Here is a 144,179-nt window from a genome sequence, read left to right on the forward strand (position 1 = left end):
TATAAAAGCCTCCTCATTTGGCTCATTTGGATTGACCATCCATTTGGCTCAAATGGATCGACCAAAAGCAGCTATGGATGTTGCTTGTCCGGTGATATATTCACCTATGGCAGGGGGTGGGTTTCAAGCAACAATAACTGCTCTAGACTGGAAGTTGTTGTCACAATTACGGTCCACAGTTAGTCAATTTGGGGTAACCGGTGAGCCCACAAAACAAATGCTTGATTATATCTGGGCGACTCAGATTTCGCTGCCGGCTGATTGCAGAGGAATAGCGAAGCTTATCTTCACTCAGCATCAGCAGCTCTTTTTTAATGCACACTGGCAATCACTTTGTCAGGAAAGTGCAGCAGTAATGCGGCAGCCAGGCAACCCATTACATGGAATAACCCTGGAGGAGTTAATGGGTCTAGGGCCTTTTCTTCGGACAGAAGCACAAGCATTAATCGGTCCTGATAAATGTCGGGAGGCTATGCGTCTGGTGCGGTTGGCTATAGATAGGATAAAAGAGCTGGGGGGAATTCCTTCTTATATGGGAATAGAGCAAGGAAGAGATGAGTCATTTGGAGCTTTTATAGATAAGGTAGCCAACGCTATTGAGCGGGCAGGAGTCCCTGATTTCATGAAGGGTACTTTATTAAAACAATGTGCACTTCAGAATAGTAATCAGACTACAAAGAACATATTGAATACCCTAGGAGCTAATTGGTCTATAGAAGAAGCTTTAGAATGATTGGCAAATGTGCCCGTAGGGACTCAAGCAATGTTAGTAGATGCTATTAAGGAGTTAGGAGCAGGATTACAAAAACAGGCAGAAGCTTCACAAAAACAGGCAGAAGCCTCACAGAGTCAGGTGTTAGTTGCTCTTGCCCCCCTACAAGCAGCGGCAACAATTACTCCATGGGCTCCGTCTACTGGCCGATTCAATGTTACCGGTGTGGAGGTATAGGACACATGCGACGGGCTTGTCCAGCAGTCAGCATCTGGTGCCAAAATTGTCGCTCAGATACTCACAATACTGGAGCTTGCCAACGCCGCTCGGGAAACGGGAAAGCCAGCGCGTCCACCAGCCGCCACGCCCAGACACAAGTAGCTGCTGTCAACACCTCAGCCCAGCTTCCCTTCAACCAGCCACCGCCAGGAGCCTTGGATTGGACGTGGCAGCCTCAGCAGCAGTAACCTTGATGACCACCCAACCGGAAAAGGTTCCAACTGGAATAAAGGGACCAATCATCATTGATGGATTACCTATGGGAGCTTTACTTCTGGGTCGTTCCTCAGCTACCATGATGGGATTATTTGTTTTACCTGGGGTAATAGATGCTGATACAGGAAAAATTTATGTTATGGTGCATACTCTTTTTCCACCTATACAAATCGAGAAAGGAAAAGGATAGCTCAATTGATTCCTTTGGAACAAATGGCTAAAACTTTACCCCCTCATCAAACACAGTTGAGAGGGGAGCGAGGATTTGGTTCTACTGGAGAACTTACTTTATTAACAATGAACCTTAATGATCGACCAAAGCGCACTGTAATAATGTAGTATCAGGGTAGGAGGCAAACCTTGGAAGGATTATTGGATACTGGCACGGACTCCAGCTTTGTTAGTCCAGATTTTTGGCCCCACAACTGGCCATTACAGCCAACCACAGTGACAGTGGTTGGAGGCCTGACACTTGCAAGAAAATCACCCATGTTACCTGTAACTATTGATGGAAAAACTTTGTGGAGTGTTTTCTCAATTGTACCTTTGCCCCCTACTGTGCAGTGCCTTATTGGTCGGGACATTTTGGCTCAAATGGGAGCAGCACTGACAAACAAGCACCCTTTAGGCTAATGGCCATTGCGTGGACTTTCCCAATCCCATTAACTTGGACCACGGACATTCCAGTGTGGGTTAAGCAGTGGCTGTTAAAAAGGGAAAGTCTGGAACAAGTTCATATACTAGTACATGAACAATATACACAAGGTCATTTACAGTTGTCAACAAGTCCATGGAATACCCCTATCTTTGTTATTAAAAAGAAGTCAGGGAAGTACCGCTTAATACATGATATGCGGGCTGTAAATGAACAAATGGAGCCTATGGGAGTTTTACAACCAGGATTACCTAATCCGGCTATGTTGCCAAGAGACTGACCACTTTTGATTATTGATCTTAAGGACTGCTTTTTTACTATTGCTCTTCATCCTTGAGACACTCAGAGGTTTGCCTTTACTGTGCCGGCTTTAAACAGGGAAGAGCCGGACAAGAGATTTGAATGGGTTTCTCTTCCCCGGGGCATGCGCAACAGCGCCACCTCGTGTCAACTGTATGTTGACAATGCTTTACAACCTTTGCGGCAAGCCTGGCCTGAAACAATCATTTGTCATTATATGGATGATATTTTATTTGCGCAGCCACAACCTTTTAAAGGTCAACAAATTCAAAAGATACGTGATGCCTTGAAGCTACATGGATTGGCTGTAGCTCCTGAAAAAATTCAATTATCTGCGCCTTGGAAATATCTAAGATGGATACTTACTGATCAAACTGTTACCCTCCAGAAATTGCAATTAAATATTAAAATACATACATTGCATGATGCTTAAAAGTTACTTGGTGATCTGCAATGGCTGCGCCCTATTGTAGGCATCCCTAATGAGCTATTAGATGAACTTCGACCTTTACTGAAGGGAACTGATCCGGCACAGCCTGTTCATGTAACCTCTGGACAGGTTAAGACACTGCAACAGATACTGGACTGTGTGACGCAAGGCAGTGTTCAGAGATGCGATCTTAACCTCCCCATACAGCTGACAGTTTGGTGTGGAACTAAATTTTTATTGGGTGCACTTACTCAGCAAGACAGAAAAATGGGGGAGGTGTGGGCCTTGGAATGGATATCTCCTCCACTTCAACAGCATAAAACCATTCTTCAAAAAATTGAAATTTTGGCTGATTTGCTCAAAAAGGGTTGTGAACGGGCGTTACAGATTACGGGAAAGGAACCTGATCAGATACGGATACCAATGAAGAAGGATACATTGACCTGGTACCTGACAAACAGTATGGAATTACAAGAGGCTCTGTTGGGAGCCGGTAGTGTGATTGCCACTGATGATATTCCCAATATACCGTTAAATCGGATAGGGCAGTCGGGTTGGATTTAATGCCCAAAAAGATCACAAAAGCCCTTATTGGATGCTATAGCAGTTTATACGGATGCAGGAAGAAAATCCAAATCCAGTGACCTGGCAGGAAGAGGGACAATGGCACCATCAAATACTCCAGGCTTCTGAGCTGGATACCTTAATAACAATGGAGCTATTGGCTGTTGTATGGGCCATGATGCATTTTTCTGGGCCTCTCAGCATAGTGACAGATTCTTTGTATGTTGCAGGAGTGTGTGAATGAATAGAAGATGCTTCTATAAAAGAGGTTCAAAACAGGAGGTTGCATGAGCTGTTTATACAGTTGCAGAGGGCAATTAAGTTGAGGAAGCATTCTTTCTCTGTTATCCATATCAGAAGTCACAAGTGAGATATTGGTCTAGGAGAAGGTAACGCGCGAGCAGATAAGCTAGTCTCAATCACACAAGCAACTCCAATTCCCAGGCAGACTATAGCCAGAGAGGCACATTCCATGTTCCACTAAAATGCAAAAGGCCTCCATAGAGAATTTCAGATATCTATGGAGGAGGCACGGGCAATAGTCAAACCCTGTCCTATATGTAGTAATCATAATGGAGGCGGTGGACTAGGTCTGGGAGTTAACCCAAGAGGGCTGAACACAAATGAGACCTGGCAAATGGATGTCACACATGTTGCTGAGTTTGAAGGATGAAGTACGTCCATGTTACGATAGATACTTATAGTCATTTTATATGGGCCACAGCACAAACTGGTGAGAAAGCAGGGCAGGTGGAGAGGCATCTCAGTAGTTGTTTTGCAGTAATGGGAGTGCCACAGCGCATCAAGACAGATAACGGGCCTGCTTACTGTAGCAAAAGAATAAAGCAATTCATGCAAATGTGGGGGATAGAACACGTTACAGGCATCCCTAATTCTCCTACAGGGCAAGCGATCATAGAAAGAGCAAATGGTACCTTGAAAAGATATCTGAGTAAATACACAGATATCAGAAAGCCACAAGAAAGATTGTTAAAGTGTTTATTTGTTTTGAATCACTTGTGTGGTTTTGGGGAAAGTAAAGTTCCTGCTGTAATTTGTCACTATGTACAGGAAAGAGATGGTGTGAAACAAGATGTATGGGTAAGATACAGGGATCCTAAAACAGGACAATGGCAAGGTCCTGCTAAGGTGTTATATTGGGGCCACGGATATCTTTGTGTTTCTACCCCTACAGGATCTTTGTGGATACCTGCTAAATGGACCTGAGCAGCTGTGTTTGATGGAACACCTCAATCAACCGAGCAAAGAGGATCATCAGCGAGTGGAGACGAAGCTGTTGATCATCCTTCGATGAATACTTCTTAAACTGAAAGGACAGTGTGATTTTGCCATTGACCAAGCGGTTGATCGGTGCAAATCTGTTGATAATATATTAAGTTTGCTTTCGGTGCTTTCTACATTTGAATCTAGAGGGCCTAGGATTTTAGCTTGTATTAAGTGTCAAAATAGACATTGTGCTGCATGGATACTGCTTTTTTTGCGGGGGTTGTCTGGAAACTAAGTGGATGCATCAATCCCAATTACCTGAATTGTGGTGTAGGAGCTGTGATTTCTATTGGCAGTCAAACTCCTGGCAGAGAGAACTTGAAGCATTTACAGGGTTACCTGGCCGCCAAGGGTTACAGCTGTATGAATCCCCAGAACAGAAAATCCTTGCATGGTTTAGGTGGGAAACCCAGCACTTAGTCAAACATGCTTAGGGCAATCTCAGTCATGTATTTTACAGTCTAAGTGTGGTAAGGGTATTCCCCTGTCACAGTCAAGTGTGATAGGTCCTATTTCAGGAGGTCAGGATCCCAACGGAGTGTGGGATGATTGTTTGAGAGACCTAAAGAGGTTAAATCTCGGCAGGTCAAAGGGAAAGAGAAGAGGAAAAAAGAGATATTCTTAAAGGTTTGTGACAGACATGTTTGTTTCCAAAATGTCTGGGTGGTTCAAAGTGGTGCCTGGAAAGATCAAGGTGACGTGGAGACCTTATGCTATTACTTTATTAATCTTTGCTCTTTTTGTGGATAGTGCAGACAAGCATGGGCCCCACTTCAGCCCAAGACTAATATATGGGTCACCCTGGCAAACTTAACTAAACAGGAGGCTATTTGCCTGTCATTATCTTCTCCTGGCAATCCATTTACAACGTGTTTGATTGGGTTACCAGCAGATCCCTGGCCATCCCCCTCACATGTACCCACCTGTAGAGTCAACAATGCTAGGGCAAGCGTGGAAAATTGGGATCAATGGATTTCTTATTTTCCTATAGCACCACAGGAACCCCAAGAATTGGAGCTGTTAGGTTCAGTGATGGCAGATGCATGTTTTAATTTCAACCATAGAAGCCAGCTGCCAGCCAAGAACCATTCCAATATTGTAACTTCCAGCATGGCTGTCTACCGTAATGCAACAGCCTGGTGCAATTATACCACAAAGAAAGTGTCAATCTCATCAAATGACCCTATTCAATTGCCAGCAGGATACTTCCTGATATGTGGGGACCGTGCTTGGCCCGGTATCCCATCAATGCTGCACGGGGGACTGTGTACAATTGGACGGCTGTCTCTACTTACACCCAACACGTCCATGATACTAAACATGAGCCACCACCATTGTCGAAATAAACAAATGGCTTATGCATTTGCTGCAGATGTAAAATTCTGGTCCCCAGAGGCCATAGTTGCAGCATCTTTCTTGGCTCCAGGGGTATCAGCAGCAGGTGCTCATGCTATTTTAAACAAGTTGGGATGTTGGCTGGCTAAGCAAACCAATGCAACCTCTTTGGCACTTTCTAGCCTTTTGCTTGATGTTGATTCTATTTGCCATGCGACACTTCAAAATAGAGCTGCAATTGATTTTCTTTTACTTGCACAAAGCCATGGTTGTGAAGAATTTGAGGGCATGTGTTGCATGAATCTTTCTGATCATTCATGGTCCATTCACTCCCAACTCTCTGAGTTGCAGAGGTTAACTGGAAACCTACAGGTAGAATCGGGCCTTGGTATTGATGGATGGCTCAAATCATTAGGCCTGGGATCATGGTTACGCTCTATTGTTAAGGTTGGCATTATAGTGGGCATTATAGCTTTGTTACTAGTATTAATTTTGCCATGCTTTTGCATATGCCTACAGAACATGGTGCAAAAGATGATATCTGCTGCATTCAATCAGACCATGCTTGTTCAACAGAAAAACAGGGGAAATGTGGAGAGCTTTGTGGACAGTTGGTTAGCTGAGAAAGGTCACGTCGACATGATACCGTTGGCTAAGTTAGAAGGAGACAAGTTTAGGATTTAGCAGTCAGTGTCCAATCACTGACAAGGGCATTGTGTCCTTGCTGCAACAACTGGATAGAGGAGAGGATCTTTTGCCAGAAATATGAGGATAGTTTCAGCAGAATAACCACACGAATGTAGAAGTAGTAACAAAATAACCATAAGAGTATAGAAGTAGGCATGGTTGACCGATAAGTAATTAACCAATAATGAGCTCAGCTTTGCAATATGTTTAAGCTTCCACCAATAGAAATATGTGTGAACTATCAATAAAGTTTGAGACTTGCTGATCACGCATATTGTGTGCCGCATTTCTTCCACTGATCCGACAGGAAAGTGAATGGGAATATGGATTCTGACCTGGCTTTTGTGCCTCTGAACATCATGAGAAATTTAACATCTACCAACCCAAACCATGAGTCCTATATGGTAGAATAACTATGCAAAAAAATGCACCTTAGTGCATTATCTTTTATTCTGCTGCCTATGGAAAGCTGTTGCATATAATTATGAAGTATTTTATGTGATGCTATTTGTAATGCCAGTAAGGTCAAAAATGTAATACTGGACTTCTGCTACAAGAGGAAGAGATAATATTTCAAGAGGTGTACATTTTGATGAAAGTGTGCTAGATGATGATAATCAGAAGCATAGAAAATATTCAAATTTAGGCTGTATGAGCAATTCTGTAAGTTTTAAGTGTTCTGTGCACATTAGTCATAAGCAACTAGTGGGATATCTGGTGCCTTTGCTTAAACCATCAATGAAAATATGAAGGATATTGAAGTCAGCAATGACAAAAGATTAAAGTAGCAGTAGTACTTATAAATTCACAAAGCACCATTCATTGTTTTAGCTGGGTTTTTTACAAAAAATTTTTTTTAATTGTTAATACTACTAAATACATTCCATAGGATTAAATCAGAGTCAATGTTGTTAAGCAAATGCAAGAATGCCGCACAGTCTTGCCTGCTCCTGAAATAAAAGCATGTACACATGACCTTTACATAATGTGTATTTTGTTGAAAGTTACTAGGTAGGAATCAGAAATCTGTATTCACTGTAATTTGATAGATTGACATTAAAATTACAGGGTAAAAAAAATAGTTTAAGGGTACCTGACAAACTTACCTCATTCATCCTTCCACTTTGAGTTAAAAACCCAGATTTGTGTAACTTGGTCCTAAAGACAACTAGGGATAGAAATGCTACAACTTCCCCTGGAAATCTCTTCTAGTGTTTCTTTATCCTCAGTGATAAAACAGCCTGAACTAATTCAGAAGAGATTTCTGGCCACCTACATAAAACATGAAATACTCTTAATGAAAAAGGGACTTTATATGATAATATGCATTAACAAACTTATTTTTTTCATCTTTCTAGGCACCATCTTCAGCATGAAATGCAGTTCTTCAAGAACTCTTTGCCATAGAAACTAATTAGCAGTCTGAAATTTGAAATGCTTAAATGCAAGATTATTTGTATTATTCACATTTTTGCTCCTCCAGTAGTCTTCGTGAAAGAAATGCTACTATTATCACCAGATGCCACAAAATAGGATTTACTGAACATGTTTCTGGTTCACAGAGCTACACCATGCCTCTAATTAATGTAAAATAAATCATACTATTTGATATAAATGCTATTCAAGTATTTAAATTAATTAATGATTTAAATATCATTAGGATGTATGAGAAAGGGGAAATAATTTCAAGGCATAATTTAGATAGCTTTTTAGAAGTATGAACTGCTGTAGTGGTACAAAGATAATGGAATTGGTGAAATACTAAATATGAATACTTAAACTCTGCACAGTAAACTCATTTTCTGTAAAATATTAATTCTATCATTGTAAATTAAATGTAACATCTGGCTGAATTATATTACATATGTGCTATACATATATGTATTATTTGTGTCTGCCTGTTACTTGAGAATAAAACTATAGTAGTTTTAAGTAGAGAATTCAGTAGAGAATAAAACTATACCAGGAGGGAAACCCAAGGAAGGGCAGAACAGCTGAGAGGGTCCTCCTCATTGTAGTCAGAGCTGTAAATCTATTTCTGAATGAAAGCTCAGGAGTGATTTGGAAGAGGAATGAACAAATTGGGAACTTGCTCTGGATCCACTTCTAAGGAGCTTCTGAGACTCTGGGTCCTTGTTACATAGTTAACATTAGAGCTTTGAATGGCATGGACAGGAGGTGAAGACAGTGAATCACTCTAGGGGATGAGCTGGTTTACGTCTGAGGATGCCACAGTCCTTTTCTGACCCAGAAGTATGTTTTCATGTTAGTAGAATGACAGGCATGGGAACAGCTGAAATTTTCAGGAAAATGCCACAGGTTGTTATGTGCATTGTGCTTTTGTTGAGAAGTGGTTTTCTCCATGTTTTACCCAAGTATGAACTGACAGTTTTTCATTGTAGTAACTGGAAAAATCCTTTTGAGTCTTGATGGTTAGGAGCTTGAACAATTTTTCGTCAATTTCAGTCAGACTGGTTGCAACCAGGCCAGGCAGGGAAAGAAAAGTACACTGCTGGGCACAGCAGGAACATTACTGTCAATTCTCAACTGTCTTAGACGCAGGCAGGGATTTCTTGTGTTGAGTGAGAATTAGTTCTCATGAAGCAGCAACGGAGCTGGGTTTTAACCTTCAGGGAGGAAGAAGTGCAGCAGTAGGTAGAGGAGAAGATGATGGAGGCAACACTGTTTTCTTTTGAACCTACATGTGGTCTGGCATGAAACCAAAGAGCTGCTGTGGCTAACTGTATCATAAGCTGCCTTTGGCAGTTGAGGATGTAATCAAGTAAAATTACCTCTGAACATGGCTGAATTTGGGATTCTCTATGTACATTTTGCCTATTTTCAATTAGTCCATCTAAATACAAAAATAATCTAATATACAAAAATTATATAAGGTATAAAAATATCACAGATATTCAATAGAATTGACATCCTTACTTTTAGGCTAAACATGTCATGTAGTTTTTACAAAGGTATTAAGTAGAGTTTTGCATTGAATCAACTTTTTTTTTTTTTTTTTAAGAATGTCAGGTATTATACAATGGGAAATTTGAAATTCATTCTCACAGATAGAATGGGTTTTTCTCCCTTTGCTGCTGATGCCTTAGAGAGATCACTTTCTGAGACTAAGTTATTAGAGCCACAGCAGAGAAGAGCAGAAGAAAATGCAGCTTGTGTGGAAGGAAACTGAAATTTCTATTCCATTCTACTGAGACTGAATTAAAACTTTTTTTTACTACACTCAACTGATTTTTCCAACGTAAAAATCAGTTGGTAATTGATTGAAATTGAAAGGCTACTATTAGTAGCCTTAAGATTTTCAACAACTTCTCTAACATTTCCTCACTCCTCATGCCTGTGAGGGAGTACTCTCCTAGAAAGGAAGGATGCGTTCTTCCAAATTTCTTTGCATCCGCCTGTGAAATGTCATGGATCAGTTCTGGACACAAGATAGCAGACCAAATAGACCCAGGGAAGGTTCTGTCATCCCATGAGCTCTTGCTTGTAATTTAAGCTAGGAAAGAGAAGTCACACTAAATTTACCATCAAAGCCTTCCTAGATCCCTGTGGGAGGTGTGTCATACTGGTCTTACTTGTTCTGTAAGAGCAAACATAAGGGCTGTGGGCAGATCCCTGTCACACAGAATCAGCATAGTTCCAGTTCACTCTGAAAAAGGCAAACAGTACTGAGAAAAGCGGATTTAGCCAATAATTTAATCTTCATGTGGCATTATCCATCTCAAAGGTTTGGGGTTTTTTGTTTCGTTTACGGGTTTCGTGGGTGTCTTTTTTTTTTTCTTTTTTTTCTTTTTTCTTTTTTTTTTTTTCCCCTGCATTTCAGAGAAACTGTCACAGCAGAAATTAGGAAAATAACGGCCGTATTGAGGCGGTGTGGATGAAACAAGACCCTGACCCTGGAGAGCGCGGCATGGGCGGTGGATTTGGCCGGACTCCAGGCGGGTCTGTGCGGGAGCCACGTCGCTTCCCGTCTGCATTCCCGCCTTCTCCTGCGGCTTTGGGACAGTAAGACCGGGAAAAACCCCCAGTGCCTTGTTCGAGCCACAATCAACCATACCGGGAACGAGGGGGAAAAAAAATAACCAATGACCAAAATCCCTCATCCTTCACTGAAGTGTGTTCCTTTTCTGCGGCACAGCAATTGGCAGTCCTTCGCTCTCACTTTCAGACGCCCAGCTGGCAACACGGAGACAACGGACATGACCCAGGCAAGAAGGACGAGCCTTCCTCAAACCCGGAGGAGCCGCCCGCGGAGCTCTCCCACCTCCTCTCGCCCCGCCGGCGCCGCCCGCGTCCTCCGCCCTCCTCCCCGCGCCAAGGCCCCACCCGCTCTGTCTGCATTGGCCACGCTTCGCCCGCCCCCACCCCCGCCCCGGCGAGGGCGGCACTGGCCGCACCTTCGGCCGAGGGGCTCTGCAGCGGGTCTGGATGGGGAGGGGGACCCGCGGAGCGGTTCTCGGCTCGGCCCTGCTCATCTAACGCCCAGCGACGCCGCGGACTCGTCTCCCCGGCCGAGGCGAGCTTGCAAGCCCAGCTGCCTTGCAGGGCAAAAGAGAGACAAACTAAACGCCAAAGAACCTCCAGCCTCTGTTTCTGCCTGGTTTTATTTTATCTCCTGTAATTATTTCGGAAAAAAATAACCAAAAAATACATCGCCGTGTTTTTAACAATTCGTGCCGCGTGTGCAGCAGTTTCCAGCACACCCCTGATAAACAAAGGAAAAGGGGGAGGAGGCCACGTTTCGCAGAAGACATGCGTTCCGTCAGGAAGAGGTGGACTGTGTGCACCATAAGTCTCCTCCTCATCTTCTATAAGACGAAGGAAATAACACGGACCGAGGAGCGGCAGGAGGCAGCTCTCGCCGGGTAACTGCGGGTGCCGTGACGGGAGGGCGATCCGAGAGGGCGGCTGGGCCGTAGGGGTTGTCAGGTGCTCCGGCGCTACTCGGGCTGTGACTCGCAGCCTGCGATACCGGCGCAGCTCGGCGCTCTCGCTGACGGGCGCTGCCCGAGGGCCCGGATGCTGCTACGGGACGAGTGGCGAGTGGGGCTTGCTGCGGGGGCTCGGCGGCCGAGGATGGGTGCGAGTGCACGGGAAAGGACAGGAGCTGCCCTGCGTCGGAAGTTGCCTCTTAGCCGCCGTAACGGGGCGCTCCTGGGGAGTTTCACCTGTCCGCGGCTGCCCTGGAGACCGGGACGGCCCGAGGTCGCTGGAGCTCGTTGTGCCTCGGTTTCTTGCCTTTCGCAGTCAGGCGTGGTGGGATGCGGGTGAACGTCTGCTTCCGTCTTTGATGTTTGCCTGGAAGCTGTGCTTAACTTGGCTTTTTCGTAAGGATTCTTGCTCTGAGAAAAGTGTAGGTCTCTTAGATCTCGAGCTTCCTCCACTGGAAAGTCTGGTCCCTCGCTGAGATCATTTGTTACATACTCTTTCCGTTTGCTGCCTGTGGTTGACTCAAAACGAAGGGCATTTTTATCTTTGCACCTCAGCTTTCTCTTTATGTATGTGAATTCATCCTGCATTCCTCATTTTTCTCCCATCTTTCAGCTGTTCTCTGGAGATGCTGGGTTTTCAGCTAAGCTGGTTTTTCCATCTAGATGTATAAGATTTTGTTTTCTCTGGAGCAATGCATAAATTTATTGGTCGTTCAATGTAATCGATAAAAGCTAAGTAGAAACTCACACTTCCTATTTGTTTGTGCATGTCGACTGTGGGTAGAATTCTTTCACCGCAGATTTTTGTCCTCCTGTATAAGCCCTTGCCGTAATTTAAGGAGGAGGCATAACGGGGTTGTAAGTACCCGTACAGGCCTGGAGGAAGCTGAGGCAATTACAGCCTACTTGGCCCAGGGATTTAGAGACAAAGCACATCCCTTTTTCTCAGGCAGTCTGGTGAGGGAAGGGGACACAGGCAGCTGAGCACGGCTGGGCAGCTGTCGCCCCGGCACATGCTGAGGGCAGGAGCTGTTCTCACCTGTGTGTGCAATATTTACTTCCTTTTTTATTCAAGATTTTTACAGCTTTCTGGTATCTCTTCCTCTTGTTCAACCTGGGTGTAACCCGGTTTCTACCACAAACCTATCTGTATTCTTAGGAGATATACAGAAGTTTAAAATTTGGGGTTACAGCTATGTGAAAACAGATGTGAAAATGAACATGTGAGGTAGAATTGTCATTGATACCCATGTTTCTTAGTATGTGCTCCTTCCTCTCAGACTAGAAGGAACTGATGAAATTGTTCAGAAATCACTTCATATAAGTTCAAAATGAAAAAAACTGCCTTCCATTCACTGCACATTGTTTGACACAACTTAAAACCTTACTAAAATGAACTGTTGTTTTAATATTAAATGGAAGGAAACAAGTGTGTTTAGTTATAAATACACATGTTCCTAACAAACCTTTTAAAATACAGCTATAATATACTTCTGACTAGTCATTGTGATATCTCTATTTCTTTATCAGGGAGACTTCTTGTGCTGTATGGTACTACTCACTTTCACTATGGAAATGTTTTTTCTCTTCACAGCCTGTCATCCCATTCATTACCATATGAAGCAAAATAAATAGCCTAAAAATGTATTGCTCATCACTGCTGCCTCTATTGATGTTACACTTTCCTTTCTCCTGAATTAGGGGTTTGGGATGTTGGGTTATTTTTGACTGGTCATGTGGGCAAGCAAAGTCAGTTTTCCATGGGTTATTTTACTTTCAGAAGTTATGGATGTACGAGGTGGCCCATTTTATTTTTGCTTATTAGTGGCACCAGACAACTCAAAATGGACTGGCTATATACAATTCCAAATTACATGAGAACCTCTAAACCAGCTGTGCACTTTCATAGAGAAGTGTGCTAGGACAGTTACTGTGAAGTGCAACCTACTTCAAATAGACAGTAATATCCCTTTAAAGGTTAAGCAAGTAATGAAGCATGCATGCTATGGGCAGAGTAGCGTTGCTTAGACAGTGTCATCTTCTACTAAAATGGAATACACTTGAAGTCAGTTACTTTATTTGATGAACTATCTTCAAGAGAAGAGAGTCTTGTTATATAGGTCTGATTGGTCACCAAGGCAAGGTGAAGGCTGACACTATCAGTTGTAAGTTGCTGCCACAGTATGGCAGTACTTTCTACTTACTATATTAGAGAGGATTTGCAATGATTCTAGAAGATACAAAATAATCCACATTTCTTCCATTTATTTACACAATGAAGAATTACCTGGAGAAAGTTTTGATTTTTATGTATTAGTTTATTTAATATTATTTTAAGTGAAAATTAATGTAATAAAGGGGAGAGGAGCATCTAAATGAGCAGAATCGTATTCATAGTAATAACTTTAACACAAAGTGCTTAGGATCTTCTTTCATAAGAACATAATCTAACATTTTTTCAACGTACAATCTGTGTAATTCACTGCAGTTGTAAATTGTGACTATGGAAATCAGCCACGTATTGAGTGCTATGGTATAAGTGTTAGCAGTGCATTTTGTTACTAAGTTTTGTCACTTGTTTCACTGTTCAAGTGTGTATAAATAATATTTAATCTAGAGTAAACTAGAGACGTCTCTGAAATATCCTTAGACTGAGAGCTTTACCTGGATGTAATTTGGTCATTTTCCTTTAGATGCATGCACTCAATGCATGTAGAAAATATATGCAGGAATATATATGTAATTAATATTATTACAATGATTTTGGAAAAGTTTTAGAGAATAAAAAATTTTAATATTGCAAAAGGTATTAGTTGGATTCTGGCTATTGGATTTAGGGACTTCTGCAGCATCTTCCCATGAATTCAAGTTAGCAGGATTTGGGTAATTTGCATACAGGTCATGAACCTAAAGTTGTAGGTTTTTGGTAGATGGCAGCCTTACCTCTGCACCAGTGTGATGTCTGGGCTGCAGGGTGTTGGCATGAGGGTGAGGGAGAAAGGGAGCTGCAAGTAATTCAGGATGGTTTTGGTGAAGAGTATGGTAATGGTTTGTTAGTTATAGGGGCTTTTGCAATGACAGCACATTTTAGAAATTACTGCATATTACCAGTTTTGTTAATTTAGCTTAATTAATGTCCTATTGTCCTTAATTAATTTTCTATTGCTTGTGTTTAGTCTGTTGTATATTTTACTAAGTATTATTGCTTTATATACAGCCAGTAATGTTGCTGTTTCTTACTAAGGGCTCTGATACCATTGTTATCAAAGCTTACAGCCACAGAAAAACAAAAGTCAGCAATTCTGGAAAGCTTTCAGTCTCACATCTTTACCATTTTGTTCCTTGAAGGGCCTGGGTCAGATATTCTGTTTCCAAGTTATTGTTATTGGCAGTATTTCAGAGCATGCTTATTTAACAGACAAACAGATTTCTGTATATTATTGTCCTGTGCACACCTGAGTTACAAGACATTTTTTTGTGGTGGACTTTTACCTCCAACAACTTTGATACATTTGTGATGAACGGCCATGTTTAAACTCAACTGAACATTGCTCTGGTATCTAAAAGACTATGGATGATACACTATGGATGATAATGGAAAGATGTGGAGATAAAAATGAGTTTTAGTCGTAACACCTTAAGTTGTGCTTGTAGTATTTGGCTTCTTTGTCTCATTTATGTTATCCTGTTGGCTAATATCACTGCAGCTTGTGCTGGCTCACCAGGTGTTGAGTGGTCATCACCCAAAGCTTACTGTATTTATTTCTTTTAAGGTTACCTTGTCAAAAAGTTACAATAGTATGACTGATGGACAGGATAAGACAATTGGAATGTTTTGGATGTGTGCAAGCAAAAGTTTCATGAAGTGTTAGGAAAATTTTGTATTTTGTATATCATTAAGCTCCAAAATTCCATACTTAAAAATCTTTAGCGTTATTAAGCAGGAGGCCAAAAATATCTGTTAAACCAGTATTGCAGATTATGAGCTAGGCAAAGGCTTGAAATGTAACACTTGATTCTTAGTTTACTACTAGAAATTTGGAACCTAGAAGTCTGGAATCTGCCTCACAATCATAATGAAGTTTTGTCCAGATTCACAATTTGGAGTTTATTGTAGTTCTTGTTATGACTATTCATTACAAATATAAACAAATTTAAGCTCCTAATTTGCATATTTAACTATTACAGATACCTGTGTCATAGATTTTTTTCTGTTACAGTTTATTTTCTTTAGAAAGCTAAGAGATAGTTGCTTATTTTTTTGTGAATAAAAGGATATATTGCTGGTGCTTGGGATGTAAATTACTTAAACTGGTGTTATCTTTATGTAATTATGTGCTTTCTATATTGCATTGCAGAGATGGTGTACTGAGTTTGAGTAGATCAATGATCAATAGCTCCGATAAGATAATTCAAAAGGGTGGCTCCTCAATTTTCCAACATGCTGCAGAAGGTTGGAAAATCAATTCTTCTTTGGTAATGGAAATAAGGTGAGTTTCTTGAATAAAATAGCAATTTGTTTCACCTTGACTATGATTATTTTAATTCATGTTTCTTTATGATTCCTTTGGTCTATAAAAAAGTCATTTGATTTACATTTGCAGGTGGATGTTTTTAAACTGTATCTATTTAGGTTTCAGTGTTAAATGACATTAGGCTTCAAAGTAAAGTCATCCTTCATAAGAATTAATAAAATGTTTTCATCTGGCTGTGACTGTAAGACCTGTGCAATCAATCTCTATTATTTATGTCCATATTTAAGCTGGTTGTCTAGAACTCTTCCACAGTCAGTGGTGAGAAACTGATGTTTTTAGGACATGATTTTCTCTTATCCTAAAGGTTTGATATAGAACAGGTGAAAGTATCTTAAGCATACCAGTTTTTCTCCCTTGACTACAGAGGGAGCTTAGGCAAACAGCTGGGGTGCAGGAGTCAGTAGCTGGGCCATCAAGTGTTGTGAGTCCACTGGTGGCTGTGGCTGGTGCACATCACAGGGTCAGACACTGACAATAGCTGTGTCTTAAGCCGTTTCTTTTCTTGATATGAGGCCAAAAAGAGCCTTAGGCTTATGCTGAGGGGGCAACCCAGTAGCAGTGTTGAACTGTGTGATAGTTCTGATGTGTCTTTACAGTGGATCTCTGCACCTTGGGGCCACAGAGAGTAGCAAGATGCCTCTGAGTGTGTCATGTCGTATCTTCCCCATCTTCATGAGGAAGATGGCCCATGAGAGAAGCACATGGGGCATGGATTGGCAGTGTGGAGATCTAGGAGTGTCACATGCTATGAAAAATGAGGGAAAGTAACTATTTTTAACAACAATCACATAGTAGATTAGACCTGATTTCTGAATATTAAGATTTTGAATATTAATGTGTTCCAATTAAAATGTAGTTTCTATGTGATTTCCCTTTCCACTTTTAAATTTTTTTAAAATGAAAGGACAGTTTACAAACCCCTAAATCAGGCATTGTTTTCATGTATAAAAGCATGGCTTCTCTGAATGAGAAATTTAGGGATTTTTTTAATGTCTGCTATTTTATGTCCCTAATTCTAAAGCATGCAGACGATAAAGGTAGCTCAGAAATGTATGTATCATAAGTTATGGGTCCAAAAGTTGGGAAAAACCAGTTTTTTCTACTTGTCAAGTAAGCTGATTTGGAAATGATTGAGTGGCTATAAGTAGAGACAATTATTCTCAGTCATTTTACTGAAAAATTGAGTATCATATTTCAGAACCATTTAAAACAGATACGCTTTGCTGCTCAAGCCAAACAACAAACAAGAAAAAGTATTACAATAACCTTTTGGTTAAAATCAAGAGAGAAAAGTAAGCTTGGGTTTTGCCAATTTTCCACCTGTTCCAAATGCAAAATATGTTATTCTGACAATGAAGTAAAACAGTAGAGAATGCTTTGGTATGTTTTCATCCTGTTAATACATGTGTATCATTTCATGTGTAATAATTTCAATATACTAGATTAATGAGATTCAAAATCTCATTTTTTCTTAATCAAATCAAAATCTCTTTAATCAAATGAAAATCTCTAATTTTTTCTTTATTTTTTTCTCTATTTTTTTCCTCTCCTTTGTCTCTATTTTTTCCAGAGGGGGAAATCTCTCTTACTTAGTAAATCACTATTGTGTACTTAAGAACCACTTTTATATGTGGGGGTTTTAAAATACCGTGCAGGGAAGGGGGTCTTTTTTGTCTCATTAGTATAGTGAAGAAAACAGTGTATCTTGTACGCTGGCTTAAGTACTAGAAGTAGAGGTTCCACTGTAATTCTTCCATTGTAAGATTGTACTATAGAGGGCATAAAGCTGAGATTATTTAGAAGTCCGTATTGCCAGTCTTGTTTTCAGAGGAAATGGCTACCTTAATGAACTCTGGGGCAGACAGAGTAGGTAGGTGTGAACCAGAAAATTGTTTTAGATTAATGTAACTTAGGGTCAAAAGTTGACATGAATTCAATGAAAGGAGACACCAGGCATAATCTTTCCAGCAATCCTCTTTGCTGACATGGATAACACATTCAGTTATGGTTCTCAGTGGTGAGGGAGGGATATCAGACATGCTTTTCACTGAGGAAGCTGCATGCAAACCCTTATGATGTATTTCAGTCTGATGTTGACTAAATTATGTACATTCTCTCACTTTTTCAGGTGGTTTGCTATGCACCTGTCTTCCATGTTACAGTAAGAAGCATTTTAGCTGTAGTTTTACACTTACAGACCTATCAGGACTAACTTTAAAAGTGCCTAGCAAAGTCATACAGTATTCTTGTGGTTTAACTAACTGCTTAGCCCTCCATAATATGTTGCATGCACTGTGTAGACTATGAAGATGATTCATTGTCTATAATTGCAGCTGTTAACATGAAGAGTGGTTGGTGGTCTTGTGGTGTAATCATAGGAAGTAACAGTAAGAGATAAATAAAAAACAAGCTAGTGCCTGTTGAGTAATGTATAAAGTGTTATCAGTTCTAAGTAGTGGAGAAATAATTTGTGAAGCCATTAGTGTGCATCATAAAGATATTTCATGAAATTTATAGTCACCCATAAATGACAGATGTTTTTGTGTCTTACTTCAGCTTGCCACCCACATTAGCAATTTTCAAATGTAGAAAGTATTTTTTTGCTTTGTTCAAGGACAACTGGTCAGTGATGTGTCAAATCATGTTGTTGTACTTTGCTATTGCTTTCTTGACTTTGTGGGCATCATCTCTCACCATTTTATTTTTGCTCAAGTTAGTGATGTGTCTGTCGGCCTCAAAGGCCTTAGGAATTCTTGGCAAAGCCAGGCTCAGATAGGAGTCAATGAGTGGTAAATCTTCTTTATCAGGACCCAATGGAAGGATGGAAAGTTTTCAGTGTGTTTCTGGTGCTCTAGAACTTTACAGCCAAAGAAGGCAGTCTGTGGAGTGTAGCAGCCTTCTTGGGAAGGCAGCAGCCTTTTGGAGATACTAAGCAGGCTTAAGAAGAAAGTGCTAGACTTTCTGTGATTGAGGTGAAAATTATGGGTATTACTAATTAGTATTACTAATTACTTGGGACTGTGTGAAATGTTCTGCCTTTACAGTGACTGATTTAGTAGGAGAATGATTTTTGCAACTGATGTTACCTTCTCATTGCTGGCAACTTTGAAGAAGAAGACTTGATAATTCCTGTGACAAAGGGAAGAAAGGGAAGTAGACTGCTTTCTTGGCTCCCTTTTCTATCTGTGTTATTTCAGTCATGAAGAGGAGTCCAACATCTGCTAAGTTTTTATGTCTTATATCCTTTCTACTCTCTGTAGCAATGTGAAAGTTTTCCTTATGCTTATAGAAATAAGGAGACTTCATTTGTAATGAAGGCCATAGTTTCAGAAAGTAGGGATGTGTCTGCAATGGTACAAACCTGTTTGGGAAATCCTTCCACACAGGGCCGATGACAGCACATCTATGACCTGTGTGAAATGAACTACAATTTCATGTCTGTGACTTTTTTCTGCTTACTTTTAAATAAATATGGGAATTTAATGCTGAAAGGAACAAAATAAGGTTATGAATTGCAGGAAGGCAAATTTTTAAATAACTACATTGGGAATGTATTTATCTCTACAATGTAACAGAGACTATTTCCTGTCAGAAAAGCGTGAGAATTTGTAAGATGTCAGCAGCATCTAAAAAAAAAAAGTCATCTTCCTCCTTCAAAAGGTTCAGATTATTATCAATTTTTGTCTTACAAGTTAGTGTGAAACAGCTGTGACAAGTCCCTGAAGTGCTAGCGGTAAATACAGAGCCAGCAAAGGAGCGCTACAATTGCTAAGTAGTAAATACAGAATCAGCAATGGAGCATTACAATTGCTCTGAAGCTTTTGGAGCAATGTTCTGAAGCCATTTGCACTGTTTCTTTCTGATTGTTTTTGTGTCAAAGACATAGAATCCAGGGTTCTCTGGTCTGGTTTAGTCATATTAATCCTCAGGAGATTTTTGCTTGCCAATCTATCTTACTCTACCTTGCTTATCTTCTTCAAAAACTGGTATATGGACAACCTTCCTGTGATAAACAGTAGTTGAGTTATGGTATGTTTAAAATCCCTCTTCCTTTTGCATGCCCACTCTCTTGTATTAAAGTGTTTCTGTTTGTGTGGCCTCCATCAGCTGGGAACTCCTAGAAGCCCTTGCAGGGTTATTTGCAGCTAGGTATGTTTTTAACAAGTCCAAATTAGTGGTTGAACTAGATGATCTTTCAAGTTCTCTTCCAACACAAACTATCCTATGATTCTAAAGACTGCTTTCCTTGAAGGGCTTTTCTTGAAACCCTTTCAGACTAAAATAACACCTAGCACAGGTGCAAATAGCTGTGGTCCCTACTGCCTCCTCCTTCCGCAGGAGCTGGAACTCTAGTCATGTACAAGAACAAGCTGTGACCTTCTGTAACCATAGAGTTTGTTCTTTCATGTTGTTTTTAATTAAAATAATTTAGCTGGCAAAAAAATAATGTTTTATCTAGGTTGCAATCCCTGGTGACTCTAAAGGCTGAGAGCCACCTTCTGCTTTCCAGCTGTGGAGTGCAAAGCAGAGTTAGGACTTGCTAGATTGAAAAGTGGGGTTGTTTATGAAGGCCTGTCAGAGACAGTCTGCAGGAAATCAAGAGGAGGGATTAGAAATCTGCAGCATAAAAGTTTTTTAAAAAATGTTGAGTGGTTTTTTATCCCCAGGTAAATGAAGGATATTGCTAAGAATAAGGTGTAGGCCTAAGCAAGGCATAAGGAACAAGAGCAGCCTCAGCTTCTGGGGAAAAGATCCAAGGAATACTATGCTTCCAGTAAGGCCAGGGAAGCACTGACAGAGGTGCCTGGGGAGGTTGTCAAGTCCCCACCACACGGGATTATTAGGAACATATTAAAAAAACATGGGCTAGGGGACATGTAGATAAAGGCATATCTTCATTAGGCACAGAGAGGATCAAGTCCATCTCTGTTCCATAATGTGATTGCTGGTGAACCCTCCTGGGCACTTAGGATGCACTCTAGAGGCTTCTCCTCACAGCTGTGGGGGTCTACTCAAGTCCAGCCACAATGATTTATGGCACTGCCTTCCTCTACAAAAATGACTTTCCCCAGAAAAAGCATTGACAGTCATATTTCAGTTTTCTTAAGAATGTCTAAAAATATACATGGTTTTGTAATCTTAAAATTCCAGTTTTCTAGTGGTCTGTTTTCTTTTGTTCATTCACACAGTTCTGAGGCACGTGAAGAACAGTTTGAGATTGTATAATAGTTTTGTGGTACAAAGACCACACTACAAAATGAAACTAGAAGAATGATGTGATGAGAAAAATGCCATCATGCTGCCCCAGAGCAGGACATAGTCTTAACATTTGGAAAGCTGGTCAGAGACATTACTGTTGCATGAACTCATCAGACAACCCGGAGTTTCTGTTGGTACTTAAATATTATGGAGATCTGTTTCTGCTTATCAAAGAAAAACTGTAGGTCAGTCACAGATTATGACACTGGTTTTTTGAGTCATGTAAACATGTTCCAAGCAGCTGCTTGGCTACAATTAAGGGTGAGTCACATCAGTCTCACCTGACCACATAATGGCTCGGGTCACACCCTGACACAGTTTTATTTGTCATAAAAAAACTTGAAAACCACCTTAAATGAAACTGTTTGTTTACACAGTTTAGCTTAAGGCTGCAGAACACTGTTTCTTCAAGGTTTGCTAAAAACACTGCTCTTTTTTCCCTTGCAGTTGAGCTTACTTTTGAATTTAGTATGCAGCTTGAAGTGGATTAGTGCTTACTTGTGAAAATCGGAAGTACTGTTATTGCCATGGTATCAGTGAGTCAGTAGCACAGAGAAACTTAAAACAGTAGCATGGACTCTGCATTATTTATCATATTACTTTCAGTATTAGAAGATACCTGGATACAGTCAGATGAATCAATAAAAAATATTTTAATGTTAACATTATTGCATGTCTCTTATATAAAGGATTCTACTGCATACTGCAATAACTGTGTTCACATTTAACTAAATATGCTAATGATAGCGTCAGATAAGAAAATATTTTTAAATATGTGAGAAGATACTAAGATTGGACGCTTCTGACCATCTCAGCATTTTATTGAAAAATAAATTCTGTAGACATTTTGGAAATTTTGGCTGTGTTAAGTGAGTGGTTGATTATCTGATTCTAATTCAGGTCTACATGAAAGTCTTTGGAGGATTTTTATAAGCATATAGATAAATGAGTTTTGAATGTAAGCAACCAAATGAATAATGGAAGCCAACGTGCTTTTACTTTTTTGACACTGTTTGCGTAACTTCACTGCCTTCCTCTATTAAAAATAATACAAAAAATACTGCGTTCATGCACAAATGTTGTTTTTTTTTGCTAGCATGGGCAGTTTAAGGCCAATTTCTTCTAGATAACAGGGACTAAAGCAAATCTTCTGGTGATCATGTGACTTTTTGTAGTTGGAAATCTAGTTCCTGTGAATTGCACGTAATTTTTTGAGGTTTTGTGACTCATCAGTGGTTATCCCTTCTCACATCAAAGTTGATGTGAAATGAGTTTCTTGATAGCTTGGCCGATGATGTTTGTAGGTTTTGATGGATTCATATTATCTTTTACAGCTCCAGCTGTAGTAGCCCTCTTCCTATGTGATGAATGATTGCAGTAATTTTTAATACTTCTAGATTGGGCAATTCTTTCTTTCTTTTTCTTTTTTGTTTTCTATCAGTTGATCTATCTGTTGCAGAGCGCCCACAAAGTTAAGCTATCAAACCCAAGGAGATTTAAAGTCCATTCAATTTAAAGGCCAAATTGGAGTCTTCATCTTCCTTTTACAGAAATACCTTGTCTGGCCTTAGCAAAGGCTAAACTAAGGATTTTAATATTGTTTGTCCTGCTTTTCTGAGTCCCTCATATGCCTCAGCATAAGTTGCCTTTGCTCTGAAGGCTGCTTGCTTCATATATGACAGCTGTAACAGATAGCCCAACACATTCCAGATTTTTTTTTTTTTTTGGCCAAGTTTAGGAAATTAAAAATTTGCCTTTATATTATGTTTCACTTCTCCTATGGCTTTTAAGATCAGTTCCATGGTGAGTATTTTGTGTTGTTGGTTGCAAGATTCAGACATACTCTTCTTTCTTGAGGGAGCAACACATGAGCTGGCTAGTGAGTGTGGGTGTTTCTGTTGTTCATCTCTTTTAATTTGTGAGGGATTGTTTCACCTTTATGGCTGTGACTAAGTGTTACTAGAATACTGCTAGAATAACATTTCTAGTTATCTTTTCCTGATTGGTTGTGCTCTATGGAAGTTTTTCTTTAGAAACTTAATATGTAAAAAACATTCTTTTAGTTAACAAAATAACCTTTTTTTTTTTTTAATTCCACCTTACCTACTGACAACAGTGAAAAATACTAAGTTTTTGTTTTTCTTCTTATCTTGGTAGAAGCAAAGGTTTCTAGTAGATTTATTAGGTACTAAACATCCTGGCCTGGCTCAGCACTCCCTGTCTATTCCATAAGAGGGTTGTACTTGGTTCAGATGTGATCTTTCTTCACAAACATACCTGCTTCACAGGTGGACACAAGCTTGTAAAGCTTCACTCATGTCTTGGTTTGAAAAGACAGGTGTCTGTTAAGGAAGGCAGGAGCTTCTCTTGAAATGCAAAATGTAAACCCCCTCCCTCTGAATTATTATAATTTTGAAATTAAGGAGCTCTTAGGCAAAGATACAGGAATAGGAATAACAGTTCTTTATTAGGAAAAATAAAAATAAAAATGCAGTAATACAAAACAGCACTGACTGAGTCAGAATACAACTTGAGACCCTGCGGGTCAGGGTGGTGGTAGCAGTCTGATTAAAGGTGGCTGCAGTCCTCCCGAAGTGTCAGATGTATTTCTGTTGAAACAATGACTCTGTAGAAAGGGTGTAGGTTTTCTCTGAAGGTACAGTGGTGTTGTAGATGGGTCTTGTCTTTTTCTGGGAATCTAGTAGGAAAAGGCTGATCTTCTGGGATTCTAGTGGGAAAAAGCTGCCTGTGGTGTTCTAATAGCAGATTATATCCAGGTAGGAATGCTTGGCTCCTCCCCCTGGGTGGAACATCTCACAATGGAATGATGTAATTTTATATTAGTCATAACATTGCAGTCATTATGTGTCTGTTTTGAATCTACGTATGGAGCATGTGCCAATTTTTGGACCCTCATCTCTACCATTCTGTTGTGGGCAGAATGGAAGCTTTGGACAGAGTTTATTAGAGAATCCCTCCCACTGAAGTTACGAGGTATAGAACTTGTTATCTAAACCCCTTACATGTTAAACCCCTTCCAGAGAGGAGTCAAGGTATGATCTGATCTAATCTTTGCCCCTGACTTGGTCAACAGTTTATGTTTAAAGGATTGTGCATTGTGTAATTGAAAATTTATGCAACTTTGTCCACAAGATTAAGGATGGCAAACCAAATATACTTAAGTTATTAAAGTAAATTATTCATTGATGATCTTAATGATAATAATTACACTAAAAGATCATTTTTATTTAATACACGGTACAGTTATAAATTCCAGTATAGTGCACTGTTTACTGAAGCTGTATTGAAGCAACAATATTAAAGCTAGCAAAATAATTGAAAAGAAATTGATAGTACTTACCCATACCAGTGACCATGGGCAAGTCTCTTTTACTCAGCCTTAAGGAGTAACTTATAAGGGGATCCCCATTCAAGGAAGGAAGCTACACACACTCCATCCAAGAAGGAATGTGTCAGAATTCTCTGCCATTAAAAAGGGGGCCACGCCTTTTGCACTATAAAGTGATTGACAGTGAGATGTATCAGCTCAGCAGCTTTACTTAAATTACCAGTACTGTCACTTGTTGGTTCCATTATAAGGAGCTCTGTCTGCTGCATCCTCACCGGTGTCAATTTCTGTTGAGAAAGACTGTTCTTTGTAGAATAGAGTGTTTAACTTTGGGATTGATGAGTCAGGCTCGTCTCAGCATTCTTCAACACCAAAAGCAGGGTGAACCCCGCTTCTCCGTCAGCACTGATAAATTCTGCAAATAGAGGCAAGTTTGAGCTGCTTTACCTCCACTTAGGCAGAGCATCCTGATGTCCCCATAAGCAGATATCATGACTTCACTTTTCAGCTGATATAAAAGCAAGCATTCTTCCTCAGTTATTTACTGGGGGCTGGGAGTATACAACTGTTCATCTGCCATAGTTCACTTGATACATGGTAGTTCATTAAACCCTCATATTTGGTCCTGGGTGTCTTAACCTGTGTAATAGTTTAAACAATTATTTGCTGAAAAGATGATCAATGTTTCAAAGTGTTGATGAGTTAGTAAGAGATTTTGAGTTTGGCTAAAAGCCTGACTGGACCCTGAGCTGCAGTAGTTTAATTTACATTATGTTTTAAGCTGATTTAGTTCAAATTGGTACAAAAGACTGGGTGTGTTCTCATATCGAGTCAATTAGGATAGCTTTAGTTAAACTTCAGTTAATTAGGAGGAAGTTTATGTTAAACTGAATATATTACTCTTATGGTGAAATAAGAATCTACAAGAAAACATGGCCATTCCTGAGCCAAGCTAATTTGTAAGACATAACATTATCTGATCACAAATGTTTCATGTATTTAAGTTTGTTTTTATGAAAACAAACGGCCACAGTTCTTTTTAAAAATGTCTTAATTCCAAAATTTTGTGAAGATAATCAAGCGCAGTATGCCTTCAAATTTTCATTTATCTTTCCTTCGTCTCTGTGTGTCTTTGTGTGTAGAAGTAATTAAGCTCTAGTTCTGTAGTATTTGTGTGTTACATTATAACCACAGTGTTAACTCCATCCTAAAAGCTTTACTCTAACTCCATTCTAGAGCATGGGAAATTACCCTGGCAGGACTGACACTGTTTGCCCTCTGCTTTATGATGTACGGTTTGTGCAATCTATACTGCTACTAGATAAAATTCCGTTTGAGCAAGGAGTGTTGGGTTTTGTCTCTACGTTTTTCTGTCGATGCAGGAAGAATATTCTTCAGTTCTTGGATGCTGAAAGAGATGTCTCAGTGGTCAAAAGCAGCTTCAAGCCTGGAGATGTAATTCATTATGTACTGGATAGACGTCGCACTCTAAATATTTCTCAAAATTTGCACAGCCTTCTCCCGGAAGTTTCCCCAATGAAAAATCGCCGATTTAAAACCTGTGCAGTTGTTGGGAATTCTGGCGTCCTTCTGAAGAGTGGTTGTGGAAAAGAGATTGACAGCCATGACTTTGTAATAAGGTAAGTTTTTATCTGCTGTTGAAGATGCAGGGTACTATGTTTCTTGCAGAAAAGCTGGGAGAAATGTTTTAATCTGACGTACATATTACAGGCATTATCTAAATTAATCTGAAACATGATCCACCAACATGTGATTCCCCGAATCTAAATTCATGCTTGTATTATTGATAAGAAGATTATTGTGAAAATAAAACAAGGGAGAGAGGTTTGCATTACTTAATTTTGCTTTTTGCTGTGCTTATTCCAGACAAAATTACTCTTACAGAAGCCTTGGTTGAAGAAATGCAAAATGGTTTCTTTTTAAGAATACTCTTTTTTTAGCTTTTGGTCAGCATAGATGGCCTTTTGTAAATTACTACATTACTTTTGTGTAGCATGTAGTGAAATTTCAGTGTGGTATATTGATGTTAAATGAGGATGCCCCTGAGGTAGTTGGAAGTCACCCTAATATATTCCTTCACATTGGTTTAAGAATCTATTCTTGCAGTTTGGGAGAAAATTATATGTTTCTCTTTTTATTCGTTCTTCAAAAACACACAGTAGAGGGCCTTTGGATTTCATGTATCATGTCAAAGCTGAGCTCATTTGACATCTTGGCATTATGTAGAAAATGCTGAGCAAGAGATGGGTACTTCTGCTTTGAAGCAGAAGTAGAACTTGAAGCAGAAGTTTCAGTTGATTTGGTTTGAGAAGGCTGAAAGGACAGAAAACAGGAGGATTGTGACAGAAAGCAATATAGAAATATTAGTCATTACAAGTTATTTGCTTTTTCCTTTTTTCACCTTAAAGAATGATGAGGACAATAAATAATAAAAGGATGTGGAAAAGAAAAATAAGGGTTTTGCAGTACATAAATAAAAGAATATACATGAGTTTTATATTTCATTTGAAAGTTATTTTAACAAGTTGCAACTGAAGTAATAACACACTTCTCTTTCATTTTCCTTATTAGTCATACTTGTACCACTAGTTATTGAAATTAGCATCCTTACTTACTGCAGAGGAAATCTAAAATTAATTACCACAGTTTTAAACTGCATGTAGCCTATGGCGTGCTTTTGTATTCTCTCTGAGATTAAATGTGATTCATTTAACAGGATGTCTTGGTTTTGGACAAATTTAGGAAGAAGTGTTCTGAAGGGAAATGTTCTGTATCCTTTACTGAAGAGTAGGTTTTACCAACTTTTTTTTAATGGGTTCTTACAGGTTTGAAAGGATTTTTCTTGGAGAAAGTGAAAAAATTGCTTATTTAACAAGCAAGTTGTTTACAGGTATGAAAAGAACAAATAACGTTAAATAATAAAACTTTTTGCTGCTTTGAAGAGATTCAGAATTTTTTCTGTAGTGTGGCTCAGTCTTCTTCTGAGTCTGGAGCTGGTCTCTGGACTGCCATGCAATGTGGGGGGGCCCCTGGACAATGTTTTGGGTTTTGGATTGGAGAAAAGTTGCATAGTTCTAGAAGACAAAGCTACTGTTCAGGAAAATCTTCTGCTTCAATTAACAAATGAAAATCTAACTTAAAAAGCAAATAAATTACTCTGTCTGTTTTTCTCTAGAGAGAAAAAGCCACGGGTTGGGAGAAACCAAGAGTCTTATATCTGTGTTTTTAAACACGGGTGGCAAAAAAAATGTTATCGGTTCTCTTTCCTCTTTATCTCTCTCTGGGTTTAGCTTAAAGCTATAGGACCCATTTTTGGGCACAAAGCAGGCAAACAAATCACACCAGGACAGAGGACTACAGAAAAAATTAGATGCTAAATTTTCTAAATTAAAATTTTCATAGAGAAGACAAGGTACATACTTTATTTTAAATTATGTGCTGAATTTCTTTGCAGTCGTCCCCATGCTCTTCTGCACATTTTAACTAGCCATGAAACTAGGTGATGATATCTTATAGGAGGTTTTAACTAATTCAATTACACGGAGGAAGGATAATATTCTAGAGACTTGGTGGAGCTTAATAAGATCAGTAGGAAGTTACTGTTGCTAATCAGGAGTTTAGACTGGCGAGAGATGTGTATGTTCTGTGAAGATGATGAGGAAATTGAACAGGTTGCCCAGGGAAGCTGTGCATGTCCCATCCCTGGAAGTGTTCAGGGCCATGTTGTATGGGGCTCTGAGCAACCTGGTCTAGTGAAAATTCTTCCTGACCATGGTGGAGGATTTAGAATTAGATAATCTTTAAGGCCCCCTTTCAACCTAAACCATTCTATGATTCCATGAAACATCTCTCATATGGTATATGACAACAAAGTGGTCTGTATAACAGCTAGTGAGTCTGACAATATTCTGATTAATAATCTCTAATGTTTTGAGAATAACATGCTTGGTCCTCCTGCCTATAGGGAGTTTAAATGCAGTGATTTTTTTTTTTTTTTAATTTACAAATGAAAGTTAAGATATTTTAGAATTTACATATTATAATTTAAACTATATTATATTTATTTATTTATGTCTCAATGCATGTATAGTTATATAGCATCTGTTTAAGTAGCAAGGAATTTGTTTTTAACGGAAGTTTAAGAAAAAAACAAATCAGTCATCAGAGTTAGTTTCCTACATTCCTCATCTTCCCTTTAGAAAAATTGTACATCACTTGATATGTAATCACATAGTGTAATTATGAAATTCTGGAGTGCTTCATAAACCCTTACCAGTATTGCTGTTAGGATTCTGGTATTAAAATGTACCATGACGCTCTGTTATTCTTTTTACTTTTATCTGAACTCTCTAGCAGTAAAATGTCCTCGCTTATGTGTTGCCTGATGGTATACTTGAAAGGACTTTCTGAATGGATCCAAATGTATAGGCTGGTGAAGGACAGTTTTGTAGAATCTTCTGATACTAAGTACATTATGTCTATGTACTGTGTCAAGTATGTCATACTATTCTGGTTAAATATATTCCATTGGTTTTGATTGTATTTTATTGGGGAGGGAGGGGAAGGGGGGTGAAATCTGAAGGAAAATTTTTTCTCTGAGAGTTGTTCCTTAGAGGAGCAGTTCTTAGGTTAGAGTTAACACCAACATTACCATTAATTTAATGATCAAACTGACAGTGAAAGTCTGTGACAATGAAGAAGACACAACAGATATCCAACAATATTTGCAGTATTGATTAACTCAATACTGGAAAACTCAGGATCCTATAAAGGGAGTGAAAGTGTTAATAGTAATGGACAAACACACAGAAATTTCACAAGTTTAGTGAAGTCATGCCTATTTTGGCAGTAGAAAATGTGGTCCATCTATTAAAATGGGAAGAAAGGGGACTCTTTGTTTGTAAAAAAATCCCAAACTGTGATGACTGTGAACTGTTTTCTGATTCCCATATACCTTTCCTTTTTATCTCTCATGTTTTTATACCTCATAGGGAGCTATTGATCTGTGTGTCCCTGCTATTCTCTTCTAGTGCCGAGCTTCAGTGTGCTGCATTTTGATCTATACCCAGACAGAGTCTGAAGCACTCCAAAATATCTCATTACACGAATAAGTACATCTTGTTCCCATATTTATGCACTTTCTCATGCTGAAATACCAAGCCAGGGGTGAGTTAACTGTTGCATCTTACAGAGCAGATGAACTTCTTGTAATAAGTGGTATATTTTGAAATGCAGTGGTTATGTAGGAGTTTCTGAGAAATGCAGCTGTATTTTGGGCAAGTGGAAAATAACAATGCTAAGCATTGCCAAGTAATAACTTGGAATTACTTCTGGAAACCAATATGTACCAAACAGTTCAGCTTTGGGTTCAGAATTTGAACAATATCAAAAATCAGAGTAAGTAGTTATATTTTTTTGTTTTTTAAAATGATTTAATTGCACGTTAGTGATAAGACCTACAAAAAGCAGAGGCCAAGTTCAGTTTTGGAGTAATTTGGTTAAAACCAACCAGTCAAACAAACCCTAGTAAATATATTGTGTTTTTTTCTTGTGGTAACCCCACTTCTAGAAAAGTCCCTTTCATTTCAGTTGGACAGTATGGAGAAGAGGCCTGTTGAGTGAAACTTTTTCAGTAGGTTAGGGCTGCTCTGACAAGGAACAGCCATGAGAAGATATTAGTTCCTTCTTTCTTTGGATTGAAGTGCCTAGTTTATATGTTACAACTCTTCTTTTCTCACCGGAGTTTTTCCTGGTGACTCTGCCAGCATTTAGGAACCAAATAGATGTTTTTGCCATCACTGGTGATAAAATTTTGCTGGGCAAATGCAGCTCTATTTTTCCAGCATATTTTGACTTTTGTTTTTTAACTTTACCATCCATGTGGTTAGTGAAGTTGACACGAAAAAGCTTGAAAAGCTTATAGTCCTTTTTTTTTTCTTTTTGAGAGGAAAGAATACATACTTTAACAGATGTCTTGGTTTGCCCTGTACATAGGTGAGGATAATCTTATTTTACTTTCTCCCTAGCATATTGATTTTTGTGGGCAATAGGTGAATATTTCTGTGATACGCAGAAGCAAGCATCGTATATGGTACAAGCAAAAGACAGCACATATGGTCTGGCAGAAGAAAAGGACAGACCTAATCATAGTGAGGAGGTGTGGTATCTTATTTCAGGAGAACAATTTAAATTAATAATAAGAAATTAGTAGCAGCTACATTAATGTGTGTTGTTCCTTCAGGCCCTAGGAAAAAAGCATCATAAATTTGTCAGAATAAATGTATTGAGAATATTAATTTGCCTATATCCTGGAACTTGGTTTTTGTAATTCATATCAGCTTTTATCTTCAATTTTTTTTAGTACACCTTGCTTGGACCATGGCCATCATGCCAAGTAGAGCTAAATCCTTGGAGCCTGCAGATCTGTTGAAAGCAAGTTGCCAATTTAACACATATATTTTAAAGCATGAGTCTTCCTCTAAAAATAACATGAATACATTATGACTAGATCATTAGACCTTTTTCAGAATTCAAATGTGGCAGCTCTATTTTTGCCTTCTGTTTCTTCCTTAAAATTGTCACACTACATTGAAAACTTAAATTAAAGCAGAGGAAAGCCAATATCCTCCAATGTTCTTGCTCAGGGATTTCAGTGTCTTAGAAGAAGGGAGCTCTGGTGGAGTTGTTCCAGTCAGCCAGGTGTGAATGGTCTCCACCTCAGGAGAGCCTTGGAGAAGGCTTGACTCATGTAGCCACATTTTAGGATTATTGGGTTTTTTTGAAAAAAGAAGTTAGTCCTTAAGTAGGTGATTTAGGAGGATATTTAAGGACAGAAGTCTAGAATGCTCAAGAAATACCAGTAGAAAGTGACTTCTCTACACCTGTATACAAATGATACAAAATCATGGGTTCTAAAGAGGCTGCTTGAATAAATACATATCCTATAAGCATCCAAATGTAGAGCAGATAGGGTAAGTCTGAATCTTCCTTGAATCTTCTTATAACTATTCTGAGAAAAAAGGATACTATTATTTTTAAGCCCCTTACTCCTATTGTTGATAATACAGAGCCTTTAATTTATTAGTTTTCTAAACGGTTGGAAACTCAGGAGCACTGTGCTGCTTTTTTTCCCCCATTGACTATTTTTTAAGAGGTGAAAAGGTTCAGAAGAGTTGTAGTCTAAATAACTGGCTTTTTAGCTGTTCTCCATTTTGGAAAGTTCAAACTACTGCTGCTTTCTATATTCTATTTTAGCAGCCCCAAAGTGCTTATCCAAAACAATGAAAATCATAATTTTTTTCTGAATTTATTGCAAGGGTAATAATTTTAGCCCTTTCTGTCCTGATAATGTTGTAAATTTTTTTAAAATTTTCTGTATCAGAATTATAACAATTATGTGGGTCTTCATAATTGCCCTACAGAATGTGCTCTTTGTAGATAGTAATGTGTGATGGCATTTTCATAAAAAGGCTAAGGCACAGGTATTCAGGATTCTGCTAAGTTCCACTTCTTAGTTTTTCATGCAGTAAAATATAATTTTTAATATTTCACTGGTGTAGTTTTTGTAGGGGTTTTTTTTTGTAATTTTTTTATATATGCAAAAAACTTCTAGTGATAGAAATTCATTGCTTTATTTTCTTGTCAAATGAATAGTACTGGGAAGAACAGCAAATCTAATCCATGTGTAATTTTGCAGCAGGACACACAATAAAGATGTAAATAATGTGTTTTGCAGCTCTTTCTAAAATGCCATTTAGACTTCTTCTGACACTCCACTTTCTGTGTCAGTTGATAACTTGGATTTCAGTCACTGATGTTCAGGGGGATGCTCGGAAGAATGAATGTGTTGATTAGCAGTAGAAGTTCTAATCTGGGCAGCAGGAGTTAATGAAGTTTTTTAGCAGGTGATGTTACAAAAACCATCTTCATACTGAAGTCATAGATTCGGTGTTTTTGTGAACTTGTGTTGTGAAAGTGTGTATCAGGTTAATATTTTACATGGCACATACTAAAAACCCCTCATGATTGTTGTATGTGAGTAGAATCTGCAGTACTGTACCTGAACCTCTAACCTTGCAGTTCTCATGAAACATCCTCTATTGTACCATGGATAAGAACAGAGATGAGGTGGGTGTGTTAGAGGATTCACTATTACTTCAAATTCCTATGGTTAATTTGAAGCCATTTTAGGTTTTTTCAGTAGCCACAGAAGTATGCAGAACATGTGAGAATCCATACACTTTACTAATAATTGTATTTGTTGGGGGAAATAGGAAGTTGGTGCATGTTGTTTTTTGTAAATTCCTCTTATTTTGGGCATGTGTGAAAGTTACCACAGCACTGCTGCACACCTTTATTTAAAAAGCTGTGTCAAAAGATGTGCTATATGCACCCAAATATTAGGGTAGTGTGCTTCTTGCATGTAGATTGAGTGTAGTCCAGCTGTGAGGTTCTCTTCAGTCTTGAACTCTTTTTTTCCTCTTCTGCTTGCTCGAGCCCTTAATTTTTCTTTCATGTCCAATTATTTCCTAAAAATGGCATGAACCACTGAACTCAAGATTATTATTTTGATTCTTACAAGAATTTGGATATGAATCTTGCAGGCTACTCAGGAAGGAAGTATATGTTATTGACACTCATCTTGTGTAATGCCTTATGTTTCAGAGAGGTTTAATATATCTGCCAGCAACAATCTGATTTTCGTTTTTTGTCTACTCAGAATGTATGTGTTTATTTCTGTGCAAGTGATATTTTTGGCTTAGATCTACAAAGAGAAGATATTAATGAAACAAAGCATTGGTATAAAGCACTTCTTTCCCATGGCTTTATAGTGTTTTAAAGTACTTATTTCAACTTGTAATCCTTAAATCCACCAATTGTTAAGAGGATTAAGAAGTCTACAGATTCGTGGCCATTTCTTGCATTATTCCACTGTTGGTTCTCAATGTCAGATAAAATGGAAATGAAAGCCATTTTACTCAATGAAATTTTAATGGCCTTTATTTAAAAACTAACTTGAAATATGGTCTATGAATACTGTGTGCTGGACCTTTGTATTCATATAAATGATCTCTATACTTATTAATGACAAAGCAAGTTGAACTGAATCTCTGAAGAATAACTGACTTCTCATTTGAGCATATTTTTATGATTTTGATTGCATTATTTTCTTGTTGAGCTCTGCTTTCTAAAAGACTGTGATGTTATGGATGTTTGAGCCATAAAGATGGCACAGTAAACCCAAGGATGATCACCCACTTTGGTGAAAGTGTAGTATAGGAGCACCTACTCCATTCTTCATCTTTTTCTCATGGCATACAAGTTCAGCCATTAACAGCTTTTTCTCCACTTTTTTTTCTTAACTTATCTTGCTGTAACTAATACATTCTTCAGGTGTTTGTGGAAGAAGCAGGTTTTCAATCACTGAGAGTTTTTGGTTTGTGTGTCTTAGTATCTCAGTTGTTTTATGCGTGCTCAAATACTACATAATATTTCAAACATTATCTAATTATTTCCTTTTATCCCAGAGCTCTTTTTAGTGATAGCATTGCAGTGCATTTTTCAGTTGAAAATTTTCTGTTATCACACTGAAAGCTCATGTGTGGGAACCCCCGTATTTTTACAGGGAATATTTTATAGGTATATTTGCCTTTTAGTAGTTGTACATAGTATTTTTTAAGTTAGGTACCTCTGTAAGCTTAGAAATTTCTTAAATAATATAATTGATGCTTAATACTATATTTAGAGTAGCTACCTTGAAATAGCTGTCTATTCTCCCAGAAAAAATAATTGTCTAAAATAATGGTTTTCATGGGCTCCTTTGCTAGTTTTTCCCATAAAACAGGGGAAGGAGATCTAGGAGATTTACAAACCTTTTTATAATGTGATATATCATCAATACTGAAATTTTTAGCTATTTGCTTAATTAAGTCAATCTTCAGTGCTCAATCTGACTCTTCATTACTGTTCTTTTATTCTCAGTAAAATTAACATAGCAAGTTTTTCTTGCTCAGCTTTCACCTGTTGCCTGCTTACTTGCATGCTAACATAAGGACAGCACAGAGGTTGTTTTTAAAATGAATGGAAAATGATGGTATGTTGCAAGATGTTTGTGCAGATGCATTCATATGTTACATGGTACTAATAATGTGGCGTATGAGAAAGATGAATTTCAGTAAATTACAATCTTTTATATATTCTTCTTTAAAAAACCTCAGTAAAAGTATTGTTTCATTTATGGTGAATATATCCCTAGGCATGTAATGCTTTTAGTGCAGAAACACTTTCACTACCTCATCTCTGTTGTGATTATATTTAGCATCTGTGCCTTATGGCAAATTAGCTAGAATTAAAAAATACAACAAGGGAAGAATATTGCTTTGATTATTTAAAAGTTGTTCAGTTAATAGGTTTCTTCATTTCACGTAAAAGAATATTAATATATGTATGTTTGCTTCTGAATGTGAAGTTTTCTTGAAAGAATCATGAGAATTCGTGGGAGGTCATTGACATCTTCTAACAAAATAACTTAAAAACTCCAACAGCAGTATGAAACTATGGCATGGCATAAAGATGTATTAGAGGTTAAGATAAAAGTTCCAAAACAGGTAAAAGCTATATACATACACTCAGGTCTATGTACAAATACACAATAGTCAGTTTTAACTGTGAAGCATATAAGAAGTATAGGGATAAACTTTTTAGCCCAGCCTGTTGCACCAGGACAAGGTGCAATAATTTTAAAGCGAAGGAATGTAGATTCAGACTAGTTATAAGCAAGAAGTTTTACTCTAAGCATGGTAAAGAATTGCAGTTCTATTGTTACTGAGTGTATTTGGATTGCTCATTATTTTCTGAAGTTATACTTGAAAAATGAGTGTGTGATAAGTTACAAATTTATATTGCTTACACTGTATGCCTTTCTAAAATACACATTTGAGTTACTGATGTAGCAGTAATTATATACAATGAATGCATATGGCCTACAGCTTTTTAGACATGGTGATGTTGGTACCTACATGGTCTGTTTCTTAAAGTTGGACTCAGAGAGAACAGGATTTGCAATGTCAAGATCTGTCTTACATTTTTCATGTGTATATGTGACTACTAAAACAAACCCACTATACAAATCGCTCATTATGTTGTGCAATCTGCCCGTAAAAGAGGTATTTTCAAGAGCAGCAGTAATTCAGTCAATTTGATCAGTTGGCTTTAAGTACTTGGTTTGATTATTTCATCACATTTATGTTTAGATTTTAAAAAACTTTTAGTAGTAGCAGATGGTAAGTTGATGCAATAAGGTTTTCAGAAGAAATTTACAAAGCTAGTGTTAAATTCAGTGGGAGTTTTTCTTATGCCCTAACAATTTTCTAGAAATACGACTCTTAGCAGTCTGAAATGCATGCAGATGGTTTATGGAATAGATGTATAAAAATAATGAAGAATGTAAATCTATTTCCTTAGCCTACATCTGCCCACATATTATCAGAAACCTTGACTTCTTTATCTCCTAGGAATAGTCTTTACATAGTTGCTTTATAGTCTTCAGAACATCTTTCTGAAGAATGTAGGACCACTTCTTAACCTGATAATTACATAATGAAAAATTTTTTCTGGGTAATTAGTATTATCAAACAGCACTAAGTCATCAGTTGGTGTTAAGTAATGCTGACTTATTTTTATGTCATTGGACATCTGGCATTAGAAGAAACTAGTTCATAAAAAATTGCAAAATTAATGGAATACTGTTTATATTAGGAGTGTGATAATGTGCAAATGTTTTGGAGGAGCCTGTTCCAACATTGCTTCTTACCATGCTTTGCCTCAAACAGAGCAGTCTGTTTAGTTATTAAAATATTGTTGTGTTAGGGTATATTTTTGGGGCATACCAGCTACAGGCTAATTCATTGAGGGTGTTGTGGAAATTATTTGTTTCTGTCACAGTATATTGGTTGCTGAAGTCACAGCTAATTTCTGAATTTTGTCACCTGCATTCAATACGTATGTGGAATTACATATGTATGTATTTATGTAATTGAGGTAAAAATCTGCTGAACAAAGGCAAAACGAGAACTTTTCAACCCTAGGAAAAAGGCACAAAGCTACTGAAAAATTAAAGAAGGTTTGAAAATGAGATATGAATGAAAACTGACAGTTAATTACTTCTTTCCAAAAATGGCAGTTATAAGTCAAATAAAAATTTCTAAACATCTTCCCAACTGTAGTGATAATACCAAAACCAAAAGTACCAAAAATTCATTTAAAGATGGGGTAAAGGTTGTTTGTAAATAATATATAAATACTGTGTTGTAATTAAAGTAAAATAAAAATGCATGGACTAAATTGTATAAAATATGCCTTATTTTGTTAGCATGGCTTTCTTTGTGTGAGAGCTGTCACACAAAGAATGTGGCAATATGATGATAAACAAATAATGAAAGGTAAAAGGTTTAAGAAAGCGTATTACTCACAAGTGCTGCTTTATATGTTGATGCATTCTAGAGCATAACGATATGGTTTCCAAATGATTCCAAAGGGGAGTATTGTTTTGTCACAGCATTCTGTACACTTAATGCTTTTAAAAATTTGTCTGATCCTTGTCCAACTTGAGTAAAATACTATGTATTATCACACCTTCTATATTGGTATTTTTTTCTCACATTAAATGGAATTGGGCTTTCATGTTCCTTTTTAGGTTTCCCTTCATGCACACATTTTTCTGAGTTAATATTTCATATTTGTTTTCATTTTTCCATTAATTTCTTCCTCTTCAGGTGCAATCTAGCTCCTGTGGTGGAGTATGCTGCCGATGTGGGAACTAAATCTGATTTTATTACCATGAACCCATCAGTTGTACAAAGAGCTTTTGGAGGCTTTCGGAATGAGAGTGACAGAGAAAAATTTGTGCATAGACTGTCCATGCTGAATGACAGTGTCCTTTGGATCCCAGCTTTCATGGTCAAAGGTGGAGAGAAGCATGTGGAATGGGTTAATGCATTAATCCTTAAGAATAAATTGAAAGTGCGAACTGCCTATCCATCCCTGAGACTTATTCATGCTGTCAGAGGGTAAGTGTATGGAAAAGACTGGTCTGTCCTCAACACAATGAAATCATAACTAGAATTCCTAGCAGGCAGAAAAAAGATGAATGTCAAAAGGAGTACATATTGATGTAATGGATTGCATTTATGGCAGGTTTGTTTGGTAATAAATGCTGGCCACTCATTTAGCCAGCTCTGCTGCAAACAACTGAAATGCATTTGCACAATAACTTTTCCAATTGCACTTTTATGTAAAAAAGTATCATTGTTTTGTGACAAGCTAATCTTAAAAATAGTCTGAATTCAGTGTATAATGAAAGTGCTACATGTCTTCTTTAGGAAACAATTGTAAAGATAAAAAATACAATCTAAACAGCATCAGGGTAAGGAAGCAACCCTGTAAATAATGAAACCTGGATACTTTCAGATTTGAAAGTACTGAGCTCCTTCATAAAGTATCTAGGATTTGGAGCAATCATTCTCCTTCTGAATTTGGCAAGATGCTTTGGCAATTCAAAAGCATTGATAAGAATCACTGAAGATGTTAATGAAACCACTTATTAGAAAAAAGATGTATCCATGCTTTTTTCTTTTTTTCTTTTTAACCCCATAATTTAAAAAAACTGTCAGATGAAGTCTCAAATGTCTTTGTAACTACTGTATGTAGGTCTATGCCTGAAAGTATATAGTTCTATGGCTGAAAATCATTCAAAAGATGATGGTAATGCAATGTGTTCGTACATCAAAATATGACAGTGTGGTAATATTCAGTTTGAGTTCCTTGAAATGTGCCATTTGTGGGGTGTAAGAAGTTGCCTTAAAGTACTTGTAAGTACTTGTATACATAAAGTAAAGCCTATTGGCTTGTACACTTGATTGTGTACCTGTTCTTACTGTTACAGCAGCAGAGATAAGTTTAGAAGGGATGTTTGAACCGTTATCCCAGTATAGTATGAGTGTAAAGCTTAGGCATAAATCATTCTTCAGGATATTTTGCTATGTCTCATAGATTAACTGCTGCATTCCCTCTGTGATGCACTTCTGGGACTGGAAAAAAAATCTATTGCCTATTGCCTGTGAAATTAAGGAATCCTTCAGAAAACTGTTACTTTATTACTGAGCTACTCCATTTCATTAGACATTTAGACTTTAGCTATTTATGGGCCATGATTGTGTTGAATTTTCAAGTATTCAAAGTGTCTGAAGTACATAGTTATGGTCATTTGTATGTGTATATAAACCTGTCTGAGATTGCTTCCAGTTTATAAACAACATTTTTAATTTCCATCTGCTTAAATCTGGGTAAAATTGTCCAATGTGAATGGTAATTCAGAATGTGCAGTCTTTAACTGGCCAAATTCAAGGTCCTTTAGGGGGCTTTGTCTTAAAAATGTATTAGTACCTACATTGTCTCTCTGAATGAGGCAACAAAAGCTCTGCCATCTGAATTGTTGAAAATTTGGATTAAGTGTATTTTAGATTATACTTAGCAGTGTCATCTGATATGACTGCATAGATTTGTGCAATTGTCGAATCTGCAGTTTATACTCCACAGTAAATTTAAATTGATGTCAAGACATCTTTGATTTAATGAACCTAAAATTATGTTAAAATATGGAGATATGGTGAATTTTTGGTGAAATCGTTTCATATCTAATAATCAATAAGGTTCATGATTCCAACCTGACATGTTAAATACAAATCCTATGCTGAACAGTGCAGGCTCAAGGTTTGAAAAGTGGTTTAATATGCATCAAACTGTCAAATTTTTCCTTCGTTAACCTTTAAAGCATATGGTGTTAGGCCCTTTCTAAGGGCAGAAGATAAATTTTCTTTGATTTCTGATCTAATGAGGCCAAATTCGATATTTCTAATGCAGTTTAAAGTTATATTAGAGTTTTATCTAGTAACAGGTCAGTTTGGCTAAAATCACAGCCCTGGACTGAAATTCTTGCTCCTGTTCTTCCTTCTCTTTTAATGAAAGAAACGTTATGAGTTTTCCATAGTTGCTATTGATCAGATAGTCTCTACTGATCAGTTGACTGCATTCTGAGATAATTTTAAAAACTTTTTTCTGTCCATTATGCACTTTTTGGATTAAAAAGAAGGTAATGTGGTATTGGAAAAAGAAGCTACTGTTTTGCTGATTTCATGCTTTATAAAGCTGCTGTGAGTGATGGATGCTCCTCTAGAATCTGAGAAGGATTTTAGGTTTTAAAACCAGATTATATACATACAAGGTCCAGCACGATAACTATTTTTAAATGAGTAGTATCATAAATGGCCATTGTATTCAGATTTTTTTTCTTCAGTAGATTTAGTTCAAGTGGTTACCTCTCTATTTTGCTTTTTCACTTTTTGATCAGTAAGTTTTGAATATGAGATTTTGAGAGTGATCTGGGAGCCATTGCATGATTTTTTTCCCAAAGTGTTTCTAAAAGCTAGTTTATAGAACTTTCAATGTCACTGTGCACATATTGACAAAATAACAAAATAAATGAGGCAATCAATACGTGATGGAGTATCAAGATGAAACTTGATGAAACTACAATCTTTAAACTAACATCTTAACTAATTAAAAACATTTACTTGCTCTCTAATGTCACTGCCAGGAAGTTTAATTATAAAGTAATTATACTGAACAAACCACATAACTTCTTTTTATTGACTTCAATGACTAATTTCAGAAACTTTATTAAGGAGGCTGAGATTTAATGCTGAACTGTTTCATTAGGATTATTTGTAGTAGTAACCCAAATTAAATTATAATCTCTGAGGTGTGGAAAGTGTCCATATAGAGGCTTGTCTCAGTAGCAGAGCTGTAGTTGAAGGTGGATTAAATAGTAAGCAAACAGGAACTGAGGCTGCTGGGGTTAGAGTCCAGATCATACTTCTACTGGTGGCAGACAACCAAACTCAAAAGTAGGATCAGCAGAACATTTTGCTATGGATCCCACCTCATGGATCTGTGGAGGGATTAGAAGGATTCCTGACACTGAACGTGTAGTTGGTACATTAACCAGAGGTCAGTTAACTCCCAGAGCCTTGCACAGCTTTTTTTTTTTTTTTTTTTGTGCTTCTGCTGGTGAATATTTGAAGACATCTGTTGAAGAGGCTGAACACCACCACCCCCTTGCCCTGAAAAGCAATACAGATTCAAAATACACTAGTTTTCTGTGAAGTTTTTTCTTGTATTTCCTCTCCTAAATCCACAAAACAAAAGTTCTCACACTCATCTTGATGAGTAAGAATGTTTTCTTGGCTGCTCTTCAAGTGGAGCCAGTAGGGAACTGGATATTTTGAACTATTAGTCATTCAGCAGCAATATCACTGAAACTGCTTCACATTAGATTCCTTCCCATCTTCTGGGTATGGAACAATTGTGTGGACATCCTGTGGGATTTGCCTGTGCTCTATTTGTTTCCTCCTTGATTTTGCCTGTGAAATAGCAGGATTGTCCTGCATTAAACATGGCAGAACTCCCGCTGAAATCTCTGAGTTTTGTCTATGTAAGGATTATGCTGTACCTATTTATGGTCACTTCACAGTGCAGGATCTCCTTTTTTTATTAGTCAAAACAAACAGCTATTCTTTGGATGTAGTGGCCGTTTGCATAACATTACCAAATCTTCGGAGTTCTTTACTCCAGGAGTTACAGAGAAAATACTTTCAGAAACTGAAACATGCAGAAATCAAGTAGTTTTCCAGCAGCTCTGTACTGAGAAACAAATACTGTGAGTTGTTTCTAATCTAATAACATTAGATTAGAAAATTCTAAATTCTAATCTGTACAACTAATCTATAAATACTTCTGTTTATTTTCTTCTTCCTACCAGACTTCCCTTTTCAGTTAACTGCTAAAATGTATTTATTAAGAAAAGATGTTTTGAAATGCATGGATGAATAAATCACCTGAGAAAAAAAAATGGCCATTACACTAGAAACAGAATTCTAAATATAAAATGACTGTGTCTTTTGCATCATGTATATAAATACTCAAAATACTGGGAAAAAATTCACACTAGCTACTTTTCAGTGGAATATGATCCTGTTTTTTATATATGTGGATGCTAAAAAGAAGTGTTTTACACTGTAAGTACCCTTGTGCCCTAGCCTAAGGTATCCTTGGAACTGGGTTTGTTTAAGTTATACAAACAAATAGGAAGCCAGTTAGTTTGGATTTTAAGAACCTAATCTATTGTATAATGTTGGTGATCTAATCCCAATATGCTGTCCTATGCGGAGAGCAGGAAGTGATGTTCCTGTTCTTGAAGTGGCGACACTCCAGGGTTGACTTTTCAGTCTAGCACCTGCTTTCCAGAGCAGCAACACCCTGCATCCCTTAAGGATATGCCCTAATCTTGTTTTAAAGTTTCACAGGATGAGCTTTTATTTCCTTTGCACAAGTTCTTCTATTTTATCACATTTCTGAAAGATTTATCAAGGTATGTCAATATCTTACTTTTTGAGAGTTTTCATTGGAGGCAAGCACAGTTGAAGTAGAGGACATAAAAGCAGAACTGACAGTACACTAAACTGTTTTTCTGTATTTTTCACTCCCTGGTCTATTCTGCCAGGTAAACCAAGATAAGTTTATCATTATAATAGGGGTATTTCTATCCAATTTTTTAAATTCTTATTTACCTTTTGACAATACACTCCTGTAAGTTTTTGTTTTGGGAGAATGGTTTCATCTCTTACTGAGGCAACTGTTTTGTTCCTTATCAGCAATGTTTATATTCCTAACACTTATAAAACCTACTCCTCCCAGATTGAATTTCAGGTTTCAACTACTGGAGAGCAACAGAATTAGTCATAAGAAAGAACAGGATGAAATTTTCCGTTTCCAAGTTTTGTTGTTTAGGTGATCTACCATGAGCAATAGCACTCTAACTAATGCTAATGACTCATAGGAGCTAAGCAGGGAGTAACACATTGTTAGTCATACAGTGTATCTGCAAATTTATATTTATTTGAAAACTATTTTGGTACTTACTATATTTTTTTTAATTTTAGGTTGTTTTTATTGATTTTCCCCTACATAAAACTTGTGTTTCTGAAAACCATAAAAATGTGTTATAAATCCCATTTGATCATTTCATACTCCCGTAAAAAACCTGTAGCTGTGCAATGGAGAAGCAAACTAGAAACATTTTTTGTAGTCTGTTTTTGAACCAGTAACAGGACAGGAATCCACAGACAGTGATGTTGGCCATATAGTATTAATAGAATTGAGAATAGCTTCTCTTGGGATTTTTTTTTGACACATGAGATGAATTATCTGTTGGTTCTGGCTAGAACATGTATGCATAAGAAAATTATTAGGTTTCCTTCCTTTTTTTTTAAAGTGGTGTTTCCAAGATAAGACAATAATAAAAATTCTGCTTTCTTTTATTTTGATTGTAACGTCTTCCAAGTGTTTTTAAAGATGTGTGCACTTAGTTTTTATCCTTACTGATCTTCTATGATGAGAAGAAGTTGTATTAAGCATCCAGCCAGTAACAGATTTCTTCAAATGTTTAGTTAACTACTGAGGTGATGTGGAAATAAGTGAACAAAGCTATATCTATATACACTATATAATTTGGCCTTTTGCTTCTGTCACTTCAAGTCATTGGGCTGTTAACATGACAAGTGCTTCAGTGAAATAGTACACTGGCACAAATGTAAACAGTGGTGTCAGCATAGCAATGAGCAGTTTGGCTTAGTGTCTTTTGTAGCCTTACTTTTTAATGCATATAAGTTCCTTCAAGAATGTTTAAATGGATTTGTTTGAAGTCTCTAAATTCTTGATGGTATACAGGGAGAGTTTTAAGTGATCTTCTCAGATCAGAAGCACTGAGAAGTATGCAAGGATGTTTTGTCTGGAATTACCACGTGCTAAGACTAATGGCTACTACCTTCTTCCCGAACATTTGTACCAAAATGTAGGTGCTGTGTGTTCTATTTGTGGGTAAAAAGTTGTTAATAACACACCAATGTTTTGGCTGCACCTGAATGGCACTTGCACAGCCTCAAAACTTCCCTGTTATCAAAGGAAATGCCATGCAGTCCAGCATCATGCTCAGCAAGCAATACAACTGTGGTAGCAGAATAAGAAGGTGAGAGGTGGTTCTTTCATTCACCTAGTAAGCTGTCTTTATCTTGATTCCTAACTTTACTTGGTTTTGCTCTTCCTGTTCTTTTCCCACCCCACTGAGGAGTGGGGAGAGGAGTGAGAGCATCTGGGCAGTGTCAGGCTCCCATGTGAGGGAAGGAATTTTTTTATTTAATACACAAGTCGTGTATAGGCTTTTCAGAGGCTAAGGGAAACCTGTCAGCCTGTTTCAGTTTACATCAAAGAATTAGAACGTGAGAAGAAGGGTGAGAATTGCTCTATTTCAGACCCTTGTGAGGGTTAGGTCAGTGCTGACATGCCTAATGTGATGTTTTAAGAACAGAACACGTTTTCAAGAAAATAACTGATTCATTAGGTGATAAATCTGGATTGTGCTCCTTTGCTGTTGGAAGACTCACTGTAGTTGAGGTAGATGCTAGTAATGCATCTAGTAATGCATGCTAGTAATGCATGTGTTTTGGATGGAATGAGATTTGAAGTCTCTCACCAGAACTCATTTCCTTCCCATTCTAGACAGAAGTCTCTGTCCCTCTTTATTGTGTCTTGCGTGTCTCTTTCAGCAGAAGTTGCTCCTGTGAAACCTGTTCTTAGGTATTATGCTTATTCTTATCCTCATTTGTAGGCATGAGGACCTATCTATACATGCGTGGGAGGTTAGTGCTGTTTGGATTCATGTTAGGAATCCAATACTATAACACTGCTGTATTGAAGTCCTTTTCTGAGCTCTGTCCTTCTGTCTTCAACAGGTGAATCATAGGCCATAAGAAAAATTAGGAAAATAATAGTTACTTCTGTAATGTGTAAAAGAGAATTACTTTTATTTCTAACTTTTTAAAGCAATATTTTTGATAGAAATATTATAGTTCCTGTACTTCATGAGCACTGCAGAAACAGCTTATTGATGTTTTCTAGTGTGTATTTAGTGGAAGCAAGTGTCATAATTTGCATTTTTTATCATATCTTTAGTGAAGTAGTCAAAGAAAATGGACTTAGCAAAAGTTTTTGCTAGAACTTGCTTTTTCATTTCACATTTATTTGTACTTTATTGTCTACCTCTGGGATACAGGGGACTTTCCAAAGAAAATGAGTAATCATTTTCTTTTGCAAGAAAAGAAGACCCGTAAAAGAATCTGAGATAGGGCCTTACCGAAAACAAGTACAGCCCCTGGTTTCAGAAGATTTTGGAGGCTCACAAGGGGGATGGTTTTGTTTCCTTTTTTTTTTCATTTTAGTATAAGTGTGGGCACACCCACTAGCAGAATTGGCAGAGGGGAAGTAAATGGGTGTTTCACAGTCATACTGAAACCAACAGGTGTCACAGCTTACGCTTGTATCAAATTATTTTGTCTCAGATGAAATGAAATATACAGATGGGCTAAAGAGGCTGTAGAAAGATTCATGTGTGGCACAAACTTTACAGGTGAGGCCTTGCCTTTTTCACCTTTTAGTCTGGACAGAGCATTGAAACACAATAGAAAAAGGTGGTTTATATCAGCTCTCAATAACAAGAAAGTTTCAAAAAATAATCTCAGTGATATCTTCTTTTGGAAAGCTAGCAGTCATTTAAAAATCACTGAAGAGAAATCCTGAGATCTGATAAAGAACAATGTCAAAGAGAGAAGCCCTCCCTCCATGCTGCAGTGGGTTCTCCTTTCTAAAAGGCATCCAATGGAAGCTGTGTTGGGTGTGTGAAACCCTGGGAGCGCAGCTGTGCTGTTGAAAAATGAGTGACAAGCAGATAGGACAGCTCTGCCTGCTGCAGGAGTATTGCTGCATGCTGGCACTGGAAACAAAATACAGGCTTGACCCATAGATCACTGGTGGCAATTAGGATTTCTGCTGCTTACAAGGGGTTTGTCGTGAGTTTCCAGAGAGGAGTTTATTTGCTGTAGTTTGTGGGTTTCCCCCAGGGATGTTTCACAGTGGGAGCAGATCCAGAGGGATGATGCTTGCTGGCCCTGGAGTCTATTAGAAAATGAACTGAATGAATTCAGGAGAGAGAAAACAGGTTTGAGAAGATATGGATAGAGGAAGATTGGTTCATCCATGTGTTAATGTCAGCTCTCTGAAGATGTTAGTAGCAAGCATCTTTTCCAAATGAATCTGTTAAAAGAACACTAGGCTTCTCACAAGCAACGATAATACATAAAGACTGGTGAAGAGGACAAAATTATGCCTCAGATCTCCTTGTGTTAACTCATGAGATTGCTAAGCCATCATTGCTATTTTAGTATGATGATCATTCTCTGAAGCAGAGGTGAAAGAGAACAGGAAATCTGTCTTTCTGGTTTTGTTTTCAAATTCTATAAATTTGTTCATAATATGCAAAGCAAGTTCTGGGCACAGAATATCTGGGAAATGTGCCAATGTGTAAACACATTTTATTTCTATAGCATTAATGACTTAAAGTTGAGTAGCTTGAATTCAGACTTAAGATCTCACTTCAAATGACTGTTGGTTACATGGTTGATGGTAACTCAGTAAAGCCACTGACAATATACAAAGATAGCATTGTAAGTAGTAGTAAGTCAGCTCAGATTTCGTTTAAAGGCTTTAATCCATAATGTGATAACTTTTTCCTTTTAAAATCATTCTAAATACATTTGCACAACCTTTTATTTTTTCCTTTTTCTAAATTCGCTTTGTTTTAATCTTTCAGTCTAGTGAAGTGGGTATATGGTTCAGGATTCCTTTTCTTCTTTATTTGATATATATAACAGCAGTAGTAAAGTGAAAAATAGTAGGTACCTACCTACTGCATGCCTCTGTTGATGCAGTGCAGATTTAAAGTGCGTAAAACCCACATAAAGAAAATAAAGCAAGTTGTACAATACAGAGGACATGTTTCTGTTTTTTTTCATACTAGCCAATAATGCAAAGTCTTTTGTCATTTTTCTCTTTACTCCTCTTGTATATAGTCAGAAGAGAAAATGATACAGAAGGCTGTCAGATCAGAAAGCAAGCTAAAGACAGAAAATCTTTGGGGAGTAAAAACATCCAATAATCTTCTTACTTTTGAAATTTCTCTTTGGAAATTACTGCTTGTAAAATCAGTAATGGGATCTGAAGTCTTACACATAGGTGTCATATTTGTTTCTGATGGATTGTAGAAGTGACTTAAAACAATTTTTTCCTTTGTATATTGCATGTTCTTGTGAAACCAGCTGATGGGTTTGACAGAACTCCAGTCACATCCCATTGCTATTTAACGGGCATTTTGGTTGGTATTGTTTGCAATGAGCTAGAATTTAATAGGATGTGGACAGTGAGCATTCATTCATTCTTTAAAGACAGACATCCTTTGGTGTGTGGACTCCTGTATTGTTCAGGTGTGCTTTTTGTATTTAATGGATTTTGTAAGGCAATCTGCCACTTTGAGTTCCACATAAGTTGTGATGCAGCAAATTGTTTCTGTTCAAACATTCTTCAACACACGGTTGTGCATGCTTCAGTGAATGTTTTTGACTGGTCAAAGGTTTTGTCTAACTTTTGGAGGTAAAGGAGTAACTTCTGCCTCCTCCATTTACTGAAGTAGTACACTTCTATTTATACGAAGCCTGCCTCTATCAGTTGGTTAATTCAATGAGAACCATGGGACTTATGATGATGTCTCACTTCTGAGACAAATTTAAGAGAGGACACATTGTAATGAGTTGTCTCCTCTAAAGAGTTTCAACAATGCCCCTGCACCAGTATAAAATTAATACTAGAGGAAAGTGAAAAAAAAACAAACCAGTGGTTTATTAACAACAAAATGCCTCCAATGCAAGGAAGAAAAACAACATTGAACCATCAGAACTCGTATTCCGCCCCACACTCACAGAGGAACGAAAACCCAAAAATGCCTGAAAAATGGGGAAAATATTAGAGAAATACCTCTTCCCAACACATGGTTCAAGGTAGCACCAGCTTTCATGCTGAGGGAAGTGGAGCTTCCACGAGGAGTTTCAGCAGGAGGAAAAAACCTGGTGGCTGTGGTATTGACCTCTACACAGCAGTCACGGCAGGCTAAAAGCCTAGTCTGGAGCCTCTTGGTGTGCTTTCTCTCCCTTGGCTCCCTGAGGCTTGAGGCTGGAACAGGGCAGCCCTGCTCCCGCCAGCCCCACTCTGTTCTCAGACCTGCAGCTGTTGAGTTCACCTCATGGCAGATGAAAGATTTCTACCACAGCTTCTTCAAGCCAGGGAAGGGAAAAACTTTTGCCTGTACCAACAAAACCGAGCTAGCCAGCAAAACCAAACCTCACAGAGCCATGGAATCATGTGTACAGTGAGTCCTCGAAATTGCCCACCAAAACCCCCATAAGCTCCCCCCTCCCCAGCCCTGCACATACCCAGTCCCCAGGCCTTAAAGATACAGCAATCAATTTTGGGCATAAAGCAGAGGATCGTGGAACAGACTATCATCATAAACCGCTCCAAGACAGAAAGTAAAATCAGTAGCTTTTATATCTGATTAATTTTTTCTGGTTCATTTCACTGATCAAATTTAAGGTCCTGTAATGCATATTTTCTTCATAATCTCCCAATAGGAGACTTCAGTTAAATTAAATGAATACTATAATTATTAAATTATTTTTTATTAAATCAAAACAAAAATCAAATTTTGTTCTACATAACTGAAGTTATATCGAGCTTCAATATATTTCATATATATTTGTACATATAGAGAACTTCAGGAACTTCAAAATGTCTAACAAGTAGCATAGCAATGAACATGTTTTACTGTATCCAGACCTGGTGTTAGGCATTATTGACTTCATCTGTAAAAAAGGCAGTTTGGCACAAGCTGAAAGCAGTTTAAAACTGTTTCTAGTCCAGTGAGCAAAGAGCATCCTGAACATAATCTAAAATTTATAGGCTGCACTTATCAACATTACTTTCAGTATCAGTGCCATTAATGAAATGCTTTCAGATGAGGGCAGAGTACTCATCCTGGGATCATCTTTCTTTTGTAGCCCTACTTAAAGTGGACTTGTTTTCTTTTGCCTACATTTATAACTGTTTTGTTTGGATTGGGCCCAGAATGGAAATTCAACACAACTTTTCCTACCAAGCTTTTTCTTCTTTTAGGGTAGATTTAACAGGTGATGTAAGTGATTTTTTTTTTTAGAAAATGGGCTTTCAGGAATACAGACCTGTGGAATGGATGTTCTAGGCAAAGGATAAATTATTCTGAAGTGATCAAAGGCAGAATTTAACAATTGAGTGGGTCCTTCCATTATTATCTTCCTGATTCCCTACTATGCATAGTGGGCACTGCATTTTTTTCCTATTCTTCATAAATTAGATTTTTCTTCTGAACATGACTGGTCATGTATGTCTTTTCTGAAAAGTCTTTTCAGAACTATTTGCATTGTTTTGAAAAGAGAGAAAATTAGTTAGATAGGATTTTTTTCTGTCACAGAAATATATTAATTGTCCATTAGCATAAGAACAGAAACTCACTCACTAGGAAAGACTAGATCTAATGGTGAAAGCTAGAATTAAGGCATGCTACTAATTTTAATTACCGTCCTCAGTAATATTCTGTTCAAATTTTCATAGGAAAAATGCTAATCAGTTATAAGTTGTTCTAATGTCTTCATAAAATATGAAGAATTAATGCTTTATATTATTCATTTTATGTCATAAAATATTAAAAATTAATGTAAGTTTTTGAAGTCCATATTTTATGAATGAATTTAGTGTGATGTTACCTGTGTGTTTCAAAGCACTTAGCAATGTCCCCAGTCACTCTGGTACAGATTACTGTTATAACTTTGCACTAAGGTTGCATAGTTCTTTTTTAGTCTACCATCCTTAAACTGAGTTTGTTTTTTTGAATAGCTTTGCTCCAACTGAAGGTTTTTCTATGTTCTTAGTTTGACATGGCTTACCCAGACAAGCTTTCACTAATACAGCTGAAGAATTTTATCCCATCAGTTGCACTCTTTTTACAAACCAAATTCCTCTTTCATTCCATTTGCCTATCTTTGGCATGGGAGATAGATTTTTAGTAGTAATTTTTAATGGAATATAATGTAATTTTTGTTATGCCCTCACCAACTCCCAGAAAAAGTCAGAACACCAGGACACATTTTGACAAAGCACAGAAGTTCAAGATTAGTATGAACATTTGGTTTTACATACCCAACAGCACTGCTTCTATATAACCAAGTTACTGTGCAAAACATGGGTCAAATTCACTTCTTGGTAGCTTTGCTGACCTAAACCATTATCAAGGTTTCCTGTCAAGGGACTGCTTCAATAGTCTTTTTGAGGCTTGAATAGCAACTCTGAGTATAATAAGGGTACTTTCAGGAAGGGAATAAGGCCGATAGAAAATAGGCTGTTTATTTATCATCCTGCCTGATCTCTGCCTATTAGAATTGCCTCTGTGGGTCAGGTGGGTTATACTCTTGGGTTCAGATTTCTCAGTTTAGCTCCAGAAGAGGTCACAGAGTGGGCTTGTGTTACTGTCATTCAGCTTGGGGATGGCTGCTGATAACAACCTTCCTGATGCCATAGGCAAAAACCCTGCCAAGGAAATCCACCAGCCACATCCATCACAGCTGCTCTGGATCAACCTCTAGGTCCATAAAATTTTCCATTAGTAGGGAACAGCAACCATGTGCCACACCTAGGTGAAAAAGGAGTCCTAGAAAATGAGTGGAGTGCGAAGTAATTCTTTCTAGCCGTTGTTACCACTCACAGCCAAACTTTTTCTTCAGTGGAAGAGTCCACTTCTAAAACAGACCCAGCACAAACATGAATCAAAAAATAAGCTTAGGCTATAAATGTCCTAAAATCTGAAAATATCTCTTTCCTGTGACTGCCTTCTCATGTTGCTGTTAGGAAATGCTGGAGCTTTTCTGTACACTACACATTTGGGGGATTTTGCCTGCCACTTTTTCCTACTTTCAAGCTTATCTCTCCCACCTTTTCGTAAGTTTCTGTGTGTGGAATGGTGGTAGGTAATCCTATTTTACTGAGTAGAAAATTAGGTTTTCAAGATGAAAAAGATACTGTTGTGCCATCTTCAATCTCAATATGAATCATCCCTTTGCTTCATTGTTTCTGGTTAATCCAAACTAATACCAGTACCCTTTCTAGAGAAGAAAAGAAATAATATTTTCAACCTATACAAGAGAGAAAAAAGCCACTGACACCCTCTGAAACCATTTGTAGCCCTATTTATTTAAAATATAGTTGTATTCCTTTCTTAGAATTTTCTTAGGTTCTATTCTTAGAATTGAGCCCAGTGTGCTTTCTAGAATGGCAATCCCACACAACTTTTCCAGGCAAGGTTTTTTTCTTTTGTAGCTGAGCTTTATAATTACAGACATGGGTAAATAGTTTATCTTCTGATGTTTCATGCAGAAGGAATGAAACAAAGGAGAAAGGAGGACTATAAAATTATGGCAAATAGCTGCTTAGATTAGCTATTCAACCTGATGGTTCTATTTCTTGCTAGTTTATCAGATACCCTCTCTTTTGTGTTTTACCATTGCTACTGTATGTTGGTACAGATATTGTTTGTCATTTAGATTTGACTGTTCATCTTAGATTTTACTGTACCATCTAAAAACATCTCCTGACATTTCAAATCCTCATAAAATGCTTCTTGATCACCATTTTTACATCTACCAGTTACACTGTTCAAATGTTCTCCAACATTTTTAAGGTTTTAAAACCTTTAAAACCTTAATCCTTAATATTTCCATATTTTTAAATGGTTCCATGGAACAAGATCAAAATAATAAATAGTTGTTAAAACTATTAGAACTGTAAAGGGAATTTTAAAAAGCCCAGAAGTGCTAGCAGTTTTTAACAAATGTGGAACAAAAAGTAGTTTACTTGATAAGTTGTATTAATCAAAATACAGTCTGTGTTCAGTCTGTATTAATCAAAACCAGGTTGATTTGAAATTACACACGGGTACATTGACTTTCATTTTATAATTATGAAGGTAGTTCATTAATTTATAATGTCTATGTGGGGAGTAAAAGAAAAAATTGTTGCAACACTGCAAGTTTATCACTGTTGGATTCTATTTTCTGGCTACAAATTGATTTTAGGAAATGTTTTTTGAGTGATTAGGATTTCTTAACCTGAAGGAAACATTAACATTTCTTCATATTTATATGAGCTGGAAATATACACTCACAGCCCAGAAAGCCAATTGTATCTTTGGCTGCTTCAAAAGGAGCATGGCCAGCAAGTCGAGGGAGTTCGTTCTGTCCAATTTTGCTCTGCTGAAACCCCACCTGGAGTCTTGCATCTAGCTCTGGAGTCTTCAACAGGAAGAAGACAGGGACCTGTTGCAGCGGGTACAGAGCAGGGACACAGAAATGATCATAGGGCTGGAGCATCTCTCCTCTGAGGAAGGACAGAGAGAGATGGGCTTGCTGAGCCTGGAGAAGAGAACACTCCAGGGACACCTAACTGTGGCCCTTCAGTACTTGAAGGGAGCCTACAAGAAAGCTAGAGAGGGAGAGACTTTTTACCGATCTCTCCAAGAGAGTGCAAAGGACAGTGGTTTTGAGCTAAAAGAAGGTAAGTTTGGATTAGACAGAAGGCAGAAATATTTTATCATGAGGGTGTTAAGACACTGGAACATGTTGTTCAGGGAGGTTGTGGACGTTGCATCACTGTAATTGCTGAAGGCCAGGTTGGATGGAGCTTTGAGCAACCTGGTCTAGTGAAGTATGTCCATGCCCAGAACAGGGGGAGAGGACTAATTGATCCTTAAATGTCTTACCCAACTGAATCAATTCTGTGATTCTGCAATTCATAGAATTCTGTGTTTTGCTCAATTATCTGCACAGTAGGCATATGTTATTGTCCAAGTATGTCACAGAAATAAGATAGCCATGGAACACCTCACTGGAAGATCTGTCTCTTTCCATCATATTCCAGTGAGAAGCTGATCTATCAGAAAGGAAAATCTTTTCTCCAGAAGTTTCTCTCTTGGCTTTCTGAGCCTGTAAAATATACTCTAGGTCTGTTTTCCTGTACCTTTGCTATGTCTGTGTGCGCATCTCGTGCAACTGTATTCTCAAATTATTTATAGATGAGTTCTTCTAAAACTAAGCTATGTTTCACACTTGAAAATGGTTTTGTGTGTGAGTTGAGTGAGCAACACTTCTTAGCAGAGGCTTCTACTGTGCTAGAGTGTCAGTTGATGACTTTCATGACTCTGAAACAAGGGTAGACATTTCAGTCTCTATGCAGTAGAAAACTAACCATATTTACTGGCAAAGGTTCAGGTCTCTTTTTCATCTAAATGGATTCCTGAGGGCTTAAATAATTTTTAAAACATATTGATGGATATTCTTGGCAAGTTTCATAGAAATATAAGTAAGTAGCCTTTACTTTCCCTTGTCCTGTAGTGTGATATATTCAGCTCAAAGCAGTTTCTAACATTTCTAACTACTAAAGAGGCAGATCAGGACAGAATCTTGATGTTTTGGTAGAGCTTTGATGGAGTTTCAGCTCTTCATAAGTGCATTATTCCTTTTAATGAAAGAGTTTTTCTATGTATGCTCTTTGAAAATATTGTACACTGAAAACTTTCAAGTAGAGCTTGTGCACTCAGCAGTGCTTTTGTGCTGGCTGTCACATTTTCTGTGTTCACACTTTAATTCTTTCACACTTTAGATTCCTTGTGTGCAGCATTCTGCACAAAGCATGTCTCAGTAAGAAAAAGAAAAATAGTGCATTTTTAATTAAAAAATTCAGTTAAATTGAGAGGATAAATTGAAGAGTTGTTCCTGTCATTGGTGTGATTAATCCCACTGAAGACAAGAAAGCACAAGGAAAGGATTTGTTCGTTGAATTTGAGGAAGATACATGCCCTAACACTTTCTTTAGAAAACAGATGTTGGGTCCAAGAACATAAAAGTGGCTATTTAAGAGATCCTTTCTAGTCACTGCTGGTCCTACCAGTGCCGGGTGTCAACACAGAAACGTAGAAGAAAAGTTAGAAACAGAGGAAAAATTACCCTGTGATATATGCATCACCAGCAGCTGAGCAAACCTTTGAGGAGTTTCATCTGCACCATTGGGTTTATGAACATTGACAAGTTGTGGGTTTTTTAGTCAGTTGGTCAATGGCATCCAAACATCCTATTGCCTTGAATTCCCAGTTCAGTGTTGTATTGTTTAAAAAGTACTTTGATCTGTTTATTTCACGCCTTATTTCAGACCTAATAAATGTCTTTACTGAGTTGTTACAGTGCTTGTGTTAAAGTAGTAATTAAATTCCTATTTGTCACCTTCACCACCTCATAATTTTGGAGTGTTTTGCATCTTCCCATCTAATTGTCTCTTTTTCCAGCTATTTTCTCCTCATACAGAAGTTACTTTATTCTTCTAATAGCATATGTTGCTTTACTCTGTGTCTTGTCCTGTTCTGAAGTATTTTTTGAGGAAGTGTAATCAAGACAATATACATCCTCTAGCTTCTTAAATAGACAATCTTGAGTAACACTGAAATGTTTTGTCATCTTTCAAAATCTTTTTTCCCCTAGCTTCCTATTGATGTTAATGATTTCTCAGAAAGCTCTTTTTAAAAATATTCTCTCTGTCTGTAAAAGGAACAGAATTTCAGTGACAGCCAGGTATGTTAAGTAGGTTTGCTTGGAGATCAGCTTGGATATCTCAAGAAACAGAGCTCGGTATATAATCTTTTGAACTATTCAGAGTTTAAGCATATATGTTTCCTCAGATTCACCCCTGTCCAGAACAAGGAATTCAAAATCCATTGAAATATAAACAACCAGATTCTGAATCTCTTTGTGCTATGACATCTTACGGAATTTGTAAATAAGACAAATTAAAATGCTAAGTACACTAATGTACACAAATAAAATGCTAAGTACACCTGATATTTGACTGTAACCCATCATATCTGATTTTCTGTGTCTGAGACAACACTTCACTCTGAGTACAGCCATGAGAAAGCACATCACATGTTTTTAGTCACAAGTCATCTATTCCACAGTAACAGGATAAACAATTGTAATTTGAATTCCCCATATATATTTCCATTTATATAATGTAATGATGATTGGAATCAATTGTTTCATGTATTAGTCATTGTAATAGAGTCTCCTCAGAACATAATTTTATTATTAACTATTTTTAAAACAGATGTCTGTGGGTTTATGTGTTTATTTTTATTTAATTTTTGTCAATAGCTGCAAGAAGTCATTTTCAGGTAGTAACATGCTATTCAATTGACATTCCTCCAGCAGTCATGCTGATAGTAGAACATACCATTTTCATAAATATAAGGATATCTTGCTAGATATAGGTGAAAGTCTGGTGGATTTGACTGTATATTTAACTATAGGTGATATTTTGATCTGGTAGAAACAGGTTTAGTATTTTTAAAGGCCAAAATATTGAAGTTCCATGAACTCAAATGGGTCAAAGTGATCTTTTAATAGTGCTTACGGTTGTAAATAATTCATTTATCTCATATTCACCAGGGCAGACTTTCACTTTTTTCATTGCTTTTTTTAAAATGTAGACAGAGTTTCCCACTCAAGCACCTATAAGCCCCCTTAAAGCACAAAAAGTATTTGCCAACTGAAGCAAGCTAAACAGTGAGCTGTTTAGAGGTGGTTGGGCTGGTGTCATGATACGCTAGTCCAAGCAGGGGTTGTGATGGTTTGTTAATTGATCTCAGAGTGGAGAAACAACACGGAGGGCATTTCAATATTAATCAAGATAAATACACCTTTTATTGAATGACCACAGCAAATGCAATAGAGGGATTTAGAAAGGAAGAAAGGAGGTCAGAGAGAGAGAGAGAGAGAATGAGAGACAGGGAGAGAGAGAGGGGAATGGGTATACCTACCAACGCAGGGATGAAATCCTCGATGGTTTGGACACAGGGAGAATTGTCACATCAGTGAGAAACTCAAAGTCCTGGTTAACTCAGGGATCTGTCATAGTCTTTTGCTGACGGGGGAAACAGATCTTGAAATCACCGAGGGGGAACAGATACAATAAAGAATAAGTCTATTGAAATTGCTGAGGGGGAACAGGTATTGAGAACGGGTACAGACAGTCCATGTTCTCAGCAGTGAGCGAGACCCATTGTTTTCTTGGTCCAGAGAACACACCTGGGCTTGCTTCGCTTAGGCCAGCACCACCCCCTCACTGTGTTAGGATTACAGGAGTTCTTGGGAGGGGGCTTCAATCTCCATCCATCACAGTGGTAGTGAAGCAGATGAAGGGTTTTCTGTGAGGGACCACCAAAGTTACCCCTGAAAGTCATTTGGCCAAGAGGTGGGGAAGTTCATGGGCCATGGTCATGAAACAAGCGCAAGCTCCTTGGCAGGCCCTGCTAGAAGCAGTAAACCATGGTGGCACTGTAAACACAGCTGCAATCAATCACTTGGCAAGGCATCCACCTCAACCAGGCCAGAACTCTGAATAGGGTCTTCAGTGGTCCCAGTCTCTGTTCTTGCAACAGTCATGAGGCAAAAATGAGGGAAACTTCAGACCATCTCTTTCAGCTGGAGCACAGGTCCAGCCAGCCGTGGCTGAGGAGCCCTCCTTGGAGAAAGACATTGGACTTAGATCTGTCAGAGGTCTGCTGACATTCCTTCCAATGCAAATAATGTCATGATACTTCTAAAAGTCATTATTACTGAGAAGTTTAGGTTTTGTACCAATGCCTCAATATAAAAAAATCAGTTCTTTATATAATTCTAATGTCTTTTTGTAGTATCTTAGTGGAGACAAATAAGGATCTGTGACAAAAAATACATTTTAACATCCAGAATTTTAACCTGTATTTTATTTATGGTGTGGAACTGCATATAGGAACTATGTTTCATTAAGCTAGTAATAAAAAGGAAGGAAAAAACATGCATGTTTAAAGCATCAAAAAGTATTTTTTTCACCTGAAATATAATGCTGGCAGAAATCCATTACTGACAGTATTTATTTCTGGTACTAACAGAAATACCAAAAATGTCTTTGATTATTTTCATTTTTTAATGTAAAATACAGTGATACATGCAAGAGATCATTGTTCAGATTTTAAAATCATGTGAAATCTATTTGAAAAGTGTATGCTCTGTAAAAAGAATGGATTCTAGAAGAGAGATGCATATTAGACTGTGTGAAAATGTTCTTGGATGTGTGGCCATGACTCACTACCTAATATGTCTGACGTGGGTAAGAAGTGTTGAAGGCAAAGATGCTTAGATTTGGGATGAGGAGCTGAGGTGAAAATTGACAGAATGATAGTAGGAGCACAAGGAACTTTTTACAGGAACCAGTACCTGCTCAAATACCCTTTCTTTTCATGGAAGAGGCATTTTTAGTAGTCCCCTGCTGTCATCAGGGTGACCCTCACTTACTGTTGTAAGTATGATACACTTACTGTTGCAGTGTATTATGGGGCTTTTTAGTTACCTGTTGCAAACATGGTATTTATTAACAGCAATTTTATAAAATGCAAGTACATGGACCTAAGTACAGATCTGACCTTCCTTTCATTGCAGACGGTTCAACATACTCTATATTTGTGCTGTTTTTCACTTACCCTAGAGATTACTTTTATATAAATTGAAATTCATGACATCTTGCCAGTGTCTTTACTACATTACCATCAACCATATATTTTAAAGTAATTTGAAGTGAGATCTCTTTAAATTCAAACTACTCAACTTCAAGTCACAGGAATTATAGGATTAAAGAGTGTTTATGCATTGGCACATTCACTAATCTTCAATAAATTCAGGCTTCAGGCCCCACAGAGGAGTTGTTTTAGCATGAGGCATCAAGAAAATGAGTAGTGGTGCACTGTGTGGCCAGTTACAGACTTCATAGTGATGACTGTTTTTTCACATGGTGAGATCCACCTAGTCCTGTCAGTTAAGCTGATGCTGTATCCAGCTGGAAAATCAGGAATTGGTCATGGCTGAAAATCTAGAGATATGAGAAACAAGAGAAATTCTCATTCAATTCTATAGTTAGTTGCTTCCTTCATGATGTAATCTTAGTTAAACAGAAAATGAGTGCATCCCAGAAAAGTATATGGGGAGAGTATATTTATGCTTTAAAGTAAAGCAATAATAAAACTCCAGAAACTAAAAACAGGTACAAAGATGCTTATTGCTTAAAGTATCTATAACTTCGATCACCCCCAGATTTTAATTCAGAGATTAGAATAGGTACCTGAGCGACTGAAAAGTTGGCACATATCTTTCAGATCAAAAAGACTACTTGAGATTTGTGTCACCATTTGATAATTTCATTCAAGCAGACGTTGGGAGCCAGGAATTTGCAGAGATAAATGATCTTTAGGAAGTATCAGCCTAGAGCACTGAGTGCCTCCAACTGTTTCATGTGTTGCATTTCTTTTTTTTTGTTTTTTTAATCTGAAGTATAATTGATCCCAAGTTACAAAATTGTTATAGCAATTACATCAAGGACTATATTTTCAATATATATAAAGAGAGATTATGGGTGTCTTTTTGATTTTAAGAAATACCAAATAGTTAAACTTCTGATTTGTATAATACCTGAATATAAGAAACAGAAGAGAATATATGTTTTTATACTCTTAAATTCTAAGAGGGTCTTCATTGCGTCTTATTCCTTCATTACATACTTATTTCTGCACAGAAATGCTTAAGATATAGTGCCCTTTTCATATTTACCTGCTTACTAATTGAATTTTCTGCTATGAGCATCTTATTCCTGGAAGATTGAAATTCAGCTGGAATGATAGTGGTACCCTGTAGTACGAGATGCAGCAGTTCTGACTGCTCTTTGGCTAGAAACATTAATGTTAGATGGATGATTGCATGAGACTAAAGTACTGACTTCTCAAGAGACAGCTACTTTTAGCACTGTGAAGTGCTAAAAGTGTTCTGATTTCTTTCTCCAGCAACTTTTCCATAAATATTTATTTTCTAGAATGGAGTCTCTCCTTTCTTGTCTTAGAGTTGCAGTTTATTAGAGTTTATTAGAAAACTGCTTAGCATGTTATGTCTAAAAAATGGCGTTTATGAAGACAATAAAAAATTACATATGCATGTGTCATTTGTAGATGTACCCATTCCCAATTGCATTCACCCCTTAAATATGCTTTTCACTGTCCTGTTTTTACAGCCAAGTGAAATTCTCCCTATGGTGGCTTTGGAGAAGCAGTTACTCAGCTCAGAACTGTTTTCTGCTTGCAGGGTCCTTCAGCTTTCAAAAACTAAACTTCAGTACAATGCAAACAAACAAACAAACAAACCAAATTTTTAAAAAGCCAACAGCAACAGAACAAAGAAAATCAAAGAACCCACCAAAAATGCCAAACTAGCTTTCACATGCGTACCTATCTATGATTCAAAGCTATGGTTTTGGCAAAGAATGAAACTGAAAAGGCCAGTTTCAATGGGATGGTTAATTTAAATGTTGCATATTAACTGTTGCTTTTAACATACTTTAAGCTTTGATTAAAGGCATAGTTTTGCTGTCCTGTTTCATACTGGGGGGGTGGGACATTCCTTCTACTACATCATTAGTGCCTTTATAGCACTCTGGACGTATAATTTTAAGTTTCAGCCTTATTGAAATCCCATTTAAAACAAGGCTAACTCTGGTCTGGTGAGGCTTTTCTCACTTGATCTTTTTCCTAGACTCTGGTAGATCCACAGCAATTCACAGTCTATAACTAAGAGTACAGTGCCACACTGCAATGGTTTTACATTTGTGTGGTAATGCTAAGTCATACTTACTTCCCTTACTTGCAGTCACACAATTCCACAGTCCAGTCAGTACAGCTGCGTGCTTTGCTGTTTGTCCAAGTTAAAAGAATGACCAGGTTTAAGAATCTAAGTGACCTTTTTTATTTTCATTAAGTTCTAGTGTACTTTCTATTGAATCAGACCTGGGAGAAGTGTCTTGCCAGCAATAGCTGGCACTATTTTAATGACGTTCTAATTTTAAAGGTTAGAGATGTAGAACAGTGTTGGTGACAGACTTTGAGGGTACTAACATGAGCTATGTGCTGGAATCCAGCTATGTTTCCATTTGTGTCCTTGAAAACTCTCTGCTGCTTTTAAAGCCAGTACCAGACTTCTTGGTACTGGCTCAGGAAAACTGTCCTGTAGCCTCAGTCAGACCACTGAATGTTTGAGTACAAAACAAAGCCTTTTAAAAATCAGTAGCATTAAGGTTTTGCTTATCTGGAGACTACCTTTAACAACAGGTAGTTTTATGTGTTTAATCACAAGGAAGTAAACCGAGCTTCTCTTTTACTGACGTCTGAAAGTTACATTCTTAACTTAGGTGTATCATTTCCATTTGCTTTATATTTAGATAAGCAATCTATGAAGTGACCACCAGACCAATCAAATATTCAACATAGGGCTCACTTGATCACATGAACTGGATACCACAACAGGTCAGATTTTTTATAGCAAGAGACTGTTCCCTGATCCAGCTGAGGAGGTTAACTACAGTCTTCTAGCTTCTGCAGACATGATGTTGTGTTGGAATTAAAGCCTGAACTAAGTCTCTTAGTTGGCCAGGTTTTTTCCAGCACTGTGCTAAGGTTTCCCTTTACCTCTAGGAGGAATAAAGGTGCACCAGAACAGTGTCATTATGATCTCAGTTTAGAGAAAAGGAGACTTTCACCTTTTCATAGTGTAAAATGAACGCATAGTAGATAAAATAAGTTCACAGAATTTATTCACGTGAAGTTGTATGAGTTTGTTAATGCACTTTTTCTTTCTTTGCAGCTATTGGCTGACAAACAAGGTGCACATTAAACGACCCAGCACTGGTCTCCTCATGTATACGCTTGCCACCAGATTTTGTGATGAAATTCACCTGTACGGATTTTGGCCATTCCCAAAGGATTTACTTGGAAAACCAGTCAAGTATCACTACTATGATGATCTGAAGTATCGATACTTTTCTAATGCCAGTCCTCATAGGATGCCATTAGAGTTTAAAACATTGTATGTGTTACATAATAGAGGAGCACTTAAATTGACAACAGGGAAATGCATACAGCAATATAGCACTAGTATTGTACAATAAATACAGAATACACACCTCATCATAAAGATCATAAAGATCATGTGAAATGGCAATGGGACCACAGTGGGGATTTGTTTCGATACCCACTAAGTCATTGGAAGAACATGTTATATCAGAAGTACATAACCAGCTATTATACCTGTAAAGTGCTATATATAACTAAGCTATCCTGACTGCAAGGGTTCAAGTGCCACTTTCACTAAAACGAAAGCTTGAATGTATGCTCAGTAGTGTTTACAGGATGCAGTGACACATTCATCATGAATTAAAGAAGAAAAAGAGCCTGCCAATTTGCAGCTGTGGTCAGACAGCCCACACAAGAATACCCAGTGGATGGAATATTTACTTGAGTAAATAAATCAGGCTTTGGCAGAAAATATCATGATGGATTTGAGCAGAGAAAGTGAAGTCTGTAAGATCAAAAAAATCAGTAAATGCCTTCAATCAGAGAACTGTTTCTGATATTGTATTATAACCTCAGCTTTTGTTGCTGTTTTTATTGCAGTTGGTTGGGTTTTGTTGCTTTTAAGTTTTGGAGCCCATACCAGATTTCAAGGATATTATGAGTAATTACATTTTTTTATCTTACGGAATTGTCTTAAGGAATAAAGATTTGTAAGCATAGGAGGGTGGAGTGGAACATCAAATATTTTACCAAGTGTTATTGTGTTGCATCCTGCTGTCACACAGTCCTCAACATCCCAGTTGTTTTTCTAGATACTGTTGTCAGTACCCATTACATGAAACCACACAGATGCCATCTGACTTATAAGTTTTTCTCTCCTGTACAGATTTGAAGACATTCAAGAGGGTGCCCTTGTTTTCAGTGCCAAAGATTACTTTTATACACATTTTTCCCTTATCTTGGAGAAATTGTGTGGATTTATGTTTCTTTGCTGCTTAAAGGAACATATTCTTTGTTATTTATATTTTTTAAGCATCTCAAATCAAAAGTCTTTTATAGACTTCACATAAAGAATTCTTCAGAAAAATCTGCAGGAGTAAAGAAATTATTTTATGTATTCAAATACATATGTGTGTGTGTATATATATATGTATATATATATATATACATATATGTATGTATATAGTTTTATTCTTGGTGGAAGGAAAAAGTCTAAAGAAACTCAGGTGACAGTGGAACTAAAGGGAAAAAAAACCACCTAGCCAATTAATGGGAAAAGATGTAGATCATACAGTTCTTTTAAACTTCTAATGCTATTAAATGATCTCTTTATTTAATATACCTCTAGTATAATTTAGATGTTCTGATGTGTAACTGACTGAAATAGCACATTATCTCACAGCTGGTTTTTTGATCATCAGTCTTGTTTATCCAAAAAACCAAGAGTTCTTTCACTTCCTTCTTTCCAAAAAAAGAAAACAAGAAATTACAGGAGCATAGGAGAGGGTGTAGTGTCAGTACGGCATACATTAAGAAACAAAACTTGTTATCCTATCATGTATTTTAGTGCTAAAGGAGCACATAAATAGGTAACATTATGGTTTCATATCTTTCCTGTTATGCTTGGTTAAGGAGTAGGAATGCAGGTATAATGTATGGATATTTTCTTTTAATATTTTCAGAGCTACATTAGGTCCTGATCTCCAAATATGATATTCAGCATATCTACTGAATTTTTAATTAGTTTGAGCAATTTTATATGTTTTACCAATCTCACAGACATTTATTAGCTGAAAATGCTCTTTATTACCCCACAGACATTTATTAGCTGAAAATGCTCTTTATTACCTATTTTCTTAAGTTCATGTATTTATGCATGATTGGAGATCTGGGATTATTGGTAGCTAAATCAGTGCCTTGCAGTCAAATATTACAGGAAGTAGAAAGTCAGTTTTGTTATATATAAGATACAGTAACATCTTTCCCTATTCACCAGACTCTTTTACTTAGGACAGTTTACTCTGGCCACATGCTAATGTGCAATAAGTGGTCCTAACATGAAACTCACTGAAACCAAGGCATCATGAGTAAGTAAACAGCCATGCAGACTGGAATGTGTTTAATTTGATGTTTATAAACCAGAGGGTGCTATTTGTTCACTATGTACACCTTCATTTTAATACATAGTTATTTCTTCAGTTAAGGGTAAGCATATTCTTGTTCTTGCTGTTAAGGTTTTGCTACTGTTGGTCTTCTAAAGCATATTTCACATACATTGACAAAATTGCTATTGAAATAAAGAATTCACAGATTGCTAGTCTCTCAGAGGCTCAGAGAAACATCTGCTCAACTTTATCTTCTGGGAGTGTCTTTTCTTCTCTCTAATGTCAGGCCATTGACAAACCTCATGCTCAAGTAGTCTAAAATATTAACTGACAGGTAATTTTGTTCACCTGTGGAAGGTTTGAGTATGCCAATTGATTATGTGTACCCATTATGACAGCAAAATGGGTACTCTCGCATTCCTTGGCAGTAAAAAAAAATGTTTGTGCAAATGAATACATGAAAAGAGTATCATGTAAATAGAAAGATAGGTGAGAGAATTTGCATTTAAAAGTCAGCAGAGAAATTAAACCTTGGCCTAAGCCTTGGTTTTGCATGCATCACATTTGATTTTCTGCAAGTGAAGCTAACTTTAGTACGAAAGCCATGCAGTCCAGATTTTTACCCTATCACTAAATTTCTCTGACTTGGTTTGGCACAAGACATGACAGTAGTACCTGCTTCAAAGACAACAGAGTTTTCCCGTACCTCCTCAAAACTGGGCCTTAACCTCATGTTCTGCAGGCTTTCTATCTTCAGTACTACACTCTTGGACACTGTGAGCCATAAGCTCAGGGCACTCAGCTGTCATCCACACTCATCCTTCTCACAGCACTCTCCCTTTAAACCAACACCTAGGTGTGTCTCCTTTCCAAAACCATGGGACTCCACACCAGTACACCTCTTCTCTCACCTGCCTCACTTTATCCTGAGCTGAGGTGTGATGACTGAGGGGTGGGTCTCAAACTATTCTCTGAGGTAGTTGTTGTCTGACTGTGTTGGTTTTTACAAAAACTAGGGGTCATTTTACGCTTGTTCTTGTATAAGACCTGTGTCCATGTGGAGCCCAAAGATTCTGGGTGGCTCTTTGGTGTGTGGTTTGATGTTTCAAAAACAAATTGTTTTGAGATGGTTTGTGACCACCAGTTACTGTTTAGTCTAAGGTGACCTGAGGTGAGACATGCCCAGGACTTTCCTTGTTGTTTGCATTCTACAGCTGGGAAGCTGCAGCAATGGATTCATTGCAGACACCCTTCTTATCTTTCCCTTATATTTCCTGGGCTCTTGGAGCATTTCTGTTAAGGCACCCCAGAATCTAAATGGAAAAACAGATTACTTCCCTAAAGGTGACCCAGGACATTGCAGCAAAGTCTTAACTGCTCTTTAGAGACTTTGAGGTGGAATGGATTTCACTTTGCAGTCCTTTACTGGTTAGCAGTCAACAGCTTAAGCCTTCATAGCTGCCTTGGGTGATTTATGTTGTTTTATCTATATTCACACCTCTGCTGCCATCAGCGCAGAGCAGATAATCAATTTATATTATAATTACCACTTTTATAATCCAATACTATCAATAATTAAAACAAAATAGTAGGATAAAAAGAAAGATCCCTCATGTATCTGCCCTGGTGAGGAACAACTGAAATGCCAATCAGTTGGGTTCAGAGTGTTCCTCAAATTTATCCTCTCATCAGCTATATCAGTTTCCTGCTGTAGTTCCTAAATGTACATTAAAAATAAGAACTAGAAATTAAATCAAAACAGCAGACTGCATCTGTTTTTCCAAAGGTTATGGCAGCTTTGCATTAAACAACTTGATTTCCTTCAGATAAATTGATTGTAAATTGTTCATTAAGATACATGTTAATGTTTCTGTGACAGTCCTTCATATTTCATACAAGTAATAGATAAGTGTTTGATTGTTAACTTTCCAGCTTTGGGACAGTTCTCTTCCACAGCTCTGAGCCACTCTCCAGATATAAGATCTACTGAACCTTTCAAATCTGAGTCTGATGTGTAGTAATGACTGTATCATTCTTTTGTTAGAAAATATAAGCAACATGTTTGAGGTCAGTACTTTTTCTCTAATTGCAATTTGAAGAAAAACAGGTGCAGGTTCAGTACCTTTTTAAGTGATTGATCTAGCAAAGTGCTAAGCACTCTTTGCAGTGACTTTCCTGGGAGAGACATGTCCAGGATTTACATGGGGATCTAGATTAGCATATTTCGGGATAGAACTCTGAAATTGCACATTATTTATTTTTAAGAGCACTGTTACTTTGTGCAAGGAAAAGCACAATTGTTATAAATGTAGATAAAGGAGAGTACTATTGCTACTGAGTGTATGTCATAAAATTTTTGTGGTTTAAAGTATTGATACATATTCTTTCAGAATCGCCATGTTTGACACTGTTAGTTCTTATTTCAAGTACAGCTATGGGGATTGTTTTTTATTTGTATAACTGAACAATAAAAAATTTCCTTTCATGTTTTCTGCTATATTCTGTTCCATATTTCTTACATATTAACTGTAACACAGTTATGGTAATTTAATCAGTCTTGTGCTAATTGTAAGAATCTATGGAAGAAGAATGTCTGCTCCTTAAGGTGTCTGATCAGGGACTTTCTCAACACAAAAGGGGATATTAAGAAAAGGAGGAAGCCATAAACAGGAACAGAGAGACACAAACCTGTCTGACCAATAAGGGAGGCAGAGATAAGAACTAAAACTGATGAGTCACACAAAATAGTAAGGGTCAAGTGTAGGATTTTTTATTCCAGTATGATTTTCTGATCAAGGACCTTGTCAAATGGGATTCTAAGGAGAAGGGGGAACCAAAGTATGTGGAGACCCAAACCTGACAGGCAAATCATAATGGAGACAACAAGAAGAAGCCAACCTCATCAGTCACACTGAACAACTATCAATAAACTGTGGGCAAATGGTACTTTGCAACTGATAAGAATGCAGTCCTGGGGGTTCAGAATGTTGGAGGGGAGTTGATCAGTCTTTATAAATTGGGCAGTGTTCAGGGGAGGAAGAAAAGAAAGAGGAACAGACAGAAAAGGGGCCAGTCGCTTGTAAACCATGGCAGGTCAGTATGCTTGTCTGGCAGACTCCTAAGGCTGATTGGCCCAGTCTATCTTAAGTCCATTAAATCTTCTCTTACCTCCTTCTCTGTGTCATCTCACTGTCTGTCCTATGTATGTGCATGCTGGAAGGACTCAGTGCCAGATAGTGGGGGACTGTTGTGAGAGAATTGGGTGCCAGCTGCTGTAATGCTGATGAGGGATGTAGATGCCCCTGGCTTGTGGTGTTAGTTGCTGGAGTGAGTGGTGGGAGTCTCAGTCACTCTCTACAACTACTGGAATGAAGGGCTTTATGCCAGGCGGGTTGGCAGTGGATATTAGGGAAAATTTCTTCACTGAAAAGGTAGTTAGGCATTTAAACAGCCTGCCCAGGGATATGGTGGAGTCAGACCTGAGGGATGTGCTGTAGTGGTGGATTTGGCAGTGCTGAGTTAACAGTTTTCCTCAATGATTTTAGACATCTTTTCCAACCTTAATGATTCTGTGATTCAGTGTCAGCACTGTAGCAAATAATGTTGACTAACCTCATTTAGGGGGAAGGGAATGCTGGGTGTTAACAAAACCAGCTGCTTGGCAGGCTCTGCATGAGTGAGGCAAATGATCAGCGCTGGTTGCTGCAATAGAACCACAGGTCACATTCTATCTGTGTGGTGCCAGCTGCTGAGATGAAATATCTGTGTTCTCCCTAAACCTGGTGTTCATAGGGTGCATGTCATCATCACCAGCCAACTTCCATCTGGACCAGCCAGCAGGTTGAGGACACATGGGTGTGATGAGGGGGTCTGGGATTGGGGCAGGGGTGCCAGTCAAGCAGAGGCGTCCCCATGAACATGCGTATGTTCATGAGCCTGGAGAGTGTTCCCGGAGTGTTGCACTTGGGACCTTCTGCCTGCCAGCCCAGGAGGAAGAGCAGGGAGCTATGCAGTACTGTGCAGTGCCAGTGTGAGTGACCAGCTATGTTGGTGTCCTCTGGGTGTCATAAGAATATGTGCTCAGCTTCACTTCTGTGTGTGCTTGAAAATAGAAAAAACACTGCCCTCAGTCTGGACACAGACTCTGGGCCCCCAGGCACTGGATATCAGCGAGGCAGGAGAGGTCCCGGCCCAAATGCCCCACTAATAGACTCTATTATAAAATGTTGGAAGCAATTCACAGGAGAGCAAAACTGGATCAGTGAGATCTAGATTTAAACTCTGTATGCACTTTAGATTTTTAGATAAAGTGGAAAAAATGGAAAAAAAAATTGCTCAGTGATTATGAAGGAACATAGAAATCATAGATAGTACTGCAAGTACAATACAGTATATTTAAAGCCTATTAAATCCATCCCTACAAATAACAGATTAAAACAATAACGGATTTCTAAACCTTTACCAGACATGTTGCAAAAGGTAATACACACCTCCATTCTGGTTATAGATACTAGAAAATATCCCCAACTTTTTCTGTAATGAGTTGGATATTTCTATGCTGTAATTGCAGTTTCCATTTTCATACGCTGTTGGAGCTTATGTGTCTTTGAAAATCCTATGACTGTGTTCTTTTTCATTACGTGGACATAAAAGAGGCCAAATTTTGCTGAATTACGCTTAAGGCTCTGTAATATTAATTAGATTATTTTAAATTGCTATCCATTCTTATTGGTCTTTCGGGTGCTTACTACAGCAAAAATACAAGCATATAATTGTCATGGTTGGTGGTTGTCCAGAGTGCCACAACATTCCCAAAGAAGCATCTTGAAAAAGGCACCTTGGGGGCACAGGCAGGTCTGTGCTCACATCAAGTGATTCAGCTCTTCGGTGATCTTGGCGGCACAGAAGGAGAGACGGGGTCTATGTGTGGGGTTCCAAGGAGAACCTTTATTCAGCTTCTTCCTCAAAGAGTCCAGTGACAAAAAAGCCACTCAGAGCAGGGAAAGAAGGGGTTTATATAGGGATCTCAGGGGGCGGGACAGAATACCAGGGCCAATGGGATGAGGGCACAGGGGTGGAGTGGGGGGAAGTGCCAGTGGGGTAGAAGAAATCACCATACAACTGCAAAGGGCTCTGGGGGCAATTTTCTTGCTCTCCCTAACCAAAGGGTTGTGGCTCAGGTGTTGGCCCTCCAGGGGAAGGCAGCAGGCTTTCCCTTTACCAGTTCTCCGGCCCCCACGTATAATTGATAGTAAGTAATTGCATTCATGGAAAATTACTGCGCTGTAATGAAGACTTGCTTACACTGGCACTGTTCAGCCCTACTTTCTTCCGCCACTTTTGCAAGTGGCTTCATGAACCTCTCCTTTCTGTATTCATTTTATGCCTTATCTCCTGCTTGTTCCTTATATCCCCAAATAAAGGCATAAATCAATGAGACATTTTCACCCCTTTTTTACTGCAAAACTTTAAAGCTTTTTGATGAGATTCAAGTGCTGCCTTAAGGAACATGATTGATAAGATGAAAAACTGCTTTTCAGAGGAGTCCTCCCAGAAGGAGTAATGAAAAAGCAGGTAATTTCCACTTCTGGTTAAGTTGTCCAGGTGGTAACAGAGGTAGCCAACTGCACACATAGCTGATCACCAGAGTAGCACTGAACAACTGGTTGGAAGGAGACCTCTGAAGATCCTTTAGTCCAACCCCATTGCCAGAACAAGTTCACCCAATGATCAGGTGACTTCGGAATATTTCCAGAGATGGATCCTCTGCAGCCTCTCTGTGCAGTTCATTCCAATCCTCTATCTAACTCAAAGTTAAAGCTATTCCTCATACTGAGATGGAACTTCTGTGTTTAAGTTTATTCTGTTTCCCCTTGCAGAGGCTTTGGTCCCAAACAAAAAGAATACTTCTTTCCTGGAAACTAAAATGTATTCCAAGGGAAGTGCAATGAGAAACATAAAATGACAAAAAGGAACAAGAAGGAGTTGTTGTTTGAGTCTCAGTGCTCTTCTATTGTTTTCGAGCAAACAGCTGTAAGATCAGAAGCCAACACAGATATTTCCATGGTTCATCTTTCGGTGCTTCTGACTTGATTTTCCTCTGTATGTTTCATCTATGTAGAAAGAAAAAGAGAGAGCCTTACCATCCAACTGTCTTTTCTGCCTATTTACATCAAATTTGCTTTTGCTAATAAGTTTGATGGTGATTCTTTAGGCAACCTAAACCACTCATTGACAACATACTGTGACAATTATGTTAATCTGTAAATAATATACAGTGAATAATCATGTGTATACTGAAGTAAAAATTCAACTCCTGACTTTAAGCACAGTCTCCATCTAAGGGACAATAAAAGATATTCCTGTAATGCCCCTGCCAAAAAAACCCCTGTTGACTCACAAGGATGCTATCAAGGAATGAGGACCCAGACAAATGTAAAGCAGGAGAAGTTATTAGTTCCAGTGGCAGAATGGGTATGGACAGTCAGCCAAGGCTGCCTGATAATATATTCTGTACATGAAACAAACCCTTCCAAATAGTCACTATCCTTATGTGATATGTATCTCCAAAATACTTTTAAGAGATGTAGGATTTTTGTAGTAGGTCTTCTTACCTCAAATCAGTAAGCAATCAGTCAGCTTCTGAAGTTATGATAAAGTGGATTCACGCTCACAAAGTGTTTTGCTAATACAGAAGTGATGAAATGGGCTACTTCCCTGGATGGCAGGAGATAGTCAAGGGCAAGCATCTTTTCTCAAAAAGTACATCCTAAAAAAAAAACTTTTTGATGAATTAGCTGTGCTGTTCAGATAGTATTCCTAGGACTTTTGCTTCCTTATTAGCTCACGAATATTCTCAGTAACTTCTTTTCCTTTTAGAGATTGACAGCTGCTATTAAAGAAAGTAATTAGGCAACTTACCTGCCTCCAGTCACTATCACATTTCTCAGGCTTACTTTCATGACTCAATAGCTGTTCTGGGTCGTTCAGATCCTTTTTTCCAGTGCTTCCACATTGCACTAACAAGAAAGTATTTCAGGTCTTATATGTTCAAGAACAGTGTCTGAGTAGCCTATTGGAATGTTTTGCCTTATAATCCTCTGGCTGCAGAAAAGCAAGAATCAAAGTGAAGGTTAATGACATTATAAGAGTATGAAAATAGCAAGAAAAAGAAAAAAAAAACCAAAATAAAAACAGATGCTTTCAAATATCTCTCCTGAATCTCCACCTGCATGGCATTCACCCTTTCCTCTCCAGGGCTGCCCACTTGTTCTCCAAGCTCTCTGTTCTTCCTTTTGCTGAAACATTAGCAAGTGCAAGCTGAGTCCTAAATCTGTGTGTGGAGGGAGACTTTGAAGCCTGAGGCAGTGTTACGTAGCAATGCACCAACGTGGAGGAAGAACAGATATTGTGGTAAGGTGCTCCACATGGATGAATTGCTTCTTTAAGAAGAATGAAGGAGTTGTCTGGGAAATGGATTATGGTAATGCTTTTTGTTCTGCTTCTGCAGCACACAAAAAAGGTTGTGTGATGCAAGCAGTATTCAGTGCTGTAATGGCTCTAATTGTTTATCAAGAAAGTCAATGTGTAAAGCCTGATTTTACAGTTATGTTCTGAAGTAACCTCAGCTCCTCTCATGCCAGCTGTATCACTGCTTTTCCACCTTCCATCTTTACACTTCCAGAGCTCTCTCACTGAGCTGCTTCCTCTTCCAATGGTCCCATATCCCTGCTGCATTCACTGTTGTAGAATGGGAAAGAAGGATCTGTTCCACAAAGACAGGAGAAGCTCATAAGCCAGGCAGCATGCAAGCACTAATATGCCCATGCCAATAAATCTAAATCCCATTTAGGGGACTGAGGGAGTGCAGAATGTTACTGCTGAGGGAGTGCAGAATGCTAATTGTCTGTTCTGCAGAAGTAGAAATCGACTTCCCTCTTTCTCTCCTCCTTGTAACTTACTTCTTTCCAAAAATTCCTAAGAATTTAAAACATCTAAGTCAGCTACTCTTCTAACAAATAAGGCTGAATTTGATCAAGGGATATGGAATCAGAGAATAATTTAACTTGGAAAGGGTCTCTTGACATCATCAAGTCCATCTCCCGCTGCTTGAGCTGATTCAGATAGAGCAGTTTGCCTAGGACCATTTTATGTTTTGAAACCCTCCAATGATGAAGACGCCACAACCTCCCTGGGCAGCCTGGTCCTTTATTTCACCACTCTCACAGTAAAAACAAAAAAACAAAACAAAACAAAACAAAAAACCCAAAACCAAAACAAAACAAAAAAACCCCAAAACAACATTATCTTCTGTTTATATGGTATTTCCAGTTTTTAATTTGCACCTTTTCCCTCTTGTGTGGTCAAAATGCACTACTGAGAAGAGTCTGGCTCCCTGAGGAGCCTTCTGCAGAATAAACAGTTCCAGTTCTTTCATACAAAAAGTGTATGAAATTTTCCTCATGCAAAAAATGCTTTGGACCCTTAGATTTCTTCATGGACCTGTGCAGAACTCATTTGCTAAGTTATTAGAATGGACTGACAGTTTAATTTAAAGTTTATTGCCTTAGAAAACCAAGATAAAGTTAGCTGTACCTAAAGACAAAAGTATGTGACTGTAAATAGAAAGAAAGATGCCTGAACAGAATTGTTTATGTTGTCAATGAGATAAACCCTATTTCCTGGTCTTGCTACTACTGCTAGTATTTGTAATTGAATTACAAATTTGTATTAGTAATTGAACAACCTCCCTGTTGTATTGGTAAAGATATAAAGGCAGATGAGTAGTAATCCAGACCATATTCTCCCCCTTTCATTTTCAGTAGCTTCTTGCTGGAGCATGTGATGAACGTTTGGAAAGATAATGTGTAATTCTGACAGGGAAAGTGACTTGCTTCACAGAAACAATTTGAAAGTTACTATGTAGTCCAGGAAAATTTTTTTCTTAAATTCTTGTGACTGACTTGGGTCAGATTATATTTTATAGCTTTAATGTGGCTTCTGTCTTGAGCAGATCTCTAGGTAACTATGATGAAGTAAGTGATTCCAGATACACTTGCATATTGTTTATTTTCATACTTTGAACAAGGTTTCAATTAATGGAAAAAATATTTAAAACATACATCCATATGTCTTTGAGCTTTATTTTTAGAGCTAAATAGACTAATATGTCTGGAAGCTGGCTTGAAGGCAATTGCTTATACTGAAAAAATATAATGATCTCGATTTTATTCAATGTGCTGTTGAAGCCAGATATATGGAGAAGATAAATTTTTGGTTTGGACACCAGTGGTTCTCTAAAAACTGGTAAGAAAAAATCTACACTCTCTTTATCTGAATAGCATGCAGAACTTGCATCTGCATCTGAAATTATTTTGCATAGAAATAGTTTGTATGAGGTATTTTTATTTTTAGTTGCTTGACTTTTTCTTAACTACTTGTCTTGGTTTGAAAGAGAGATCTGCCAAGGAAGGCAGGAAACCTCTCTTGGAATGGAGAATATGACCCCCTTTCCTCCAAATTTTTATAACTTTAAAATTAAGAGGTTTACAGGCAAAGATATGAAAAAAGGAAATAACCATTCTTTACTAGAATATATATGTGTGTATAACAAGGCAAACAAACAACAACAGCAGCAGCAACAACAAACAGAAAAATCAGAGACCCAACAGTAGCTTTCTGTCGGCTGTCAGGCAATTTCCCCCTTGGTGCAGTTCCGCTCACAGCCGGCAGGGGCGCTGGCGGCTCCCCAGCTAGTCCGGACGGGTGCGGTGATTCCCCCGCGGCTGCAGGTGGCGCTGTACCGCGAGTTTCAAACGTCTCTCTCACATAGTAATGGCCGACACAGCTGGCAGAAGGGATGGAGAAGGAGCTTCCTTTACGAACCCCAAGGGGCAGCTGACCATGGTGCCCATCTGGATAGCAAAAGGAGCTGTAGCAGGGAAGCAGGAAGCTGTAATGGCAGGAAGGAGCAAAGTCCCGAAGTGGTAGATGAGACGTATCAGAAACTCTGCAGCTATAGCTGGAACTGTAGCTGTAGCAATAGGCAGGCAGGGGGTGAAGGGCTACAGTGAAACAAAAAAGCCCCGGAGCAGTGGCGGAGGTACCGGGCAGACTAGCAGCGGCAGCCTGGCTCCTACACACGACAGGGAGAGGCTCCCTGGAAGGGGGAAAGGGCTGGGGGATCCTGGGGTTTCCCCTAAGGCACCTGAGCAGAATGTGAAGGGTCCTTTGTTTGGTGAGGTAGGGTGTTAATAAGGTCCCAGTGCAAAGGCTACTCTTGAAATAAATAGGGCAGGACATCTTACACCTTTTTAATGCCTTTATTAAAAATCAGCTTGGGTGGGAAGAACCAATGAGTTGCGTTTACGCTGCCGCTGCTTCCAGGAGTGGCATGGAGGAGAAGTGCGGCTTTGTCTGCTGGTCTGCAGGCAGAGCTGGGGCTTCTGTCCCTTTTTTGGTTTGACATTTGAGATCTTCTTTCTAGCTGACATCTTTTTAGGTTAGGGTGAAAGGTAAAAAGGGTCTCAGTGGACACTGGATTCTGTTCCTCACATCTAGACATCACTTCAATCTCTTAATTCTGTGTTGGCTCATTGTTTTTAGGGGTTTTTTCTAGGTTTGGTGAGGGGTTTCTTCATTTGCATACCAACCCCAATGTCCCCTCCTCTTCACCCTCCGGGGTGCCATCCTCCAGGAAGCAGCAGGATGTTACTTGACAAAAAGGGGAATTTCTAACCATCAACAACAGATAGTTAACGAAAAAAAATTAACAACAGGTGATTACAACAACAAACAGTTAGAACTCCACCCCGGCAGCAACTGGCTCAACCTGTGAACTCTGCAACCTTTTAAAAAATGGGTAACTTTTCTACTCATAACAACTCTTATGAGCAGAACTCCACTCATGGTAGAAGAAAGGCAGCAGGAGACAGAATCCCACGGTGGTGGCAGATTCTTCCCACAGCAACTGCTGGCCCTTTCCTCCTCCAAATGCCGAGAGTGCAAGAGAGCAAAGAGCTGCACCCAGCCCCCTTTTCCCCAGCCCAGTTCTCACAATATTTCTGCCGGCTATCTCTGCCCCTCCACAAGAAACCGGTCTGTGGGAGGGGACCACAGGGGGGAAGGGGCAGAGGTGCCCTGGGAGGAGACTTCAGCCTGACTGTCAATCAACCATGGTCCACTCCCCAGTTCTAGAAGGTTCTCTGCTCTTCCTTTCCCAGTTGGGTCTCCTCATAGGACCACCTTCGCCCCCCTCTCTCATTGGTGTACCCCTTGTCACCCCACCTCAACTCCTCCCCTGACTCCCCTTCCCATTGAATACATGTATCCTGACCCCGCTTACCTTCCCCCAGTTATAAACCCCGGCCCCACCCTTGTTCTGGGCTCTGCCACTGCCTCCCTTCAGCAGTGGTTGTGTTCCTGCCTCTCTCCTTGCCCTCGCCTTACCTGGACCCTCCCACCTTCCTGCAATAAACCCTATTGGACCTATAGCCGTGTTCAGAGCCTTCCTTCATTGTCTGGTCGTGCGTACATCTTGTCTTCCGGCCCTAAGAGCAAGGTGGGCTGGGGGAGCTGGTCACCCAGACCAAGAGGAGATAGCTCTCGACCACACCTGCCCAGGAACAACACCATGATCCCACACTGCCCTAGCTAAGAGAACAGCCAGCTGCACCCTTCCTGTGGCAACATCTTTTGTCTTTCTTAAGTACCCAGTTGTTATTGTCTCTTAGCAACATAATGGGAAAAAACATTCCCATAAGAGAAATAAACAAAAGGGAAAAGTCCTAAACTCCAGCACTAGAATACCTCATAGTTTTGGTAGATTTCAGTTTTGGTAATTTCAGTTTCAGTTCACCTGCTGCTGTAATGAAAGTCAACAGAAAGTCACCAAAGAGTTAATGCAAGCATCCTTCTGTTTTTATATAGTGCACATCTAAAGGTGAACACTAAGCAGAGGATCTAATCTGCTATAACAACAGTAATAGTTAATTAAAATTTATAATGGAAATTTTTAAGATGGTGCTCATGGTGCTCTTATTTCATCATGTAGGTTGTTTTGTTGTTTGGTTCTTTTTTAAGAAAATACAGTACTGTTTTAATGAAGGTGTTCTCTTTGTTTGCTAGCTGTTAAAAATAGGTTAGAAACTGTTGTAAAATAGCTGATAATTGTTAAGCATGTACTGTTAGTTTGGTTATGGTAAAAGGGGTTTAAAAGGGTAGATGTAAGAAATACGGTACTGAACATACCATATTACATCTAAGTAAAGAGCACCACCCCCAAGCAAAACGAGCCAGTCTGGACAGAACTGTAATGGGCCAATCAAGCGCCTTAAACCTTCATGCAAATGAAGGATCCAAAAAGAAACCAATCCAAACAGATAAAAAAACAGGTTAAAAAGGGACTTCTGACTCACTGAGTCTGTGCTGTTCCATCTGGGACATTGGTGACATTGCTACATCGCTGCCCTAGAGACCCAGCACTGGCATTGCAGCATCCTCAACTGGAATGCTCCTGCTCTGCCCGTGGGCCCCCATGCTTTAGGTCTTCCTTTTTCTCATAATAAATGCTGAAATCACTTTAGTACTTGGAGCATGCTCTCGTTTTTGACACTAGATTCTTTGGTAACTGTTATAGAACAACAAGATTTATATCCTATATATACCTACCAACATTAGGAAAACAATTGGCAGAAAATTTATAAGCTGGGAAAACACCTGTGCTCAGCCAACCTTCTGTCACAAGGCAATCATTCCATCCTCACTAGGTCACCTATCCACCTCACTAGGCAGGAGAGCATAGAAACAAAAACTGTGTAACCTGGGGGCAAGAAGTCAGTAACTGTAAAAAATGCATCATTAGTCATAGTATGTATACAGTTTCCTTTTTGCAGGCCAAAATCCTGAAAAGAAAGGTCAAACAGGCAGGCAATGTGAAAGAACTAGTAGAAGATCTACAAAAAAATGACTCAGCTCTATTTATCACAGTCTTCAGACTTCACAGGAGGTTCTATTACCCTCTGGCTGAATACAGTATAGCAGGAATGTCTGGAAACAGTCTCTGACTTGCAGTGGCATTGTTCTGCTTGGCTGTTGAAGGGAAGAATACAGGTTCTAATTGAAGACAATTCTTCTTGAGCTGCCCTGACAAAGTAGTAAATATTTTACAGAACAGAGCAAATAAATCATACAGATAGGTATTTACTTAATTTATTAAGTATAGTTAAATTTCTGACCACCCAAAGTAGCTTAAAGCACTTAATGCAATGAAGTTGATCATTAAGGTTTTAAAGCAAGCTTCTCATTTGACAATGGCAAAAGCTCTTATTTTTGAATGTTGAATAACTTATAAATTAGGAATGATCCATAATACATGTGACTTCAGACCAAGCTCATTAATAATGTGGGTAAATATCAGAACAAAGGATTTCTCCCTTGCCTATGGTTGATATCACTGCTGTGGCTGATGATGCAACTGACAAAAAAGTCTTCTGAATGCTTTTTCTTCTCCTTCTGTTATGATGGAGACACAATTTAAAGCGAAAAGGACTTCAGATAGAAAATAGGTGAGTATTATACAGACAACAGAGCAAGAACCTCATTGGGTAAATGTGTTTACTTTTCTCTGTGCATGAGACCAGCTTACTTTCTCAGAATGGTGACCAAGCAGTGATGTTTGACATGGGACATGAGTAGCTATACATATTTACAACAATTTTAATAGAAGAATAAAGCCTTTGTTTCCTTAGAAAAGGAATTCTGGAATAATGACTGAAACCACTGGTAGAAATAAGTATATGAAGGGAAACTTAGTCCAGGAGAGTGATGAGTGGTAATGTTGTGATGGACAAATTACAAGGACCATAAACACAGCAAGAGGGAAAAGAAAAATTTAGAGAGCTGATGTTAATGGTGTGATCCTGCTGCTCTTGCCATGTAAGTAAAGTGCACTCAGTTGCGCCCATGTCCCCTTCCAGCACCAGGGACAGGTGCTGTTGCTATTGCTTGAGTCTCCTTTCATTGATAAGACAAGGGCCACTTTTGAAACTGCTGGTGGTAAGTTTTGGTCTGAATAGATTTCGGGGGGGGCAGAGGAAAGTGAAAGAGGACTGGCTTTTTAAAGTGGTTCTGGGGAAATACCATCTGGGTGAGTTTGTTTCAGAGTAGCAGCACAATAAAGTCATTAACTTTATTGAAGCCACTCAAGTTGTTTGAATCTTAAACTGTTTGAATGAGATTCATCACTTCTGAAGCCTTGTAAACATGTATTTTATAAGCATTTATAAACATTTACCTTCAGTTTACTGATCCTTGAAAGCTTATGCCAGTTAGAATTCATAATGTCACACAGATCTATTGAAAGGAAAGAGTGACTTTCAAGGAAAGGAAAGAAAGTGAAACACTTTCTTTCACTATGCCGTGGCTAACATTGACAAAGTACATGGATTATTCATTCAATCTATTTCTTACATTGCCACATGTTGTCAGACATTACTTTTTTTTTTTTCTTTTCTTTCTTTTTCGTGTAGTATACCATTTAGGCTTAATCAACCTCTGGAATTAAAACTAAATAAGTTCTTGAGAAGACACCTCTGGGTCATTGCTAATTGCTAATCAGACTCTCCTCTTACTTTAAAGGCAGGAGGCCAGAAATTACAATTTAGAGACAGCTGATAGTTAGATTGATGCTGTGTAGGTTAAAGAGCAAAAAACTGTGGAAGCATTTCCGCTTTCTACCAATAAGAAAAGACAGCAGGATGCAGAAATAATCAAGAGATGGTAACATCTCATATATATACATCCATGGGAAAAGTGACAGGAGTTAAAGATACCAAAAAAGTCTTTGAAAGGAACCAGTGGCCAGAACTGAAAACTGATAAATGTTAGCAGGAAATGAGTGATGCCATTTTAGCTGTGAGGCTGTTTAAGTAGTCTGACATACACTAGAAATTAATAATTGTGGTAGGTGGGAAAACAAAACCTTTCTAGAGGAAGTACCCTCCTGAATATAGTAGAAAGAATAAAAGAAAGCAGAGTCTAAAAGCCCAAAAGCCTTTGCCTTAATTTTTTATATTTTTTGTTTTACAGAAATGAGTCCACTACTTCCTTAGTTTAAAGAGGTAAAAAGTTTCTGCTTGGAGTGCTGTATGAATGTGTGGGGATGCCTTAGATATCTGAGTCTGGAGAAAAAAGCATTATGAAGATAGAATTAACTTTGGGAGATTATTGTTTGCAAAAGAACCAGGTAAGCCATCAGCACTGCTCCCACCCTTGCCAGCACAGGTAGGATCTGTGTGGGATCTTTGTACACTGACTTGAAGAACAGGAGATGATGTGCTGAAGCTATTTATATTACCAGAATACAGACAAGACCTTTGAGCTGAAAAGAAGCTCTTATTCTTGAGGAAAACTTGTATTTCTGTGGCATATCAGGAAATAAATGTGATAGAAAATCAGTCTTACTCCCCTAGGTACTTTCTAAGCAGATCCTGTATACAATGAAATAATGATGATAGGTAGGTCTCACTTCTACAATGTACCCTGCACTGATGTTTTGCAAGAATTTCTACAGTGCTTAAAAGCTTTCACCACCAAAGGGGTTAAATTTGTAATATGGAAAAGGTTCATGACAGGAATGAACTGCCCTAATATACAGGCTGGAAATACAGGACACCTGAAGAATGACATAATTGCAGCCCACTTTCTATGTACCCAGAATCCAAGCCAAATTCCAGCCTAAATATATTTTACTGCATCTTTTATTGCAGCTTAAATCCATTGCTACACCAATATCTTCTGCCTCTTAGGAGAATTCATTAACTTTATATTGACATGCTAACAAAACTAAAGATATTATAGATGAGTAATGAGATGATTGGCTCGCACAATTAAGGGATGAATATAATGTGTATGTTAAGAGAAGTTTTATTGATATATGGCTATGTTATTGTGATTTTTTGTTTGGATGTTGTTTGTTCTCCCCAGTAGTCCTCTTCCCCCCACCCTACTCCTTCATATGGTTGCCAAGAGACAGCCTTGGTAATCAAGACATGTAGAAGGATGCACCTGTGCTTCTTGCATGGGGCATTTGGGAGGAGGGAAGACTTATTACTAGGAGGCATGGCGTGACAACACCTGCCCTCCAATCAGATTGCAAGAAAGTAGCCTCCACCAATAAACAGTAAAGAAGAGTTGTCTGACAGACTTTGGGAGAGCCAGGGTTGGCTGAGGCAAGCCTCAGGGGTATAAAAGGTGGAGCAGCCATTTTGTAAATGAGCTTGTGGCTGCTGGGTCACCAACTCCCAGCGCATGCTGTCCTTTTTCCTTATTCAGTCATGGCTGTATTTTGTTAAGGTTTTTAATAAACCTTTGAAATTTTTCAAAAGTGAATGTCTTTTCTCATAAAACATATTTTGATCTTCTGCAAACTCCTATTTAGCTCAAAATATGGGCAAGACAATCTTTCATAGGTCTGTGTTCTCAGGCAATGTGTCACAGAAGAAGTCTGATGAAAGTTTCAGTACAAAGCAACTGTAGATGAAGAAAAGATTCTCCAAAAAGAGGATTTTATCTGAAACAGATACACTCAGTTATTTTATGTACACTCATTTATTTGATGATAAAATTGACATATGCTTAGTAAGATCCCATTGCCCACAATGAATTACATTATCTTGTGAAGAAACATATGACACACAATCAATACAAAATATATTAACTCTTGGTAAAGATAGTTGATATTTGGAAATGATGTGCTCAAGGGATGGTGGCATTGTTTTTAACAATGATACCAGAAAGAAACAAGAATACTCTCACAGCACAGGACCCAGAATGAACCACCAACTCTATATATTTCATCAGCACAAAAATACCACTTTGGAGAAGGGAGACTTTTAATAGTGAGACTGTGACATGATTCTAAGCAAAGTCTTGAGAACCTAAAGAACTCTTAATTTATGAACTGAAATGTCTAAAAATCACATGCTTCATCCTAAATGAGGACCTTTAAGCCCTCATTTGCCCTGGACCTTTACCGTTCTTATTTTTCAGCATTCAGATAGATACCAAAAATTACCAATCTGAATATTTTAAGCTGTCATTAACACATTGTCCCAGTATGAGCTCAGCTGCAGGACAAAGCATCTCCAGAGCTGCTTAAGCAGTGTGTGTCGTGTTTGTTAAGCAGTGGTAGATTCGAACTGTCAGAAGGGAGGTGCAACTAGTTGGTTTTGGGTGGAGAATATTTTGATTTTTAGACATTTAAATGAAAGTCCTGCATTTCTGACCAACTTCTAGGACAGTTGTAATCTTGTCAATAGATATATGAACCACTTGATGATACAGAAGTGTTCATTGTAGAAATATTTAGAGTAAAACATCTGCAGATAGTTGAATGTTACATGCTTCCTCCTGTTGTAGTAAGTAATTCCTAGGGCAGTAGAAATAACCTGCTTTAGGGTTTTAGACATACATTCTGGCTGTTTAGGCATATTTTAGGTAACACAGAAAGAATGTATCTTATTTTAGGACAGACAAATTGAAAAACCAATTGGCTAATATGTTTAAATGTTTCAAGTCCAATGGAAAGGGAGCTCCTTACTCAAGAGGTGCTTAAAATAAACTTTTGTTTTAAAGAACTGCAATATGCAGGTTCTTTATATCCTTCTTATTTTTCTGAGTATTTAAATTCTAAAATTGTAACTTTTATATTCTGAAGGTCTTTTATAAAGGGAAAAAGTTACTTAAGGAGTCTGTCATCTAAAATATTTTTTGTTTGTGTTTCCAGAAGCTTTGTCCTTAAAAAGCAGATAACATTCATATCACCATTTTCTTAATTCATTATCTTATATCAGTATATAATATCTTTTTTTCTACTAAGCTATTCAGCTATTCCATAAAAGTGCTTAATCAATTTTTCAATAAAACATGCAGGAATGTTTATGCAGATTCTCGGAAGGCAGTGAATTTCAAACATATATAATTAAATGGAACAGCTGCAGCTCTAGTATCTTTAGTTTGTGTGATAAAAGGGACAAACTACAAAGTTGTATTTGTCCATCTCTGCATTCTCTGATTCATGGAGCAGCCACTCAGCAATATTAGAGTAATCTTTGAGCTCAGTTAAGCTGAGCTGAAGTGGCCTTCAGAGACCTGTCAGTCACTGAACTGCTACAAAGAACTAAATCCTTTAATCTGCACTCTCTGTACAATCTGCACAATCTGTACACTTAGTCTGCAGGAAACTGACTGGGAATCTCTATAGAAAGGCCAACACCTGGTTTGTTTGGGTTTTGGGGTTTTATTCTGATAGCAGCCAAACATAACAGAGACCTATAAGTTAAAAATGTTTAGAGCTAGTTGCATGCAAAGACCTGGGCAAATTCTTGCAAAATTCTTGATCCCTCTAACCACAGTGTGAATTACTTTTGAAATGGATGTACTTATAGGAAGAGGATTTGGCACTATTAACCTGAGAGAGCTAACAGCTTCTGAAAGTGCTGGATATGGAAATACTCATGGCATTAAATATCCTCAGGTTAATAGGGTGTTTGGCAGGTGAGTGTGTCATAGCTTTATTCATACAGGCATTATTGTAGGTTTTAAAATACTCCTATTTTCTCAGAAGAATTGCAGAAATGCATCTTGACTTGATGCTTCTAACTGCTTGAATGAAAATACTTAAGCAATGTTTTTCAAAAGTTTCCATTCCTCCTGACTGAAAATTTGGCTGATTTTTTAAAATTTTTTTTAATTGGAAGGTTAATCTGATGTGGATAATATTTTGGGCTTCAAATTTGTTTGGGTCAGCATGATGCAAGATCCAAGTGATAAGAGTGCTGTCATAGCTCTTATTGGAAGACCACATCCTTTTCTCCTGCCAGTAGGATGAACCAGAGGAAGTTCAAACAATGTTGAAAAATCAAAGGCAACAAACTGAACTTTATTGCCTGAGCATCAAGTGTCTCTGGCATACTGGTCTCTTCAGAGGCTACTGTGCAGTATCAACATGAAGAGCAGCAGCACAGTAGTATTTGGGTAGATTTCTTCCCAGAAGAGTCTATGCATCCATTTACAAAGATGAAAGATGGTGAACATGGCAGAGAAATTGTGTCACTTTAATTTTTCACTAACCATGTTTGAACATAGGATTGGATCAAACCAGAATATGATCTCTTTATAATTTTCAGGATATTTTGCATGTCTCTTTGCTTGCAACTTAGCAAATGCTTTAAGATGAGATCAGAAAAATCCTTTAGAAAAGTGTATGCAAATCACACATTAATGAAAATTATTGAATGAGCATTTAATTTAGGATCACTTGATCAGAGCTAGTGACAGCTCATCAGAAAGTACTCAATAACCCTTCACATCTCTGTTGCTCACTTGCAGGATGTCCACTTGTTCTGACAAAAGCTTTGAATTCCATGTTGGTCACAATTTTCAGGCCTCCATTCATATTGTTCCACACTGTTTGCAGCAAGATACCATCAGGAATGAATTTTTTTCTGCTTGGAGTCTGCAGTTAACATCCCAGAAAAACATCTGTGATGAGCCAAAACGAAGTCTTTCAAAGACAGCAGCTATAGCCCAGCTGAAGTGCTGCAATAGAAGTCACCTTGTTGAAACACAATTTTCATTTTAATCACAAGACATTATTTTGTTTAGTGAACATGGTGCATATAATGAACCACCTCTTGCAGACTGAATCTTGGAAGGTGACATATGGAGGTTGGTGTGGAAGTTTGTCTATGAGGCTCTGGGGGCTTTTCCTGCTTCAGTACTCCAAATTACAATAACATTTCTGAGTTTTCGTATCATAGCATAATACTGTGATTCTTACATACACGTATTTTATAGAGATACTGCTTTCATGCTTAGATCACAGTGCCTAAAGTAACAGTACCCAAATATTTATGCAGTTTCATAACAGAAGATATGGTAGAGAGATTAAGCTGTGTATCTGTCACAGTGAGACCCCCTGATCTGCTTGTTGGTAGGAATACATTTTTGGAAGTCGTCTGATATCATAGCTTTGCTGTACTGTAAGTACAAATCCATTATTCTTTGACCAGGTTTCTTAATATCACTTTGGAGCTAATATAAGGTTTGGGAAAATTATATTAAAAAAGTATAAAAGAATATTGAAAGTGATGTCAAAAGGGGAAAAGGTTTTGGGTTTGAGTGAGATTTGAGAATGAAGATGAAATCCAAGTTAAAAATAAGAAAACTTATGGCAAGAAAATGTTTCATTTCTTTCAGAAGTTTTTTTTATTATTCATTAGATGTCGTAAATCTTCCTTAGTTTTACTAGTAAATTGAAAATTATTGCTTCTTGTGCTCCTCTCTTCCTCATGCATATTTTGTCTCTATGCACTCCCATTCTTCCTTTTATGTCTCCATCTGTCCCTCTTTCTTTCACTCTTTTCTCATGTAGCATTGCCTCTCAATTTATTTACCCCTCTCTCTCATACCCTCTGTATCCAGCCATTCTCCTTCATGTTCTGCCTCTCTTCCCACACCCTAGAGAGAAAAGGAGGAGCCACTTCATTTTCTGTCTAGTTCACTCAAAAGTAAAGAAATGGAAAATTCACCTAGTTAAGTTGGTTTTTTACCCTAAGTGTAAGAAAAATAGTATTTACAAAATGAACAGTTTGGATTTAGATTCCCTTTTTGTCAGAACAAATAATTCTGCTTCTGTGGGATAATTGTAAACAAGACTGTATTTAGATAATAGTGTGAGCTGCAAGAAACAAAGTAAAACTCCATGTTCTTCTAAAAATGACATGTCTTTGGCTACAATTCTTATCCAGGTAATGCCATGAATAGAAAAACTACTCTGCCAATATTTAGAGAAAGTTGTTATTTTCTTGTTGATAAGCTTTTTGTTTAACTGATGATCAGGTTAAAGAAGTTATAACTGATTCTTGTCTAGTTAGAAATATAGGTGATGTCATTCAAGAGTCTGTGATTTTTTATCTATTTTTTTTTAATTTCATACTTGTGTGTGTAAAATTCTTGTGATTACTTCCCTTAAAAATCAATCTCCTTAGCTTAATTTTTCTTTCAGTGTTAACCTATTTTAATTTTTGTATGTCTGTTTTTTCTTTAAATAAAACTTACTGGCAAGAAACTGTGTTTTAGAGGGGTGAATGAGAGTGTTCATGGTTTTTTTTCTTTACTTAAGAGTATAAAAAATTTAAATCATTCTTCAATCCAATTTACTCATCAGCTACAACAATAAAGAAGTAATAGTAAGTAAGTCTTGAACAGTAATTTCTACCAGATTATGATATTTTAAAATACCTGTTGTGTCTGAAATATAAAGAAATTGTAATTCTCTTTTGCTTATCTATAACTAGTTCAGCTTTGCAACCAAGTATATTACTTTCTCAGCTGAGTACTAAGATGAAGTTGTTCTGTTGGAGCATCAGGTAATCTTGATGTTTGCTCCTAACTCTTCACTTTAGCTGATTTTTACAGATTTCTCTTGAGAGCATTTAACTTCTGCTGAGGAATTCTAATGAAAAATGGGATCCAAGAAAAAAGATGAAGTACGATTAAAGGGAACAAGCTATTTGGGAAGAAAAGAGATCCTACATCTCACCGATAGGCAATCCAAAGGAAAGTGGCTATTTGGCATCAGTGACAAATGTGCACTGTTGTCTAAGACTGAACATGTTTGGTTATAATGTCAGAAGAAACTGAGTTTCTAGGAGGCCAAGGATGGGGAAAAAACACAGCAGGGGTCATGCCACACAATAAAAGAATTATTCTCTCCACTTCCCTTCAGACTTAGTGTGGATTTTGTGTATGCAAAAGCCAAAACAGATGGAAGGGGAAAGGACTTCATATGAATGACAGCATTGCAAACTGTGCAATGTGAGAAAGGAAATACATTCACTCTCACAGAACTAAAAACCTTTCTAAACACTATCTCATGTCTCCAAAGCCTTTTCACCCATCTGCAGCAAAACAGAAAGAGGTCATTATCACCTTGGCCTCAATTGGTGTCAGAAGAAAAACGATAAAAAATTACATAACCTTTACCAAATTACATATAAGCCTTCTTCACAAACTCTTGCATTTTATTCAAACATGGATAGCAGCAAATATGTTTAAAAACCAGATAGCACAAATGAAAACTTAAACACAGTAGGATTTACTTTTCTCTCCAAAAATCCTTGTTTTCAGTGGCCAGATATTATAGTCATTCTTTGTTAGCTCAGCTGTTGTTTGTACATACCTGAATTTAGGACTGTAACAAATACTTGTACAGGTATCTGAACAAAAAAATGTTAGCTTTTAAAGTAAGACTGTTCCATTTCTGCAAATTTAAAGGCCCTCAAAACCTAGAAATAAAGCAATTTAAAAGATGGAATGTGATAAGGAAAAATGGCTTTCTAGACTGGAATTATGATATTCTACAATCCTCCCTCTTGCCTAAGAATTTAGTTTTGGTTATGGAGGGAATGGATAGATCCCAAAAGAGTTAAGCTGGACTAGGATAAAATCTAACTTGACAGGTCTCTGGAGCATTGCTATCCCAAGGAAAAAAGGGGAGTTCTGGGGAACTGTAAGATGACTATTCTCTGTAAGTGCAAACTGTTTATTTCTCAATGATTAATGGCAAATAGTGATGGGAGTAAGTGGGGTTCTGTGTGCTTTGATGGCCTACTCTTTCTTAATTTATCTGTGACTCTTGACTACATATCAGACTACATGTCTGCTTTTTCTCCTGCCCAACTACAAGGGACTGACAGGATTCCCTGTCAACACATGTAGGACAGCAAAGATTTTTAAATGTTCTTTAACCTTAGGATTATGACATACTAGGAAACTGCTGACTTCCTGCTGATGCTAGTCTGTTTCAGATAAAGTTCTCTACAACACAGAGCACTATTTCAATATTTTTCTGTTTTTACCCCAGAGGTTCTATACTTTGCTAATTCCCAACCAACATGGAAAGTTTCTCGTTTTACTGACTGTAAATGTGCAGTTGCACATACTGTGTTTCATAGGTTTAGAACATACATATACATAGATCAATAGAAACTCATATAAAGCACACTAATCTTTTGACGCTAAAGGTGTATATATTAAATATTTATATATAAAACCTAGTGAAATGCATATATATTCCTCACAGGATTTTTAGTTACTTATAAATCAGTGACAATTTTTTATTTTGTTTTATATGTTGACATGTTCTAAGATAATTGATCACATTATTTTTTCCCTCTAAGTTTTATCCACCTTTCATCATCAAGGGTAGAGAATCCCTTTATGTGTAGACTGAGATGGAAAAGGAAGTATTTTATTATATTGTCTGTTAGCAGATACTTCATTAGGGGTGTATTGTCTACAGCACCATTCATCATTACTAAGGCAGTTATTTTAACTTTAGCAGGCATGCCCCTTTGTTAGCTAAGTGCCTACTTCTCTCTACATTTTTATTCAAAACAGAGCGGTCCTTCAGCCTGGGTATATTACCAGAGCACTGTGAGATTTCCTGGAAAAAGGGCTGATTTACCCAGCTGTGGTAAAATCTCCATATGTACTTTCCCACAGACAGACTTCACCTCATTTCACTTCTTTGTTGTTTGATTCTCCTCCAAGAGAAGAAAAAAGTAATGAAAAGGAGAAGTCAACAGTTTCAGATCAGACTGCAAAAGAAGGTCCACATGATTTATAAGAGAAATGAAAGTCTTGCTTCTTCTTTCACTTCCTGCACCAGTGTTTTTCTGAATGATGTGGAAGCACCAGTGTGAGGGAAGAGAAGTTTCATATGATGCAACAGTTTGCATTTGGAAATTCCATCTGATATTGAAAACGCATCTTATCTGAGAGTGAGATTACTTATTTTTGGCTTGAGTTTATGAAAGTTGTTCTTATTTAACTTGAGAAAACTTTAAAAATATGCTGAGCTGTAGCAGCAGAAGCATAATTTCTGTAGGGTTCATGTCAGCACTTGCAAAGATGCCCAAAAATTTGCCTGCTTTGTAAGATTGATCTTTAAATCTAAATTTAAAACTGACTTAACAAATTGGGTTAATTGAGAATTCTTCAGCATATTTGAAAGTAGTATAGTATTTGATGATGCTTGATTTTACTTCCTTAATATAGAAGGGAAAAATGAAGCATGGATGACCTCACTTTGAAAAGAAGGCTAAATGTTAATCAGATCAATAGCAGAAGGTTCAGCACAGAAACTCTGTCTTTCTTCATAAATAAAAAGATAAATTTTATGTTGACTAATCAGAATGAAGAAAAATTCCTACAGTTTAGGCTCTAGTCTTGAAGTTGTGGCAGAAGTAGAATGCACATTTTGCACTCAGGAATATTAACTAAAACTGTGAAATAACTGTACTGTTATTTGTACAAAAAATTGCATAGAAGAACTATAGCAACTAGTTAAATTAAAATCTTCTAAAAATACCCTGGTTTTATTTTCACATATTCAGTTTTGCAAAATAAAATCTAACTATTCCACAGAAATGGATATTTGAATATTACTTTGCAAGTTGTATTACAATAACAATGCTGACATATAGCAGAAGTGCTTTCTCTGGGTAAAATTAAATCAGCAAACTGGTTCTTAATTTATTACTTAACAGATACGCAAGGAATATAAATTCACAAATAAGATGTATATTCCCAAGTATTAGTTTTATTTGATCAAATAAAGAAAATTACTTCTGCCTCTTCAAAATAAATGAAAAAGATTATGATTGCTTTTAAATTTGTTTAGGTAATGGAAATGTAAAGAAACTGTGAAGAAAGCTAATTGTGTGTGTGGAGAAAATGTCAGTTGTTTCTTCAGTGAAAAAATAAAAACAAAGAGACAAAATTAGGCAGGTTCAGAATCGCAAAGAGGAATTGGATAAGGATTTTAATGCTCTGCCTGTGATGACATCTCCTTTCCAAGTGTTGCTCATAGTATCATTGAAATAAATTTTATTATAGAAACAAGAGATAATCAGAATAAACAGTAGAAATAAGTGATCATTGACCTATGCATATATGATTTAAGATCCAGAACAAACAACTGAATGTATATTGTATTTTGAAGAATACTCTGGAAGTACCTGAGGGGGAAAAATGGCAACCCGTTAAATTAGATATTCTTAAATACCAAAAATATGTGTTTTCATTCAGCATCTACATCATAATGGAGGCCTTTACTGTCCTGACAATCTAAAAAGGGGAAAAAAGCAAGAAATTCTCTTTGTACCAAGCCCAAAGCCAAAGGATAATCACAGCTGAAGATTCTAACTAAAAGTGGTGTTATGTGGTATGCAAAAGAACAACTTGTGATCCCTCCTAATTGCAGTGACAGGGAGTTGTTGATTTTCCTTGTTGCTTTGGGGTAGAGCATTTCAGAATTTCTGAAATTTTTTTTTTTTGTTCTGCTTTGAACATCATACCAACTCTGACAAAGACTAACACAGCCATAATCCATGCTTGTTCAGTGTGAAATTACTTTACCATATCAAGTAAAAGTGATTGCAAGACATTCCATGTCAAAAAGGAATATTTAGGCAGCATAAGAGTTAGTTGTACCTGTTGCTTGGAAAACAATAGCCTAAAATCATGCATTTGTGGCCTCATGTTGATGACAAGCTCCATCCTTCTGTTTCAGAGGGGTCATACTAACTCAGATAGCATCATAACCTGTAATTTTCCAGGATTTGAATGAGTTGACTCATTCCAATTTGTTATTCATATGTTAACATACTGATTTGATTTCAATATTGAAAGACAGCATGTTTTTCATTTCAGTTATATTGGTTAGTTCACTAGAATTTCAGGCTGTATGCCCAGAAATATATTCAATTTTCTGTAGAACAACAACAAAAATACAGATCTATCTATTATATATAACAAAGGCTGTAATATTTACAAGTATTAGGTGATTTCTTTCATTTCTAAGACTTGGATTCCAAATGTACATTGGAAAGCTGAGCTGGATTCCAAATGTACATTGATGTCTTTCTCAATTTACTGCAATACTTCAATATTATGGCTCCCTTTCTCTTTTTAATTTGATTGCACAAGTTACTTATAAAGTGTGCTTTGCGATTTTATATATTTTAAATTGCTTCCAGTTTAATTTGTCAGCTAAAAGCTTATGAAAATTTGAAGGCTTAAAAGTTATCTATCATGTTCTGTATGTACTCTTGACAGTTCAGATAACAGTGTAATTAAACTCAGTCTTTACCTCTGAAATGAAACTTTTTTGTTTTAATCTTAAACATGCTCATCCATAGCCATTCAAGACATGGAAATGCATGGATTCTAGAGGGCATAAAGTGAATCTCCTGAGAAAAATGTGAACTTCCAATAAATGTGTACCCCTTTAGTGTACACTGTTGTCAATAAAACACTTTTAAGATCCAGTAAGATAAATTTAGATAAATAAAAGATGTTGCTTATTTTTAATGTCTTCATTATCAAAGTGAAGGCCTCTGAGTTGAAACTTGAAGGATCTGAAAGCTTAAGTCTGTTTTTAAAAAGTTAAGTGAAGCTTAAATTCCTTCCAAATACCTCAGTATAGTGTTTCCTATTTGGCAGTCTGGCCCTTCAGAGGACCTTCTACCAATTTGAAATTCTTTAACTAAACAATTTAAGTTATCTGCAACTAAGCCATTCTTGTCATGAATGTAAGAAATTACAGAAGGACAGTTGTATGAGGAAAATGATTATTCTGTAGTATTATGGATCTTTGTGGTACTCTCCAAATTAGTATTATTTAATATGTGCATATAATTAGAAATTTACCAGATGTGTATGTGGAAGTGCAAAAGTAATGTCTTCAAGACGTTATATTGAGGTTAATATAATAGCAATAATAAGGGAAGAAGCACTAGATATAGAATATGCCCAAGAATATTAGATTTACCTTATAAAACTCAGTCTTTAAATGTCTTGGGGGAGGGATTGGAGGGGGAGGGATTGGGGTGACCTACAGGGCTTGCAAAATCCACAATAAACATTCCTAATATGAACAGTTTTATGCTGTCTAAAATTGAATAGCAGCAGGCTGTAATAATAAGTGCTATGAGCATTTTGTTCTTGCTTTTGAATTTATCTTTATTGGTTTAATAATGAACAAATTGAGCAAAATGATAAAAATCTCCTGAAATGTACTTCAGAGCTTGGTCTGCAACCCATAAAGGGACCTTAAGACATTTTTATTCATGAAAGGAAACGGAGTAGCATCTTAAAATTTAAAAAAAAAGTATCAGTCTTTCTTATGCCTAAAAACTCTGCTGAATCTGGCAGGGCCAGTCTCTTTTAAGTATTAGAACAAAATTCAACAAAGCCAAGCTATGAATTATTAAAAATGCCATTCGCCCTTACTTGCTTTTCTGTTTTAAATTTGCATGCCTTGATTTGACTGAGGACATTTAGTGAGTTTTATTGCTGCTGCATATGTATTACATCAGGGATGAAATTACACTACATGGATTAATTAAACCAATAAAAATTGGTTAAAAAACAATTGGTAAAAAACCAATTGCTTTATGAAACAGCAATCTGTTAGATGAGCTCAAGCATTGTAATTTGCCCTTGCTATATACTAAAGATTAGGCAATCTTTAGTATATATTTCTTGGTTTCTTATGCTGCAGAGTCAGCTTTCCTGATCTCTTGCATGTAGGCTGTACAGAACTTCTCTTCTGCACAGAACAGCCACTTCTGGAAACACAGAGGGAATTTAGTGAAGACACTAGAAATTGTTACTTTATTTTTGCATTATTCTTGCAAAATGCAGAATTTAATCCATAAAATGGAGTTTATCAAAAGGTTAAGTGGCTGACAGGGGCAACCAGTTAACCATCTTAGTTAACTCTGCAAAGAAAAGACACATATTCACACAAGGTGGAGAATGGAAGAAGTGGATTACAGAAACAGCATCTGTTGTCTAAGACATAGAGTAATTGACAAGACCAACACACTCTGTCTCCCCCATTTTAGAGGAAAATGTACATTTAGCTTATAATCTATAACTTTTTAAACTTGTTACTTATTGTAAATTCTTTTATCTTATTTTGAACCTTTTTTTGAAGCTTTTTTTGAACCTTTGACTTAACAGCATGTAAATGTTTGTAATACAGTAGGTTTCCTAGTACACTTTTCCCAGCAAAGGGTTTACACTTAACTGACCCTTTTCCATAAACTTATTCCTTTATTTTCCCACTCTTGTTTCTCCTAAATATTTAAAACCCATTCCCTTTCCTTTCCTGCACTATATATCCCATAGATAGACTTTTCCCACAATGCTGTTCTGCATTCTGTAATATGTCCTTTTTCCCTTTGGCAGTGACCATACAGTCTGAAAGGTGCTCTGGAATTGATTAATCTTGAAGGGTTTCATCTCTGGACAATAAAGAATTTAATGTCTGGACAAAGCACCTGGATCTCTCCTGGGACAGCTCTGGGAAAGACCAAAACAGGGAGGCCTTTCTGTGTTCTTAGATCCCCATTTGTATTTGTGCCTCTGAACTCTTCTGGACTTGGGAAGATGATGTGTTAATGAGTCCTATGATGCACCTAGAAGTGGCAAGGCAGTGTGTTCTTGGGCTTCCACACCTGCTTTGTTTCTCCATGCTCCTCTGATTGTGCAGGTGAGGTTATGTCACATAACTTAACATTCTGACAATTAAAGGTACAGCTAGAGGGAGCCACAATGTGCTCTCCTTGAAAGGCATTTGAAGACGTCTGTTTCACCTCATGAGACAGATCTGCTTTCAAAGAAGACAATACTGTTGCCAGGTATCTTCTCGGGGGCTTGTAGGTCTATGTGGCTCCAGTGTGCTGAGTCCTTCCACTCCCCAGGAAGGGAACTGAGCATCAAAGATGCTGCATGATTCAAGGTAACTACTCAGCTAGAGAAAAGTGTACCACTTGTCTATACTGTAGGCTCCCTCAGGCTCTATTCCTACCTCACCATTCCAAAGTAGGCATTGCTGACCAACTGTGTGTTGACAACAAAAGCATAGAATTGGGAAGATTTCATGGCGCTGTACGTCAGACAAAGAGAACAGAACACCAGGCTGGAAGCCAATTCTCCTAGAATGAAGTCTGCCATCTCTATGCTTTTCACTAAGCCTGCCTCTCTCCTTCCTTCCTTTTTGTGGATGACAGAGCAGGTAGAATATCAAAACTCAAGAAAGAAAGGAGTTGAGAAATCCACCTACATTGATATGTATCTATATCTATCTATCTACAGTAATATACGTATGTATGTATGGGAAATGAATTTTTCAGCTCAGAGAAAAACCAAGAACTGTGAATAACTAAAAGTACAGCTGACACTTCTGCTATCAAAATAGAAAATGCTTCTTACACAATGAAACTATGGAAGAAACTAAATGATATTTCTCAGAAGCAGAGCCTGATTGTTTGTTGTTAAAAACACCAATCACTTGTTTTCAAAATTTTAAAAGTTTAATAGTAATAAAATGGTTATAAAAATAGTAATACAATTAGAATAATAATAATTTGGACAAATTGAATTAGGACAATATGAGACAATAAAGATAAAGAGTTACAGATGTCCGGGTACCTTTTTCTGGGCAGCATGAGCCCGAAAAAGGACACCCGTGTTAACAAAGGATTAACCCTTAAAAACAATAGCCTGTGGCATATTCATACACTTCATACATGATGCATAAATTCCATTCAAATACAGGATTCTGTCTGGTCATCATCAACTTCTTCCTCCGAATCCTAAGAGTGCCTTCGAGGTGGGAAGAAGTTTGTTTCTTCTGATAAGAGGGCCATAAATTCTTCTTCTCTGAAAGATTTAGGTGTTCTGTGGCTGCTATCTCACTGCGAGTCCTTTCTTTTTAAAAAAAGTATCCTACATAGCATTGTTTCTATTTTAACAATTTTTATAACCTAAAACTATATTTAACACAGTACTTAAGAAAACTAATACAGCATTACTTTCTAACACAACACATATAATATTCATTTTAATATTTGTGAAAAGCCAATCATAAAATACATGCATTTTTCACATTTGTTAATTCATTCTGATTTCTGCATTCTATGTATTGGGGGTTTTAATATGACAATAGCAAAAAAGTTAAAGTGAGCAGAAGATTCTGAACAGAGGAAGAAGTACCATTTTGGAAACAATGACAGTTTGAACACTAGCAAAATGCTTCATCTTGCTATTTGAGTAATCTTTTTTACTGAAGAGGCATCATTGTTGTTGCTCTTTGCATTTCTCAATGCACAAAATATGGGCATTGCAGACAGCTCTATTCTTCATGAGAATAATTAATTTAAATGAAAAAGTTAGCACGTGCCCCTTGACTTTGACAATGTGTTCCATTTGAGCTAAAGAAACAAAAATTAAGACAATAACATAAAGGATTCCTTCCTGGTACTTCTGGTTGTTATTTTAATTACATTAAAATTCATTTTTCAGATAAATGGGTCTTAAAAGCTTTCATCTAAGAGAAAGACAGTAAAAAAGAAGATTTAATGAGCCCAAATAGTCACAGTTCTTTTTAAGGACCTTTTCAAGTGAAACTCGCTTTGCTGTTAGTCCTCTGGTTTTAAAGCTGTGTCTTTCTGACTGCAGTGATACAATATAGTAATAACCAAAGATTAAATCAATCTTAGGTCACATTTGTACTATTTGTGTCTAGGAAAAACTATGAAGATTAGAAGTACTCCTTAGATAAATTGTTTTATAACTTATTCTGATCATAGTGGAGAAAAAATATTCTAAATGTTACAGTTTTCACTGCTGTCACAGTAGCCAAGAATGTAAAATTTGTAGACACAAAGTGGATTGTCTTGGACGCGAGTGTATATGATTTAATTTTGTATTTGACATTTTTGTCAAATGTGATTTCACTTTTGTCAAGTAATTTCAATTTTGAAGCAGACCAGGAAAGTTCTAAACATCAAGTTCAGGCACAAGGGGTTTTGTTAGGATATTCTTTGAATTAGAAAATGAAAATCACAGACATCGTAGAAATAGAAAAGAAGATAATGTAGTTCATGGGACTTAGTGGAGACCCTGATCAGTGCACTTAACAAACACAAATACACCCAGCTTTATTCCTGGTCCATTCTACTTTAAGCCCTCACAATACTTTGTTATTCAGAATGACAGTCTTGCTTGCAATGTTATTTGTAAAACTACTGATTATGCAAGGATGTAGTATTTGCAACTAATATAACACGGAATTGCTTTCATTTTTTATGGCTATTTTGTCGTTTGTGTCCTTATTATAATGATGTGAGTGAGTGTTACTCACTGTCAAAAAAAAAAAAACCTGCTGTCAAAAATTCATGTGGGAGACAAATGAAGATGGAAGAAAAAAATGCCACAGAAAATTGATGGAAACACTTGCATTTCTAACAATGTTGTGAAGCTATCCTAAAGAAAGCCCAACATTTGCTTTACCTCCTAGTTTAATTCTGATTATTTCTGGTTTTTTATGCAAATGCTTCCTAGTGTAGAACAAAAGAGTTGTGGAAAGAGGGACAGAAGTTTCCTGGCTGCCTTTACCATAGGATTCATAGTAATGTTTGCTCTTGCAAGTTTGTTTATAGGCCCATATGGTAGTCTATAATCAACTCCAAATGTGATTTTTGGATTGTAACTTCTACGTGGGTCACCAGGAAGTAGAGGACTCTGACTCTTATCAAGTCAGTTACTGAAATCTGTTATTTCTTGGGCAAGTCTCCTCTGCATTAACAGGCTGAAATGTATTCTGCCTTCTTATGTATATGTGTTTTATATTGAAGTACCAAAATTCTCTTGCTATCCAGTGAAACCAGAAATTTCATTGCATATCAGGATGGAAAGAACATGTGGGCTGTGATACTTCAACAATTTTAGGTGGGGGAAAGATCTTAGATGCTTAGTACCTTTGGGAATTATCAAAGTAAACCTAAGAACTTGACAGACTCTTACATTATTTTATTTTAATGATCTTAAACTTTTAGGTCTACATATGATATGCATTGTGGCTGTGCTTATGATATATAAGAAGTGACATTAGATTTTGCCAGAGGCTTCAAGATAATATAGAATAATAACATGAAAATTATCAGAAAATAATTTTGGTAAGGGAGTCCTTTGGGAATTCACTAAAATCTTACTCTTGATCTCACTCACACTGAATAAATCTTAATAGCTTTGAAAGAAGTGATATTACATTGTCATCAGTGACAGCCAGCACCAGTTCACAAGGGGAAAGTCTTGTTATACAAATTTTATTTTCTTTCATGACAAGGTGTCCGATCTTGTTGATCAAGGGAGAGCAGCTGATGTAATCTTCTTTCTGAATTTCAGTAAAGTCTTTGATATTGTCTCTCACAGTATCCTGGACAAATTGTCCAGCACACAGGTGGATAAACACATCATCTCATGGATGAGCTATTGGCTCATGGGTCAGGCACAAAGGGTGACAGTGAATGGGGTGACATTAGACTGGTGACCTGTTGTGGGGACCCTAAGAGGCATCCCTTGGTTAGGGAGACACATGAAGTTTCCCTCAAAAAGATGTTAGGACACCATTGTCTCCTTCCCCTGTTCCTATGTCCCTGAGCCACTCCCTCCCTATTCCCTGATTGGCCCTGATCTTTGTACTGCCCCGAGACCAGGGGAACATCCCCTTCCCCTAGGGACCCTGAACATCTTAACACATGGCTGAATTAAACATCTGTGGGTACTATGCAAAGGCCCTTTTTGCTTCCTTACCCTGGACTTTACTAGCAGCAATTCAGGCTGCAACAAATGACACACTGAACAGAGACCTCTTCACCTGGAGAACATCTGCACTAGACCACCCTGAGAATTTGGGGTTTTTTTATCCCAGTGTGGTGAGTTTGAAATTTTGGTTCTTTCCTCCTTTTATTCTCAGGTGTTAGGAAGAGATGGGTTGTTGGGTTAAGATGGAAACAACAGTCACCCACGTGTTATAGATGGATAATGAGAGGATTGGCTCTCACAATTAAAAGATGACTATTGTGTGAATATTAATAAAAGCTTTAGTGATGTATAGTTATGTTATTGTAGTTTAGATGTAGTTTAGATGTTCTCCCCAGAGTTCCCTTTTACCCCCTGTATTGTGACCATCAAACAGCCAGGGTTGTCTAGGACACATAAAAAAGAAGGCTTGCACATGTGTCCCTTGCACGGAGCAAGTTGGGAATGGAAAAGCTTGTTGCTTAGGGGGCAGCAACACTTGATCTCAAATCAAGTTGCAAGAAAGCAGTGTCCAGCAATAAATGGCAAAGAAGAGCTGACTGATAAATTTTGGGAGGGGCCAGGGCTGACTGATGCAACCCCCAGGGGTATAAAAGACAGAACACCCATCTTGAAGATGAACTACCCATGTGGTATGCACACGGGAAGTTCCCAGCACTGCAACTTTTTCCTTATGTAGTCCTTTGTTGTATTTTTGTTAAGGTTTAATAAACCTTTTAAAATTTTCTAAGTAGGCAGCTGTTTCTCATACACACACAACAAGAAGTTTACCTTAAGAAGTCTTTCCTTCAAGAAAATTTTTGTTTTCCAGAGGGGGAGTTGAAGTGTTTTGTACACTGGTTATTTAACCATTTTCCTTATATTTCCTGGAACTCATTGGAGTTCCATGAAATATAAGGAAAATGCTTAAATAACTAGTGTACAAAAGTCTCATTATTAAGACTCCAAAGTCCTAACCAATGAACTTTTGGAAGTAGTTTGGGAGAAATTAGGAACTAGGAAAGAATTCCATAAAGAATTCTAGCCTTTATTTAATATGATGACAAAATGCGCTCTGACTCTTGAGGAATATTTTTTAAAGGGTGAACCCCAGATAAAAACCCCTCTTCCGTGTTCCCCTTCTCATGCCCTTGCACCCCCTCCCCTTTTGCGGGAAAGACTTGTAATATATGTTAGAAATATTTCATGCTATCAAAGAATGTATTTTATAAAGATTGTGAAATCCAAACGAGTCTCTGTCCACAAGCAGCCTGAGAGGCAGATGTCTATTCAAACTCTGAAATTCCTGTAGTCAGCCAGATAACAATCGGCATTTTAGCCCAATAATAGATGCACCCAACGTGATGATCAGTGTGATAAACGAATTCACTAGATTTAAGGATCATACAATTATTTTTTTTTATTATTATTATGCAAGCAAGAATAAGCAAAGTTCAGTGCTGGGCAGCCGGGAGTCTCCGCTCCTCTAGCCTTGCGCCGTTCCTATCCCCAAAGTTCACCTTTTATTGCCTTCTTTTCCCGGGTCCCGGGATGATGTGGTCTGTCTTTTGCGCTTGCTCGTTCAGTTGCTAGGGGGTCTTTTTCTGCCTTCTGGTGGTCGTGGGATGAAGGCTCCAAGTCTTCCTCTTTTAACCGCTGAGTGAACTTTTCCTTATAAGGCATACCTATACAGTGTAATTTTCAGAACACTATACAATTCCTGCAAGCCTAAGTAATTCTTGCAAGTTTAGGGATTGTTGTTACAGCAACATCTGTGACCTCTGGGTGAACTTTTCCTTATAAGGTATATCTTTACCATGGAATTCCCAAAGCACTATACAATTCCTGCAAGCCAAGCAACCATATGTGGCTGCACATTTAAGAATCAAGCGGTTTTACCTATTTAGTTATTGCTTTTATATTGTGTAATTATTTATCTATTGATTTAACTAATGAACAAACGTATTGCTACTTATTACAATCACCAGTATCCCAAGTCATCAGAAACCGACTAAGAGTGATCATCACTCTGCAGATAACATTGATCAAGATAGCCGAAGTTGCCAGAAAGATACATGTGAATACGTGACTTCCCGGGATTCAATCAGCGCTGGCTATCAACCAGGACATGGCCTTTGTCCAGCTCTGCACAGTGAAAGAACCAATTATGAATGTGAAGAGTTACAAAAGAAACTGGTACTCCTTCGCCTCAGGCACAATAAACTGTATAAAGCATCGCCGCTAGAAGCGACTCTCGTGAATTATGGGGGGGGGCTATTTGATGCAATAGAGATTGGATCCAGGTTCACTCAGCACCGATCCCGGACTCGACACTGTCTCTTTGTGGTGGTTTTCAGGACCATATTTTGGTCACAGAAAAAGATAAATAAATATTTTCGCATTTTATTATAATTTGGCTTTCAATTGATCATTTATAACAGACTCCTCCAGGTTTTCCCATCCTTACTCCTGGCTCAAGCTGGCACTAACCGCATAGCCGCGGCCACATGGTCACATTCACGTGCTCAAGATGGCAGGGACCGCATGGCAGGTGCCACAGGGTCTCCCCTTCCACCCTCTGGTCCCCACATCTCCTCCCCCTCTGTCCCAGGATTGAGGGTAGTTGGGGTCAGAGGAGCAGCCCCTGATTGGCAAATTACAGCTGCACCAGTTTTTTACAACCAAGGGGAAAGAAACCCCACGTGCGAGCATTTTCCAAACACACGGTTTAATCAGCCTTGCAGTGCTGGAAAGGACAGTAAACAAAAGAACGGATTTGTTTACCTTGGTTGCTATAGCACCACGAGATGCGGCGCAGGTGGCGAGAACCGTCTCCCTTTGCACCGAACTGACGTCGCTCTCTGCCGCGGATCTCCCCCCCGCGGAAAACCCACGGCTGATGCTCCGCATGGCCGGAGCAAGCCGGTCTATACACGCTGCCCAGCCCACACCACAGAAGCCCGCAGCATCGAGACCGAGAGCGGACAGGCGAGGCCGGTGTCCCCGGGGCGCTGCCGTCACCAGTCGGGTGGGCAGTCCCACCGAGGGGTAACTCAAAGCCGCAGTCCTGGCAGCGAAACCTCCCGCGGGACCTGCACCACCGATGCTGCACTGGAAGCCCCGTGCTGGCAGTGCCCAGCCGAGACAGACCCCCAAGAAGGGGCTGGGCCCCAGCGCAGCCGCCAGTGCTGGGAGCACGACAAGCCTCGGAGGGCAGCGCCTCAGCATCAGCACCAGAACCAGCAACATGTCTGAGACCAGCAACACAAAACCACTGGCAAAGGTCAGAAAGTCCTTGCCGTGAACATTCTGGGGACAGTGAAATGGTTGAATGTAAAAAACAGATACGGTTTCACAACCTGGAATGATAAAGAAGATGTGTTTGTTCATCAAACTGCTATAAAAAAGATTAACCTCAGGAAATACCTCCACAGTTTAGGAGACAGAGAAATTGTGGAATTTAATATAAGGAATAAAAGACCCCCAAGCAGCCAATGTGAGTGGACCTGGTGGAGTTCCAGTGCAAGGTAGTAACCACGAACCAAACTGCAAATCTGCAAAATATTATCTATGTCATAGGGTTGGACCTAACTAGGTTTATAGCCTACCACGTTGGTAGGTGAGGAAGGGTATTGTCCTGCTCTGTTCTGCAGTGGGGTAGTTTCACTTTGAGTGGTGGGACCAGTTTTGGCCACCACCAACTATAAGAAATTATTCAGCTATTAAAGAGTGTCCAAACAAGGGCCATGAAGATCATGAAGGGTCTGGAGGGGAAGTTATAAGAGAAGTGGCTGAAGTCGGTCTATCCAGCCTGGAAAAGAGGAGACTGAGGGGAAACCCCATAGCAATCTACACTTTCTTTGTGAGGGGAAGAGAATGGGCAGACACTGATCTCCTTTCTGTGGTGCCCAGTGACAGAACTCAAAGTAAATGGTATGAAGTTGTGTCAGGGGAGGTTTAGGTTAGATATCAGGAAAATATTTTTCACCTAGAGCATGGGTGGGCACTGGAACAGGCTTCCCAGGGAAGTCCTCACAGCACCAAGTCTGACATGGTTCAAGAAGTTTTTGGACAATGCTCTCAGGCCTGTGGTGCGACTCTTTGGGATAGTGCTGAGCAGGACGAGGAGCTAGACTCAATGATCTCTTTTGGTCCCTTCCAGCTGAGCATATTCTGTTATTTTACTGTGGGTTTACAAATTATCTGTGATCTATTCTAAAATATAATAGCAATACCAGCAGAACCTAGCAATTTCTCATTAGCTAACCTTGAGACAGAGGTCTGCCTTAAAATTATGTATGCTCCATTTGCATTCCATGACATTCTAGTGTGTTTTAGAATCAATATAATAAATAGCTCAGAAATGATGTAGAGATGACTCAGTGATCTGTGAGACTGGGGTATATTATTCTTGCCTATCTGGAATATGTATTTTGGAGAAGTGTGTTTTCCAAGGTACTCTTAGGGATTTTGAGCTGCTTTCCCATACAATGGAAGAACCCAGCTTTGTTTGTCTTTTAGATTGTTCTATCCTGACTGCAATGGTCATGTCTAGACAGGCTTTTTAGTCCAGCTGGTACATCTAAATGTTGTCCAGCTCTTTGATCCTTTCAATCTGCTTATCTGTTTGAAGTTGGGAGTTCTTAGTAAAATTATAGTAATGCAAGTGGCAGGCAATTTCACTAGCTTTCACTTGCTTGACTCTGTCCTCTTACTTTCTTATTTTTCCTTTAACACAAAAATTACCACAGGTTCATAATGCTTGAAAATATTACACCAGCCCGAGAGATACAACTATTTCATTCACCAGCTTCCACAGAATGGACTTCTCAGTTTAAAACTCTTTGTATATAATTAATCTGTTCTATTTTTGTAAGGAATTCAAGGAGACTTTCAGCAATTTACCTGTGAACATAGAAAACAGGAGAAGGGACTATTAATGACCATTATATTACCTGTCTCCTGGAGAGATTTAAGGTATGATAAGGTATAAAGCTTGGAAATGCAGTTGTGGTACCTAGTTCCATGATAGGACAAAGCTCAAAAGAAATTGCTCAGAGACATCTCTCTGATCACATTTCCAGCTGTTTAACCCATAGGAGAACTGTCACAGCTACCACATAGAAAGATGCTCTTTCATTAACTCCCTATCAAGAGATTACTCAGGTGAAAGAGCAATACCAAATATTTATAGAATGTTTACTCCACATTTAATGGTAGGGCAAAGATATTTATTAATTTGCATTATTCTTAGATAGAAAACTTAAATATAATTGGAAACGCAATTACCTATACCTGAAAATGGCATCACTACCCAGTGAGACAGCTTGTAAGCATACAAGAGCCTGGGCTGAGAGCTTGATAAAACAGCTTGATAATTCCCATTTTAGGACTTCGTGAAGGTCTAGGATCAAATGCAAAGAAAGGATCAAACGTGATACCTTCTACTGTCATACTTCACAATAGATTTCTTGCTCAGACATAAAATTCATGAAGTTGAGTTCAAGCAACTAAATTCCCTATGGAAACTTGAGAGATACAGATATTCATAAATGTGTTCACAGAACCCAGCACACTGACCACCAAAATCCTTAATACTGCTACCAGGAAATGTTGAAGAGGTGGATATGCTTAAGTTCTCTGTATCTCTTCTCTGTCTGTGTGCATGTGTAGGTGTATGCGTGTATGCAAGCAGGAGTCCAAGAGCCTATTGAAATAAATGCCAAGTAGGTACCCTGCACCACAACTCCAAAAAAGGAGAGGTATTTGAGAAAGAGGAATCATAGCATTAAAATTATTTAATATTAAATCAGGTGAGAGAAGGCAGGAAACTGTTGTGTCCTGCACGGCTATCATCCATTAAACTGTCATTAAAACAGAAGTAACCCTGAGAATAGGCCTTGTGTACTCTTTGTTCTTGAGAGGACTTGTGAAAGTCTATGTTAGGGCATTCAGAATATCAATCCTCCTTTATTTGCAATCATCTTGTCTAGTCCTCTCTTGTGTAAATCAAAAGTGATAATCCTTCTGTACTATAAAAGAAACAGTCTGATTTCATGCACATCAATTTCAAGCCTAGCAGCATAAAACAAGCACTCAGTTTTAAAATCCCAAAGCTTCCTCTCAGTTTCTATGGATTCTGCTTCCTTTGTATCTTCATACTGCAATCAAGGATTGCCAGTCTTTATCTGAATTATAAATTGAACTTATTAAGTGTAGCCAGCTGTAACAGCTTATCTATATTTCTGTAATTAAGAAGCTTTATTATAATTTCTTTGTGGATGTCAACATGTGCTCTGCTCAGTGTTCTTTGCAAGAACAAAGAATGCAGATATAAAATTTTGATAAAGTTTTCTTTAAAGAGGTATCTGTTAACTTTCTTTTCTTGCTTTCCCCAGTCCTTCAGGCAGGTCAGGATGACAAATTGTTTCTGCTGCTTTCATTTTTGAATCCATCTATTTTTAATCTTTGAACTGCAAATGTCTAAATGAGTGAAAAAACAAAGACTCCAGTTTAGTATGGGAAAACTCTGTTCTGGAGAACATAAATCTTTTATATTACTGTTGGATTTCAAATCCACTAAACCATAATATAATTTTCTTTTTCTACTTTTAATTCCATTAACTAAGATATAGAGATCATCTATTTGGTTAGTTATTTAATTTCCCCTTTGACTTTATTTAACCTTTTAAATACTTGAATACTGTGTAATGACAAATTTCAATCTTTCTCTCAGCCTTACTGGTTTTGTCAGTCTGTGCATAAAAGAAAAAGAGGATATCTGTCATGTGCATTCTTGGGAAGGAATTCTCCAGCTGTTTGAATTATTTTTTTGTGTCTTAGCTGCTTAATTACTCCATCAGATCATATTGCCTTCTTCAAAAATATATTAAATTCTGAAATCCTTATTCCCTTTCCTGAATTCTTAAGAGACCAAAATAAAGGAAAATTTCGTGCTGAAACACATACAAGATGTGATGAATTCTGCTCCACTTGATATTAAATTAATAAATTTTGTTGATAAGCCATTTTGGGTCAGCTGTGAATTGAATCAGGAATTTAAAAGATTATTGTATGATTAATTTAAATTTTATATAATTAAAGGGAAATATGTAAGCACTAGGAAATATGTTATCAAATGGCAACAGGTGCAGATGGGTTTTGAAATAAACAAAATTGCTGAGGTAAGGATTTCAGCTAAACCTCTATAGAGAGACAGGGAGAAGAAGGAGTTTAGAGTATTCAAGAAGAAACTTGTTATTTATCAAACAGAAAGGGAAGACTTAAAACAGAAGTAGATATTTCTCTTGTAATATTTATGAATGAGGATGATTTGATATCACAGTGAATGAAGTTCAGTTATTCTTAGGGATTGCACTTTATTGTGAAAAGAATAAAAAAAAATTCTTTAATTATTGGGCTAGTGCAATTAGCACGCAAGTTTTCTTGAAGATAATTTTTTGTCTTTATAAAATGTCAAGAAAGAAGAATGACAAGATTATGCTAACTATATAGAAACAAAACAACAACAAAGAAAACCCACACTCACAGAAAAAGTAAAAGGGCACAAAACCAAAACCAACCAACCAAACAAGAAACATTGAAAGAAGATAAGCTAAATAACAGTGGACTAGAGAAATCCACACAAATAATAAAAAGATCTTGCAATAATCATTTAATAAACAGTTTGAATTATAAAAAATTAATTCTTATACGGAAAATGCATATTTTCAAACCAGTGTAATTTTATTGTTTGCTGAAATAACAATTTTAATGAAGACTGACAAATATATGTACTTGGGTGTTGTAAGTTATTTGATAACGTAAGCACAGATGAAAAGTTACAAATACAATAAAACAAATAAAGCAGATTTTCAATAAAATCTACCTGATGGGTTGGATCTGAGTTATATCTTAGCAGCTAGAGTACACACAAATAATAAATATTTTGCTATCGACATACATGAAAGCGAAATAAAGAAGTTTATCCTGAGGGTGAAATTATGGGACTGACCCATTCAGTTGCACAAATTTTTAAAAACACTCTAATTGTTTAGGAATGGAAGTCCCAAATGTAGTTATTCCAACAAGACTCCAAACCTACTACAAAAAATTAACTCTGTCATGTCCTGGATCTGTCATGCGCAGATCCAGGACAAAAGGTAATGGAAAATTGGATAGATATGGAAGAGAAATTCAAAATAGGTTTGAGAACTATGAAGCCACTACAATATAAATGTAAACCTTTTCTCTCAAGTTTTGTTGGAATTATTCTTTCCAGACAACTCCTCTTTCATCTATACCAACAAATGTTCGGTTAAACATGCCTTTACTAAGCTGAAAATCCTCCTTTCCATGCAAGCTTATATTGATATTTCCTTGAGTACATACCTTGCTACTACAGAAAAACACTTTTGCACACATTGGAAAGATGCACTTTCAGAGAAGAGCTGTAAGGGGTTAATGTGGATATGTAGAATTGTTATATAAGTAATTTCCAGTGATTTTTATGACTGCAGTTATAAAGAACTGTATGCAAGGAGAAAAGGCAGTGTATGAGATTAAGAGAACGTTAAAAAAGTGTTTGATGAACTCTGTACTCAGGGAACCTTATATTAATCTTTGACAATGGCAGTACTTTTAGCACTAAATATAGCATAATTCAGATAGAATTTTCTAGCCTCTTTCTAAATTTAAACGCAGTAAAGGGCTTATAAGGAATGCTCATTTGAGAACAAATGAGAAGAAAGAGAAATTTATCAAATGTTTTTATGTAATATCCTCCAATCTGTAGTTACTTTAAGGTTCAGGAAGATTGATACATGTGACTTGATTGTTTTGGAGGAACAGAAATCAAATATCATTTTGCTTTTCCAAGAAAATGTATGAAATAGAAAGCAGCATTCCAAGATGCCTTACAATGTTTTCACAACTCAAATATGGTGGTTTCAAATATGAAATAAATAAACAGGCCAGCTTTTCCCCAGCTTGAACTTTTTCCAGAACCAGAATACTTAGGTTGTACAAGGCAACTCAGAAACATAATTTCAGTTCAGGCAGTCAGCAGCATTTCCAATGTTGTTCTGAACATATGATCGCTGCTAATGTCTCATCAACACAATGTCAGTTTGTTCCTAAAATCTTTCTCTGTATTTCTGCACTTTGATTCTTACATATGCCTGAAAATTACTACTGCCAAATGCACATCAAAGTTATGCACTCTTGGGGAGAAATGAGCAGTGTGGCCAGGCAGGGAATTCTGCCCCTCTACTTCACTCCGGTGAGACCCCACCTGGGGTACTGGAAAAAATCCCTGACCATGATGGGATGGCTGAAACTACATGATCTTTAGCATCCCTGTCAACCCAGGCCATTCTATATGTTCCTGAGGAAAAACCTTGTCAATAGCAAATCCTGGGGGGAAAATTGGAAATAATAATTCATGATAACAAAAGGATGTCAATTTCTGCACAAGGCTTAAACAAGTCTGCTCTAAAAAGTAGAGCAGTTAGAACAATGGTGGATAAACATCAAGCTGATTACATTTTAGTGACAAGTGTAACTACAATATGTTATTTGTTACAACACAAGGTGATGATATTTCTACTATGTATTTTCTTTTATGTGCATTCTTTGGTTTTATCTTTCCAAAAATAAAGCAAGAGTTGTAAACTAAAAAAAAGTATTCTTTATATTCATGGGTCAGTTGCACAGTGCTTGCTGCACCCTGATTTATACCAAATGACGAAGCAATGCAGAATTTCATCATTTGTCGATGATTTCCTACAGGTTCAGCCATGTCCAAGTATTTCTACTTGTTACTTGTAATCATAGTCATCATTTTGTCTCTAGCATTCCTGCTTTGAACAAATGTTAACCAGCTGGCTTGTCTTAAAAATGTCTTTTAGGGCTGTAGTCTGCCTCTATACCAGTTGCTTGATATATATATTATATATATATATATATATGAAGACTGAAGAATTATGAATGCCAGAATTAACACAGTGTCTTGTTTTGTGACGGTGGTCACAGGGGTCTTATGCTGAAGGAGAGACGAGAATGTTGACTCTTATGTTCAGAAGGCTTGATTTATTATTTTACGACATACATTACATCAAAACTACACTAAAAAGAATAGAAAGAAAAGTTTCATTTCAGAAGGCTAGGCAAGTTAAGAACAGAAAAGACAAGAATGCTCACAAAGGCAGCTGCCTCAGACTCTCTGAGTCAGCTCTGCTGTGACTGGCTATTAATTACAAACAAGTAGATGAGACCAATCACAGATAGACTTGTTGCATTCCACAGCAGCAGATACCCATTGTTTACACTTTGTTCTTGAAGCCTCTCAGCTTCTCAGGAAGAAAAAGTCCCAAGAAAAAGATTTTCACAAAAAGATGTCTGCGACATTGTTTTACTGCTCTTAGATACTGATGTATTTTATTAAAAGCTAAGGCTAGGTTTTTTATTATTTGAGCTTTGCATAAAGTTTTGCAGACTTCCACTTCCTCCTTTTAGGAAGAGTTTGGCAAAAAAGACAAATAAAATTTTTAAAAGTAAGTAAAACCAACAGGTGGGAAATAGGTAGTGGCACTGAGAAGACTTTTTCTTTAAGAAGCTGTATATTTCTCTGTAATTAAATTTTCCTCTCTAGATATTTCTCTATGGTGCCTCAACAATCTTTACCCTGATACTGCAAATTTTTGCACATTCCATCTCTTTTTGACATCAATCAGTTGTATTTCCTGACTTTTTTTGTTTCTACCACATCATTTTACCACAATTAAGTTACATATGTACTTTGTCGAAAAGCAAAAGCATAATTCCTTTGTCCCAGTTTTGGAGACAGGAGTGTGGCAAGAACACACTGATGTTTATGCAGCAACATGTTGGGCACCCCTTTTTTTATAGGGGCTTCAAACTTTCCATGCTTCCAAACACGTTTGGATAAGAGTCCTAACTCCACCTATCTCACTGGCCAATGATATGGGTGCATTCATAGTTCAAAGGGATTGGCTGAGGTCCCCTGTTTGAGTTTGAGCCTAACCTATCAGTAACATACTTGGGGACTTGTTTACTTCTATTTCTCTAATAAGCTAGGCTGGTCGAGTTGGTGTCCGTTAATGCCAATCTATCCGTGCAGCCAGAGTTTGGCAATGCTACAGCTGTCCCATTCCTTCACTTATTGAACTCCACCAAAGAAAAAGGTTGATTGGCTTTTTCTGACAGCTTCAGGACATACTGTCAGTGAAAGCTGCACTTTCCATTAAGGGAATTGAAATGCCATTAATTTTGGCATCTACATGAGTTGTTTTCCACTCATGCTCTGTCAACCTGAGACTTATTAGTAAAATTCTCACAAGTACAGTCCAAGGGATCTGACTATCTTTTGTCAGGCTAATAGACAGTCACACAAGGACTTTGGTGTTGTTTCAGCCCACATTCTGTTCCTAAATGTAATTTGTGAACAGCTGATGCACGGACTCAGATCAGTAGGGATGTTGAGACTTTTGTTGAGAGAAACAAGCTTCTTCAAGACACAGTATTTCCTTATATGGTATTTTTCACTAAAAAACCTATCACAAATTTCCATGTCAGGAACACATTTTAATGTCCTTTTATGGGGGTGATCACATGCTGCCCACTTGCCCAGCAGACTCTGGCAGGCTCCTCTCCGTAGGGCATTTGCCATGTCACATCTCCTCCCTCCAAGGTTTGGTAGAGACAAGGTCTGTGCTGCCATGGCGCTCTGCAAGTGCATCCTACGGCCTGTCTTATTATATCTTACCCTATCTCTATAGTAATAAATATATTTCTAGGTTCTGTTTCCTGTAGTTTTATTGAAAGTTTCGACCCTACTATAAAAAAAGGCTATTCCAGTCAGAACTGGATCACACTGGATGCCTTGTCTCACTTTCCCCATAGGGCAGTAATGTCTGAAGCCACTGGCAAGAACACCTGGGGTCTTTACCTGTTTCTGTTCTTGCTGTTATGCATTTCAGTAGCAATTTAATCATAGTTTCTGAGGAAGGACAGAACCTGTTCATGAGCCTGGAACTGCCAAATTTCAAATGTTCTAAAATAAGCAATCAGTAAGAAGCATTTCACTCCAAAAAATCAGGCAGAGGTAGGAAGTAATATTGTCAGCTGGGTGTGACTGTTCTTTCTTTCACTCTCTGTGCCTAAATCTTATTTACATAAATGCAAAGTATGAGTTTGGAGATAGATTTTTATATTTAGTATTTTTCCATCTGCCATTGAGTTGCTAAATTTTTGCAGTTTATTTACATCTATCTCTGTTGCCTTTTCTTCAAATTACACTATATTTGACAGACAGATAATTTATAAGAGTTCCAAATAACAACTAACTTTTTGCAATGTAACTCCCAGTTATATTATTTACCTGTTTCCTGCTGATGTTCTAAGCCCTTATATACGAATAAATTCCAAAAGGAGCTGCACTCTCAGGTACACTGCTGTCGCTCTGGGGTGAAGTCCAAAAAAAAAAAAAAAAAGCTGTAAAGCATCTGCCCAGTGCTTTGGCATTTTGGCATCTTCAGACATATTCTTAAAAGGGATTTTAATATATGCTCGCTCTTTGAGAAGACTGAGTTGGGCAACCATATCAATTATTGTTCCCAGGCAGTAGTAAAGAGATGCTTTTTCTCTTTCCCTAGATTATTAAATGAAAAGAGACTGGGTCTGATGCCAATGAGACAATGGAAAAAGACAACTCAGAAATGCTTTCTAACATGACAGGTACTGCAAAACAGACTGGCCACCAACTCCTGCTGGTATCTTATGGTGAAAGCCGTCATGGGGTGTTGTGCCATGCTGCCCACTGTCTGTGGGGACAAGCAGTAATGTGACTGGTCAGCTGCAGAAATTAAAACCTGACAACAGGTCTTCAGTGAAATCCGAGGGTCCTTTGCTGCATGCAACAGCGACAGAACAGATGCTTCTGAATGTAGGCACACAAAGACCCTGAAAAATGGGGGACTACAACTTATATAGACTAAGTGATGAACATTCTAGAAACATTCTAACCAATAACAGATTTACATGTAGCCCATATTAACATAATAACGCCCCCCAATGATCCTTCGCAAATGAACTGTAACTGTAACTCTCCATAACTTGAAACAATGTCTCTGAACTTAGGGTGAGGTTCTCCATGGCCTAGGGCTGACGGTGGCTAAGGCCGGCTCACTAGCTGCACTAGATCACATCCTGGATTGCAAGGAAAGGAAGATACAGAAACAGGGAGAAGCCTGAACCCTGCATTGCAATGTGTTATTATGATACTGCCAAACCCCTTCATAATTCTCCTCCTCCCTCTGCATAGCCAAGAACTACCCTGGTAACCCTTAGGCTCTATCCAGAGCAGTTCTATTAGCAGCAGACAGGTAGCCTATTTCCTGGGCTATGTTGCAAAACATCTTAATTTTTATGAACGATTCAACAATGTTTTGCAGAACCCCACAGAGGTTTGTATTCTCTATTCCCCAGATTTTTTGCCACCTATATTTTCTATTAATAACTTCTCTTTCTTGTTCGTTTTTTCAGGGATTTTGCTGCTATGATTGTTAATTTCCTCCCTGACTCATTCTTCTTAGCTGTTGATCAGAAAATATTTTGGGTTTGCCTTCAATATTACAGTTTTCTAGTTTAGCACTATTTATTCAATATAAAGATATTTTGACTTCAGCTGTGTTCTCCTCTGTCACCATTTTAAATTTATTTGTTCTATTAACCCACCCTAGGACCCAGAAATATGGCTGAGGAAGGAAAGAATGGCTCAGTATTATTCAGATCCCAAGGCAGTGTTGGCATGAGGGGCTGAAACAATTTATTCACTGGTGGACCAATACATACATGACTATTTTGGGAAAAAAAGGTTATTTAGTGAATAAAAGAGAATGAAGTCAAGTTAGATAACTAACAGGATATTCTGATTCACAGGAGAGTAACAACCTATGCAGGATTATTGTGAAAGAAGAAGACTGAGTGAAGTAAATCTCAACATCTTTTGGAATGGAAGGGAGGAAAAAACCCCTATTTTTTCCACACTTTTTGACAGAAGAAACAAAGTACTTTCAAGGCTGAAAATTTGCCCTGGCAAAGAAAGAAAGAAAGAAAGGAAAATCATGTTGTTGGGGTTTTTTATTTTTGAAAGTTTTGGAAGAGGAATTAGAAGACATGAATTCAGGTTGAGTTTGTTGGAATGGTTGTGAGACAAGAAAGGAATGGCAAGGAAAGATTATTTTGGTTTCTTTTTAGTATGATACAAGGACTCTGTGAATGAATTCAAGCACAGCTGGTAGGATCCATTTGGTCCAATGTCCAGCAACATCCTCAGCATGACAATGGTGAAAAAACTATGTGTCTACAGAAGGTATGAGGACTGGGAAAGCATGGCATGGAATATACAAATGTTTTTTTTTAATTTGGCTCTGGGACATCCTTACACAGACTGAAATAGGCTGATTTGATCTCCATGGTAATAGTCACTTAATAACCTTTAACTGAACCTCCACATTTGTCAGTAGGTCATAGATCAGCCAAAGCCCCCTGCATGATCACAGCAAGACAGTTTGTGCTCCCATAAGTCAGTAAGTCACTCAGGCCTCCCACGGATGCACATGTTGTTGTGAAATCTGGTCTGAAGCAATAGTTACGACACCACCTCCACAACAGCCATTTCCAAGTGTATATTCAGAAAGTGCAACTAGATTCCTTCTACAGAGGGATCCATAACCTAATTTTTGACAAATCAGGACTAGATTAAGTGACCATGTGCCATAGTCCACAAAATCTTTGGGTGTGTCTTTGGATGGTAAATTCAATGTTGTGGATGTGAGGTAGACAAGTAGTGTGTTTGGACACAATCCTGAGCAATATGCTCTGCGGTACCCTGCTTGATCAAGGAGGTTGGACCAGATGACTTCCAGGAGGTTATTTCCAGTCTTTCCCATTTTATGATTTTGTTTTTGTGGTTTGGGGTACGTGACAGAGGCCTAAGAAGGGCTTATGGCATAGCTATGCAGTTAAGTTATAATCTTGGAAACACTAAACATCATTTATGCAGATTTTCATCATATATGCAAGACCTTTTTTGTACAACACAGGCACAAGAAATCTGTGCTGAAAGAGGTTAGAGGTGGCATTTGCCTTGTTACAGGGAATTTGAGGTACAGTTACATCTTTTCATTATAGTTTCTGTCTCAGCCACAAGTAAGTGGACACCTTACACTCCAAAATGAGCAACTGGGACAACATTATTACTAAAATATAAAAAGAAAGAGAAGACTTATGAAATATAGTTTAAAACGTTAGGAGAATGAAAGTTAGGAGAATGAAAAAGAACTAAGGAAAATAATCTAGAAAAATCTGCTAAAAATACTATAACCTGGGTTCATAAATAAACCACACAAGTGGAAAATTACTCTGAACATCTTTCCCGTAAGTTAAATACTTTTGTTCACATACTTACGGCAGTTAAATTCAATTATATGTAGTATATAGCTAAAAATTAATCAGAAAATCTGATACAGGGGTGTTTTAACAAAACATTAAAGCAAGCAAATCTTGTAGCAGTATGTTACACGATTAAAACAGTGGGATGAGGAAAGGAAAGAAATAAATTCAAACATATAAATAAAATGCTGTTTTGTTCATTGGAGACTAATTAGTCTGAATTTGCTGGTTAGAAAACTGTCACAGAATCACATTTGTGACTTCTGTGGCTCTCAGATGGCTGGTATTACCATGGCATTCTGTGCAGCTGGTTCTATGGCCATGTGTGAGGCACAGGGACTTACAGTCATGGTGCTGCTGCTGAGAGGGAGTTACCAGAAGCCACAATCATGTCCTCTGTGGCAGAGTCACAAGCAAATCTCTTGAATCATTGATGTACAAATCCTGTTCTCATTTGGGCTAGGATTGGAAGGCAGGGAGTACCTGCTTTTAGAAGAGGTTGGAATTACATGATGGAGAGAAGTAGGAAGAATTATAAGTGAAAAACATGTGGTGAGCCCCTTTCTGATGTTTAGATGTTAGGTAAAATGCAAAGAGAGACTGCAAATCTTTGTTAGCCTTCAGAATGCAAAATGACAACATGTGAATGGACATTGGCAGGATGCTGGCAGATGTTTAGAATCAGGAAAAATACAGCAGCCAGTCTTCAAAAAACATTGTGCTCCAAGGGAAGCCCCTTCAGTATTTCCAGAAGGAGCTTTCATCCTTCATGCTCCTTTAGTTGAGAGTTGGTGCTCCAAATCTCACCTCTCCTCTGTGACACCATCCAATTAAAAGTAAAAAATGCATTTTTCTGCTGGGCTGCTAGTAATAACTAAAACTAAATCTTCCACCATGCTATTTATTTTATTGCATTGAGGAATTTTTTTTTTTTTTTTTTATGTACTGAAGAGGTTCACTGCATGTTGTTTCTGTTGTCATGGTATTTCAGACTCAAAATATTCTAGAGCAGTTGTTATAAATGAAAACTTTTGTATTTGTGAATGTCCAGCTTCAACGTTCACATGAAGGTTTACAAATATTGAGCTGATTCTATCAACATCTGCATTGCCATTATGTATTTTTATTCCATTTTTGATGCTACTGAAGAAGTTTTGCCTATATATAAAATGCTTTAGGAAAATCTGAGGAGCATGGTTTTCAGTAACAGATTTCAGAGGCCTTGTACTTAGGGAGTAAAAATTGCTTAGAAAGTACGTATTGAACTGGTATTTTAAAAGAGTTGTAATTGGAGTAGATTATACAGGGCCTTCAACTCCGAAAACTCAGACTTCAATGATGAAAAAAGCTGTTCTTGAGTACCCAAGAACATATAAAAGCCTTGATATTTGTCTGAAAATTCAAATGGCATATTCTTGATCATATGATGCACTGAGGCTTAGGAGAATATGTTTCTATTCAGCATCTCTCAGATTCTTGCTTGAAGAAGTTATAAACATTCAAGTTCTGATGTTCTGATACTAAAGAAAAAAACAGTGTCACCTTCTTAATGTAATTTTATGTGGTTTATATGTGAGATTTTGTCTATTTAGTCTTCAGCATAGTAATGATTAGGCAACAGCTTCCTCAAGTGTATTAACCAAAGAGCTTTTCAACCACCAAATACACATTTTCTATATGGGATATGCTTTAAGTAATAACTCAAGATGTGTCAATCCTGAAGCATTGCAGTGCAGAGGTATGTCGTTCCCCAAGCAAGATCCCAATATCATAATCAAATTTACTCCATGGTGGCTAACAGCCGGCCTGGAGGCCTCACTGTCATAGATAACCCTAATTATAACTCGAACAGTCTAGGCTGTTAGGGAACCAGTCTAGACCATTAGGGAACCAGTTTAGGCTGTTGGGGATGCAGACAGCTATTGGCCAGTAAGCCAGGTGGCAACAAAATTCAGCCAATCAGGATCAACCGCACAGGCTTTCAAAAACTATATAAAGGGAATCACACTCAAAAAAATTTGCTGTTGCTGCATCAACCTCGAGTGTCATGTCATGTGTCTGTCTCTCCTGCAACAAGTGGGGACCCCCAACGTGATCAGCAGTGGCCATACCACATGGAGGGTGGGGAGACAGAGCCCAGTGGAGAGGCGGCCAGTGAGATGCCAGCAGCAAGTAGAGCTGCAGAGAGTCCAGACCACAGTAAACAGAAAACTTGTCTGCTGGGGACATGGGGACCTGAGTCCCGATGGAGAAAAAAGCTGCGGAACAGTTATGGACCCACTTTTTATGTATACGGGGGATAAAGAATGATGACAGGCTCTACAAGCCTTGTTGTCATGGTGCAAGAGCCACAGACTTGACACAACTGATAGAGACATTTTAATGACCTGGCTGCTGGTGCTGTACACCTTAAAATAAATAAAAGCCAAGCAAAGTGCTAAAGCCACAGCTGAGGCACTGTGGGCACTGCTTGCCAGATCATCCCGCAAGGACAGAGGTTTGGGGGAAGTTGGGGGAGGAGTGAATGCCACCTTGGAGACATAAGTAGAAAGGACAGTCAAGAAACCAGCAGTGGAGGGGCCATTACCAGAGCTCCCTGTCCCTGCAGCACTATCCTGCCCCAATGCCAGATCTCCCCCACAACCGGCAACTGATGCCTTCACACAGTGCCTGAGTCTGCCCACGCCATGAACAAGAGAGCCATTGTTGTGCTCTACACCCTGTATTGCCATTAACGCACTCGGCACACTCCAGCCTGCAGCTGATTGGACAGCCCAGCCACCACTTGGCACGCCCAATTACAGCTTCAGCGTGTAGGCGGAAGCCAGAAGTCAAGCAGCACCTGGTGCTGGAAGCACTGGTGTAGAGCTGCAAGCACCAAAATCTGGAAGCACTGGTGGGAGGTTGCCAACACCCAGAACTGTGGAACACCACATCCTGTCGTTTCTGTGGACGGGACTCGAAAAGCCTGGGGGACATGATGGCAGCCAGCACTGTTGTCAATGCTCGAGGGGCTGGGATACCCTGTGGGCTGCAAGCAGCCCAGGGGATCACCACAGCCGGGACGCCCAAAGGTGAGAGCTGCCCCTGAGCCAGTGCAGAGTCATGATGCGTAGCAACTGCTCTCTGCAGCCAGAACCCAACACAGCATTCTGAACCAACCATGGCCATGCTGCAAGCCACTATCCTGAAGGGGTCCCAAGCAGCTGCCCCTGCACTGGGACCAGGGAGTGGGGACATGGACAACGTAGTTGCAGGGAGCAGCAGGCAGCACCTTCCCAGATGCTGCAGCCCACTGTGGCCTGCTCACCCATGGAGGTGTGGGTACCCAGCATGCAGGGCAGACCCAGAATTATTTTCCAAGTTGGGATGCATTGAGGAAGGCTCCTTTGGTGAGGTCTTCCAAAGAATTGATAATCGGACACAGCAAGGCAAGTGATTACCAAAAAATTCTTAGCCAGGAAGTTTCCAGCAGTAGAAAGATGCAACAACAACCAACATCTTGCTCAGCTAAATTTTGAAATGCCTGGCATTATGGAATTTAAGGACCATGTCTGTGAGTTGTTGAATATTATTAATGTTTGCCAAGTCTTCTTTGATATTGCTGTAAATTTTGAATTAACAAAAAACTACCTAGATTTGATTATGACCTACACAACTACAATGAAAGTCTGTTTTTTTTAATGCGAAATCATCTTGCAGCATTTGGCTATACACAAAAATAACTTCTGGAGATTCTGGTGTTTAATTCTGCTAACTAGTTTTAATATCTACCCACTTAAAAATAGGCTAAAGGTTTTTAAAAGTGCCTTTTTGGAATGGGTGTAAGATCATGTGAGGTACAGATTCAAGAGAGGGATGCTGTGAAGTATACCAATGATGCATTTGCAAAAATTTAGTAACATCTGACAAAACTGAAATCAAAATTTGTATGTCACCTTGCCTTTTAAGTGTGTACTTCAAGTTTTAAACTCAATGCCTGGCACACACAGTGATCCAGCGATAACATATTATTTGATGTTACTAGAGTGCATTCCTTTGATTATTTGTAAGTTGTTTATGTTGGGGGACTTTTTCAGCAGATAGTAATAGAAGTCTGTTTTTGAGATATGTTACAGAAAATCTCCCAGCCAAGGTCTTGGCTCTGGCCAAGCCATGGCCCTGGTTGGCAGGGAAGTATGCCATCAAACCCAGGTGTTTCTGTCCTAAAAATGAAATCAAGTTACTTTGAATTGTAAATTTGGTCTTATAAAAGCTGGACCCCCTTTTTCAAGGTAAATTTGGAGGCCTTTTCTGCTAAAGGCTTTCCAAGTCCTTTCTAGGAAAAGGGGCTCCCCAGCTCTGGCAGACCCTGAGGTATAGTAAGCATCTAGACAGTTGTTAAGTATTTTTGTTCAGTGGTGCTTACTGTTTTGTTGGATGTGTTGTTTTACTGCTCTTAATGGGATAGGTGAGTGTAGTGCTGAACACCCTTCTGAATTTAATGGATTAAATTATGTTGATGTTATAGTTATTAAGGCTGAGAACAGAAGTGGGTACTGATAACCTGAACATATCTAAATGGTACTATACTGTGAAATAACAAATATGCATTATGATTGACTAGTGCTCACCAGGTCAAGGCCTGCATGAGCATTGAAACCTTTTAAATGATTCAGTTTAAAAAAACCTATTGTACTCCAGCCTGAAAACCAGCATTCATCCTGGGTGTAAGTTTAAGGCTCCTTAAAGGATTGTCCGAAGATACCATAAAGCACTTAATTTTTATCAGTGAAGCTAACTAACAAAATTTTACCTAGACATCACATGTATTAATCTCAGCAGCCCAAACTATTTATGAAGATTGTAGGCTGCTATCACCAACTCACCTGGGCCAGACCATGGAGCTGAACATGTGTCTCAGTCCCTCTGTGAGCCTCTCAGGAACCCTCGGCCAGCCCCAAGTCGGCAGACACTGGGGGAGCAGCCCTGACACGGCCGACAGCGGGGAGACACTCTCCCGTGCCCCAAGGGTACTGAGGGCACCTAGGCTGGTTGCTCTTGCAGCAGAAGAGACACCAGAGACATTGGTAGAAGATAAAGGACCGACTCTTAGCAGGGGTTAATCCAAGGTTTTATTCTGGGAGTCCCAAAGGAGCTCCTGCACCTTAAGGGGCCTCCTGCCGAGAGCCCTGGGAGATGTGCCAAGGTTACATTTAAAGGGAGGTGGAAACCAAAAGTAGGTAACATTTTACTAACCAATAAGTGACCCTAAGGGATGGGTACTGGGGGATAGACATTTAGGACAGCGTATGGGGCAAGGCTTGGGGGGTTTACCCCTAGCCTCTGGCTAATCACTCGACGACCTGGACTGAAACTTCTAGATGGAGGGGATGGGATGCTGAGTGATTGACAGAGAGCCAGGGTGGGGGTTTGGGCATGATCTCATCCAGGGAGAGGGATAACACAGGTAAAGGGAGGGGGGTACAATCTGGGATAAACCATTTGGGAAAAATATGGGGATACAAAACAAAACTACTTCAAAGTATTACAAAGTATAAAAACGCACTACAAACATGTACGAAACAGCTACCCTGACACTTACCTATGAAGAGAAATGTCTTCTCACCTGTGACGTTCATTTGGCCTTGAGAGACAGATATTTTAGAAACAAGACTGAACTGAAAGATATGTGTCTCTTTCATTGTCAGGACAGCTACCTCTTACAGATTTGAATGTTGTCTTTGATAGTTTTTTAAGTTAACTTGTTTGTAACTTCCCTGCATTTGAGCAATTCAGATATAGATCTAAATAGCTTGCAGCATGCCACCCTGCAAAACTGTGCTCATTTTGATAGCTCCTGGATGTGTTTGTAAAATCTCTTGAAGGTATGCGGCATAGACCAACAGCTGGTAAGGCTAGGCTTGTCAAGTTGGGTGAAGAGCCTCATCCCACCTAGGCTTATTATTTGTGTCATCATCATTCCATACATTGTGCCACATTTGTTATCCCGTCTGCGAAGGGCCCTGCAGAAGATGACAAACATTGGCTTTGTATTTAGAAACAAAAAGGGGGAAATGTGGTGGCTAACACATAGCTGGCCTCAGTCACAGATACCAATCATAGATAACCCTAATTATGATTCAATCAGTCTAGGCTATTAGGGAACCAGTTTAGGCTGTTGGGGACACAGACAGCTATTGGCCAGTAAGCCAGGTGGCAACCAATTTCAGCCAGTCAGGACCAACTGCACAGGCTTTCAAAAACTATATAAAGGGAGCCTCACTCAGTAAGAATTTGCTGTTGCCGCATCAACCTCAAGTGTTGTGTCTATCTCAACTGTGACAATCACAGTAATCTCCTTTCTTAACAATGCTTCAGAGATGCAATTCATTAGGAAAAAATGGATGGCAATTAATATGTTAGATGGTTAGATTCTCTCTGGACTTAAGAATTATTGTTCTGATCATATTGCTGCAGTTAAAGAAAAAGCTTTTTTTTTTTTTCCTTTTTTTCTATTGAATCAGGTATGGAAATTCTCATAGCTTGCAGAGGAACAGGAGAAAGAGATAACTTCTCAGAAAGAATATTTTCTCTAAAGGTATGTGGAGCAGTAGGAGATGCATGTAGAAATGCACAGTTTATTTGAGGTATTTTAAACAATCTGCATTCAATCTTCTTGTTGATTACAAAATTACAGGATGACCATTTGATATTTATTTGACATGTTTTCTACAACACTTAAACACATGCAAGAGGTCTTCCCATTTCTCTCCTCCTGAATTAAAACACTGTGAGATTACTAGTTTGAAGATTCACCATCAAATTTCCCTCCAGAGTGAAGCACCTAACTCACGTCTTAATAATTTACACCAATGGTTCACTTATCTTTTACAAAAACAGTAAAGATGTAAGAGGACACTCCCTCTTTTTGCATAGTAGCTCAGTGCTTACTGGTGAATACATGATGAATACTACTCATTCTAGCTGGAAACATTAATCTAAAAAATTGCTGAAACCCAGGTTCCACTGAAAATCATGATTTTCTTTTTCTTGTTGAAAAAGTAGGGTTTGGGGATGCTGAGAATGCAACCACACAAATAGTTTTCAGGTTTCATGTTTCTGTTATTAGACATAAATTGCTTGCCATTTTCTTAATCTTTCACACACACACACACACACACATACCTTTTTCTATTTCTGCCTCTCCGAAACACCAGCTATTATTGGCAGCTCTCCCAAGTGCATATGACGTGTTCACGCACAGTACTTAACACACAAATCTGGCAACCTCTTATTTTATTAACAATTCCTCTGTTAAATAGGCAAGACTCAATCTATATTTGATTCATTATTCATTCCTTAATCTCTCTACAAATAAATTAATGCTTGGCACTAAACCCAAGGTTTTAGAAATGTCTTTTGTATTTTTCTCTCCAGACCTTTCCAATAAATTGCAATTTTGCCTTCTTTCCCATCCAGTAGCAAAGCAGTGCCAAGGAAGACTAACAGATTATTTCAATTTATCTGGTCCCTATCATTATAGTGCGTGACACAGCACAAAGTACCACGACTCCATCAGAAGGATGCAAGAGAGATTTATTAAAGCAACATGTTGCTTTTACACTTTTTCAAGATATTTACATTCCCTTAACATACACATTCACTGCCCATCGGTTAGAGGAAAGAAACAAAGCTCTCAGTGGGTGACCAGGGAGCCATGTCATTCTGTGAGCTAGCTAGAGTCTGTATCTCTTAACTGTCTGTCCTTCATCACGTCTCCATGGTGACAACCTTGGTGTCTTCCTCAGGAGAGATATGGGGCTTTCCTTTATCTTCAGGAGGCCTTTGCTGGCTCACAAGAACAGCACAGAATGTCTCTTCTACAATTCTCCCTTTTTGTATTTGACCCACAAATACAACTGCTAAGGACTTCTGCAGGGCCCTTGCAAAAATCCAAGCAGATGGAGGATCCATTCTTCATTCACTTACAGATAACCAACTTCTACCAACTCCACAACACACACACCCTCACAATCTTAACATTCATTTTACAAACAAGGCACATAAAAACAGATCTTCAAATACCGTTACAGACCTCGCAATTTCCAGATGACACATTCGTAGCAGAATGACACCTTCACTTCTAATCAAATAACTTTCTCCCACACAGAGTCACAGACCAAGTCATCTGCCTAGTCACCACTTAGAACCAAGTAGCATCCACTTAACTTTACAACTGGTTGCTGCTATCATAATGAGCAACCAACCTAGTTGCTCAAAGTGTGGACTTCAGCTACTAATTCAACCCCATGCAAAGGCAACACTTCTCCCTTAGGTACATCAAATTCCCCTATTTTTGGGACTGTCGGAGCCCTGCAAAAGGAAATGGTACAAGACACACTTCTCATTAATACCAACCTCTCTATAAGAGAATTTAAGGAAAAGAAGCAAAAGTAACATCCACTAACTTAAATTTTGGATTTTCTGCGTAAGACTATAACTACCTTTACTCTCTCTTGAATTACCATCTTTATCACACATTCCTTGAGGGTCTATGCTTCCATCCATTTAATAACCAATGCAATTACCTGCTCATTTTGCTCTCACCCATCCTGTCCTTTTCTGTGTGCTCCAAATAACATTTAACACAACGGGCAGAGACCCAACGAGGGCCATTTTCTGTTAAGACACATGCATATGCTCTTCCCCATGTTACTAATTCCACTGGGCCAGTCCACTTTTCCTTGATTAAATCTTTTACCCATATCTTAATACCTTTCTCAAAGTTTGGCTGTTTTGAATTCAAAGATGAAAAATGGTAGAATATAGGAGACACTTGTAAGTCAGGTAAAGGACACAAAGAGTTTAAGACATAGACAGCTTTGTCTAATCTCACTTGAGGTGACTCCCTCTGCATTCCCCCTTTTTGTTTTTGCACCTGGTGCTTCAACACACCATGAGCACATTCAATAATTGCTTGGCCTGTCGAAGCATGAGGGATACCAGTAGAATGACCAACACCCTAGGCACGAAAAAACACTTGCAAATTCTTTAAAACTTATGCCAGGCCATTATCCATCTTTACATGTGATGGAATGCCTGAGATGGAAAAGGTGTGGCAAAAATGTCGAATAACACCCCCAGCTGTTTCACCTGCCAATGCTGAAGCAACCATGGCATGAGAAAAGGTGTCAATTGTAATGTGAACATACTTTAAACGGCCAAATTCAGGCATTTTTGTAACATCTGTTTGCCATTCTTGCAAAGGGAGTAAGCGTCTAGGATTAGTACTGTAATATTGTGAAACATGAGACATATGACAATCAAGAAGAAATAATTGACTTTGCTTCACTATGTGATAATTTAAATTGCTGCCGTAGTGCCTGAGCACCTTGATGAAAAAATTGGTGAGATAGAACAGCTTGTTATAACACATTAGGCACCATTTTTACTGCTGAGGCAGCCACAAGGGAATCCACATAGGCATTACGTTCAACAAAGAATCCAGGTAGCGATGTATGGCTATGAATATGCATAATGAAATAAGAATGCTTTGATTACGAATAACAGTCCACAATTTCAACAACATAACAAATAATGGTTTCTCCTTTACATTATACAACACATCTGGATCCAACTGCTTCACTAAATTAGCAACATAAACAGAGTCAGTAACTATATTTACAGAACTAGGAAATAGGATAAAGGCCAAGAGTAGGGCACAAAGTTCACTTAACTGAGGAGACCCTTGTTGAACCATTACTTCATATTCCCAGTGGTCATCTTTCTTCCAGGCTACAGCAGCTTTTCCAGTTGTTCCTGATCCATCTGTAAAAACTGTTGCACCTTCCGCTGGCAAAGAAGAGCGAAGTTGTTTCCCCTGAAAAGGAATCATCTTAGTAAAATTCAAAATAGGATGAGAAGGTAAATGATATGCTATTTGACCTTTAAAGGAAGATAAAGCAGATTGCGCTCATGATTGTTTTGAAAACACCATTCAAAATAGCATTGTTGTACCGGTATGACAATAGTTACAGGATCATGGCCTAAGAGCTCATGGCAGTGTCTGTGACCTTTGATAATGATGTCTGCAAAAAGCTCATACAGACCTGGAGCTGTTTTTTGGGACCTGAAAGACAAAAATATCCACTCCAGAATATGCAAATTATCTTCCCATTTATCATGCCATTGACACAACAATCTGCATGGTATTTCATCATCTCTCAAAATAAATAACTGCACATCAACAGAGACATCTATCCTAGTAACAAATTTAGATGTCAAGGCCAATTCAATTTCTTCTACAGCCTTTTTTGCTGCAGCAGTCAAATGTCTCTCATCGGCAGAGGAAGTTAGCCCTGATAGTAAGTCATACAAAGGTTGCAGTTAATGATTGGTTATCCCCAAGTATGGCCTAAGCTTACCTATTGCACCAACCAATTTCTGCATGTCAACAGCAGTTTTAGTATCAATGTCCAATTTTACAGGTTGAGGCACAATTTGTGTATTGGTGATTATCAACCCCAAATATCTCCAAGGCATCTGTCTTTGAACTTTCTCTGTGGTGATAACCAAACTAAAGGCTTCTGAATTTTTCACAGCCCATTGTTCAAGAGCCAACAATTGTTGTTTATTTTTGGACACCAACAAGATATCATCCATATAATGATTGCAATAACAATTGCTAAATTGCTCTTGGGCCTTAGATAAAGCCTGTGACACAAACCATTGACAAATACTTGGAGAATTTCTCATTCCTTGAGGCAAAACCATCCACTCATATCTTTGGGCTGGTTCCTCATGATTTAAAGAAGGCACAGTAAAGGCAAATTTTTCCTTATCCTGATCAGCCAATGGAATTGTAAAAAAGCAATCTTTCAAATCAATGATAATTATTTCCCATCCTTGTGGAATCATTTTGGGTGTTGGGAGACCTGATTGTAAAGCATTTTGGCCATCACAGCATTTATGTGCCGCAAATCGTGCAAAAGTCTCCATTTATCAGATTTCTTTTTTATTACAAACACTGGTGTATTCCATGGGCTAAATGATTTTTCAATATGTCCAGCTAGTAACTGTTCTTTCACTAAGCCTCACAGGGCAAGAAGGGGCCACTGATCAATCCAGACAGGCTTATCTGTCAGCCATGTCAAGGACACAACCCGACGTTTAAAGCCCTGCATCCCAGTGGATGTAAAAATCTGTTGTGATTTTAACACTCCATTGGGTTAAGCAATCACTTCCCCATAAATTAGGCTGAGCATTAGTAACATATGGTCTAATGTTAGCCTGTTGGCCTTCTAGATGTGTTGCAGTGATCATGATAGCAGATAAAGCACCAGCAGTTGACCCACCTAACCCAACAACTTCAAAGGTTGATTGAGTGAGGGGCCATGTTGGAGGCCAAACAAGCTGTGAAATTACACTTACATCTGCTCCTGTGTCAAGTAAACCTGATATTGTTGTAGTTTCTGGATGACATCCCTTAGCAGTGACCAAACATCGTATTACTGGACGCTCATCTGTCACTTTTTGAGTCCAGAGAACCTGAGGTGGTCCTGTAGATCCAAAACCTCCAGTGCCATGACTCCGGTCCACTTCAGTTGGAACAGAACTCATAAAAGGAACAAGTTGAGCAATACAAGTACCTTTTTGAATAACAACAGGAGGTTCACTAATAGACACCATAGCCTGAATTTGTCCTCCCACATAATCAGAATCAGTAAGACCAAATGGACATTAATACCTTGAATAGTGCTACTAGATCTTCCCATCAGAAAAGCACTCAAACCTTGGCCTACAGGACCATAAGCTTCAAGAGGCACTTTACATATACCTCTTGTTAAAATAGTCACTGTTTTAGCTACCGGTATATCAATCCCTGCTGAGCCTCTTGTGGCCCCTGTGTATCGGTCACCAATGGAGAGCTTTGCAGTGCTGGCAGGGCTCGTGATTGTCATCGGGGTATTTGTGTCTCCACGCACCCCTTCGCGTTCCTCTTCCAGTTACCCTGCACTTGCTGACCACCTGAAAAAGATCTTAACTTACAAAGTTTAGCAATATGGCCAAAGTTACCACAACAATAACAAGGCACTTTACTGGTCCAAATTACCCTAGAGTGTGCAAATCGTCAAGCAGTTTGAGGATATTGGGTCTTCACATGCCCCGATTCTTCACAAGCAGAACATCAGGGTGAGGACTTCATGACTGTTGCCAAAGCAGCCATTTTATGTTCAACCGAACCAGCCTTTGAGCAAGCAACTACAAGATCAGACAGCGAAGGATCTCCTGGTAAAGAATCAATAATTCTCCTACAATCATCATTTGCATTTTCTTGTGCTGGCTGTCTGCATAAAATTTGCCTCGACTTATCATCTTCTACTTGCTTCTCAAGGGCTGCAGCAACCCTCTCCACAAACTGCAGAAAAGGTTCCTTCACCCCTTGCTGGATGGTAATATACCTTGGTTTAGGAGCTGCCATCTCCATTGTTTTAAGTAAGGTGCTCATACCTAGCTGCTGGGCCTGTGCAAGAACCAGGGCGTCCCATCTTGCCGGCAAATCCAGGTTAGAGAATGGTCCATTGCCCAGGAAGGCATCAACTCCCACAGCATAACATGGATTGTGCTGAGGTAACTGCATATCGTCCAAAGCTACTCTTTCAACCATTTGTTTCCAGGTAGCTTGAAACACACTATACTACACTGGTTGAAACAGAATTGTAGCAAAGTGAACAATATCATAAGTGCAAATACATCAGCATTTAGAACACGAATCACTTGCATCACCTGCGAAGAGTTAACACCATACTGATCTACTTTTGACTGAAGGTCCTGTACAACCCTCCATGCAAAAACTTGATGGCTATCTTGTCCTGAATTAGGAGCAGCTTTGAAAACAGGAAAAGCCACAGGCCCACCAGAAGCAGCAGCAGCAGCAGCCATCTCCATCCTTTTAGGTGGACTTATTCTCTCTAAAAAATTCCAATCTCCCACTTCAGCTGCTTTCATTCTCACATTCTCACTCATGCTTCCAAAACTGCAAAGGGTGTCGAGGAGTCACAGCCACCTGGCAGGGAGGCAGAGTCCAAGAAACAGCAGGCCTGGATCTGCTAGGAGGTCTAACAGAAACAGATTCCTGCTTCTTTTTAGATGTACTTATAACCAGCAGTTCATCATCAGAACTATCACTATTCAGGTTGGGGTGAGGGGTGGGGGGGGGGGCAGACAGCTCAACTGGGGGTGGAGCAGGGGCAGATGACTTGGAGGAGGGCAGAGGGGGGATGGATGGCTCAAGGGAATATGGAGAGGAGGCAGACAACTCAAAGGAGGGCAGAGGTGGGGCAGACAGCTCAAGGGAAAGCAGGCCGGGGGGGTGGGGGGGGAGGCAGCCGAACCACGAGAGGGTGGGGGAGGAGCAGCCAACCGACAGACAGATGGGTAAGGGAGGAACAGCTGATCCATGGGAGGTTTAGGGGGGAGCAGCCGACTTAGTGGAGGAGGAGGGGGGAGCAAACGGCCCAGGGAGAGACAGACAGGCCGATGACCCAGCCTATTTTTCACTTTGCTTCTTCTGTAACTTCATTTTTGCTAATTGCTGTGCAGGTGTAAGATACTTTGGTTTAGCACTCAGTTCAACTAACTGCTGAGCAGACGAAGTATACACAGGTTTAACATAGTCTTTTGGAGATAAATATAGAGGAACAGTCTTAGCCTGCTGTTTGATTCTCACAATAGCAAACCCTGGGGGAAGCCCCACAGCAGCTGCAGCAGTCTCCTCAGGGGGAGATTCATCAACAGGCTCAGCCTCATCTTCCTCCTGTTCCTCTACTTCAGTTTCTTGCTCTAGTTCCTGTTCCTCCAATTCCTCCCCTCTCTCTTGTTCTGCTTTCCATTCCTTCAATGCCTCATACAAAAGTCTCCAGGTAGTAGCCAAATCAACAACCGTCTTATCCACCTGAGATATCACTTCCCATAGTCTCCTCCCAACTTTTTCCATGCCCAGACACTGAAGGCAGTGTCGGCATCAGCTTCAAAGTCCTATGATTTACACCATATCAGTAAACTACGAAGAGCATAATCAGAAGTTTGAACATTTTTCCTTTTCAGTAAAGTTTTCCACATGGACAAAACAGTCTTTTCCTCGTTTGATAAATTATTTCCCATTATTTTCCCCAATCGCGCACCTCAAATCAGATGTCTGAATTAGGTCCGAACCTCCGCAGCGTCCTTGCTGCCTTCACTCATTTTTAGGGTACCCTTCGACTTTTTTCTTTTTACAGTCCAGTTTCAATTACGGCAGACGGCCACCAGATGTCATTATAGTGCATGACACAGCACAAAGTACCACGACTCCATCAGAAGGATGCAAGAGAGATTTATTAAAGCAACATGTTGCTTTTACACTTTTTCAAGATATTTACATTCCTTTAACATACACATTCACTGCCCATTGGTTATAGGAAAGGAACAAAGTTCTCAGTTGGTGACCAGGGAGCCACATCATTCTGTGAGCTAGCTAGAGTCTGTATCTTTTAACTTTCTCTAATTCATCACGTCTTCATGATGAAGGAGAGAAAGTTAAAAGATACAGACTTGTATCTTGGTGTCTTCCTCAGGAGAGATATGGGGCTTTCCTTTATCTTCAGGAGGCCTTTGCTGGCTCACAAGAACAGCACAGAATGTCTCTTCTACAGTCCTATGATCGAGTGATTGTTAAATACTCACTTTGATCCCAGGCCTGTGTGGGATTTCTAACTGCTCTCACTTTCAAAGGTCAATGTAAGGTCAATGTTTGCTTACTTTCCAAGATTAATTATTTATTAATGCTCAGAGTAAAAGAAGTTATCAGGTCCAAAAACTCTTCCTTGATTAATATGGCTCAGCAAGTGGTATCTCATGTATTAACAAGTAGGTGTAAAGTAATTTAAATAACATGAAATCTGATGCAAAATGAAAGTATCTAGTGAGGTAGAATGGGAAAAAAAATCAGACTACAGGTTTTACAATATACGGAAATATTTCACAGCATTTTTTTTCAGGCAAGCTGCTTACTAAATGATTTTCTTGCTTTTTTGAGAACTGATTTATGAAAAAAAAATTGAGATAAAGCATTGAAATAATTTGAACAGCAAAACCCACTTTTTTCAGGTGAGATTTTGAAAGAATGGGAGAGAAACTCAGAAACATATGATAATAAAGTGATAGGGATTAAATGGTTTTATACAAGGTCAGCTGGTCATAAAGTTCTAGCAATTCCTGGCTTTTTCCATGCTGCAGATCAGGCTGTGAAAGTTGTAGCACAAAGGGAAACATGGTAGCTGAAAGAAGAATACTCATCATTGAACAATACTGGGTAAGAGGATAATTCAGACCACTAATTCTAGTCACACCAAGGGAAAAGTCTGCACTGCCACCAAGACTGACAGTTATCTGCCAGGATGCTGCTGCTAAAAAATATATATGAAATATTGTTGTCCAAAATTGGTATCTGACATTTATGTCTGTATTCCAGAGAAGAAAAAAGAAAGCCTACACAGTAAAGAAGTGTCACAGTTGAGATCGACATGACTTGACAATCCAAAGTTCATATAGCAATAGCAAATTTTATTGAGTACAGCTCCTTTTTATAGGATTTTCAAAAAACCACGTGATTGATCTCAGTTGGCTAAAATTTGGTTACCACCCAGCTCACTGGCCAATGGCTGCCTGCATTCATGCTCCAGGCATTGGCGGGCATCTGTTGTTTGAATTTGAATCTCTCAGCTCCTCAGTGCCTTCTTCAAAGAGATGTTTACTTCTTTCCCTTAACAGGGAGGCTGGTCGAGTTATGGTCAGAATTACTTACGACTGTGAGGCTTCCAGGCCAGCTGTTAGCCATCACAAAGAAGCATCTTCACTACTGAGAACTATCTACTTTTTTAATATCAGCTGCTAGGATAAATGGAAACACTTCCTCCTGTAAAATTCTGAGGCTTGTTAAATTCAGTAATAAAGACTTCTATGTAATACTATGAATCCTTTCCTTCTCTGAATTTTCTCTATTCCTTTGTAAGAAAAACAAAATAAAAAGCTCTTGAAAGTTCAATGCAGAAAATATTATTTCTATCTATATGTCTACTATCACGGAATTAGAATTTGTCTTCATAGTTTTATAAGCATGTGTACAGAGGACACAGAACTTCTATAATATAAGCACTTGGCTTTGTTTTTCCCCATCTGAATGTTAAGGGAAGGAAGCTGAAATATTCCTGGTGATATCAATCACAGAAGTATAGAATACTAGGTTGGAAGGGGACCGCAAAAATCATCTGATTCAGCACTCCTCTTAAAAATCTATCTTAAAATTTTCCAGTGTTCGGGTAATCAGCCACTTCTCAGGGGTGTGGTGGTTTGACAGGAAATGTGTTTTTTGAGATGCTATGGTTGGGCCAATGGATATTCAGATTTTAATATTGGCATCTAACCTCCTGGCCATTAGGACACGGATCCGCCTATGAGAACACGGGGTTAAAAGCAGAGCTCTCCCTTGGGAGGCTCTCTTGGGTTCTGGTGAGGAAAGAGTTCGGGTCTCTCCCCCGTCCAGCTGCTGCTGCTGCTGGGCGGGGCAGGGGAGCCATGCTGCTGGGTGAGGTAGGCCGAGGCCTGGACCGAGAGGGGAGGTGAAGAGGCCCCCGAGGATGGAAGGGTGGGAGAAGTACCAGGAGGCATTGGGCAGCCCCCCCAAGAGAGAGAGAGAGAGTACAGCCTGTGCTTGAGACTGTGCTACCTTGAAACTTGATAACGTGTACCGGCAGCACGGCTGAGAAGGAGAAGCGGAGTGGGGGGAGGATGCAGCGAGAAAGTGTCCAGCAGTTTGTGGGAGTTCCTGAGAAGGCAGAGTCTGAGTTTTTAACCCTTTTTTTTTTTTTTTTGGACAATGAAAACTTTACAGAATATTGACCTTTCCTAGAAGAGAGATAGAGTGGAAGATGAGGAAGGAAATGTGCAAGTGTGAGAGAGGTTTGGGCGAGTGAGAGATAGTGGAAGAATAGAGAAGAATCCTAGTGGGAAGAGATGATGGAGTGGCTTTTGCTGGACTCTTTTTGTACAGCCATGGACAGAACCATGTTCCTTGTGATACAGAGACTGCATCCAGGGGGAGGCAATGCCTCAGAACCAAGAGGGTTCAGTGTTGGTGCCCCTTGGCCCCAGGGGGTGAAAAAATATGGGGGGGACCGGTGTCCCAAAGGAGAGACTGTGCCTTTTTTGGATCAGGACAAAGCATCCTTAAAAAGACAACCCTAGAAGCAGCTCTGGTCCATGTTCAGTGGTGAGAGCACTGGACATGAAAGGAAGAGGTCACGACGGCAGATGTACTCCGGGAAGTGCCACGAGTGACACGGAAACACACGAGGCTTCAGCTGTGTTTCCAGGGGAAGCCTATGGTACAAGAAGGACTCCTCTCCTCTTGATGAACTGAGGATTGATTGTCTGAAGGGTGGTGCTGGACCGAGAGTTGGTGATTTGGGGAACAGATGTATTGTATTGGAATTTGGTGGGGGGAGGAGGAAATGTATTTGTAAGGTTTTCATTTTCCCTGTGTGTGTTCCTTTTTATCTATAGTTGTAGTGTAGTTAATAAAGTTTTGTTTTCTTTTCTTTCCTAAGTGGGAGCCTGCTTTGCTTATTCCTCGTCACATCTCACAGCAGAAACCAGGGAGAGGGTATCCTCATGGGGGCACTGGCATTGTGCCAGTGTCAAACCATGACAAGGGGAGATACAATATCTGACTGTTCTCATTGTGAAAAATGTTCTTCTTATGTCTAATTGAAATTTCTCTAACAGTAATTTGCACTTATTATCCCTTGCCTTTCCCATGTGACTCCTCACAAAACCAGAGTTTCCTTTGTCTTTGCAGTCATGTTTTAAATACTGAAACATGGCCCCCCCTAAGCCTTTTTTATTCAAATGTAAGCAAACCTAGTTCTCTCAACCTCTTGATGTATCTCAGCTCAACCCAGCTCTCCTCTCAGCCCATCGTTTTGATCATCTCTCTGGCCCTTCCTTGGACCTTTTCCAGCCCGTCCACATCTTTTTGTATAGTGGGCATAAGAATTGAGCACAGTATTCCACCTATGGCTTCACTAGGGCTGGGTAAATTAGAAAGATAACTTTTTTGTCTCTGCTGTCATGCCCTTGTTGATGCAGCCCAGCATCACATTGGCTTCCTTATCTGCATCACATATATGAGCTTGTTTCCCACCAGGTCCTTTCCACAGCCAGGCAGATCCCAGCCTGTTTTGCACTCCTAGCTTATATTTTTCCAGATGCAATACTTCAGACTTAGCTGGTTACCCCACTCTTTCAGCCTATCCAGGTCTTTTTGCAGGGTGGCTCTCCCTGCCAATGTGCCCACTTCACCATTCAGTTTCATATCACTGGCAAACTTTATAAGGTTACACTTGATCCCAATTTCCAGGTCACTTAGGGAAATACTAAGCAAAAAGAGATGAAATATTAAAAACTCTGATATATATTAATATATTATGAAGATACATTATGAAGATACATAAAATATACAAAAAGGGATTCTGCTAGCACAGTTCTTACATCTTGGTGAGAGTGAAAGAACGAAATATTGCTGCTGTGAAAAAATGAAGTTTTGCAAAACCTGATTTTAGTGACACCTATTCAGGAAAAACCAACCAAAACCTTACATATGGGATGAATAGTGGTTTAGCCTCAGTAGCATATACAGGAGGCATCAACCTAAGACCATGGGAAGCAGGGTATTGAAAAGGAGATATCTAGTCAGGTCATGGTGAGAAGAGTGTGGGAATTAGTATGGGAATTAGTATGTCGGTGGGTGTGGGAATCCAAAAAATCAAAGGGTTTTGGGAAGCTGCAAAAGGCAGGCTTCAGAGACAGTTGAACTGTGATTAGAGCTAAGCAGCAGCCATGAGATAGATCAGTGGAAAATTTATTTAAAAAGTAGAAAAGCAAGGACAAATAGAACAATGATCTGTATATTAAAACTTGTCTAGAATAACTCTCTAAGCTACAGAAAAGTTTATCTAGCAAGATATTAAGAAGGTTAAAGCTTAATAATAGAGATCTGTGTGTTGTGATTTAAGGCTTAAAAGTAAGTATTGTATTCGAAATAAGCAAGCATTGTTTTGACCAAAGGTATGTGTGCTTACAGTGTTTGGTTAGAACTGCAGTCAATATGCTTTTGCTTTGTGTGATTGGTCAAAAAACTTATAAATTAAGTTGTAACATTAAGTTCTTGGTCTGCTGCCTGAGATGTGAGCTGCTGGCATCTTCCCATTGTCATAATCATGTAATGAGACTGATGCTGAAAAATAAAACAGCTCAAGGCATGTTCCACAGCAGCCCCGTCCTGTTTGTGATTTGTACATAGCCCCCAGCCAGCGATAGGTGGGATGTTAATGGAACTATTCTATATTAAGTCATGTTTCTGGTTATTGCTCTCAGTTGGTTTGGAACCTGTCACATATAACGTCATGTTTCGAGTTCACATTTGTGATTGGACCCTTACCATCAGAATACCCCTATATCTTGTTACATTCACCACACCCACAGGCATTTGAATCTTACTCAGACTGCGTGGTTTGTTACTACTGTGTTTGTTATTTTATTATTAAAGATCTTTTTTTTTAGGCAAGGTCATCACACCCATTCCTCTATTTTATGCCATGCTCCCCTCAGCCAAGGTGGACTAGGGATCACAGCAAGCCTGACTGTGATACATATATTTGAGCATCCTTCAGTTCTGACACAAACTTTCTGATTTCAGTGTGAACATTTATTCTAGGCTTAGCTTCAAATAAGTAAACAGAAGTTCTCAGGTTCTGCTCAGTCTTGAACATTTGGTTGGAAAGAAATGAGGTGAGCAAAATACTTGCCACAACTCAGACAGAGCTAAAAGCACAGAATGAGAGCCAGGACTCCTGGTGTGTGGATGATCTGCCACATGGCTGCAAGCTATGGGTCAGAGGTCCTTGAAATAAACACAAAAGGGTCAATTCTATATGAGACAACGCATCACTGTGTGGGATATCACTGCACTGTCAGTAAGTCAGCTCAGACAGTACAGTTCTAGCAGGGTCCCAGACTTGTACCTTTCAGACAGTGTAAGATGTCACACTTAGCTCTCCTTGAAGCCCAGGCAGCTACTTACACCAGACAACAAGAAAAAGGCTTAGTGGATACTAATACTCAGACCACGGATCAGAGTACAAGGTCTGAAGAGGCATTTAAATTATCTCTGTGACTGCAGTTCATCAGTCTTTTTTTTCTGTATAACCTTTAATCCCAGGTAAAAAATCAGAAAAAAACCAATTCAAACAAACCAACAAAACAAAGCAAAACACAACAAAAAAATCAAAAGCAAACAAAACCAACAAAGAAACAAACAATCACAAACTCCCAAACCAAAATTCCACTTACTTTCTGATTATTGTCTTTCTGACATAACATATAACTACATGTTCTCAGTCTACAAACTTATTTTTTGTTACATATATTAGCCCTTTTATCAGCATTTGCAATGAAACGTCTGTGCTTCTGTGCAGCAGGTAGAAAATGCACTTGGCTTCTGCATGTGTTTCAAGGTGTAGACTAGGCGATGTTTATCTGGAGAGTATTCATAAATACTTTATTATTATATTTTAAAGTCAGGATAATGAATCTTATCAAATATTTACAGAGTAAATTTATACCTGTTTTTTAGGTACCTTTGATGAATTTGGCTGCCTAATTCTTTGATGCCCTTCTTGTCCGTAGTTTTGCAAACCAGTCATTAGCCAGTGAATCATTGAGCTGTTAACAAAGTCAGTGTAAAGGTAGGTATGGGTATGATGCAGAAGCAGAGTTATTTCATAACACTCAGCAGTATACAATGCAGTCAGGTGAAAAGAAAAGAAAAAAGGAAATCTTTAGGACAGTGTAGAATGCATTAAAATCAAAATGTCCCCATTTACTGTGCAAAAGAATTGGAAAAGCAAAATACTACTTGAATGTTTGAGTTTCTGTCTCTATAAAAACTGGAAACTATAGCACCCACTCATTCCTTCTTCCAACTCATACTGACTGTACAAATTCACCTTTCAGCTATTCCCTGGAAAGAAACTTTTCAGAAAAAAAAAAAGAGATTTTATTAGTTTGAAATATAATGACCAAGTAAAGAGCTTAACACTGCACAAAATATGGGGCCTGTACCAAGTCACACAAAAGGAAGGTCTTTGAAATGCAAAATGCACCTGGCATAAGTGCATTTGACTTTATTCAACATGCTGACAAACAAGGTGCATGTGGCTCAAAGGTGACTGATTTTATAAATGTGCAGAAAGTATTTTAATTATTAAATTAATCTCTGTTATGCAGAGCAGTGGAAACACATTACTTGTATAGTTCCACATGAAGAGCTCAATCATCCAGGTCTGGGGAGCTTGGGAGAATTAGAGTGAAACATTTCAGAGAAATATGTGCAAAAGTTGCCTTCTTCAAATTCCACTGCCACTGTTTTTGACTGCTTTTAAACACATGAGCAGTGCTAAGGAAATAGGTGGTAGATAAAACTAAAGAACTTCTGCCAGGTAATTCACCTCAGTGGGATCACTTATATACTTACTAGCAAAGCCTTTGCAGGAATTGCTGCAGTTCATATTTTATTTTGTTAAGTTATTGTTAAATGGTTTGTTCTATTGTTCCCCTATGTTGTCCCCAAAGTTGGTTTATCCATAAACCATACTCTCCCTCAAAACTGTCCTTCGAGCCATTCCCCTCCCTTGTGGCAGCTCCTTCCCTGCCTGTCAAGGCAACCCTGCCCCTTTTTCCTGAACCTCCCCTGCCACTCTCTCCCTGGGCCAATCCCCAATTGAAACACCCACTTGGAAATCCCCTAATCTAGGGGACGCCCCATTGGTCCATGTGACTTTTCCCTCTCCTCCCCCTACCCTGATTAGTCCCAGGTTACTGATGTAATCCCCTTGCTTCCCCTCCTTGAAGTTTTCCTGTTGTTTGGGTTTTTGTATCCATCCCCTGCTCTGTGACAGTATTTAATCTTGTGCACTGAGGTGCTTGGGGCTCTTTTGTCCTGTGCCCTTTACCTGGAATAAACATATCCCTGTGGAACCTCAGAACAGAGAGCCTCCTCCTTTCTCCTGTGTCTAGTCCCTCACATTGCTGATTCTGCACCATAGAGCAACTGGCATTTCAGATTCAGCTGTGAGCAGAACCCAGTCCCCAGCTGTTACCCACTCTTGGAACAGTGCCAGAGTGCCAAGTGAGCTAGTGGGTGCTCCGGTGGGCTGTGTCAGGAATGTTTTGAGTTGTCTTTGAATCAATATTGAATCAATCTGTATTCAACTTCTTTCTTAGCAATTCCCAATATTATATCTGTGTGGAAGTGCTCATCAGACAAGCATCTCATGTAATCATCTTTACTTCATGAATCATAATATTAGCATTATTAATTTTTCATAAAGCAATATATATAGTTCTTTTATTTTCTAAATAAAGTTAGTTAAACACAATTGCCTTATACTGAATCAATTATTAAAAATTATTTTGATAGGTCTTTTAGCCATTTCCCTAGTTAAATTGTATATTGGGCAACTCTAAACAAAACCCAACAAAAACTGATTCCTAAAATAAAATGGATTGATAAGGTGCATGAATAGACTTTACAACTGTGATGACTGTGGTGCAAAATGTGTTGAAAGATTCAAAACAAACTTTGTTGCCTGACAATTGTAGCCTTTGTGATTGTACAGAATAGCATGCATAGCACAAAACAGACATTTTGCCTAGCAAAACATGGCATTTTCAGCAGCACAAATAAGAAGATACAATGCTGTTGCAGTGTGATGCCCCTCAGGTGTGCCAACCTTTCCCCTCCCCCTTTGCCCTCCTGCGAAGAGCTGTCCATCAATCTTAACATTCCAGCAAGGGCATCGTGTGGTTGGCAGAAGTTCAAAAGATGCCCCTCAGGTCCGGGCTCATTGGCCTGTCCAAGCGTCTGTATCCCTTGAGCCTTCCCCTCCTCCCACCTGGTTGGCCCTCACCTGTCCCTTCTCCTCCCCCTGTCCCCGGGGCTTAAAAGGAGATGAGACCATGTGGTTGGCATTCTATTGGGAGCTGTTACAACATTCAGAGGTCTACCATCCTGAAATAAAACTCTGGATTAAGACTCTACAATAGAATCCTCTCCTGTTTCTCTTCACTGTCGCCTGAACCTTTTCCACCAGAGGTAAACTGAGTTCCTACTTTGCCTGGATTTGTTCCGAGTGCCCAGCTGCAGCACCCAGCTGGCCAAAGGTATCTCTGGGGTGAAACACCACAGCTGCCGCCTTTGGACTAGCAACAAGGGCCAGACGGCCAGGCACGTCCCACCCGGAAATATTGGGATTAATATTCCATACAATGCAAATGGAAAAACCAAACTAAGTCTCTCAATTACATTTCTAAATCTGTATATACCCATTTAAAGCCTCAGCATGAGCTTAGGTATTGTATATGTCCTGTGCTGATCTTCTGCAAACAGGTGATTTTATTCAAATAAACCTTATTGCAATTAAGCCTTATTCAATTAAGTCTTATTGCCCACTGAAATATTTTTCAATAAATAAGTAACTTACCAGTATTTATTTTGCCCTCTATAAGAGTGAATTTTAATTTAAACCTAATTCTGTACATGAGAACACACATTTCTGCTTGTTGTTCCTGACAGTGACCATTAAAGCCACATAGCAGTTATCCAAAAACTCTGAATGTATTATTTCACAAATTATAGGGAAAACATTTTGAAACATAACTTTAAAAATATAAATCAGGTATAAGATTTACTTAAAGAAATTAATTGTCTTGATTTCTATACCCATGCAGATGGAGAAAAAAATTCTGTTAGAAACTAAAATAGCTAGTCAGAGATTCACATTCTTGGGAAATAGAGATTTAGAGAAAGACACAAAATGAAACCTTACAGATGTTTCATTTCTATTTCACATCTTTCCTCAGTTCACCTCCTCAGTAAAGCTATTGTAAATCTTTTTAGCAGACAATTGAGGAACTAGTAACAGCATCTTGTCTAACTAAAAAAGTCATTTATTATTTAGATGGACACTTTACTTTTAGTGCACAGAAAGGTGTAGTTTTGGTGATGACTGGAAGATAGAATAAAGCACCCTCCAAATATTCAGCAAGAGTTAGCATCTGTTTAAAGGCCAAAGAAATTAAAATCTCTTCTCAGGAGTCTGTTACAACAGAAAACCATTTACTTATTTGATTGCATGACTAGGACACTTAAATGCTGAAACATACTAGACTTGTTTATGTTAGAGGATGTGACATGCTTCTGTGAAACCACCCATGGCATCAAACTACATGATCATGTGAAAGATTCCACCTCCTAGCCTTTTGAAATTGATTCTTGCATTTAATAGGAAAAGGTGATTTGTGACACTTCATTAAATGAAATCTTATAAATTACATATTTAGCTAGTATAATTAAGCATTATTGAGAAGTTCTGAAAGAACAGTTACCCAGGACCATACAAAACTGTCAAAAACAATTTCATTTTAAATGCACTATGTCTTCCAGATGCTGTTGTAAATGCTAACAGTCACACAGTTTAATTAAGCATGTTTTTATTACTCAATAATTGAAGAGACACAATCAAAGTTAAAATCGGATATTTAAAATATAGCCTGTATAGGTACAAATAATTAAATAATAATATAATACAAAGAATTAAAGAATAATATAATATAAAGAATTAATTATAGGTACAAAGAATTAAAAATAATTATGACACCAGCTTATAAATTAATAAAGCACAGAATTGGTGTAACGAATGAGACTATTATCAGAATAAAGAGTTCAATTTGACCTTATTGTTGAAAACAATTATGGACGGGTACCTATTAAGTTATCTCCGTTCTGCATTAGCTAGAAATACATTCAGATCATAGCACCTAAGTTATTAAAATATCATATAAATTCTCAGCAGTTATTCAGCTAACAAAAAAGACCATAGGAGTGCTTGAATGATTTGCATTTTATTATAGCTTTTCTTTTATGTCCTATTAGACTTCCAAAACTGCAGATGAAGCTAATACGCTTCAAGAGGTGGACAGTGCTCAAGGAAATATGATTCCCTGGAAAGGTTGCACTACTGGACTTGCTCATCTGTCTAGAAAGTTTTTGGGGACATCAAAACATGGAAATACTTGGTCTTTGGATAAGTGTAAGCATTGTTAAGTTAGTGACTCATGAGAGGGGACTTGAGTTAAAACTGAAAAAGGAAAAAAAAAGTGTTTTGTGGACTTTTTCTGTATGTATTTAGCAGAGTGAGCCTATATTTAGTCCATTTCAGATACCTTCCAAGTTTGAAATTCTTTGCTATCAGGAGAGATTGCACCTGGGCCTAGATACAGGCCTTATCTGTGCATATGAAGATACAGTAATAGAATCACAGTAATAGAATCACTTTGGGCCGGAGGACACTTGACAGTTCATCTTGTTCACTGACCTGCCATGGGCAAGGACATATTTCACTAGATGAGGTTGCTTCATCCACACCTGAACTTGAACACCTCCAGTGTTGTGGCATCAACAACTTCCTGGAGAAACTTGTCCCAAGGGAAACTTGTTCCAATGTCCCACCATTCTCCTTGTAAAAATTTCTTCCTTAAATCAAATCTAAGTGTAACCTGTTTTAATTTAAAATCATTGTACTCTTACTACAGGCCTTGGTAAAAACTATGCTTCCATCTTTCTTATAAGCCCACTTTAATTATTGGAAGGGTGCAGTAAAATCTGCCCCAAGTCTCCTCTAAGCTGATCAATCCCAGCTGTCTCTGTCTGTCTTCACAGGAGAGCTGTTTCTTCCCTCTGACCATTTTTGTGGTTCCCCTCTGAACCCATCCTGTAACAAGTCCATATCCTTCCCATACTGGGACGCCAGGTCTCTGGTGAGACCTCATCTGCCAACTGCAGGTGAGGTCTCACCAGAGCGGGACAGAAGGGCAGAAACCCCTCCCTCCCCTGCTGACCCCAGGGCTTTGCATGCAGCCCAAGACACACTTGGCTTTCTGGGCTGGGCATGTCCATGGCTGGCTCATGTCCAGCCGCTCACCCACAGCAATCCCAAATCCCTCTGGGCAGGGCTTCTCTTGGTCTCTTCATCCCCAGCCTGTGTTGGCACCAGGGATTGCCTCAAGACAGGTGCAGAACCCAGCATCTCACCTTCTTAAAATTCATGGGATTCCCATGGGCCACTTTGTACAACACCACATCTCAAGCTGTCCAGATCCCTCTCAATGGCATCCCATCCTTCAGGAGTCTCAACATCATGAGTCAGCTTGGTGTCATCTGCAAACTTGAACCCTTTGTCTATGCTACTGATGAAGATATTAAATAGCACGGTTCCTAATACTGAGTCTTGAGGGACATCATTCATTACTACTTTCCATTTTTAATTGAACCACTGACTCTTTGGACAAGGTTGTCTAGGCTTGTGTCTCACCTAGCTCTCTGTTGGAGGTTAGGATTTTTTCCTTTTTTTCTTTCTCTCATGGAATTTTGTCCCATTTGTTCCTAAGAGACAATAACTACCAATAGTTATGAGAACAAAAGATGTGGTTGGGAGGAGGAAGAGGGGGAAGGGTGCAGCTGGCTTCTCTCTTACCTGAGGAGTTTTCTCTCCAGAGGAGCAGAGATACTACAAGATTTTTTGTTTGGGAGCTGTGGCAGCTCAATCTGGTCTGTAAACTGCACAGATAAAGTAGCCGTAACAGACAGCAACTCATCCAGTCTAGCTCGTTTGAGGAGTAAACAAGTCCCTGGGTCTGGTAATGATAGGTCACATTCAAATTCAAACAGGGGACCCCACCAATCCCATTGAAATTTGGTCAAGAATGCAGTCATATCATTGGCCAATGAGCTGGGTGGTGCTAAGATCCCAACCAATCACGTGTGTAAGTGCAGGAAATTTGAATTCCCTGTAAAAGGAGACTCCCAACAATAAACTTTGGCTGTTGCTGCATGGACTCAGTGTGTTCTTGTCACCTGCCTGTCTCCACATCAGTGACAGGGCGTGATAGGCTGGTCTGGACTCCTCTCTCCCTCCCTGGCCCTTGGCATCAGAGGAGGACAGTCGAACAATTGCTTACCACAGGGAGAATCCACTGTCACCACAGGGCCCAGCCCTGTACAGCTTCTTCCTTACAGAGTGTGACCTGTTGCCCGTAAGAGCAGCCATTGTACTGGGACCTTATTAACACCCGATCTTACTGGAAAGGACACTCACCATCTCTTTGGGTGATTCAGGGGAAAACCCAGGACCCCAAGCCCCTCCCCCTTCCTGAAGTGTGCATCTCCCTGGGATTGTGTGGCAGTTGCTACAGAGAATCCTGGCTGCCGCTGCTCAGCACCACTGCTTTGTGCTGCTGTCTCAGGCTTTTTCACTACACTCTAACCTAGCACCCCTGTCCACCTGACCTCCAGCTCCTGCTAAGACTGTGGAGTTTTCTGTTATATTTTGTTTGCCACTGCAGGGGGCATGCCTGCCACTGCCGTCCCAGCCACTGCTCCGAGGTGTCTGCTGCCGCCCATTTCGCTATCCAGCCCAGCCGCTGTTACCACATGAGGGAGACATCGCTGAGCTCGTGCCACAGCGCCCCGTGGAGCGGTGGGGGAATCATCGCACCCGCCCTGCCCTGCAGGGAGCCAACTGCTGGCTGTGACCATAACTACCTGAAAGAAGAATGTGCCTGCGGCTGAGAGAAGGCTGTTACTGAGTTTGTGGAGCTTTTTTTGCTGTTGCTGCTGCTGTTGTTGTTGTTGTTTGTTTACCTTGTCATCTGTATACGTACTAGTAAAGAACTGTTTTTCCTTTTCCCATATCTTTGCCTAAAAGCCCCTTAATTTCAAAGTTATAATAATTCAGAGGAAAGGGGGTAGTATTTTTCATTCCAAGGGAAGTAGCTGTCGTTTAAATCAAGACACTCTCATTCCACACCTAACCCATATGTTTCCAGCTTAGACATAAGAATGTTGTAGGGGAGCATATCAAAGGCCTTAGAGATATTTAGTGAGATTCACAGATCTTCCCTTACCCACTGATGTCGTCAATTGTGGCTAGATGAGTCAAGCAACATAAACGTGCCCCACAACAGCTAAGGCAGCAAATGAGGAATTAAACAGCTGAACAAAACCCCTGGGAGGAAAGACTGCAGTCACATCTACCTCCAGATAATCTCAGAGGTTTTTCACTTGAAGTCTTGAACTCCCGTCTGAAGTCAGATAATTATGCCTGGACTTTCTCCATTAACAATTCTAGAAAAACCTCTTTGCAAGCTTTTCTAAACAGCTGCACCATTTCCTTTTGCCATTTCTTCTTCGGCACAGGAAAATCAAAGCCCACAAGTTCCTCTCTGCCCCCACTTTCACTCTGCCTTTGCTTTCTGAATCTGAATGTAACAGAGACTCTTATTGGGCATTATGGATATGAAAACAGTGGCATGCATTGAAGTCTGAACTCATGCCAAGTTCCCATTTTGTTTGGGACATTGAAAAACCTAGGAGAATGAAAAGTCTTGGATATTTTTTCAGTCATTTTCTGAATAAGGAAAGAGATACTTGAGTCTTATTGCCTGATAAATCAAGGATTTGTTACTGAGCATTAAATAGGCAAGAAAACAAACAACTGTCACTTTTCATAATGAAGGAAAGAAAAACTTTTCTAGGTCCTCTTTCATTATCAAGCAACTTCCCTTCAGGTTATATGAATTGACACAGGAAAGAACTGAAATACCATATCTTGAACCTCTTCCTGTCATGTTCCTTCAGATGACTGTTCAGGGCTTCCTCCTTGCATTTTGCAATCTCCCAGCAGAGCTAACTGAATAAACCAGGCAAGAGAGGTGAATCTGAACCCTGTGGAAGGACCTCACACCCATGTCATAGCTCTTGTAATGCATTATCGAGGGACAGTCATATGCAGTGGGTGGCATTTTTGAATAGGGTTTTAAACCGTTTCATGTGCATTTGCAGCCATGCAAATTTTGTTCTAATGTTCAGGCGTCTGACTGTCTGGCTTATGTATTTCCTTTTCATTTCCAAAGCCTCTTCTTTTTCAGCAAAGCAAGTACTGTCTAAGAATAAATATTGTTTCAAATAACCTTGGTGGAACTACAAGAATCAAATATTTTTAAAGTGCTGCCAAAAAAACCCCCAAACCAACCACCCAACACCCCAAGAAACTAACAAATAAACAAACAAACAAACAACAAACAAACAAAACCACAAAAACCAAACATACTAACAAGCAAAAAAAAGAAAATACAAGAAACAAACAAACCAAACCAAACAACACCAAACAAAAACAAAACAACTCTTCTATACCCAGACTGAGAGATATTGGTACTCTTTATGAGCTCTGCATAAAAACAAAGATTGGCATAACTAAAAAGTATGCACATCAATTATACTTCATTGACTGTTTACATTGTTCACGTTTCTCTAATGTTAGGCATTTAACAGAGCTTTTAAAACACTGTTGCACTGTATTATCTGTAGCTGTCCAACTGACCCTCCCGATGCAGGAAAAAGGTTTCCTGGATAATATATTCTGCTTCAGAAGAGTCAGCATCTCAGTCACAGACAGTATAGGTAGTTTGTTATTATTTTCTGCTTAAGGAGATGATCTGCTTTAAGGTTGTGCTCACCTTAGCAAGCTGGAGGACTTCTGTACAGGAAAAAAATTAATGCTGAGATACCACTGCCATCCTACATGCCTTTCAGGGGTTTACCCCAGGTTCCACTGTGGTTCTAATGACTGAATGACCACCAGTAGTTGGAGGTGAATTTCCAGAATACATGTGTCCTGTGGGATCACACATGTGGGCACAAGTTTTCATCTTGCCATTCACAGTGTGAACTAAACATGATAAAAGGGGACACTTAAGAGTTTTGTTTCAGAAGTTCACTCCTCCTAGGAGCAAGATTGCATAGAAAAGTGGAAGTTTCTAAAGGCCGTTAATGGTTCATTGTGGGAATCCGTAAAAACCAGAGGGTTTTGGGAAGGTGGTAAAAAAGACAGGCTTCAGATGCAGCAGGAATTGTGAAGTGCTAAAACAGCTGAAAAAAAGATATCTAAGCAGTAGAGAAGACGTGAGAAATAGAACAATAGAGCTGTGTAGTTTGGCTAAGTTGCAACAAGTTTATTTAGTATATATCTAGAAGCTTATGCTTATGAATAGAGCTTTATTCATTGTCTCTTATAAACAAGCCATTGTGTTTGAGAATAGGCCACTATTGTTTTAAACCAAAGCTACATGTGCTTAAGGTGATTGGATAGAACTACTCTCAGTATGCTTTTACTCTATGTAATTGGCTGAGACACAATTATGGTATGTTGTAACATTAAGTTTCTTTGGCCTGCTGCCTGACCAGCGAGCTGTTAGCATCTCTTCATTGCCATAACACTGTAATGAGACTGATGCTGAAAATAAATAGCTCAGGACACTGATCCCAGTGGCCCCGTCCGGTTTGTGTCTGTATATAAACTGCCGGCGTCAGTTCATTGTCATCCTGTTACAGGCATTTGATTTGCTCGAACATAGCTTCAATGTCTAAACCCTCTCTTTTTCTTTATTTACATGATATATGATATATACTCACCTAGTCCAAGTTAAAAAAATCACTAAAATTATAACAAACAAAAAGGTCTTTGGACCTTAAAGAAAGATCATTTTGGTCCTATCATAAAATTATCAAAGAAATACTAGTAAATTTTAAGATTTAATTTCAAAGCCTTTATATATGTAATATAATTCCAATAGATCAAAATAGTTTGTATAGAAAGTATTTTTTTGTAAGTATTTCATCCTGATGCCTTGAGAGGCTCACCTAAAACAGAGACTAGACAGTACTAAAGGAATAAAGTAGGTATTTATTAAAAAGCCTTAGAAGGATACACCTTGGGCTGCAAAAGAGACTGGCCTAGGCTTTGCCCAAGATGGACCCAAAACAGTAACAAGATGAATGACCAGTCATGAGGTTTCACACTTCAATAAGTTTTGGTCCATTTACCTATTGGGGTTAATTGTCCAATTACAGCTTCAGGTTATAAAGTCCCATCCTCCTGTTTTGCTTTCTTCAATTCACTGTTTATGCTTTTGGGCTTGAGGCTTTCATAATTGTCCTTGGTTCTCAAGCTGGAAAAGGATTGTTTTGTCTAACACCCTGTGAAGAGAACATACCAACACTTAATATGAAGTTCAGAGTTACTCACTAAAGCAGGACAGACTCTGAAAAATATGAAAGCTAAAACTTAAGGCATCAATACCTTGATGCCTTAATACCAGTAATTAAGGATTTCCAGTAGAATACCAGTATGAATACCAGTAAATGGATTTCTTTTGTTGTTGTTATTTATGGTTTTGTTGATGCTGTTGAGTCAGGGACAGAAAGAAAGGGTCCAGTCTTCAGGTGGATCAGAAGGCTCAAGAAGAATTCTTTATTAGCAAGAAGCAGCAAGTTTTATAGTCTCATGGGACCAGATTGATCTCAAAGTAGAAACATCTCACATTATTGGTGGCTATGAACAGCAAGCTGTGAAGAGCCATAACTACAAACAATGGTTAAAGAAAGAGGGATAATAATTGTTTGAATTCTTTCACCTGAGATTCTCAGACTCAGCCTGGGAGAAATTGTCTCTGTTCTCTCTTCAACTGAATTGAGAAAATCCACAGATTGTACGTCAAATTGTATGCACTGAGTACATAAAATGCTGCAAAAAAGCAGCTGGCAGTATTTCTTTGCTCTCACTTCTGTCATAAGTTGTCTGTCTCACTTTCTGATCAAATCCCTGATTTCTCTCTCAGCCACTTTCTAGCTGCAGCTGCTATTGTACTCTCTGTATAAGTGATAAGCATTTAATATTCTTCTGTAGAACAAGGTTCAAAATATAACTAAGTTGATAACTGGCCTTATCCTGACAATTTTTTGTTACTAAAACAACCTAACCTCTGACCCTTTGGCATTATTCAAGAAGGGTGTCTCAAAGAACCACCTTACAGCCGTGTCTTTGATCAGGGTTCAGGAATAGCTGGATCTGACTCAGGCTTGGGGAAGGAAATGCACATGGTGTGTGACTGCATTACCAGCAATACATCAAGTTCCACTGCTATAGCTCAGTTGTCTGCTAGTATTCTCTCTGCTGGTGTTGCTTGTAGAGCTAATAAGAAAAAAGTGAATCACTGCTGTGATTTATAGCTGTTTCTGCATTACAGAACAGGTATAGATCCTGTTTTTAGTTTGGACACAGGAGTATTTTCTTTGAGCAAGTTTCACTGCCAAAATGTGTTAAATTAAAGATATCAAACATTCCCCTAACACAGACCAGTGACTACAGCAATGTGGTGGTTTTGCATGGGAGGCATTTATGGAAGTGATGTAAAAGCTTCTGTGTAATTGACAGTCTATGGAACCATGCCTCTGTAAAAAACACATGTTAAAGATGAAAAATCCTGAGAAAATTCTTTTTTCCTTCTGGCCTGGAACAGGTAACAAGGCTGGCCTGGGGCTGGGCCAGGCCAGGCAGACTTTGGCACAGGATCGGGCCCCTCTCCAGGGAGTCCGCCTAGCCCTGTCCTAACCAGGCCAGGCCCCAGCAGCTGCCAGGCAGGGAGTGGGGAGGCTACGGAGGCCCTGGCCAAAGCAGGGTTGGGCTGCGGCTGTTAACATCTTGACACAAGGTCCCCTGCCCCAGCATGGGTGAGGTCATGTGGCTAAGACCAGAGGCAGCCCTGCAGCCTGTGCAAAGTAACCCTGCAGCAAGAATTTAATAAAGAGAAAACCAAAGACTTAGCCATGCCACCGATTCTGACACAGCCCCAGCCACTGTTCCCACCACAAACACCAAGTGATCATCTGCAGGCCCTGGGTGAGATATTAACTCTTTCAATGCTTCAATCCTCCCTTGAGTGAGAGAAATTACTAAGATGTAAGCATGTAGAGGAGCAACATGAAGACACCGAGGTCAGCAAAGAAGTCCCAGATGGGAGGGATAAGGAAATGCCTTGATCTTGGGGCCAAAATCCTCTTGCAGAGCTGTGGAAAAAAGACTCTGTTTCCTTGTAACACAGGAAAGCCATGGGGAGAGGAAGGGTTCAGTTTGATATCAAGCAAAGGCCTCCATGCCT

At 38.6% G+C, this 144,179-nt stretch overlaps 1 protein-coding gene across 1 annotated transcript; it reads left to right on the forward strand.

The window, feature by feature from the left end:
- Positions 1 to 10,221: 10,221 nt before the first annotated feature.
- Positions 10,222 to 62,491, forward strand: ST8SIA4 (ST8 alpha-N-acetyl-neuraminide alpha-2,8-sialyltransferase 4). The gene is made up of 5 exons (XM_071448568.1): positions 10,222 to 11,348; positions 15,773 to 15,904; positions 25,940 to 26,197; positions 37,352 to 37,645; positions 60,479 to 62,491. The coding sequence occupies exons 1-5, from the start codon at positions 11,236 to 11,238 to the stop codon at positions 60,780 to 60,782; spliced, it is 1,101 nt and encodes a 366-aa protein (XP_071304669.1). The 5' UTR covers positions 10,222 to 11,235; the 3' UTR covers positions 60,783 to 62,491.
- The last annotated feature ends 81,688 nt before the right edge of the window (positions 62,492 to 144,179 follow it).

The sequence above is a fragment of the Agelaius tricolor genome, unplaced genomic scaffold (genome assembly GCF_023055355.1).
Source record: "Agelaius tricolor isolate 1412-34295 unplaced genomic scaffold, bAgeTri1.0.p SCAF_27, whole genome shotgun sequence".
Lineage (NCBI taxonomy): Eukaryota > Metazoa > Chordata > Aves > Passeriformes > Icteridae > Agelaius > Agelaius tricolor.

Bases quoted from the DNA above. Each gene is read 5' to 3' on its own strand.
- ST8SIA4 (XM_071448568.1), top strand. From the start codon at position 11,236: ATGCGTTCCGTCAGGAAGAGGTGGACTGTGTGCACCATAAGTCTCCTC. The intron at 15,905-25,939 runs GTGAGTTTCTTG...CTGTCGATGCAG, and splicing joins TCTTTGGTAATGGAAATAAG to GAAGAATATTCTTCAGTTCT. The intron at 37,646-60,478 runs GTAAGTGTATGG...CTTTCTTTGCAG, and splicing joins CTTATTCATGCTGTCAGAGG to CTATTGGCTGACAAACAAGG.